This window comes from Muscardinus avellanarius, assembly GCF_963383645.1.
Source record: "Muscardinus avellanarius genome assembly, chromosome: 2".
Classification (NCBI taxonomy): Eukaryota; Metazoa; Chordata; class Mammalia; order Rodentia; family Gliridae; genus Muscardinus; species Muscardinus avellanarius.
The window spans coordinates 173,529,141-173,673,319 of record NC_137787.1 but is presented as its reverse complement, the minus strand read 5'-3'; the positions used below and the strand labels follow the sequence as shown (position 1 = coordinate 173,673,319).

The 144,179-nt window shown below is 38.1% G+C and overlaps 1 protein-coding gene across 1 annotated transcript; it reads right to left on the bottom strand.

The window, feature by feature from the left end:
* Window positions 1-70,145: 70,145 nt before the first annotated feature.
* Window positions 70,146-128,331, bottom strand: NDFIP2 (Nedd4 family interacting protein 2; the record flags this gene model as incomplete). Its single annotated transcript, XM_080690360.1, has 7 exons — window positions 70,146-70,249; window positions 73,061-73,127; window positions 78,344-78,468; window positions 83,012-83,105; window positions 86,729-86,862; window positions 88,931-89,096; window positions 128,011-128,331. 7 exons carry the CDS (start codon window positions 128,329-128,331, stop codon window positions 70,146-70,148), a joined length of 1,011 nt encoding a protein of 336 aa, XP_080546486.1.
* Window positions 128,332-144,179: the final 15,848 nt, after the last annotated feature.

Below are 144,179 nucleotides of genomic sequence, written 5' to 3'. Positions count from 1 at the left end.
TGCAAGGTGAGAGATTAGGATTTAGTTCGATTTTTCTACAAATGGATACCAGTTTTCCCAACACCATTTGTTGAAAAGCTTGCCTTTTCTCCAATATATGTTTTTAGCACTTTTGTCAAAAATCAGTTGGCCATAAGTATGTGGATCTGTTTATGTATCTTCTATTAAATTGGTGTATGTGTCTGTTTTGTGCCAATACCAGACTGCTTTTATTATTATAGCTCCGTTAGAATAGTAGAAGGTAGAAACTGTGATGCTTCCTGCATGATTCTTATTGTTGAGAATTGATTTGGCTACTTTGTGTCTTTTGTTTCTCCATAATAAATTTATGACTGATGTTCTAGGTCTGTGAAAAAATGACATTGGTATTTTGATAGGGATTGCAATTACTATGTATGTCACTTTTGATGGAATAGCCATTCTGATAATATTTATTCTGCCTATCCAAGAGCAAGGGAGATTTTTCCATCTTCCAAGATCTTCAATTTCTTTACTTGGTGATTTATAATTTTTATCATAGAGGGTTTTACTTCCTTGGTTGAGTTTATTTCTAGGTATTTTATTAGTTTTGAGGTTATTTGAGTAGAATTGTTTTCTGGATTTCTTTCTCAGTGGATTCATGGTTGGCATATATAAAAGCTACTGATTCTTTGGGTCTTCTAAATATAGGATGTCATCTGCAAATATAGGTAATTTTAATTCTTTTTTGGCTTCAATTCCTTTGATGCCCTTCTTTTGTCTTATTTCTCTGGCAAGAGTCTCAAAGACTATATTGAAAAGAAGTGATGATAGTGGGAATCTTTGTCTTGTTCCTGGTTTTAAAAGGAATTCCCCCAGTTTTTCACCATTCATTATGATGTTGACTTTGGGTTTATCGTATGTTGCCTTCATAATGTTGAGATACATTCCTTCTATTCCAATTTTTTGCAGTATTTTTAACATGAATGGGTAATGGATTTTGTCAGATGCTTTTTCAGCATCTAGTGAGATGATCATGTGATTTTTGTCCTTAGTTCTATTTGTGGTAAAAGACATGTATTTTTTGTTGCATATGTTGAATCAGCCTTGCATTTCTGGGATGAAACCAACTTGATCATGGTATACAATTTTTTTGATGTGGTTTTGGATGTGTATGTCTAGTATTTTTTTTAGAATTTTTGTGTCTATGTTCATCAATTATACTAGTCTGTGGTTTTCTTTTCTTGAGAAATTTTTATTTGGTTTAGGTATTAAGGTGGTACTGGCCTCATAGAAGGAGTTTGGAGGATTTCATCACTTCTGATTTCATGGAATAAACTTTGAAGTGTTCTTTTGTAAAGATTTTGTAGGACTCAGCTGAGAATTCATCTGGGCATAGGCTTTTCTTTGACAGCAGGCTTTTTATTGCTGTTTCTATCTCTGCTTGCTATTGGTCAGTTTAGGTTTTCTGTATCTTCTTGGTTCAATTTGGGTAGGTTGTATATATATCTAGAAATCTGTTGATTTCTTCCATGTTTTCCATTTAATTGAAATACAAATTTTCAAAATAGTTTCTGATAATTCTCTAGATTTTCTCACTGTGGAGATGTCTCCTTTTTCATTTCTGATTTTATTCATTTGGGTTGATTCTCTTTTTGTTTTGGTTAAGTTAGCTAGGAGTTTGTCAATCTTGTTAATCTTTTCAAAGAAACAGTTTTTTGTTTTGTTGATCCTTTGTATTTTTGTTGTTGTTGCTCATCTTGTTCTCTATTTCTACTCTGATTTTAATTATCCTTCCTTCTACTGCCTTTGTGATTAGACTATTCCTGATTTCTAGGTCCTTGAGGTATGTCATTAGGTTGATTTTTATTTAGTGACTTTCTGTTTTTCTTATGTGGGCACTCAGTGATATAAATTTTCCTCTTAACACTGCCTTCAAAGTGTCCTATAGATTTTTGGTATGTTATGTTTCTATCTTTATTTAATTCTGGTATTCTTTTTATTTCTCCCTTCATATCTTTTTCTGATCCAGTCCTCCTTCAAGAGTGTATCATTCAGCTGGGTGTGGTGGTGCATGCTTGTAATCCCCACGCTTGGAAGGTGAAGACAGGAAGATCGCACAGGTTTGAAGCCAGCCTCAGCTGGTTTAAGAGACCCTGTTTCCAAATAACATATATACATATATATGTCTGGGAGTTTAGCCCAGAGGTAGGTGGGTTTCCAGGAACCCCAGTACCACCAAAAAAAAAAGTGTATCATTTAGTCTCCATGTATTTATGTAATTCCTTTTGGTCTTTCTGTTGTTGTTTTATTGCATTGTGATCTGAGAAGATGCAGGGAATTATATTACATTTTTAAAAAATTTTCTGGTACTTAATCCAGAAGTGGTGGCACACACTTGTAATCCCCATGTTTGGGAGACTGAGACAGGAGAATCACACAGGTTCAAAGTCAGCCTTAGCTACTTAGTGAGGCTCTCAGCAACTTAGACCCTGTTTTCAAAAGTATAAAAATAGGTCTGGGAGTATAGCACAGTGGTAGATTGCCCTTGGGTTCCACCCCCAGTACCACCCCCAAAATTTTTTTTTTCTGGTACTTGCTTTGTGGCCCAGGATGTGGTCTATTTTGGAGAAGGTTCTATGAGATGCTGAGAAGATTGTGGATTCAGCTGTTGGTTAAAATGTTCTATATATATTTACTAGATTCATTTGATTTATAGTCTTCTTTAGGTCTGAAGGGTCTTTACTCATTTTTGCCTGGAAAAAAAGTGCGTGGTGGCGCACATTTGTAATCCCAGCATTCTGGAGGCTGAGGCTGGAGGATTGTGGTTCATGGACAGCCTCAGCTACTTAGTGATCAATCTAATAATGTGAGTGGTGTGTTGAAATCTCCCAATATTATTGTATTTGGATCTATTTGAGACCTGATATCCCATAGATTTGTTTTATAAAAGTGGGTACACCATATTTGGGCCATAAATGTTTACTATTGAGACACATACCTTCTTGTTGGATTGTTCCTTTTATTAATAAAAAGTGACACAGTTTGTTTCTTCCCATTTTAGCTTAAAGTCTGTTTTGTCAGATATGAGCCTTGCTACAACTGCTTGTTTTCAAGTTTCCATTTGCATAGTATATCTTTTTCCATTTTTTCAACTTTAGCATATGTATATCTTTGGCCTTTAGGTGATTTTCATGAAAGCCGCATATTGTTGGATTATGTTTTTTAAACCATATTGCCAGTCTATGTCTTTTCATTGGGGCATTAAGATCATTGACATTAGTGTTATTATTGAGATACATTTTTCATGTTATTCTGAGTTTTATTTTCTATTGGATGTAGTATTATTTGTCCTTTGATAGTTCTCCATCTGGTGCAATTTGTTCCTTCTCTGATTCTGGTATTTCCTTCTTTTTTATTCTTTGTGTTTTATTTCCTTAAGAATTTTCTCTAGCACTGACTTGGTGGCCATGAATTCTTTTAGTGTCTGCTTGCCTTGTAACATTTTTATTTCTCCTTCTATTTTGAATGATATATTTACTAGCTATAGCAGTCTTGGTTGAAAGTTGTTTTCTTCCAGAGTATGGAGTACATTATACTAGACCCTCCTGGCTTTTATGATTTGGATTGAGAAGTCTGGAGTGATTTTTATTACTTTGCCCCTAAATTTCACCTGTTATTTTGTTCTTGCTACTTTTATATTCCCTCCTTGGTCTCTATATTAGCCATTTTGATTATTACATGGTGTTTAAAAGTCTTTCTTTAGCCAGGCATGGTGGCGCATGCTTGTAATCCCAGTATTTGGGAGGCTGAGACTGGAGGATCGCAGTTCACGGACAGCCTCAGCTACTTAGTGAGACCCTCTGCAACTTAGTGAGGCCCTGTTTCAAAATAAAGAAAAAAATAGGAGAGGGGGTATAGCTCGGAGGTCAAATGCCCATGGGTTCCATCTCCAGACCAGCAAAAAAAATTTTTTAATAAATAAAATGAAAGTCTTTCTTTGATCTTGTCTTGATGAAGTTCTGAATGTTTCCTGTATGTGGATGTCCAAGTCTTTTTCGATTTTGGGGAAATTTTCTGAAATTATTTTCTGAAGAAATTTCTGATACCCTCGGTTTGTACTTCTAAACCTTCTTCAATATCAATTATCCGTAAGTAGGAGGTTTCATATTGCCCCATATTTGTTGGATGTTCAGGTCATGTTGTTATATTGTCTTTTTTTATATTGTTGACTGTGTTTTAAGTTTTGAAAGAATTGTCTTTCAAGAGTGATCCTTTGTTTTCCATGTGGTCTAGCCTTCCAGAATGGTTTCTATTGTGATAATTAATGTATTGACTCCTTTATTTAGATCAAATCCTCTTTTTGATTCTTTCTTAGAGACTCAATTTCTCCACTGATATGTTCTTTCATTTTCTGTACACTATCTTTGAGGTTTTTCATCATATTGAAGATCAAAATTTGAAATTCTCCTTGTGGCATTTTCTGAAGATCAGTATTGGTAATCCCCCTTGTTGTTGTGTTGTAGGAGTTGGTTGTTTCCTTGTGTTATTCATTCTCATATTTTCAAGGTTCCCAAGTTTGTATTTCTGTTGTCTTGGCATTTTCTTCCTCTTTGTGTGTCATTCCTGTGTCTATTTGTTACCTTTTTGTAATAAGGTCAATGCTGGGGATATATACTTGCCTCTACCAATCTTTCTCATATAATCAAACTTGTGAGTTTGTCCCCCAGAGCCTCTTTTAACTAGATATGTTCTTAGTGCAGGCAAAAAGGAGTCTCTTGAGTGGCTGCAGATTGCTATGCTCTCCAGGCTCAAACTCTGTAGGGCCAGATACTATAATGTTCTGTTCAGAGCTTACAGCTTGCTGGTTGGGACGTAATGCCCCACAGACACCACTGCTGCTCTGCTGATTGTGAGCTTGTGAAACTGCAGAGCACTGACCTCCAGCCTCTGTGGCCAGTGGGCTTAAGCTCAGCAGGTCCAGCAATGACTATGTTCCTTGCTCGTGGCCCAACTTACTGAGCTTTGATGGCCCCTAAGACACTGTTCCTGATCTGCTGGTTATGATTACATGGAGTACTGTCAATCACTTGTACGTATATATGCCAGGCAAAAACTCTTCTAATGGAGAGAGTGTTGAGTGCCCAGCTGATTCAGTGATCACAAGAACTGCATTTGCCCTAATCTCTCTGATTTTAAGGCCCAAGCTCTGGCAGGGAGAGATTGTCCAGTTCTTAGTCTGGGTTTGGATGGCTCAGTTATTTAGTCCAATGGACACTGCTGTTGCTCTGGGTAGCTGCAATCATGGGATCCCTTTTTGGCCTCTGGCACTGATGCCTGTAGTGCTAAAATCATAGCCAGGCACCAGTTTATAGCTTTCTGAGCCTGAAACTCAGTAGGTTGAGTTACTTTACCCCAAATACACAACAGCTGGCCATCTTGTGGCAATTGCTGGAGACTCTACAACAGTGCAGCAAACTGTGAATCTTGATCCCTCCCACCCAAATGTCCCTAGGGGATGTCTGCTAATTCATATTATGCTGTGTCTGACTGTATCCCCACCCCCACCTCTGCAGGAGTGATTTTTAAACTCACGGATTTGGCAAGTTTGTTTGTTGCCACACAAGTCTTTGTGGCTTCGCAGGACAATCTCCCACCTGGACAGCTTATTAACTCATGGTTTTGATGAGTGCTGTTCAGGTCACTGCAGGCAGAGATGGATTCAGCTGAACCTTCAGGATCTACCTGAGCCATCTTAGTAGATGGATCTTTGTCAAGCATGGAAACAAAAGTTGACTGCTTTTGATGATGGTCAGTAGTCACTGGCTTCACTATAATTCTGTTGCTTTGTTGCTAGAGGTCTGTGGGAACCACAGTACTGGCACAGCCTGGCCAAGATGGCACCACCACCACCCTCTGCTCACCAGGCAAGACATGTGGAGCTCTTTATAATCCTCTGCTCTCTCTTCTGCCTCCAATTCAACCGCATTTTGACTGTCATTGTTTTGTTGAGTTTTGGCTGCTTTTCTTTTCCTGTCAAGAGTCAATCATCCTACTGGTTTAGTTCCAAGTCTCAGAGTACCTGAAATACGTTGTCTCCCTTTATTCTGACATCTTTAATCTATCCACATTTCAAAACAGGAAACATTGAGGACAGGAGGGAAGTAGGCTTCTTTCTTTTAAACTAACTCTTTTGAGAATGCATGGGGTCATACAAGAACTACCGCATGCCCTCAATGACCTAAAGACTTCCTTCTAGGCTCCACTTTTTAAATTTCCATATCACCTCATAATACAACCACTACAGGGACCAAGTTCCCTATACATGAATCTTTAGAGAGACACAAACTATATTCAAGTCACATCAGTTTTGAGAACTGATCAAGTTCCATATGAAATTTGGTTAAATATTTCAATTAGAAAAATTTCAGTCAATACCAATTGTTTTATACAGGAAAAAAAATAAAATTATTCTTACTCTTTTATCATGAGTAAAATTTTTAAAAATACTCATGTAATTATTTTGCTATTTCTTTTAACCACCATTGCAGAATTATTCATTTTACTATCTTTTCTTTTTTTTGCGGGTTTGGGGATGGAACCCAGGGGCATTTGACCTTCGAGATATATCCCCTGCCCTATTTTTTTTTTTATTCTTTATTTTGAAACTAGGTCTCACTGAGTTGCAGAGGGCCTCACTAAGTAGCTGAGGCTGTCCACGAATCGTGATCCTCTGGTCTCAGCCTCCTGAATGCTGGGATTACAAGCATGTGCCACCACACTCGGCACTTTACTATCTTTTGAAACACCAAAATATTTTTTATTTTCAAGTCACAGAACACAATGTTTTAGAATTTAGAATATAAATATTTTCATCCCTTTTATGTCCAAAGGCCCAATCATTCAATTTAGTGCCTAATAAATCCTAAGTACTTCTGAAACATACATTTTATTTTGTGCTGTATAGAATGCACAGTTGTGAATGAGGTAAATTCAGTCCAAGCTGTATTCCAGTCCAAGACCTTACACATCAATATGAACCATCTTACACGCTCTTGTTTGGCTGGCTTCTTAAATTCTACCACTCATCTAACACTTAATACTTATGATATTTGATAAAATAGAAGTTTGATCATATATTTGCTTACTCTGTTTTGGGGTTATAATGCAAGTGGCAATGAGAACTGAGCTCAGCCCATAGTATAAAATACACCCAGTCTGTACAATAATTTAAAACAAAAGAAAAAAAAATGAACCAGCCTACTTAATCTTTAACCTTGACTTGTCATTACACAATGAATCTGTAATTAAGAAAGTTAAGAGATATTTAAAAATACATATGAAAGAAATAATGCAAGGAAAAAGAAAGTGAAATGGGGAAATAAATGAAGGAAGAAATAAAGTAGGCATCCTAGAGAGGATTGCACCTGTCTACAGTAAAACAGAAGACTGAAAGTCACACCTTCTTTGTCTAGTTAAATAATTTTCAAAACAGTGAGGCAAAGAATTTTTGCTCTCTTCATATGTTCTCCACTCTTGAGTTCTCAGTACCTTCAGTGAGATTTCTGGTTCATCAAATCCCCTTCTCAGATCTATTTAAGTGACATTAACATTTGCTCACTGAGAATAGGACTGATACTATCAACTTACTTAACAAGGACTATGAAATTTGAGACAGACTGTGGGAAAATGTTGGCTCAATGAACAGTACTATATCCCTGTTTCTCTTTTCTAGGCCAGAATGTCAGAGAGATAAGTTTCTGAATTCACACGAGTTACTTTTCCTGCCCTGGCTGCACACTGCATGGCAGATGGCCGAGTATAGACTAATGTTCTTTAGTAACTTAAGTGTGGGATGGAATCGATGCCAAGTTATTATCATCATTTTTTTTTCTTGATCAGAGAAACAGCCTTGAAACTCATGACCCCATTCTTAAACAGTGAAATGTCATTATTTTTTAATACCCTGGTTCATTTTAACTAACAAACCAGAGAGAGAGACTAATAGTCTATGTATTTATTTTTAAGAGACAAAGAACATCCTATAAGAGCAAAGGATCTTGAAAATTATTAGATATTTTCCAGGCAACATTTTTCTTCTTCTACAACTGTTTTTATTGTACTACACCATACATCTAAAATAGTTTATAAAACACATATCCTTTTGTTTTATATAGAACATGTATAAAGAAATAGATGATTCCAATATATCAGAGAACCCATAGGTACCCTTCCCTGGTAAACTCTTTTTTCCCTCTAGGAGTAAACATAATCTTGAATCTATTAATTTTTCCTTTCTTTCTATAGTTTTACTTTATATGAGTGTATAACTAAATTGTTTTCTAGTTGATTTTCCAGGTAGCTAAGCTTTACATAAATACAATCATATAATGTGCTGGGCATGGTGGCGCATGCTTGTAATCCCCGCGCTTGGGAAGCTGAGACAGGAGGATCACACAGGCTCGAAGCCAGCCTCTGCTGGCTTAAGAGACCCTGTTTCCAAATGAAAAATATAAAATAGCTCTGGGAGTGTAGCCCGGAGGTAGAAGGCCCCTGGGTTCCATCCCCAGTACCACCAAAAAAAAAAAAAAAAAAAAAAATTATAACATACATGCATATCTGGTTTGCTTCATTTGCTTAATGGATTTTTTATTCTTCCATGTTGATGCTTATAACTTTCATTTATTTATATATATTACATATTAAAATTTATTTATATATTTACAGTTGGCAGACATTTGAATTTTTCTGGTTCTTGACTTCTCAGAACCATGCTACTATGAACATTCTTGTACAGAAAAAAAAAAAGTATAAATCCTTTCCTTGGAATAAGGAGACTTAAGCTACTTCACATATCATTGAAAAGATATGTTCTCTCTCAACTCTATCATAATATTTTATAGTGTATTCTGTTGGGTTGCAGCAGAGTCCTTTTCCAAGCCTGTTCCCACTGGCTCACACAGTTGGAAATCCAAAGTCCTCTTTCCATTCTGTGACAGCTCTGCCCCCTTCAGTCCAAGGTAGTATAGCCTGACCTTTAACTTAACAGTATAAAAGCTAGCAATGAAGTGTGCTGAACATTCACATGAAAAAGTAATTAAGAAAATAAGCAGTTTTAGGCTTTGATGCCAGGCACACAGGGTCAAACCCACAATTTGCCACTTCCCAGCTCTGCAAAATGGGAAATTTTTTCATGTAAATTTTTCTTATTCTCTTTTGTCATCCTAAAAAGGAAATTAAGTAATAAATGAGTAAACATTTAAAACACCATCAGGGCCCCTGCATAATAAATAATATTAGCAATTGCCAGATTTCTTCCTATGTCACATTTATGTTCAATGTGGACAAATTAACAAAAAAATATCAGCAGCAAGAATTGAGCAAAGGAAAAAGAACTGTAAGCTTTTTAGTCATTTTGACCAACATTGGGGGGAAAAATAAGTAACAAGTAGTGGCAAACTCTTTCTTGAAACTTATATCTCTTTTCATTTTATTTTTTAGGTTAAAGCAGCACCGTTTAATTAAAAAAAAATTATTGCCGGGCATGGTGGTGCATGCTTGTAATCCCAGCGCTTGGGAGGCTGAGACAGGAGGATTGCATAGGTTTGAAGCCGGCCTCAGCAATTAGTGAGACCCTGTTTTCAAATAAAATATAAAATAGGTCTGGGAGGATAGCCTGGAGGTGGAAAAGCCCCTGGTTACCACCAAAGTATCACAAAATAAATAAGTAAATAATTGAACAAAAGTCAGAAAGCTTGGCTTTTCTTACTGCTTCCTCTTCTGACCAGGAGCAACTTGATGTGAGTAACTCACAACCACCTGACACCACGTTTTTCTGTATATCCATATCCATATCCATATCGCTGTCAGATGAGACCCTGTGGCTGTCAAAAGGAACCATATCTGAGAACCCACGTGTGCCGGGTATATCATTTCATTTACACTTCTCAAAAACCCTGAGAGGGAAGTAGTATTTTGAGAAACTTACATAGAAACAAACAGACTTATGTGTCAGTGCCTGTGTCTAGATTATTTTTTTTTCTTGTGGTACTGGGGATGAAACTCAGGGCATTCTACCTCTGAGTCAAACCCCCAGCCCTATTTTTTATTCTTTGTTTTGAAACAGGGTCTTACTGAGTGGCAAAGGGCCTCACTGAGTAGCTGAGGCTGTCTGTGAACCACAATCCTCTGTCACAGCCTCCCAAATGCTGGGATTACAAGCCTGCGACACCACGCCTAACCTCTAGATTACTTTTTAATGAGAGTAGAGCTGGATGTGAACCTAGTGTTACCTAGATGGATCTATATTGAGACAGAGAAGCTGTTATCAGAACTAAAAGATCACTTCTACATTATCAGCAGGGATGGCTTACTGCTGAGTGAGAAAACCCTGCCCTGCACAGCCTCCTACTAAAAGTCAGAATGGACCTTTGGATTCAGGAAAGACTAAACCTACAGGTGGGTGTCAAAAGAGAGGGCTTCAGGGAAGAAAAGAAGGAAAAAATGGCATGACTTCCATCAAGTTCATCTCACATCACTTCATGCTTAAGTCCCCACCTGCAACCCTTTCCAGCTACCTGTCTTGCTTTTTCCTACCTGCAAATCTCTCCTGGGGCAGAGGAGGCTGAGTATCCTAGTATACCTGCACCTAGAAGACTTTCTCCCAGTATCTAGCTGCAAGTGTTCAAAGTTCACCTTAGAGACAGGACTCCAGCTCTTAGTTCCAACTGGTTCCCCCAGAATTCAATCTGTGTTCCTATGGGCTCAAGTTTCTGGTAAGCCCTTTATAAAACCAAAATTCATCACCTTATTTCTCCTTTTTTTTTGTTTTGTTTTGTTGGTGTGTGTGTGTGTGTGTGTGTGTGTGTGTGTGTGTGCACGTGCATGCATGTATGTGTTTATTGCTGGAGATTGAACCCAGGGGCATTCTACCTCTAAGTTATACCCCAAGCCCTATTTTATTTATTTATTTTTTAGGAACAGGGTTTCACTAAGTTGTTGAGGCTGGCTTCGAACCTGCAGTCCTTCTGTCTCAGTCTCCCAAAAACTAGGATTGCAAGCATGCACCACCAACCTTATTCCCCTTTAACACAGAGAACTTCCAGCACTGCGAAAGAAATATCCAGGGTACGCCATCACTTCTCCCTGGCCACTGTGAACTTCCATACTGACTCTGGCCTGAGATGGGGCCTAAACCCCTTGACCTGTGGACATACGGGAAGACCTTTGCCTCACATACCCCATCCTGAATTCCCACTTTCTCCCCACCATGTCAGTGACACCTTTCCAACTCCATCGCTAGAGTTTGGCAGGAATTGCCCTCTAGTTTCATGGCCAGAACCAACAGTTGAAGATGCACAGGTAATCTACCTTTATCCTGAAAACTGCTTTCAAATATAAACTTTGGCAAGTGGCCAAACCTGGCTTCAGTATCTCTTAACTCAGGATGAAGTTGGGTCCCACCAATAATTAGAAAGCTTTGGGCTTTGGTTTATAGAAATTATCCATAATATTTTAATATCTTTCAGTATATGTACCTATCTCCAAATACAGAAAAAAAGAATATAAGAACTAAGGTGGACAAATGAGATGGCTAACAGCGTCCAGAAAAGAGAGAGCACAAAACCAGAGCCCACCACTCTCACCATCTGTGCAAGAGGAAAAGAAGACCCATGGTTCAGAGGACATGTGTGTATGTGTCTGTGAAAGTGTGTATATATGAAACTGCATGTGTATGTATATGTGTGAATGTGTCTGTGTGTCTGTGAGAATGTGTGTGTGCATGCATGTGTGTGTGTGTGTGTGAGTGTATGTGTGTGTTTTGCCGGGAATTAAATTTGAGCATTCTACCTCTGAGCCACCCTCCCAGTCTTTTGTTGTTGTTGTTTTTTGAAACAGGGTCTTGCTTGATCCTCCTGTCTCAGCCTCCCAAATGCTAGATTTACAGGCATGCACTAGCATGCTCAGCTCAGAGGAGTTACATTTATTTCTCTTTTATAATTTGAATTTAGCCAAAATTCCATTGGTCATAGTTGTAACTGTCTACCACATAATAATTGAGAAAAAGAAAACATATATCCTAAGTTTTACACCTACTACAGAAGGCAAATGCTCCTAAAATACTGACTGATCCTTGAATTAAGCACCGCCGTTTTCAGATTAGCTCAGAAGATAGTAAAGGACAACAGAATAAAATATTTATTTGTATTCTAAAGTTTATAAAAGCCTTGTGATGCACGTTTATAATCCAAGTACTTGCGAGGCTAAAATAAAAGATCACAGGTTCGTGTCCAGCCTAAGCAACTTAGTGAGACCCTAAGAAAAGAAAATAGAGCTGGGGGTGTAGCTCAGAGGTAGAGTGCCCCTGAATTCAATCTCCGGTACCACAAATACAAACAAAAATAAGTAAAAGTGCATAAAGAAACAGCATAAAAATCAAATATCACTGGCAAAGATTATACTTAAATCCTGTTTAATATGGAAAAAATATCTTTATTCTATTTTTTTCACCACAGAGGCCATGGACATATTTTTGCCACTCAGAAAATGTAGTGTAGTGGGAATACAAACTCTAATAAAAACCCTGTGGTTTCCTGTCAGTGTCTAACACATACTGCAGGGTTCAAGTTATGGTTATCAGGAGAAATCTATGGAAAATAAAGCTGAACAGCGCTGCTGATCATCAACAGGCTTAACCTTGTCAAGCAAGGATGACGCCGGAAGTGCCGTGTGACATTGGCTGACAGAAATGAAAACCGAGGAAGGAAACACACTGAGAACAAGATGGTAAAGTTCAGGAGGTCTGGACTCTACCACGGCCAAGATCAGAAACAACTGATAGGCACATCATCTGTTTCAGCAAGCTGGTGAGTTCTGGGAGCCTGTGTTAACCTTTCTGCAATGCTGTTTAGATAATCCTGGTTGAGGGCAAGGAGGGTCACATAGAGAGATAACACTTCTAATTGTACAAATTACATTCCTGATGTCCTAATACCAAGGTTATTACAGTTTAAAAGTTGTACACTGGACCATGTAAGGTCATCAAGTACAGGGGGAACACAGATTTGTAGACGACAGCAAGAATCTTTTCTTTAGTCTTTCTGGCTTTTCAAAATTACTATAGACTTTTTATTTTTATTTATTTATTTTTTGGTACTAGGGATTGAACCCAGGGGCATTCTACCTCTGCACCTCCAGCTTTTTTTAATTTTTTGTTTTTGAGACAGCTTTCCCCTAGGTTGCTAAGAGTTTGGCTAATGCCAGGCATGGTGGCCCACACTTGTAATCTCAGTACTTGGGAGGCTGAGACAGGAGGAGCCAGGTTCACGGACAGCCTCAACTACTTATTGAGGCCCTTTGCAATTCAGTAAGACCCTGTTTCAAAATAAAGAATAAAAAATAGGGTTGGGCATACCTCAGAGGTAGAATGTCCCTGAGTTCCAACCCCAGTACTACCAAAAAAAAAAAAAAAAAAAAAAAAGTCTGGCTAAATTTCTGAGGCTGTTTTCAAATCTGTGATCCTCCTATCTCAACGTCCCAAGTAAATGGATTACAGTTGTGTACCACCATGCCCAGCTAGTCTTTTTTTTTAAATTGTAGTAAAATATGCATAACATAAAATTTTCCATCTCAACCATTTTGAAGCATACAATTGAGGATTATCAGGTACATTTTCTTGTTGTGGCCAATCTATAGCACTCTTCATTTTGCAAAACTGAAACCTGTTCTCACAGAACAAGAATTCTCCATTTCTCCCACTCCCAGCTCCTGACCATCACTTTCTTTCTCCATGAATCTAACTACTATAGATACCTCATTTCAGTGGAATCGCACAGCACAGCATTTATCTTTTGGTGATGCCTTATTTCACAAAGCATCCTGTCCTGATGGTTCACCCATTTGTAGCCTGTCAGAATTTCCTTCCTTTTTAAATGCTGAACAGTATTCTGTTACACATATATGTCTCATTGTGTTATCCATCCAGTCATCAGTTGATACTTAGGTTGCTTCCACCTTTTGGTTATTGTGAGTAGTGCTGTGATAGACTAGTCTTTCTGTTTTAGTATGTTTATATCTCAGAGCCACCTTCATGAAAAATTGCAATAGTTACTCAAGTTCAAGAATAGATGATATGAAAACACTGACCACAAAAAGATGATATGTGTTTCTGCTAAAATATTAAATTTAATATTAAATTACACTCAAGAAAGAGTCCCCACACATCATATTCCATGCTCAGAAGTCTTTCTTGTTTTCTGATTTTTGTTATTGATATTATTTATTGTAATGTAAGCTTCAGCTTATCATTCAAAAACATTCTGTTATAGCAACTAATATGCACTCAAAACTTGTTGGTTGACCTTGTCTGTCTGTGATCCTGTGATACTGAGGAGAGATAGTTAATTAACCTTTCATCAGAAAGAAGGGAACCATATCGAAATAGTTGTGACTATATTCTAAAGTTCATTGAGAATAGATAGATTTTAAAAATAATCTCTTTTAATACAAAGACACTTAAGGAAAGAAGATAAATATATGGTTGAAAAATCCTAGACATTCAATCACTAAAAAGTATTCATTTGTTTATTTATTATTACTTATTTATTTATTTATTTTTGGTACTGGGGATTAAACACCCAGGGGTATTCTACCTTTGAGATACAATCCCAGTCCTTTTTACTTTTTTATATTGAAACAGGATAGCACTAAGTTGCTGAGGGCCTTGCTAAGTTGCTGATGCTAAACTCGAGCCTACTATTCTCCTGTCTCAGCCTCCCAAACACTGAGATTACAAGCATGTGCCACCACACTTAGCTAGATAGTCATTTGTGTGTGTGTGTGGTACCCAGGATTGAACCCAGAGACATTCTACCTCAACTACACCCCCAACCCTATTTTTAACTCTTTATTTTGAAACAGGGTCTCAAGAAGTTGCAGAGGGCTTCACTAAGTAGCTGAGGCTGACCACAAACCTGTGATCCTCCTGTCTCAGCCTCCCAAGTACTGGGATTACAAGCGTGCACCACCATACCCAGGTTGGATAAGCATTTTAAAATGACAAATTGCTATGAAAACAAATACTAATATTCCATTAAATCCTGAAAACTATTTCTAGAATGGGCACTGTTTCTGTTTCCTGTGTGAGGCCTATGAAAAGGCCCACCAAAATCAGTCAGGGAGAACTACTATAGGACTAGGGTCAGTAGTCCTTAACTACAACATCCAAATTAGCTTCAATATTACTCCAATCTTAGTGGATATCATTATATTTCTGTATGTGGTAAGACTAATAAAGCAAAAGAGATTGATTAAAATGACTACTATTAAGATATAAATCCAATTATTTCATTTGAGCCAAGAAAGTACTTTAACTGAAACAGAAATATCGTCTTGGTGATATTCTGAGACAGAAATCTGTTCTCTTCATTTGTTTAGAGAGATATGGACTTCACAATTTTTATATTGGCATAACTCTCATCAACACTGACAAATGTGTGTACAAACCTGAGCTCCCAAAAGCCTATCAAATGGAAAGAAGAGAAGCACATTTTAAAATAACCGGTGTCCTAGGGGTTGAACTCAGAAACATTCTACTTCCGAGCTATACCCCCAGCCCTTTTTTATTTTTTGTTTCTACAAGAAAGGCAGGATTTGCTCCACATTGCAGATGAAGAAACTGGGGCTCATAGAAGTTATGTAACTTGCTCAAGTTCACAGAGCTATTAAGTGATAAAACCAGGATGAGTACTCAGTTTTGTCTGAATCTCAAAGGTGCACTGCCTTCCTAAACAAAGACTTGAATTCTAGAAACTTCTATAATACCACAATACTAGATGATTCTTGCAAATGTTTGCATTATATTAGCCATATTTCAAGTAATTTATTCAAATAGTTCACAAGGTTTTGAGCCAATAGAGCCATAAGAATCTACCAAGCAATAATGTGATAAAGAAAATTGTGAGATTAAACTACGTATGCAATATTTTCTGGTCAACTTCATGATTCTAAGTAACTATTCTAGAATGTTCCTTGGGGTTTTCTTTCACATGTATGTACCACACATCACATAGCAGAATCAGAAAATAAAAAGCACTGTCTGAGAGGATTGTCTGTCAGTCATCTCATTTTGTGAATATTTTTTATATTAAGTGACAAATAAGTTTGTGTAATGAATGAGTGGTTGCATGAATGAAACAATATGAAAAAGTAAGAAAAATAAGGTATAAAACAAAAAGTATATAAATAAATCTCCTATAGAGGTTCCAGAATATCCAGGAGCCCCAATTTAGGATACATGTCTAGGATCTAGGAAAGAGAAGACAATCTTGGATTCACTAGATCACTAAAGCACAGAAAACTCTGAGAATTAGCCAAGCAAATTCAAATCACCATATATATATATTTTTTTTTTTTTTTTTGAAGTCTAGTAGATTAGCAGATTCCTGTCCATGGAAGCCAAGCATACCTTCCTCTTGCCTGAGTCTTAATAATGGTGAGTTTCTATTATTTTAACCCACAATGACTAAAATGATAATTTCCATATTGCTTGAGCTGTCCCCAGTTTTGATTCCCCCAACTTTCTGTGGTCTCGACCTCTTAGTGTCCCAAATCTCTATTAGCTAGCCTTGTGTAGAAAATAATTGTTCTCAGAGGAATGTTGAGTGGCTTGGGTATCAGAATGTTCTCTGAGTTGTTGTTTGTTTGTTTGTTTGTTTGTTTTTGTAGTACTCGGGATGGAATACCCAGGGCATTCTGCCCCTGAGCTATAACTCCAGCCCTACTTTTTATTCTTTATTTTGAAACAGGATCTCACTAAGTTAGGAAGGCTTCACTAAGTAGCTGAGGCTGGCTGCAAATCTGCGACCCTCCTGTCTCAGCCTCGCAAGTACTGGGATTACAAGGTGTGCCACCACACCTGGCTGCTCCCATTCCTTACCCACTTGATGCACTAATGTGTACCAATAGGGAAACTGCCAACACCCTGGAGAACAGGCATAATGTACAAACTTTGAAAAGTTATATCCTGGCCGGGGAGAAGGGGAATAGGCAGGTCATAATCTAAAGTAAGGGGTTAGTCGGGCGTAGTGGCACACACATGTAATCCCAGCATTTGGCAGGCTGAGACTGGAGGATCGCGGTTTGTGGACTGCCTCAGCTACTTAGTGAGGCCCTCTGCAACTCAGTGAGACCCAGTTTCAAAAATAAAGAATAAAAAATAGGGCAGGGGGTGTAGCTCAGAGGTCGAATGCCCCTGGGTTCCATCCCCAGACCCAAATAAATAAATAAATAAATAAATAAATAAATAAATAAATAAAATAAAGTAAGGGGTCTGTCAACATGAATGGCTTGAAAAAAGCTCAAAGATATTCTGATAACTTATTTTGTGTGTGTGTGTAGTACTGGGGATCAAATCCAGGAACTTTCTACCTCTGAGCTATAGCCCCAGCCCTATTTTTTATATTTTTGTTTTGAAACAGGGTCTCTCCAGATTGCTAGGAGTCTTGCTACATTGCTGAGACTGTCCTCAAATCTGTGATCCTCCTTTCTCAGCTTCCTAAGTACTAGGATTACAAGTGTGCACCACCACGCCTTGGTTGACACATACTTCTTGAGATCTATGTCAGTGGTTCCCTGGACTTTTGGATTTTGCTAGCCAATAAAATATAAAAAATAAAGAAATATAAGGGATAAACATTCAAAATCAAGTAGTTAATAATTTAAGGCCATCATTAAAGTATGAGAAATATAATAAAAACTCACTTGTTTTCTAGAAACAAATGAGAACTTCTCAAAGACATCACACCCACAAGATCTGTTTTACATATGTCTTGTCATATGTAATTAACACATCACTAGTTACACACCAAGCTCCTGCCCTTCCTGCCACATGGCATTTACCATGCCCAGAGAGGAAGGACAGGCATCCTTATGCCCATTTCAGGGCTAGACAAATTCATGCTCCAGGTGAGTAAACATGTTCCCAAGGCAACATGTTCAGGAAATGGCAAAATCAAAAGTAGAACCCTGCAAGGACATGTTCAGGAATTCTGTAACAATTTTCCTTTTTTTGTGTGTATAACTGGGGATTGAATCCAGGGACATTCTATCTCTGAGCTCTACCCCCAGTCCTATTTTATATGATTTTTATCTTAACATAGGGGCTCACTAAGTTACTGTGCAACAGCCACAAACCTGAAATCCTCATGTCTCAGCCTCCCAAATACTGGGATAACGAGCTTGTGCTACCACACTTGCCTTGTAACAGTTTACAGATGTAAACTTTCTCTGTTAAATCTAAGTTGATCAAACTAAGGAATGTATTTTGTATGTCTGGGGGATTTGTATTTTATTGTATTCTAAAATGTCTAGGATTTTATTGTATTCAAGTTACACAGAACTTGAAAACTAAAGAGAAAAAAACTAATTCTTCACCACAGTTAGTTTGAAAGGCATATTTTGGACTCTTGAGTGTGTTTTCAAAAGGAAATTAGCATCCAGTCTATAAGCACATGGGTGAGAGTAAATACATCTTAGAAATCTGACATATTATCTCAAAATATTATATAAGTAATACTTAAGGGAGGCAAATATTTACAAAACATGCAAATTTTCTGACTAGCTTCCTCTTCTGCCCAAAGAGGTAAAGGCTGCATTTTAAAATTGCAGGAAAGCCAAAGACAGCCTCCAAAAGCCAAGGTGAATCAGTTGAGGTCACAGGATGAGTTTGACTCTCATAGTTCCTCCTTCATGGCACACAGAATACACCACAGCCCTGTAGGACCACAGCCCTAACGCTGGCTTTTTCAGGTATCCTCTGGGTCACTGACCCTCTGTCCTGGAAAGAACAGCCAGTGCTTTCCCCATCATGCTGGGTCACTCACAGGTTGGGAACAAATGCAAGAGTGTCCTGCTGCCCAGCCGAATAACACTGGAAACTGCTTAATGCAATTGCAAAGCATTTTGCTGAGATAATATCTGAATTCAAGTTCAGCAAAATTTACAACATAAACTAGATTATTTCTGGGGGAGTAAACAATGTGCTGTCGTTTTTTTCCCCTACGCTGTAAGATGATACTTTAAAGCCAAGATGTTTATAACAGAACAAGCTTGAACGTTCTCGCAAATGTGGATTGTTTCATATTCGGGTTTCTTTTCACTGCCTTAATTTTCATGTAATTATAATCCTTTGTTCTGCCCCAAGTAGCACTTTATACCTTCCTTGGTATTTAGACACTGAAATAATTGCAGATGGTTATCAAGGCCTATCCTGGCTGTCTCCAAGCCAAGGTGAACCTTTTTAATTCCTCTAACTCGTCCTCCTAAGTCAGTCCTTTCAACCCCCCCCCTCCAGCATCTTCCTGACTTCTTGTCTGAACTATTTCCAAGAAAATGTCTACATCTTTCCTGGTCTCAGGCTCCCAGAACAAATGTGGTTTTCAGGTGCCATTTCATCAGAATCACTTCCTACCCCGAGGTAAATCTCTTGAATTCTTCTCATCCCTTTCGTCTTTTTCTCTCTTCCTATATCCAGGGTGGGTCCAAGGTATTTCACTGCCCAAGGCAAAATGAAACTTCTTTTCTTTTATGCCGTGTAATTGGATTCATTTCAGAAGGGCTTCTACTCTCTGCCTTCCCTTCTCTGTGCTTCTGAATGATAGAAAAACTAACTTATCTGGCTGCAAGAAACCATACATAAATACAGAGTCTTACGGGATTTGGAAAGGTCACAGGCTCCAGGAAGCTAACGAGTAGAATCTGGCAATTGCCTGCATTCCATTTAATTCCTAAGAGCCTTGGTGTCCTCATCTTTACAAGTAGGCAATTAACTGGAAGGTCATCAAACTGAGGTGGCTCCAGTGCCCTGGGTTCCTGTGTAACCAAACCCAAACCCAATACCGTGTAAACATGAAAGGAAACGTAAGCTTAACCAATCAGAAACTGCCAACTAACCTCTGCCTGAGGACTTCTCACTGGAATGATCCAAGTAAGGTTTCTGTTCCACTTTACCCAATAAAATATTTTCTTTGCTTGGCTTCCACTTTCACCCTATTAAAGCCTAACCCTCCTGGCCTTTCCGCAGAGCCTCAAGCCCGTGTGCTCCGAAGCTGCCCAATTCTGAAATCAGAATCACTGTCTGTTTGAATAAGCCCTTTAAAACTTTAACGTGCTGAAGTTTAATAGAAAATAGAGCACATGTAAAAATGAGAAAATTATATGTGTAACATCTAAGTAATTATATCAAGTTAGGGTGTTTTTAGGTTATTATAACATAATAATAATTTGGAATTCATTAGGAAAAATAACAATATAAAATGACTTAGCAACTAAGTTAATGTTGTCTATGGAAGAAGTACTATCAGACTTTTTGGTTTCTCCTTCAAGAGCTTTCCAAAACAGGAATGATCTGTCTTTTGAGCATGTCCTGAATCAGTTCTAGTGCTATCAGGGAAGAAAATTGAGCCCAGTCCTCAAGAGTTTGTGTGTAGTCTCTTCCATTGACTATAAGAAGTGTTTTTATGGACCTATGCAATCTCATGTTTCCAAAAATCACATTCTAAAAGCCACACTTGCAGAGTCCAGTGTGAAAGAAGCAGAATATATCAAAAGATTCATAAAAAGAAAGTCTTTTTTTTTTTAATCTGGCAGGAAATTTTTAAACAAAGGTGCTTGCTATCACTAACTTAAAAAGAAAAAAATCAGACCAGTTTACTGACTAATTATAGTATTCAAACATGAGCACTTCCAGCTTTTGTTCAAGAGAAAACAACTTTTTTGACACAGTTTTTAGCACCTTTCACACTCTTACTGTTAGGGCAATCAGGATACTTGTGATTTCTACCATTTTCCACAGGATGAAGTTTGGACTGAGGAAGAGAAGAAGGGAACCCTCACCAGTCTCCCTGAATGCTTGAATGTGCTGGATGCTGCTCAGATCGAATGACCACTCATTTTTCAGTTGATTGCATGAGGTGACCAACAGTTCTAGGTTCTGCTCAACTCCAGGAATTGCCCTATTTTAAAGATAGCCTTCCCTAAAATTCACATCCCTCCCCTTGTATTCAGTGACTGGCCAACTTAAAGTTAGAGGTATTAGGAGGTATATAGAGCATGAGACATAAAACAACTTCAGAAATTCTTAAGTAACCTGTTCAGACATGCCAGCATATGGCTCAGACCAACACACTTGTGCTTCAGTTGATAACAGACCCATGGATCATAAAATTTCTCACATCTGATGGACTTTCATCAACAATACATTCGTGGCTACTGACAAGTGTCTGGTAAGGTTCAGTAAGCCTGCCAAAGACACTTGATAGCATCTACAGAAACCCTACACAAGAGCAGCCTTCTTCACACAGCATGCTGAACTCCTGCTCGCACCGTGATGCATCTACCATGCAGGACTCTAATCCAGCTACTTCACTCAGCTCCCGCTCTTTTCACTAACCGAGGATCAGCAACTAACCGAGGATCAGCACAACTCTTCAGCCTTTCTCAGAACTGGACCGACTTCCCCAGCTTCCAGAGTCTGCTCTTCTCCTCCTGGACGTGTTCATCATCTATCCCCTCTCCACTGCTTGTTTGTAGCTTGTTACTTGTTAAGTATTTGAAGTGCTCGAATAACAGGACTTACATAGAGTCTTGTATACTTGTTGATCTAATTATAGAGGTGTTCGTCTAGTTAGAATTGTTAGTGTGAAGTATTTCCTTTGATGTTCATTTATATCTAATTGGCTTTGGCAAAGCAGCCACCTAACATACAAAACTAACTTAATATTACTTAGAGAATTTCCTAATAATTCCTGCATGTTATAAACTTTAAGTGTTGAATATATCTCATGACACTGTGGAAAGACAAACCATGGATGGCATAACTTAGTGGTCTTGGGACTTGGCAGCCCGTTGCTCACAACAGGAGCCAGGCATGGTATGTGTCTGTAGTCACAGTAAATTGGAAGGTCGAGGCAGGAGGATCACCAGAGCCCAGGAGTTTGAGCCCATACTGAGAAACACAGAGAGATCCTCCCTCTACCCACTCTCAGCTCAAAATATTAATAACTAAGCAAGTAAAGGCTTTAGGATGAGCTGAGGGCTTTGTTACAAGTGCATTGTATTAAACTTCTGGACCCTTTCTGCTTCATTTACACACCTCCATGTGTTGAGCTCATACATTCTAATAGACTTCTGGCTCCCGATTCTGTCTCAGATTGTGCCTTCCAAAGAACCCCGTGTGATCCACAGAAGCACATTCCACAGTGGGATTTTGTATTAGCTCTGTGAAGAGTTGGCCTGCAGGCCAAAGGATCCTCACTGGGAGCAGGGGGACACAGAGAGTCCCTGTCGCAAGTGGCAGGGCCATTGTTAAGCATTCACCAGTGGAGGTCTGGGCCTGTGTGCCCAGGGAAGGGAATGCATGAGCTGATGAATGTCTTACACATTCGGTTCATGTTGCTGGGATCAATCAGTGCTTTGGGGAAAGATAATGCATAGCTGAGAGTGATTAATCACCAATTAAAGAATAAATATTTAAGCCAGAGGGCCTTCTTAGGCAGCTATAAAGAGACTCATCTTTTACATCCAGAGGGCAAGGAAAACTTGGGAAGGATTAGACCCAGGAGTTAATTTAAGAATAGAGGCGCTCCGGGGGAAGCTATATTTTCGACCTTAACTCATGTCTATTCTGAGGTCAGGGTTCTAATTAGGGAGGTATGGGGTTTGATACATTTGAAAATCATAAATGTCCATATTTTTCAGATTTTTTTTTATGGTACTAGGGATTGAACCCAAGGCATTCTAGCTCCAAGCCATACCTCCAACCCTTTTTATTTTTTGTCTTTGAAACAGGGTCTCACTAGGTTACTAAAAACCTCACTAAGTTGCTGAGGCTGGTCTCAAACTTATAATCCTCCTGTCTCAGCTTTCCAGGTCCTGAGATTACAGGAGTGTGCTATCATGAACAGCGTTAAATGCCCATATTTTCTTTTTTTTTTTTTTTTTTTTTTTTGGTGGTACTGGGGTGGAACCCAGAGGCTTTTTACCTCCGGGCTATACTCCAAGACCCATTTTATACTTTATTTGGAAACAGGGCCTCACTAAGTTGCTGAGAACCTCACTAAGTAGCTGAGGCTGGCTTCGAACCTGCACGATCCTCTTGTCTCAGCCTCCCAAGCGCAGGGATTACAAGCGTGCGCCACCACACCTGGCTAATGTCCATATTTTCTAAAGACCTTTCAGGCCTGTAGAAGCAGCCCACTTCTCTTTTTTAAAGGGTATTGATTGCCGGGCATGGTGGCACACGCTTGTAATCCCCGTGCTTGGGAGGTGGAGACAGGAGGATTGCCAGGTTCAGAGCCAGCCATGCTGGCTTAAGAAATCCTGTTTCCAAATAAAAAAAGTATAAAAGTAGGTCTGGGAGTATAGCCTGGAGGTAGAAGTGTTTCCAGGAAACCCAGTACCACCAAAAAAAAAAAAAAAAGGGTAGCGATTCCTTCCTTTACTAACTACTATGAACAGACCTCTGTCTCCTGTCTCACTTCTCTCTCTCCTCTCTCTTTCACACACACACACACACACACACACACACACACACACACACACACAATTGATCTATTCCCATTAACTAGTCAGCAGACCCATAACCAGAGTTGAATCAAAATATAATCCCATTGAAGAAGTATTGAGTCTGCTAAGAAAGCAAAGAAATTATACCTTATTATGGCTGCAGGACTCTGAGAAATACCTGGAGAAACTGGAAGAATTCAGACAGAACTGGACTCTGAGGGTGCTGGATCAATGGAAGCAGAACACACAAGTGGACCGGCAAGATCTTCTGTGTGGCAGCACCCTCTGCAAGGCAGAACTTAACACACTGACAGGGATTCAGGAAGACAATACTAACGCAGTGCTAGGATGGCTCTGGGAAGCTCGAAGGAACTGTTCGTTCCTGCTACATCAAATAGAAATGCCAGCAAGATCGTGGCAGACACTGAGGAAAGAATCAAAAGACTGAAGAAGTAGCATGCTATCATGGAACAGGTGAACTGTAAGAATGAACAAGCCAGGTGTGGTGGTGCACACCTGGAATCCCAGTACTTGGGAGGCTGAGACAGGAAGATTATAAGTTTGAGGTCAGCCTCAGCAACTTAGTAAGGACCTCACTAAGTTGCCAAGGCTAGCTTTGAACCTGCAATCCTCCCAAGTACTAGGATTACAGCCATGTGCCAACACACTTAGCTGCTTTTAAAGGATCTAATTATTCTCTGTAAATTGACCAGCCAATTTTCTCTAAGGTAGATTAGCATGGAGTAGACATGCCAGATCACACATTCAAATGGCCAGTGAAGACTTAACACTCCTAAAGATGTGAATATGTGGCCCAGTCTTAATTTTCAGGCAGTGGATAATTCATAGAAAATTTTTAGGTAGTAACTAATTCACCCTAATTAATCTGCAGAGGACAGGACTGGGAGTAGGGAACATTCCCAAGTATCAAGTATCAGCTCCTTTCAGTAAGAGAAGCTCTTTCTAGGCTGCTCAATTCCATCAGGGTTTCTAAATGTTGAATTACATATATTATTTTGATACAAAGATAATAGGGAAGAGTTCAGAAGATTATCTAAAATAGTGGCAGCTGGGTGTGGTGGCTCACACTTGTAATCCCAGCATTCCGGAGGCTGAAACCAGAGGATCGCAGTTCGCGGACAGCCTCAGCTACTTAGTGAGGCCCTCCCTCCACAACTTAGTGAGACCCTGTTTCAAAATAAAGAATAAAAAATAGGGCAGAGGGTATAGCTCAGAGGTCAAATGCCTCTGGGTTCCATCTCCAGACCCGCAAAAAATTAAAAAATAAAAAATAAAATAGTGGCATAAAACAATATGTATCTCTATTGCTTATTTAGTAAGTTTCATCATATTTAAAATTTCGATCATTCATTTTTATGCAAATTTACTAATTCATAAATCTGGAAGTAAAGATGCCGTATTCAGGAAAAACAAGGATAGATGCTATGCTAGGAAATTTTTTTAAACAAAAGAATTTTTAAAAATACATACAGCATTACAGCAAAGAAAATGTTTATTCTAAGTATATTAGAACAAGAACAAATCTTTTGAGCTAGCATATTTGCTTACATTTGCTAATATTTCTAATTTAGAAGTTTTTCACTCTATACTGTACTCAGCTAACAACTTTCTTTTATTTATTTATTTTGTGTGTGTGTGTGTGTGTGTGTATGTGTGTGTGTGTGTGTGTGTATGTGTGTGTGTGTTGCTTTTGTTTTTTATGCAGTACTGGGGATGAAACCCAGGGGCATTCTACCTCCAAGCTACACCACAACCCCTATTTTTTTTATTTTGAAACCGGGTCTCACTGAGTTGCAAAGGACTTTACTAAGTAGCTGAGGCTGTTCGTGAACTGCGATCCTCCGGTCCCAGCCTCCCAAATGCTGGGATTACAAGCGTGTAGAAACAAGGTCTCAATAAGCTGAGGAGAATCTCAATACTTGCTGAGACTGTGCTCAAACCTGTGATCCTCTTGTCTCAGACTCCCAAGTACAAGTATTACAGGCCTGCACACTATACCCGGCTCAGCTAACAACTTTCTAATTCCAAATCTGAGGTTCCCAATGCCCTGGCCTTCCTTTATCCTTTGGGTCCACTCAGCTCAACTTATCTTGGTGCCTTATTCTAGCCATCCCTACCTGGAAAGCTTCCTCATCTTCAGCTGGCCGACCTCCTCTCATGAGTCCAGGTCTCTGCCTAGATCACTACCTATCCCAAAACATAACTAGCTAAAGTTATGTTCAGCCCCAGTCCCTTTGTATCCCACAATCCTTCTTTATTTAGAACTTGAAACAAGTTACCAAACCAATCACTCCTTTATGATTCTTCCTGAATGTTAACAAATCAAACCAAACAAACAAACAAAAACACTAGAGTTAGCAAGTTAATGGGAAAGGAGTTAAATGAGTTTGCCAAAGTTGTGAAGCATCAAATAAGTTAAGAGCAGCCTGTGTGCCCCACTAGTTCTAGTTGGATATGAAGCTCACCCTGACTTCTAGTCAGGGGCCCTCATAAGACCCCGCTCAGATATACTGCAAGAAATAAAAAGCAAGGAATATACTTAGGATGTTTTCTTTGAATATCTGTACAAAATAAGATTAATTTGTCTCTAGCCTTTAATTTTTCTTTTATTCCCAAAGAACAAACAGTGCTTATATTTTTAAAAAAATGGAAAAAAGTGCTTATTCCCTAGAATATAGCGGTATCAGCCTATGTACTTCCAATAGGAGTAATTTCATTTAAATCTCTGATGTATAATAATGTCAAATTGCATCTTTGAGAAACAGAACTGTTAATACTTAAAGCTGGAAGGAATCAAGAAAGTTTGGATAGCTGAGAGAGGAAGTTCTTAATTTCCTAGCAAGTCAGAGCTCGTGGAGAACGCAGCACTATTTCATAAGTTCTGCACAGTGGCTCCATCCAAACTGAAAAGGATATTTGGCCATACTCTGTGGACTTCTCCAAACAAAGACACTGTGATTACAGCACATGCCCAACATTGATAAGGATGTTTTTATTAACCAGGGAGAGTTGATTTCAAAAAGGGTCGGGTTTCATTTGCAGAACTCAAGACAAGACTTAAACAAGTCAATAAGTATGTGTTTAGGTTGCCCTCTGTGGTGCTGGCATGAGAGTGAGGCTAGTTATAAAATGTGAATATGCTGCTTGTCTGGCTGGTACCTGAAACCGGGCGACCTCACCATTGCTATCGGAAGCCTTGGAAAACGAACAGCAATGGGGTCACTAGCAGAACTCGCACAGCACCGCTGTGAAGTAGCGTGGTCTGTTTTAGTTAGCATTAACAGTTTTCCTTTCCCAGCCAAGTCTCTTAGCTTAAAAAGCAGACTTTGCATTGCTGATTCATGTGTACACTCAAATTTTCAGGGCAGGTTAGCTACTCAGGAGACTTCACAAGAGCAAACTCGCTTTTTTGCTATTTATAATTTCAGTCACAAAATTGGTGAGTTCAGAGGAACATGTTGGCCAAACCTCAAAATAAAATAAAGGAGGGGGAGGGAGGGAGGGAGGGAGGGAGAGAGAGAGAGAGAAAGAGAGAGAGAGAGAGAGAGAGAGAGAGAGATGGGGGGAGGGGAGAGGGGAGAGGGAGAGAGGAGAGGGGAGAGGGGAGAGGGAAGAGGGGAGAGGAGAGAGGAGAGGAGAGGAGAGGAGAGAGAGAAAAAAGCAAGCCAGGCATGGTGGAGCACAGTTGTAATCCCAGTACTTGGGAGGCTGAGACAAGAAGATCGCAGGTTTGAGGACATCCTCAGCAAGTTAAGACTGTCATCAACCCAGAGAGACCGTGTTTCAAACTAAAAATAAAATAGCACTGGGAAGGTAGTTCAGAGGTAGAATGCCCCTGGACTCAATTCCCAGTGCCACACAAAAATGAGAAAAGTAAGTCATACTTTTTTGTATTTCCTAATGACAAATTTCTCCTGAGAAAGAGAATCAAACATTCTTTAATTTAAAAACAAAACCTGGTGAGGGAAGAGGAAGAGAAAGAATATGCCATATACCATATGCCATATGCCATACCCTTTGACAGAAAGGAAAATGTCAACTAATTTAGAATAAATTTAAATTAATTCTAACAAGAATAGATATGGCATATCTTAATTTGATTAACTAAATGAAAAAAGCAAATAAATTTTTAAAAACAAAACAAAAATTACTATGAAATTTATGAAATAATAATGAGTGAGAAACTATCTCTGCTATAGATTAAATCAATTATAAAGCTAGAATTACAAACAGTAAATTCATATGAAGTTTCATTTCATAGGAAAATGCAGACACACTGACAGAACAGAATAGAAATTAGGGAAACAAATATAAAGATGTTTAATTAAAGAGATACTTCAAATCAGTGGAGAAGAGATAAAATATTCAGTAAAAAACAGGGGCAGAACTGGGTAGCCATTTAAGAGAAAAATGACTTAGATTCCTTATTTCATAGATTAAAGAAATCCTGGAGGAATCAAATATTTAAACATAAAGATAATACATTAAGAACATCAGAAAAAACATTTTAAAAAGCTTTCTTCTTGTTTTATTTCATGTGTGTGTGTGTGTGTGAGTGTGTATGAGTGTGTGTGTGTGTGTGCGTGTGTGTGTGTGTTTTGCTGGGGATTAAGCCCAGAGGCATTCTATCTCCAAGCTACGTGTCCAGCCAACTTTTATTTCCTATGTGTTCACAGGGTCTCACACTAAGTTGCTGAGAATCTCACTAAGTTGCCAAGGTTGGCTTTGAACCTGCAATCCTTCTGTCTCAGCCTCCCAAGTACTGGAATTACAGGCGTGTGCCACAAGGCTCAGTGAAAACAAGTTTTTAAATAATCTCTAAGTAGAAAAGTTCTTTCTAATAGTGATACAAAATCCAGAAGACATGAAGTAAGACTTTAAACTTAATAACACAACAATTAAACATTTTTACATGTAACACACACACACACACACACACACACACACACACGATTTTGCTGCTCCTCTCCCATTAGTCTCCAGAGATGAATCTTGAAAAGTCTAAGTCAATGATGGTCCTTCCATTCTTATTTAACTATAATACAGGACCAGACTACTATCTCAGGGGGAACTGAGCAGTTAGAGGATAGGAGCAGAAAGGAACTTTCCTTTTTATCAAATATCCTTTAAGCTCTTTGAATTTAGTCCTATTAACACTTGCACATTAAACGCTATATAAAATGTGTAAATAACATCATCATCTATTTTTTTTTAACTTTTTTTGCGGTACTGGGGATGGAACCCAGGGGCACTCTACCTTTGAGCTACACCCCTAGCCCTATATTTTTATTCTTTATTTTGAAACTGGGTCTCACTGAGTTGCAAAGATCCTCACTAAGTAGCTGAGGTTATCCTTGAACCATGATCCTCCTGTTTCAGCCTCCTAAAGCCTGGGATTACAAGCGTGCACCACCACGCCCAGCTATCATCTATTTTTAATTTAAAAACTGAAGCATAAAAATTAAGTTCATATAGGTTTTTAGAAGCAGTAGAAATAGAACTTAATCTTACCATACTCTAGCTCAAGCCCGAGTCTCAGTAAGTTCCAACCCTTTCAGATACGTGCTCTGCTAATGTTTGTTACCATTTCTTGCCCAGTGAATATACAGGATGGTTTGCGTAGATTCCCAAAGTCGGTGATACCACCTCATCAGGGGAGCGAGGAGGGTACTAAAAAGATGCAGAGATGCGGTAGTAGCCTCAGGTGCACATGGGGGACACTGAATAAAAATAAGGAGGCAGTGGAAGCAACCAGAGGGGCACTGGGTAATCTTTTTTTCAAAAAGAAGCAATAAGCCAAAAAGTTTTGGAATCTATGGGAGGTAGGTGATGCAGGCAGAAAAGTTCCAGTTCTTTCACAGTCTTAGTCTGTTTGGGTAGCTATAGCTGAAATAGCCAAAACTGCATAATTTATAAAGAGCAAAAATGTATTTTTCAGCTGGGCGTGGTGGCACAGGCTTGTGATCCCAGTATACGGCAGACTTAAACAGGAGGATTGCAGGTTTGCGGCCAGCCTCATCCACTTAGTGAGGCCCTCTACAATTGAGTGAGACCCTGTTTTAAAATTTTAAAAAGTGGGGATATAGCTCAGCGATAGAACCGTCCTGGGTTCCATCTCCAGTAACACACACACACACACACACACACACACACACACACACACACGTATTTCTCACAGTTGAGGAGACTGGCAGTCCAAGGTGAAAACACTGGTGGGTCCAGGGTCTGGCAAGGCTGCTTTCTGCTTCCAAGATGATGCCTTGATGCTACATCCTCCCGAGAGGAAATACTGTGTCTTCTCATGGCGCAGAAGCAGAAAATAGAAGAATGAACCCGCTCTGGAAAGCCCTTTTCTTACGGACACTAATCCACCCATGAGGAAGGAGCCCTAATCTGGGAGAATTTGGGGGGAGACGCCATATTGAAGGCGCAGAGGTCGCTGTCACTCTTTACCTGTTGTGCGGCTTTAGGCGGCTAATAAAATGACCTGGACTTCAGGTCGCTCATCACTGCACAAAACGGGGGTTGAACCTCAGGACCACGAGACTTCTAGGAGTTTAAATGAAGTAATTTAGAAAAATTGCTTAGCTCTGTGCTAAGCTTGAGGGGTTCTCCAACAGATGTTGATCGTTGTAATGTGGTCATTTAATTAAAGTAGATTTAAATGAATTGAGGGGTTAATACCTGGGGAATATTTTAGCCTTTTCTTGAAGTAATCAGAAACACTGCATCAGAAGTCATAAAACTAAGATTGAGGTAACTCCCACTGAGCTGGCAAAAGAAGAGTGGTCCAGGTTATGTTTCTCACACGTGGACTTTGCTGGAACATCGAAATCACCTGAAAAGTCTTTACAACGCCTGATGCCTGGACTCAGCCTAAAGCAAGAGATTGAAACTATAGCCCAGGCACCTGAGAGTTTTAAGATCTTTGGAGATTTCTAACATGCAGCCAATGTTGAGAACCACTAGCATTAAGTCATCTTCTCTTAATTAAATCTTAGCCATGCTCATCATATTGGGAGAGGTTTAGAGGGCATATTAATTTCCCCTGTACATTGAAATTTTTGTCAGGAGTTACTTCTCTATTTTGTTGTTGTTTAATCTTTTTGGTCTTCCTTGATTTTTTTTGTCTGTTTTGTTTTGTTTTTGTAGCACTAGGGATTGAACCGAGGGGCTTCTCTACTTCTGAGCTACTCCCCCAGCCCTTTTTCTTTATTATTTTGAAACAGGGTCTCACTAAGCTATAGAGGGCCTCACTAAGTAGCTGAGGCTGTCCTTCAACCTGTGATCCTCCTGTCTCAGCCTCCCAAGGACTGGCATTACAGGCGGGCCTGTGCCCATCTTTTGTCTTCCTTTTAGTCTCCCTAAGTGCCTTGTAGAATTTCACCATTGCTGTTGATTGACTGACTACTGAACTGCAGGCTCTTAGGGCAGTTGGAATCCCCCACACCCCTACTTACTGAGAATCCTGCCCAGGTGTGGCACCCATCACACTGCCCTCGCTCCTCTGCAGGAAGATATTCCACAAACGGGCTCAGTTCCTGGCACAGCAGTCCTGTCCCTCCCCCAATCCTTCCCCCTTCCTACTTTTTTTCCATTTGTTTTCAACTTTGAGTGAATTTAGTAACAACTCACATGATATTTCCCAGGAATAATCACTCACAGTATTTGGTTTTGCTTTCCGGACATTTAGGGGAAGGATGGAGCAGAAGAGGATGAGATTTGAGTTCAGAACAGGTCAAGTCCCAGCCTGCTACTAAGCATTGCTAGGCCTCAATTCCTAATTCATAATGGATAATAATACAGGATTGTTGGGATAATAAGATCGTGTGTATGGAAAGCACTTTATAAAATCTAAGGTATTTTTCAATATAATCATTATGATTATGAAAGTAATAAATGAAAACCTTACACAACGTATTAAATCAATTCTATATAACAATTACTTAGCGTAACTCATTTAGAATACCATAATTTTCCTATGTCCATTCTTCCTTGTTTGTCTAATCTATCAGATCCCACTCCCCTGTCTAAAATTTAACTCAGTTACCTTTATTCTCAACACAACCGATAGGACCACAATTTGTCATCTAAACTCGGAGCAGTTATATCGTTATTGACATACTCCTTTCCAGCAGCCTCTTTAGAAGGAAGCTAATAGGTGCTGCTCATTCATTAGTTAATGTGTGTATGTTAAGAACTTGGCAGGCATCAAGCACCAGACAAGGATCTACAGTTGAAGAAATGGTCAGGACTGACACAGGGGGAGCCCAAGTCTAGCAGGGAAAAGTGTTTTAATTTTAGAGCTGAGAAAGATGGTGATCAGTATCAAGGACCTCACATAGTCCAGGGTTAGAAAATACCACCTCAAGTGAAGTGAAGCTTAAAGAATTCACCAACCCAGGCGTGGAGGCACACGCCTCGGATTCCAGTATTTGGAAGACCGAGACAGGAGAATCACAGGTTCCAAGCCAGCCTCAGCAACTCAGTGAAACTCTCAGCAACCTAATATGACTGTCTCAAGACCAAAAATTTAAAGCCAGGTGTGGTGGCACATGCTTGTAATCCCAACACTTGGGAGGCTGAGACAGGAGGATAACACAGGTTCGAAGCCAGCCTCAGCTACTTAGTGAGGCTCTCAGCAACTTAGTGAGACCCTGTTTCCAAATAAAATATAAAATAGGTCTGGGAGTATAGCCCGGAGATAGAAGGCCCCTGGGTTCCATCCCCAGTACCTCAAAAAAAGACCAAAAATTAAACAAAAACACCTTTTTGGGGTTGTAGCTCAGAGGTAATACACTCCTGGGTTCAATCTCCAGGACCACTTTTTAAAAAAGAAAGAAAAAGAATGCAGAAGCCCAAATAAAACTGGACAAGGTTGATACCCAGATTTGGGAACAAGAAAGTCTGTGTGAAAGAGACCATGGTTTATGAGAATAACTGAAAAATATTCATCACATCTAGACAGCGGTGATAGAAGGTGCTGGCAAGGTAAACGTTAGCTAAGGCCTTTCCAACCTCTGTCAAGGGACTTAAGTCTTATCTGAAAGGCACTGGGACATCATTAAAAGATTCTGAGCTGAGCATAGTGGCACACACCTGTAATCCCAGTATTTGGGAGGCTGAGACGGGAGGTTTGAAGTTTCAAGGACAGCCTCAGCAAGTAGTGAGAATCTCATCAACCTAGTGAGATCCTCTTTCAAAATTAAAAAAAAAATAGGTCTAGAAGTGTCACTCAGAGGTAGAATGCCCCTGGTTTCAATCCTCGATCTCACATACACATATCTTTGAAACAGGAGAGTATATCATCAGAGTGCTAGTTGTTTGTTTTGTTCCATTTGTTTGGTTACAGTGTGGATCATGAGTTTGGGGGAGGGTGAATGAGACAAGGACACTGAGTGTCATATTCCTGGGGAAGGTGGTTGTGACCAAATTTTAGGCTGCAATGAATGAAGTTGGAGAGACCCGGAAGGGAGTAATCTTAGTAAAACACAAATCTGGTACTGTCATTTCTAGGATCAAAACTCTTCAAACTTTTCCCATTGTTCTTAGGATGACATTTCAGAATTCAACATGCCTTAAAGGGCCCTTTGCAGTCTTCCCCATTCCTCCCTTTGCACACCCACTGGCTCTGTTCCTTTGGACCCAAGGATGATCATACACGACCTACCTACAAGCTTTGTATAAGACATAATTGGTTCACTGTTGTGTTCCAAGAGCAATGAATGAATAAAGTGGGTGACTTAAGAGATATTTAGGAAGTTGAATCAGTAGGATTTACGAGGGAGGACAGAGACATATTAAGGACGAAAACAAAGGCTTACGGTTTGAGTCACTGAGTGGTTTGAGGAACAGTTTGCTAAGGAGCCTGAACAGATGGTTCAGTGTGGATGATGCCGAGTTTGGGGTGGCTTCACGCTATCCAAGGGGAGATGCTGAAGAGGCAGTTAGTACGTGTACTTAACACCTGCCAGGTTCTGCAATAGGCACTCTCAAATATATTACCCCATATAATTAAGCAAATCAAATGTAGATAGGAACAATTAACATTAAAGCCTAACATTAAAGAAGGCTTTTCACAAATTATGTCAATACAGACTAGGAATAGCTCCATACCGTTCATTGGAGAAGATGAGCAGCTTATCCTAAAAGAGGTAAGAAGTGTCTGATGATTTGAATCACTTCATTTCCAAACTATCCCATAGCACAATTACAGGATGTAAGAAATATGTGTAAATGGTTTTGGGGAATAATTCTATGCCCATGGAGCAGTTTTATCCTGCCCTGGTCTTTTGCATGAGGAATCATGGGGTGGCCCAGCTCATTTAAAATAAGCTGTTAGCAGGGATAAAGGAGAAATGCCCTATTGCTCCTATCTCCAGAAGCACTCCTCTCTTCTACACCACTTTCTTTAAGGGAACCTCTTCCTGCTTTTGGCAACATATGAAAAGGTGTCAAATTTGTTAAGTAATTTCCTTGTAATCGTTTTTATATTCTAAGCATTTTTACTATGTCTTGGAGCAATGTTCTGAATTCAAAGACACATTTCCACCACATCCTTCCAACCTGTAGACTCTAAGCTCCTAGGAACAGAACAAAATCTTGGCTCTATAACACTTTGGAACAGTGTTCATTAATATATGGTGTGTAGTCAAGAATACGGGTATCAACTTTAAAACACTCACTTGGGTCCATAACCCCAATCACCTAAGTCAGCATTCCTCAAGATAGGGTCCAGAAATCTGCATTTTTAAACAGCTACCCCAGTGATAGGTGTATACACTAATGCTTAAAAATTTGGATATTTTTAGAAAGGTAGATAATTTTCATTATATACCTTGCCATCAGAAATAGTATAGAATCCCTTCACACAGAAAAGTGAAATATCAGAATAATGAGTACATTAAATAAAGACTTGAATCTTCAAGTAAGAACAATAGATTGCCATGAAAAAAAAGTTTAAAAAGATTTTTACATACCTATTGCTGCCACGATAGCAATTGCTGGGGAACTGAGTTACATATTTTTTTTTTACATAACTACTAAATACCAGAGAAGTATTCATTGATTACAAAACAAAACCAAACTAATTAAAGGTAAACATAACCAAAGGGGAGTGCTTTACGATTAAGACATTCTCCTGAGACCAGGGAAGAAACACATTTCAAAATAATTCTTGGATTATGATGTTTTTGTTTTGAGATTTTGTTGCTGATTTAGTTGTCTTTTTGTAAGAACCTTTTGATGAAGTTTCCATATAGGTAATATACAATTGACACTAAATTGAACTCTCAATTACTGGCCACAAGTCTTTATTCAGGATTTCATTGTATAATTGCTAATGTAAACATTATTTTATATGTATATAAACATATATGATGCTATGTATAAAATTATATATTATACGCACAATTTTAATATTCTAAATAGGGATATTATAAAGTGATTAAGACTTATTAAAATGATAAATATTATTGCTTGAAAGATGCTGAAAAAATAGAAGTACATGATACTGGATTTCAGCTGAGTGTGTAACACGTATTTCTTAAATTTGAAAAAGAAAAGAAAAAATCACTTCTGTGAATGTTTTTCACTTACAAAGTGCAGTCTTTCTAAACTCAGATACTAAAAGGTTAATTTTTAAGTACTTCTCCTTTGCAAAATAAGTAGAAAATTCCATTATCCATCAATTAAACATAGGTAAGAAGTAACAGACAGCGAACAGAAAAGAGATACATATTATGCATGCAAGGAAAATTAAAACTTGGGATGTTGGGGGGGGAGGTGTGCTTTGATGTACAAAAGAACCATTGTTAATGGCGGACAAAACCTCCCCAGTATGGAACAGAGATAAAAAGGAGGGAGTTTCTAGCAGATCAAGGTCAACTGAGATATGTGAATAACATAAATGCTATTAATCTAGCACCGAATGAATCCTGGGAGTTCAGCAGGGTACGGTGATGTGGCAGAGTTCGTGGCAGGAGTGTTTTATGTCACTTTGTATTAGATAATGAGCATATTCATCAAGACTCCTAAATACCATCCAAACTGGCATAGAAGAAGCTTTAGGGAGCTTGAGAGAGCAAATCAAAGAACCAGATCTGAGGCTCAGAAAGGTAATAGGGATGTTCAAACAGTGCGGCAAGTTTCGATACTTGCGGGCATCCACACAATCTCACTCTGCAGGAAATGGCGTGAGAAAGGATTTCTTAGTTGGACTGCAGCAGCTTATTATGTCTAATGTCGCCTCACTCATTATGCCTTCATTTAATAGTCAGAAAGATGCAGACAATATCACCTTAAAAGACTGTATGCTGGAAAACGTGCGGTTCTTTTTTTTCCTATGAGTCATTTAAAACACGCAATGAGCTGCTCCTCCTTTCTTCAGGGAAACTATGAAATCACTAAATACGTATCATTCTCTGTTTTCAGATTCGAATCTGCCTAAATACTTGAGACTCCCTCTGCTCTAAGTTTTATTTTTAAAATACTCACTACATATGTATACATACATATGTATTTGTACATATATATGCATATATACATATATTCGTATGATATGTACACATGTGTAAAAACATTCTCTAACGACACCTTTTAAAAGCATAATTACAAAGAGCTGAAAAAAGAAAAAGACATTTTAAAAAAAGAAGAGGATTAAAAAGAAAGACAGAAAGCACAAAAAATTTAAAATGAAGAAAAAAACGAAGAAAAACAGAAGACTCCTGGTAACTCATAATATCAGATTAGTCCAACATAAAACCAAAAAAGGAAAAAGAAAAATGAAGAAAACAAAGTAAAAGTAAGGTAATAATAAAAATATTAGTATATTAATAATAGACTAAAAAGTTGACTCTTTTGACTAATGCAATGCTATTAGTCCAACGAGGCATAGAAAATTATTTAACAAATAGCCTAGAAGATTGGCCCATGAACGACACCTTAATTTGAATGCAGCTGGAAATACGTACTGAGTTCCTACGACTTAGACCCTATGTCAACCTCATGCATTCATTTAACAAATCCTAAGACCTTGAATATACGGGATATTGAGGATTGTGTAATAAACAAGCCAGACATGATTTCCTTGCCCTCATAGAGCCTATTGCTGTAAGATTGATGTGGTTAGCTAGTAGAGGGTGAATAGCGTTTCTCAAAAATTTATGTCCACCTGGAACCTCAGAATATGACCTTATTTTCCAGGCATGGTGGCACATGCTTGTAATCCCAGTACTTGGGAGGCTGAGACAGGAGGATCATACAGGTTCGAAGTCAGCTACTTATTTAATGAGGCTCTCAGCAACTTAGTGAGGCCCTGTTTCCAAATAAAATATGAAATAGGTCTGGAAGTATAGACCGGAGGTAGAAGACCCCTGGGTTCTATTCCCAGTACCACACACACACACACACACACACACACACACACACACACACAAAAGAATATAACCTTAGTTGGAAATATATAGATGTGACTAGCTAAGGATCTTGGGATTAAGTCATCCTGGATTTGGGTTGGGACCTAATTCCCATGACTAGTGTCTTGTAAGAGGAGCAGACACAAAGGCCAGCCATGATGGGAGGTGGAGCAGGGATTGGATTGTACCTCTGCAAGCCAAGAGACCCAGGTTTCTGAGAGAGCATCATGGGATGGTTTTCCTCAGAGCCTCCAGAAGGAACCCACCTTGCCAAGATGCCTCACTTTCAGACTTTCTGCCTCTAGAACTGTGAGACTATAAATTTTTGTTGTTTTAAGCCACCAAGTTTGTGGTAATTTGTTATGGCGGCCTAGGAAACTAACACACTGCTGGAGTGAGCACAGGTAGAAATAAGCACCTGGTGCATATCAGTAATCCCAGTACTTGAGAGGCTGAGACAGTATGGTCACAGCTGTGAGGCCAACCTCAGCAAGTTAGGGATTTTTTTATAACAGCACAATTCATAATAGCCAAATTTTTAAATCAACCTAGGTGTTCATCAACAAATGAATGGATTATAAAATGATGGGATTTATACATGATGGAATTCTACTCAGCAATAAAGAAGAATAAAATTATGTCATTTGCAGGGAAATGGATGGACCTGGAGAACATTATGTAAAGAGAAATTAGTCAGTCATGGAAAGTGAAGGGTCATATGTTTTCTTTTCTTTTCTTTTCTTTTCTTTTTGGTACTGGGGTTCCTGGAAGCCCTTCTACCTCTGGGCTACACTCCCAGACCTATTTTATATTTTATTTGGAAACAGGGTCTCTTAAGCCAGCATGGCTGGCTTCAAACCTGCGCGATCCTCCTGTCTCCGCCTCCAAGTGCGGGGATTGCAAGCCTGCGCCACCACTCCCGGCCTAGAGCGCCATTCTTTTCATATCAAATCAGGGTGTAATCCCCTCCCAAGCGTGGGGATTACAAGCGTGCGCCACCACGCCCGGCCATATGTTTTCTTTAATATGTGGAAGCTAGGGAGTAATTGGGATGTAAGCAGAACTTAGATAATGGAGCCAGGGAGGTGGTCCAGGGAAGGGTGGTGGTGGGGAGAGGGAACATTAATAAAGGAAGCACTTCCACTGAGGTGATGTACTTATGTGAGAACACTAAGCCAGCTCCAATATCCTGCACGAGGAAGGGGGAGAATAGGGAGGGAGCCAAGAGAAAACTCACCAAGTTACGTACAAATGTGAAAATACCAGTGCCAATCTCAGTATCTTAGATGAGGAAGGAGGAGTGGGGAGGGATCTGGGAGAAAGCCCACCAAGTGCTGCGTGTGCGTATATGTTACCACCACAATGAATTGCATTATGATGTGAAGTAATAAAGCATTAATAGAAATATTTTAAAAATGTAATGGGCTGGAGTGTAGTTCCAAGTTAAAATGTCCCTGGTTTCAATCTCCAGGGGGAAGAGAGGGCAATGTGTTGTTAAACTATAGGTGACTTTAAACAAGTATTCCTTGGGTTAAAACTAAAGATTCAAAATAAGGCAAAAAGAAAAAAAGAAAAAAAGGCAGCCTATCTCAGTCTCCTCTGACTGCTATAAAAGAACACCTTAGACTGGGTCACATAGAAACCACAGAAATTTATTATCACAGTTCTGAAGGCCAGGATATAAGTCCATGATTGAAATAGTGGCTGATGTGATGTCTGATGAGCGCCTACATCCTGGTTCATAGACGGCTCTCTTCTCTGTGTCCTCACGTGGTGAAAGAGGCAAGACATCTCTTTGGGTCTCCTCCTAAGGGTGCTAATCCCATTAAAGGATTAGTCATGATCTCATATTAATTATGAGTATTCCACCCTCATGACTTCATCATCTCCCAAGGGCCCCATCTGACATCACTTTGGGGGTTAAAATTTCAACACACAAAGTTTTAGGGGACATAAGCATTTAATATTGCAGGACTGTAGAATATTTCCATCTGTAGCACTTAGAATGAAACAGGACTTAACTTTATGTCTTATAGCAGACTATTTCCCTTACTAGTACCTCAAAACTTCTAGAGAAAGAGAACCAATACACACGCACACACAAGACTCTACTTAATGGCCATGAAGAATCACGAAAATGGTCAAGACCTTGCAAGAGTCAAGATTTTTGAAAGAAGAAAAAATAAGCCTAGGCAAAGAGGCTGGGTAGAAAGTGGCCACAGAGGTGCAGGGAAGCCAAGTAAAGCTTTTAGTAATATCATGGTACTGGAGCAACAAAAATCAGAACCATCAAGGGGCCCACAATAAGAGAAATTCGATACTAGAAAGAAGGGGACACAGGAGAATAGCCTGATGTTTCAAGGCTGCTTTTCCTCTTGAGAAGGTCATCATCTGTTCTGACTCAGTCCCAGATGTAGAAAGTCTGATCCTAAAGTATTTGCTAAGAGGCCAAACACTAACAGAGCTGTTGGCAGTCTCACTGTGCTGGGCAGATTAAAAATAAAAAATCGCCGGGCGTGGTGGTGTGGTGGTGCACACTTGTAATCCCCGCGCTTGGGAGGCAGAGACGGGAGGATCGTGCAGAGTCAAGACCCTGTTTCCAAATAAAAAGTATAAAAATAGGTCTGGAGTGTAGCCTGGAGGTAGAAGGGTTTCCAGATACCCCAGCACCACTATAAAAATAAAATAAAATAAAAATAAAAAATGGAGCTCAGGAATCACCGAAGTGGAGGTACCCAAGTAAACATTCCAGGGCTTCACTGGAGACTTCCTACACCCTACAAGGAAGGACAAAAACCAAGTTGTAGAAGCCTGGTAGACTTGGATACAGCTTCAAATCAGCTTGCTCCCTGTTGGATTAAGATAATCTGCTTCCATGACCACCTACTGGCAGCTAAATGACATTCTCTAAAAGGCAAGAACACCATATAGACACCCTACAGTTTTCCCTACACAGTGCCCAGCCTTCTATGAAAGATTATCAGACACACTCAAAGAGAGAGAGACTAGAGAAAGAGCTATACTAGTACCAGACACAGTAGTGATGCAGGGAATGAAATAAACAGACCCACACTTCAAAACAGGGGCATCCACGCCCTGTCCCCATATGGTTCATAAAAAAAAAAATCACAGACAAAACTGTAACCCATGAAATTAGAAAGGGGCCCTGCCTACGGGTCTCGGTCACTCAGGAATGGACTTCCCCGAAGGCTGTCGTTCATCATTCTGTGTGGTTTGTTCTCAAAAGAAAGAAACTGTGATCCTTGCCCAGACATTGACTTCTTTGCCCCCTCAGCCATTGTTCATGTGAAGCCAGAAGCTTCCCAGACTCCTGCGATCTGGAATTGTTCCACAGTCCTTAGGGTTTTCAATAAAGCTGAATTGTGTGTGCGGATGGGAAGTTCAGGGTAGACTCAGAGTGAGTTGGACAAGAGCACTAGCAAGTTTGCTACGAGTGGTAGTCAGACACTAACCCAGAATGTAGGAAAAAGCACTTGGAGATTCCATATGGATTTGATTAATATGCCTTTATTGTTTTTCATCAGAAGTTAGGGGGGGGTATGGGACAGTCACACACTAAAGAATTAATAAAATGAAGACAAGCCTCCTCATTATCTTATTCTTTGGTCTTTTCTCTCTGCTTCCCTTAATGGACACTGCATTTCATCCTCTTCCCTTTGGGCGCCCTAATAGCTCCTAGAACTGAGACCGGAGATGCCCAGCTATCTCCCCCGCAGCATCAAAACCCTCCGAAGGAAAGACAAGCTCTAACCCTGACAAGTTTCTCCCTGGGGAGAGCCAATCCCTCCACTGTAACTGGGCCCATGGGGACCACATTTGTGTGATGTGTGTATTTCCCGGCTAAAATCAAAGAAGAAGGTTTTGCCCTGTCTCTCTCTTCCCGTAATTACGTTTAGTGGTGAAGCAGTTAATGCAGTATTCCTCCTCTTGGCTGGGAGTTTTCATTTTTTATTGGCACTGTTTTATCCCTAGAGACAATAGCAGATTGTTTCTGGTATGCACAGAAGGATCTTGTTCTGGCAGGCAGGCCTGAAGTCAACATCTTCACATCCTATGAGAGGAACGTGCGCGTGCCTTGTTCGGACCTGACTTTCAAGTATCTTTCAGAAAGACAGTCATCCTAATCACAGCCTGTAATGGCGCTAGGAACTTGCATAGAACTGAAACTAAAAATACTCTAAAGAGAGGTTGTGTGTGTTGTGGGGGGGTGTGGAAGCAAACCCAACTGGGCTAGGGAAGGAGGCGGCTGCTGGAATCCTTGGGCCAAAACCTCATGATCTCAGACTCTTCATATTACCTGATTGGAAAAAGTCCTTCTTTTCCTCATACCTCTGCCCCGCTTAGCAGTCTTCAAACAGCTATGTTGGGTAATCTTAACCACAGCAATCACCCCAGAAAAGGAGCTTTCCTGCCAAGAAAGAAAGAATTCAGAGCAATGCAGAACTCCCTGCTGGGGCCTGAGGGTCCCTCCACAAAGCAGAAACCACCTAACCCTTCTCCAAGGTCATAATTTCTCCTCCACCTATGGAGTGCCTCTACTATCCCTCAAACCTAGGAACAAAAGCATCCCAGACTCAGGCTCCAATGAGAGGCTGTCCGTAGAGGCTAAGCAGTCTGAACCAAGAGAAATAGTTACTAAGACCTTCATTGAGGCGGTTGTGCAAAGCATTTTGGCCTATCATTTCTCAAATAAAGTATGTGCAGAGTTTAAAGGTAAGAGAACAAACCAAGAGGTGGGCATATATGAATGTATCACTTTGAATCACACTATAATATATAATTATACTGCACCAATAGATTTCTAACAGCAAAAAGATAAGAAAACAAACTCATCAAGATGAAAGAACTTACCAATGGTCACAGAGATATTAAAAGCTAAGTTATTAAAACCAGTTTTCCAGGAAAGAAACACCCAATCTCCAATGTAGAAAACTTCCAAATAAGTTATAGAGCTACTGTGCTGTCAAGGAGATGGAACACAACTCCCCAATACTCCCTCCTTTTTATTACTAGGGATTGAACCCTACTTCTGAGTTACATCCCCAGCCCTTTTTTATTTTTTATTTTTCTGAAACAAGTTCTTGCTAAGTTGCTGAGGAGACTTCAAACCTGAGATCCCCCCATCTCTGTCTACCAAGTACTGGGATAAGAGGTATGTGCTACCATGCCCAGTTTCCCTAGTCCTTAAGTGTAGACTGTGCATAAGAAATTTCCCCCAAAGATGTCAGTGAGGAGCGGGGAGTGATTTTATAATGGAGAAACTGACAAACACCACCTCAGGCAGGTATCAAGGCCAACATCAACAATAATTCACATTGATCCAGTGATCATATATACCCTGACTTGATATGAAAAGAATGGCGCTCTAGGCCAGGCGTGGTGGCGCACGCTTGTAATCCCCGAGCTTGGGAGGCGGAGACAGGAGGATCGCGCTGGTTCAAAGCCAGTCATGCTGGCTTAAGAGACCCTGTTTCCAAATAAAAATATAAAATAGGTCTGGGAGTGTAACCCGGAGGTAGAAGGGCTTCCAGGAACCCCAGTACCGCCAAAAAAAAAAAAAAAAGAATGGCTCTCTACCCCTGCAGTCTTCCTCTTAAAACGTCATAACCTCAATCCAATGATGAGAAACACATCAGACACATTCCAACTGAGGGACGTCCTTCACAACACCTGCCCCGTGCTCATCAAAACCATCAAGGTGAGCCAGGCGTGGTGCGCAGGATTGTAATCCCAGCATTTGAGAGGTGGAGACTGGAGGATGGCTCTTTGTGAATAGTCTGAGCTACTTCGTGAGGCCCTTTGCAACTCAGTGAGACTCTTTCAAAAAAATAGCAGAACAAAAAAATAGGACTGGGGGTGTAGCTTGGAGGTAGAATACCCCTGGGTTCCATCCCCGGTACCACACATACACACAAAAAAATTAAGGTCCTAAACCTGAGAAACTGTAAAAACCAACAGAAGCCTACAAAGACACAATAACTAAATGTAATGTTTACCATCCATAAAAAAAGTGAACTACATCCTGATGTCTGTAGATTTAGAGAATATGGTCCAGGAGATAAAAAGAAAAAGAACATTGGCTATCACTGATTTATATTCAGTTGTCTAAAAAAGCTTAGCTATGCTAAAGAAAAGAGCCTAGCATGTAATTAGGAAGTAGTATTGTCCCAAGGTGGCCATACTTAGTAGCTACCTTGTCCTATATCTCTTTATTTTTTTACTCTTTTATTTTATTTATTTATTTTGTGGGTGTGTCTGTGTGTGTGTATGTGGTACTGGAGATGGAACCCAGGTGCATTCTACCTCCGAGCTACATCCCCAGTCTTTTTTTTCAGTGTGTGTGTGTGTGTGTGTGTGTGTGTGTGTGTGTGTGTGTGTGGTGGTACTGGGGTTCCTGGAAACTCTTTTACCTCCAGGTTACACTCCCAGACCTATTTTATATTTTATTTGGAAACAGAGTCTCTTAAACCAGCGAGGCTGGGTTCGAACCTGCGTGATCCTCCTGTCTCCACCTACCAAGCGCGGGGATTACAAGTGTGTGCCACCACGCCCGGCACCACATCTCTTTTTAAAAAGTGATGTTAGGACGCCTCTGTCAGGGCCCACTGTTTTCTTCCCTCCCACCTATCTGGCCTGCATGACTATCCTAACCAATAGACCACAGACATGGAACTGCAGCACTTCTGATCCTGATCATACAAGGCAATAAATATATATCAAACATAAAATTTACAATTTTAGTCATTTCTAAGTATGCAGTCAACTACATTAATAGTGTTGTGAAAGCATGACCACTATCCATCTCCAGAACTTTTTCATGATCCCAAGCTGAAACTTTGTCCTCCTTAATAATAACTTTATATTATCTCTCCTTCTAGCCCCTAACAACCACTTTTCTTAGTCTATTCTTAGAGCCATAACAAAATATCATAGACTGGGTAGTTTATAAGAAAAGACATTTATTTCTTACAGTTCTTGAGCCTGGAAAATTCAAGATTAAGACCCCAGCAGGATTGGTGTCTGGTAAGGGGTTTCCTTTATTTCTGGCTGCCGTAGCCTTACCTGGCAAAAGGCAGAAGGGTAAAAAATGACGAGAGTGCTCAACCTCTCTAACAAGGGCACTAATCTGGTCTATAAGGGCTCCGCCCTCATAACTGATAAAGGCCCCACCTCAATACTGTCAGCTGTTAACTCACTGCATATGGATTTGGGGAGATACATTCAGACCATAATACCACTCTTCTACCTTCTGTTCTTAATAATTACAGAATTACAACATATAAGTCTTTTGGTTTTGCAAATTATTCAATTGTTGTAAATCTTTTCTTACAGACTTCCTGTGGACAAATCCTGTCATCAGTGTTTTAGTTCATGGTAATAGTTTAAAAAGAAGAAGAAGACTAAAAGTGAAGTCAAGCATGGTGGCACAACATGTAATCCTAGACTTGGGGGGCTGAGACAGGAAGATGGAAGTTCAATGCCAGCTTCAGAAACTTAGCAAGATTGTTTCAAATTTAAAAAGAAAAATGAGGGGCTGGAGATGTAGTTTGGTGGTAAAAATGCCCTTGGGTTGAGTTTCCAGTATCAAAAATTAAAATGATAAATAAATCAAAACAAAAACTCTAAAAGTTAAATTCAAACTAGTTCTTAAAATAATTTTATAGTGTTTATAGAGAAGACTTCCCCTTCTGGTAACTTCATCCTTCTGAACATCTTCTAAAATTACTTCCTAAATTTTATTTTTGCAAGGTCACAAAAAGCAACAGAACATTTAGTCAACTTCTTTGGTGTCCATATCTAATATACCAGAAACTTTTGCTAGCAAGAGGCAGACATCGTAGGAACTCCCTTCTCACAGACTTCCCATCAATCCTAGACCTACTGGATTCTGGATAATGATTATTGAATAAGACATATTTCAAAAAATTGAGATTTTTTTTCCCAGAAAACCTCTGATCATTTTAATATTGTTCATAGTTATTCTTGAAAACGTGTGTACTGTCCTGGTCTGTTTGTGCACGGGTTAAGTCGCCAAGAGGCCAAAGAAGACATTGAGCAATGGTACATGAGACATATGGTTTACTGGAAACTGCTTCTGGGGAAGGTCCAGTGGGGATGGGCCAGGCAGATCGCGTCTCTGCCCCTTGCTGTACTTCACCAGAAAGTAGCATCTCCATCCCTCACGGAGAGACAGTGGTGTCTGGTGGTATCTGCTAAACAAGCACTTTCTTGTCCATAGTACTCTGTTCTATTCTGTTCACAACTGGAAAGGACTTTTATAGATCAGTTTGCAGAAACAGTGACATCATTATCTTGCTTTGTCCCATGGTGTAGCCAGCCTTCCAAGGGATTCAGCCAGTTTACTTTATTTATTTAGCTTTTGTTTTGTTTCGTTTTTGTGCTGCTGGGGATTGAGCCCAGGAACATTCTACCTCTGAGCTACATCCCCAGCCCAATTTTAGTTTTTTATTTTGAAACAGGGTCTTCATAAAGCCTTTCTTAGTTGGTGAGGCTGGCCGTGAACCTGGGATCCTCCTGTCTCAGCCTCTCAAGTGCTGGGATCACATGCATGTGCCACTCCACCTGACACTTTCTCTTGTCCAAGGCAGCAGTTTCTTCAGGAAACGCTAGTCTTCCCTAGTTTCCAGTGTGTGAGAGAGTCAGTGTCCTTCAAGATGATCTGTATCTGGACATGCCGGTTTGGAGCCACTGGATTTGTCCTCTCAACTTGGCTAGGTTCTTGGAAATGGAAAGGGGTGTTTCAGGAACAAGATATTTTACTGTCCTCTTCCCCCTCTTTCCAAGGACAAAATAATTGCTAAGCTAATAATTTGTGAGAAAAAATCTCATACTTACCATTCCACAGCTCTTAACCTAATAATGTCTTGTCTTTTGTTCTTTCACATCTCTTACATTTTTTAATCTCCACCATAATCCTGTGACAATGTGATAGGTGTCACACACACACACACACACACACACACACACACACACACACACACTTCTGTCCCCACTCTGCCACTCTGCTTCCTTCCTGGAGAATCTTACGTTGGTCCCCAGTGGGGGAAGTCACATGCTTCATGGCAGGCTGGGTGATTCCTCCATCTCGTCAATTTATGGTATAATCTTTTATGCTCTTTTAGCCAGTGAATGGCTTAGGAAAGAGATGTGAGGGGAGTTGTCTGAGCACCTCTGGAAAGGGTTTTTAAGTATACCTGAGAGGAATGTCCCTCATTTCCTGTTTTTGAATGTAGAACATAGTGGACCCATAGGGGGTTCAGTGTTGAGCCCAAAACTCAAAATGGGAGGGAAAGGAAGAGAGTAAACAGAGGGAAATATAAACAGTGGACAAACATATAAATTTAAGTATGATATAATAAATACATATAAATGTATAAAAGTATACAATAACATGCTGTCATGAATCCTAATGCTTTAACCAAAACTACAAAGCTACACACTCAAAAAAAGATACACATTACTAACAACACACCTCAACCAAAGAAAAGCTTCCATTCACACACAAAAAAATCAAGGAATGAACTACAGTCACACACCAACAAGGATGAGTCAAGTGGGAAAGCTCCCAGCAGAAAAATACATATAGGATGGTTGCTTTTACATAAAGTTCAAAACCATGCAAACTAAAAAAACATAAGCAGACAGCAGACAGACACAGAAAACCTACAAAGAAAAGCAAGAAGATTGCTATGCTTGAATATGCTCCAACTTAAAATGTAGGTGTTTCCAAGGTGGCAATGCCCCTAGCATTTCAGCACAGCGCTCCTCAGCCACCCCACCTGTGGCTCGGTGGGACCCATATGTGGCTCACACCCATAAACCATGGCAGCTTTCACCAGGTGCCAACTCTGCAGGCTTGCAGACTGCAAGAGCTACTGAGGGGCAGCTTCCTCCACCTAAACCTCAAAGAATGCTTCGGGGAGCCTGGGAGACCTACTTCAGAGGTGGGCACCCCCTCAGAGAGCCTCCACTAGGGCAACACTAAGCAGAGACACATGGGCAAGCCACTCTTGAGGTCCCCCACCTGGAGAGCCACAGGCCCCCAACTCCAGCCTGAGAGCGGGGCATGGACTGTGCCCAGAAAAGCATAGAACCTTTGATGTAGTGAGGGCTCAACCATCACCCAAGTTTTTGGAAAACTGCTCTAAGTCTAAAAATCATTGGTTAAAGGATTTATAAGCCTCTTGCTTGCTTCAGCAGAAGGGTGCCTGTCTTGAGGAACTGAAGACAGTGGCCTCGCTGCGTCTCTGCTGTCTAAGCCCTTTCGCTCTGTTCGGTAATTGTTTCGGCTTGTTCTGCTGAAGGACGGAAGGCAGTCTCTGCTGCCCTTGCAAAACTGCCAGACAAAAACTCACCTTCTAAAACATTCCTAACATAATGCCCGACTTCTAAGAGATAAACAAGAACTTGATGACCTCAGCATAACCTTGTAAACGTGGAATAAAAGGAGCTGAGTTTTATTCAGGGTGTTTGGCTCACTGACCTTCTCCCCTCTCCCCCCTTCGAGAACAGAAATAAATTCTCAAAAGCAGCCTTTCATCGCATCATCCCATACGCTGTGTGTTCAGAGCTGGCACCAGTGGACCTGGAGCCAAAGATTATCCTCCAGCTGCGACATCTAGTGCTGTTTGCCCTGTTGGGGTTGGGCTTGCTTGGGAACTGTTACCTCCTTCTTTTTTATTTCTCTATTTAGCAATAGGACTGTCTAGCCTATGCTTGTCCCACCATCGGATTTTGGAGGTACCTAACGTGTTTGATGTCACAAGTTCACAGCTGGAGGGACATTGCCTTAAATTGGTGCCTCGAGTCTCAGCCATGTCTGGTTTAGATGCTGTCCAGATGAGACTGCACCATAGGTTGAGTGTCTGCTGGGATGAGTTAAGACTTTGGGGGCCATTAGGATGGAATGGATACAGTTTGTATGTGAGAAGGACATGAATTGGGGGCAGGGGAAGAGCATGGATGGAATGCTATGATTTTGATTGTGTTGAATGTATACAAATTTAAGGTGTTGACAAAGAGATAGTATTAAAAGAGAAGACTTTGAAGAGGTGATTAGGTCAAAAGGATTCCTTCCTTGTGGGTGATGTGAGAGGCCCTTATAAAGTGGCTTGGAAAAGGAAGTTGATTATTGCTTGCATTTTGTTTTTTTGCTGTCATTCGAAGACACCAGAGGAAGGCATTTGCTGAGCCAAATACCAATGCATCGGTCTTGGACTTTAGAGCCTTCCGAACGATGAGAAGTATGTCCATTCTTTTGTTTTACTTGTGTGTGTGTGTGTGTGTGCGTCAGAGAGAGAGAGAGAGAGAGAGAGAGAGAGAGAGAGAGAGAGAGAGAGAGAGAGATGGTGGTGGGGTGGTGGTCGTGGTGTTACCAGGGATCAAACCCAGGGCATTCTACCTCCAGAGCACACCCCCAGCTCTGTTTCTGTATTATTATTATTTTTTAATCTTGAAGCAAAGTTTTGCTAGGTTGGTAAGGGTCTTGGTAAGTTGCTGAGGCAAGCCATGAACCTGCGATCTTCCTGTCTCAGCATCCTAAGTACTGGGATTACAGGTGTTTGTCACCATAGCGATATGCCTTTATTTGGGGATTAAATTTTGACATATTTTGAGGGTCCTTATTAAAGGTAATGATATTAATAGAACATTTCCTAACCATATTTCCAGTGGCACAAGGCTTGGCCAACTTGCCTGGTGTAGATGGAAACTTCAGGGACACAAGTATCTGCCACTGCCTTGGCTCTTTCTGTTGAAGATACAGTTGTAATTTGTGCTCATCACAGGGAACTGACAATTCTGATCCCTACTGGACCAGCCCGGCTCAGTCTGCCAGAACCCAGCATGTCAAAGCAGCCTACTCCAGGCTGTTTCTTTGCCTAATAGGATACTTTCTCATATTCTGGGTTCCAGAACCAGCTGACCCAAGCCTGAAGCACATCAGTCCTTCCTTGTGAAAAACCTGATGAGAAAGAAAAACACCTACAACTTGCTAACACGTCTCTGCTGTTGTGTGGCCAAATTCCAAGGTTCGTTTCATTTTAGTTCTGTTTTAAATGTCAAGGAATGGTTGGGCCATCCTCAGGGGCCCTGTGCTCATTAGTCGCCTCATATTCTGCTCATCAAAGTGAGATTTTTTATTAAGAGACAAAACACAGGAAGCAGCACTGGATGATGATTCACCAGACCGTGACCTCAGCTGGACCATTAGAGCCCCTTGAGCTGACCAAAGAGCCACGATTAGAATCTTCCTTCGTTTGGCTGCTGTTGAAAGCACTAATGTCATGTTCCATCCAGTTTATAGGCCGTGATTTACCACCACTGGACAATGATCGTATTCACTATTTATTTTCATGGATAGGGCTGCCATGAACATCTTTATAGAGTATTTTTTTTTATAATTCTGTCGAATTTTTTCCATGTGATAAATTCCCATAAATGAAATGATTAAAACTCTTTCAAATGAAAATTATGGCAATTATATGTCAATGAGATTTTAGGATAAAGCACTGTTAAGAAAAGAGACTTCGAGTTGGCCTGGAAAATAACAATAACTGCGCATGTGGTCAAGACTTGGAAGAAATGTGCCGAAACGAAATTGCATCAACATAATGGATTATGAATGCTTCCTTTTTTCTTTCAAAATTTATAAAGTAATGTTAAACTTGGATGGAATTTTTTTAAAGGACCATTGACATTTTCTAATTATAGGAGCATGTCAGTTTCTCGTTGAAAATTATTTCTTATTCTTTAAAGGGTAAATGAAAAGAGAATCTTTTCTTCAGTCTTACAACATTTTTAATGGTATAAACTATACTTGCATTGTTTAGTAGAGGTTTCAATATTTGAAAAGTATCTAAAGAATAATAACAAAAATAAATAGTACCCTGTTTTTTCCTACTCTATCTCATAAATATGTATATGTAAGGGGTTATAAGAATAATGTTCATATTTTAGTTCTCACTCATTCAGGTTATAATTTAATTCACATGTGTGTAAATTCCAGTGGAAAGATGAACAGAAGGAAATAACATTAAAGATTAAGTGGCTTTGCTATAAGTAGACAAGTGAATAAAGTATTGTCCTTATTTGTTGTTGGTTTTTTTTTTATTTGTTTCTTTGTTTTCTGGGTCTGGGGATAGAACCCAGGGGCATTCTACTTCCGAGCTACACCCCCTGTCCTATTTTTTATTCTTTATTTTGAGACAGGGTCTCACTAAGTTGCGGAGGGCCTCACTAAGTAGCTTAGGCTGTCCGCGAACTGCGATCCTCCAGTCTCAGCCTCCCAAATGCTGGGATTACAAGCGTGCGCCACCATGCCCAGCTATTGTCCTTATTTGTAAAATTATCTTAAAAGATGGCTAAACGCCTTAATGCATCGTAGTTGCTTAAGTAAAAGACACATGCACACACACACACTCACACATACCAATTCTTTCTTTTTCTCTCCAAGTATCATTATAAGTCATGTTTCCTTACTTCAACATTTAGGTAGGATCAGCATTTAATAAGCTTTTGGTGGGTGTGGTAGTGGCACAGGCCTGTACTCCCAGTACTTGGGAAGCTGAGACAGGTGGATCGCCGGTTCAAGGACAGCCTCAGCAACTTAGCAAGTCTCTGTTTCAAAATATAACATGGAAAGGACTGGGGATATATCTCAAATGGTACAATCCCCAGTACGACACACATATATACACACACAAAAAAAATAAGTAGATAAATAAGCTTTTGTTTTACATCCAAAAATTGCTACACAGGCTAAGAGTAAATGCTGGTTTTTTTGTTTTTTGTTTTTACTTTTTAAAAAGTTTTTTCATTTGTGAGTGTCTGCGTGTGTGAGAGAAAGAGATAAAGGCAGAGAGAGAGAGAGAGAGAGAGAGAGAGAGAGAGAGAGAGAGAGAGAGAGAGAAATTTCCCCGCTTTGGTCAGATTCAACAAGAAAAATTACAAGGAAAGGTAGTTACAAGAAAAAAGGCAACTGAAATTATGTCAACTTGTATTTGCTAATCTGGAGGGGAGTTTTACAAATAGGTCGCTCATTAAAAGTTTATATGGTGAATTCAGGAAGGCTGATTCTGAGGAGAAAAACATTGAATGTTTTATAGACCACTCTGGGTGGGCATAAGCGTCCAGCAGAACCCAAAGCATATATAAACCATTTCTCTTTCACGTGCTCATCTAGCTATCCAATAAGTATTTGGTTATTTTTCACCCTTAAGCAAACACATCAAATCTTTTTTCTCCTTTTCAGGAAACAAGAGAAGCAAAATTTGGTTATACAATTAAACAAGCCTTTCATTACTCATATTGCTTTCACAGACGTGTGAATGCCAAAGAATGTCAGACCGAAGAGATATTAAGGAATTAGCAGACATTTTCCTTTATTTCTTTCCTTTTTTCTCTTTTTCTCTATTTCTTTCCTTCCTTCTTTTTCTTTCTTTCTCCCTTCCTTTTTACTCCAGAACATGTTTTTTTTATTTAAAAAATTTTTAAATTCATTCAAATAATCAGCAATCATGTATACTAGAGATGGAGATGCTTATTTTTACTAACATGAGCAACTAATAAATAGGTGATATATATCTAAGTATATATATATATATATATACTTATGTATATATATATATATCATGTATACATATACATATTTAGAAAAACATAAAAACTGCTATAGTAAAAACTGAAAATACTCTTCCCAAACTGGGCATGGTGGCACATGCCTGTAATTCCAGTACTTGAAAAACTGAGACAAAAGGATCGCAGGTTTGAGGACAGCTTCAGCAAGTAGCAAGACTCTCATCAACCTACCAATACCCTGTTTCAAAATAAAAATAAATAAAACAAAATAGGGCTGGGAGTGTAGAATGCCTCTGAGTTCAATATCCAGTACCAAAAAAAAAAAAAGAAAAAAAAAGAGAAAAAGAAAGAAAGAAAAGAAGAGGGGGAAAAAATCTCTCTAGCTTCACTTTCCTGGAAATTTATTTTAGGTACCTGCTCCAGTCTCATCATTCAAGACCACTGCCTCATGGTTCTCTGGATATCTTACTCTCTTCATTTCCATCTTTTGTCACAAGGCTCTATCTTTTATATGTTTAGCATCAAGCTCAAAGCATGATAATCATGCTTTATGATTTACTTTACTATCTCAGGTAATATTCTCAAAAGACATTGAAATAAATGGCTATAATCAATTGCATTTTTCTCTGATCTAAGTCACTAGTAAGATTAAATACTTTAATAGTCATATGAGTATTCATTGATATTTTTACTGTTTAGAGTTTTAGTATCTACAGTTGAATTCCTTGTTGTGATGAGTGATTTCTTTATTACTGAGTGCACTGTAATTTGACATCAAATGGGGATAGAGTGTTAGAAAAAAAAACATGCACACATTCATATTGCCCTCCCCACAGAGTCCCCCACCCCCATCCCACAAGTCTTTGAGATTGGAATTGGCAATTTTGTATACATTCATAGCATTTGAACCTTCTGGTTTGTTTGTTTGTTTGTTTGTTTGTTGTATATGGGAATATCGGAAGAAACCAGAAGGTAGAGATATGACAGCAGATTTTCTGGGGCTTTGGGGGTCTGAGGAACAGCAGTGGGGTAAGTTTCTTGAATTTTCTTTAACCTCACTTATCCCAGACCTGAGGTGGAGGAAGCCAAAAACCTAGAAATACCAAAGGTACAAACCCAAAAGGTCTCCAGCAAAACACTACCCTCTCTCCACAAAGGACCAAAAAAGGGGCAGATGAGTACACTTTTAGGTGGCGACCACTCTACTGAAGCCAAACAATACAGAGAAAAAAGAAAAAGAAAAAAAAAATAATCTGGTCCCACCCCCACTGACACCAACCAAATGGGTAGTGTAGAATTTTACTCCTGCAGCTGGGCATGGTGGTGCACACTCTTGCAGCTGGGCATGGTGGTACACACACGTAATCCTAATAGTTGGGAGGCTGAGACAGGAGGATAGAAGGCTCAAGGGCAACCTCAGCAAAGTACTGATATTCTCTGCAACCTACCAAGGCCCTGTTTCAAAATAAAAAATAAAATAGGGCTAGGGGTGTATCTTGGAGGTAAAATTGCCCTTGGGTTTAATGCCTAGTAGCAAAAGAAAAACCGAATTTCACTCCTGTTAGTGTATTACGAGGAACTGGAGTAAGAGGGCAAAGCAGGGAGCTTGAACTTGGGTATCCTCCAATTTAGCCATGTTTCCAGGGGCAGGTGTAGTAGGCCACTGATCTCAATGATTTTTTTTACCCATCTCTACACAAAACTCTGCCTCTAATATAGTTCTAGATAAAATCAGGTACAGTCTTGCCATTTCCCCGGTGACAGATGGCACTATCGATTGGTACAACGGGCCCAGGGAGTCAGGGGCTGTCTGGGAAAGAGGCGCAGCAGACTCCACCCCCGGCGAGTATGAGACTGGGACTCAGAAAAACTCCGTAAGTTAGATTCCATCAGGTTCAAGTGAAGGGCTGCGCCAGGCGAGTATAGAAGGCTGAGCCAAGAATGGCCCAAGCAGAATAAACCAAAGAATCCAAGGTATCAAAGGCAAAAGAGTAAAGCAGACACCCGGAGAGCAAGAGCCAAGAAGCCATGGCGTTCCAGAGAAGGCGGTGTGAATGCTTCTGCTCATTATTCATTTGCTTATTCCAGGTCCCCCATACATGCAAACTGTATGCCCTCCCTTGGATCTCAGGAGTCAGATACTGCTATATCCTTGTGATAACCTGAGCCCATAGTGCCCTTTGCAGAGGTTTCTCAGCCTTTCCTGGAGCCTTGGATTGGCTGAGCACGGGCATTTGATTCTGTGTCTACAACTCTCCATATGGGTCACGATTCTCATATAGCTGTCAGCATCACTCTGTGCCCTGTCTAGTTACAGAATATGCCTTCCTTTCTACATGCGCATCCTCTTTCCCTCCACTGCCCTTCATAGCTCTCCTCCTTTCTTTGCTCACTTTCCCTATTGCCCTTCAACATGATTATTGAGTTTTGAGAAAGATGACATAGGTTATTACACAGGAATGCAAAGATCAAAAGGAAACATAACTGGATGAGAGTTGCTCAAAGGCCTCCAAAGAGGGCAAGCCCCAATAGAAATAACCCAAACACATGCTAGAAAGCCACGTGTTTACACAGGAAGGCCCAAGCCAGGCGTGGTGACGCACGCTTGTAATCCCAGCATTTGGGAGGCTGAGACAGGAAGATTGCGGTTCGCAGACAGCCTCAGCTACTTAGTGAGGCCCTTTGCAACTCAGTGAGATCCTGTTTTAAAATTTAAATAAAGAATATAAAATATGGCTGGGGGTGTAGCTGGTAGGTAGAATGCCCCTGGGTTCCATCTCCAGTACCATGAAAATAAATAAATAAATAAATAAATAAATAATAAAAGAACGCCAATGGACAGGGACAGAAGGTCATAGAAGACAAACTCAAATTTCTTTCTTCAAGAAACTGGAAATAAAGTTCTTGCAAGCAAAAAAGGCCCATTAGTATATATCTGGCACAAATAACAACAAACTGTAAGTGAAATTGTTGAACGGGTGAGTAAATCCAAATGACTGTGCAGAAATTACACAATCCAAAAGAAGTTGATTGTATTGATTCAAGTGGCTAAAGCATTAAAGGAGATATTACTTTAGAGAAGATAACTCCTTGATTTCTTCCGAGCCTACTACCTACAAGCCAGGTAATGTCTATTTGATGATCTTGCAAAAGGCAAACCCCTCTTCTGAAATACTTCAAACAGAAGAATTCAGAGAGTGACGCGTTTACGTCATCATGTGGAAGGTGGCTCATGGGACAGCGAATCAACTCCAGATCTAGTGAGATGTGCACTGGAAGTCTCTCAAGATCCCAACAGAAGCACCTTTCTTTCCCACCTGAAATCTGCATAAATAAGTAACGCAACAAAGCAGTGCCACAGGAAGAACCAAAGTATTAACTTCTTTACTAATAAAACGAGACTGAAGGAAATCACTTAGCTAAGTGAACCTCAGGGTTGGGAGCCCCAGTCCCCTACCCAGGCAGTACTAGTAGCCTATGACCGGCTTGGCTTCCAGGCGGGGGCAGAGAAGAGCCCGCCCTGGAGAACAGAGCACAAGTACAACTCCTGTGAGCTGTGAGCTCCCCAGAGGAAGGAGAGAAGCTGAGCAGAGCATACCCGGGTATTTACAGTTCAAATTTACTCATCAAATAAATGACTCCCCTGGGCAAGGGCTAATAAAAGAGGTAGAGGGAGGTCAGGAGTTTTGCTAATTACATTCCTCCACAGGGGGAGGATCAATCCTCCCCTTCCAGCAGTAGATTCAGTCTAAAAAAAGAAAAATTAAACTCTAGTTAATAGACATTAACGTTATGAGAAACATTTCCTTAGAATCTGAGGACCCAGGGATTTGCCGATGTTTATGCATGGCTGAAGGTGATGTGCTCATATTGCAAGTCATTTTATTCCCAGTTCTCTTCTAGTTTTATATGTGGACTGTACTTCTGACTTCAGCCAATCAGAAACTAGGTTCTGTTAACAAGGAAATGGTGAGAGAAGGGGGAAGGGAAAGGGAAAGACCGTAAGGGAAATAGGAACAAAGAAAAAGGATGGTGAGGAAAGGAAGAGGTCATCATCATGAACAAGTAGGTGTCAATAGTCTCAGGCTTTTCCCATACTTCTCCCTTGAATTCTATGTGGGGTGGAGAGAATAGCTGATTTCAAAATCCAAAACCTTACTAGACAAGAGGGATCTATCGCTGTAGGACTTCACTAGTTTCTTAACTCTTTTCTGAGCAAAAACTATTTTTGTCTGACAGAAGGGAATTTGGAGTGGAGAAATCTGTATTCCTAACTAAATTAAGAGGGAGGATGGAATAGCACACAAAGCCAAAGTGACACTACACATTCTAGGGGAGGACCTAGGTGAGTTTCAAGGTCATTTATGCTGCCTTAGACCAGAGGGCAGGACTTGAACAGGTGGAAGTAGAGACAAGGCGTGGGCTGAGAGGTAGAGGAACATCAGGGTCTTTACTCACCATTCTTCTTAGTTCAAAAGAAGAGTAAGCCAGGAACAGTGGTACATACCTGTAATCCCATACTTGGGAGGCTGAGATGGGAGGACCATAGATTCAATATCATCCTCATCATTTTAACAAGACCCTGTTTCAAAATAAAAAATAAAATAGGGCTGGGTTGTAGCTCAGAGATAGAATGTTCCTGGGTTCAATCCCTAGTAACACACAAAAATTTAAAAAAAGAAGAAAAATTGACTTAGTTTCACTTCTGCAAATAAAACCCTGACCTATGCATTTAGGAGTTGGATGACTGCAAAAGGAGTTCCTATTTCACCTGTCCTTTTTTTCATTTGTTGTTTTATTAAGGTAGAAATTTGAAAATGGCACATGTGGTCCTTGGCCAAATTTTGTTGGTGGTCAGGATGGAAACATTGAGTCCCCTTTGGGATAGCTGTTGAATTGCGGCTGCTGCTATTTTCACTAAGCCCATCTCTAGAAGCAATTGGGAAGTCGGTTATTCTGTGGGACTCAGTGGGGAGCAAAGAGAAAGAAGTGGAAGCCAGGTGAGATGGCAGAAGCCTGTAATCCTAGTACTTAGGAGGTGGAGTCAGGAGAATTGCAATTGTGATGCCAACCCAGCCAGGCCCTCCATAACAAAGTGAGATCCTATTTCCAAATGAAAAATAAAATAAGGCTGGTGGGCATAGCTCAGAGGTAGAATGCCTCTAAGTTCAATCCCCAGTATCAAACAGAAGAAAGGAGGGCGACGACGACGACGACAGAGAATAGGAAGAGTCAAGCAGATGTAACCCCACTACTTACTGTCCCCTCAATCAGTAAGCCAGAGGCAAGGATGGTCAGTAACACCTGCGGGGTGGTAATACTACAACTCCCCTTTCTCTTGCTAGTGGCTTCTGATGGCCTGAGTAGCTCTCCTTTCAATTTTAGGAAGCAAGAACACTTAAAAAAAAAAAAACCAAATCCAAAATGTTCGGTATCACTGTGGCCCACTCACTTTGCTGCTGCAGATTTTACTGACTTCAGACATGGCAAGAGTGATCTGAGCTGTGTATCTGTACCAGTACACAGTGCCTGGACCCTGTCTGAGTCCTGCTGCAGTTCCAGATGTGGGACTTGAAATCAGACAAGAAGAATGTGGGAAGAGAAAAGCAGGGTGGTGAAACTTATAGGATCTGAATTAACTAAGAGATGTCCAGATAGCTGGTAAAACACTATTGTTGGATGTGTCTGCGGGTGCTTCCAGAAGGTCCACCCCATTCTGTTTATTGAGGGCCCTCACAGGATGAAAACGTGGAAAAAGAACAAAAAAAAATTCATTCTCTCTTTCTCTTGGGTGAGACAGCCATCTTTTCCTCCCCTCAGACATGGGAGATCCTGATTCTGGTGCCTTTGGACTCCAGGACTCAACAGTAGTTCCACCCCGCCTCCACCTTTGGATTCAGACCAGAAGTTTCTGATTCTTTAGTTTCCAGGTGAGGGAGTTCTCCACCTCCGGAATCACATGAATTAATTCCCATCATTCATCTCTCAAGACAGATATTCATGTACACATATTTCCATTGCTTCTGTTTTTCTGGAGAATGCCATTACAGAAGTAGTTCTAAATGCCTGTAGGATTAACCGATGACTACCACATCCTGGAATACAACTTTGGTCATACAACAAGTGCATTTTATTTATTTTTTAAATTTATTTTGGTGGTACTGGGGTTCCTGAAAACCCTTCTACCTCCAGGCTACACTCCCAGACACCTATTTTTTTTTTTTTTTGTATTTTTATTTGGAAACAGGGTCTCTTAAGCCAGTGAGGCTGGCTTCAAACCTGCGCCATCTTCCTCTCTCCGCCTCCCAAGCATGGGGATTACAAGCGTGTGCCACCATGCCCAGCTAACAAGTGCATTTTAAAGCCAGAATCATTTTAGTCTTCTCCAAGCCTACTCGACATGGATTTACTTGGCAACCCTTTCCTACTAATGACCTCGTTCCAGAGAACTTCTTACAAATGGACTTATAAGTTCATAAAGAAGTACATTTAAATGCTGGAAATAGCCAGGCATGGTGGTACACACTTGTAGTCCCAGTACTTGGGAGGTTGAGACTGGAGGATCATAGGTTCAAAGACAGTCTCAGCAAGTAGTGAGATTCTCATTAACCTAGTGAGATGCTGTTTCAAACTAAAAATAAAATAAAATGTCTGGGGAATTAGCTCAGAGGTAGAATGCCCCTAAATTGAATCTCCAGTACCATATGGGAATAAAAAGGCTGGAAATAACACTGGGTGTGATGGCACACACTTGTAATCCAAGTATTTGTGAAGATTAGACAGGAGGATCAAAGATTTTTGGTCAGTGTCAGTAACTTATGAGGCCCTCCACGACTGAATGAGACGCTGTTTCAAAATAAGCAATAAAATAAGACTAAGGGTGTAGCTCAGAGGTAGAATACCCTTCGGTTCAATCCTCAACACCACATACATACAAAAAAAAAAAAAAAAAATGCTGGAAACACCAGATATTGGAATAGTCCAGCTCCCAAAGGCCTTGAAAGCCTTTTAAACCTTCATCTAGAAACCAAAAAAAAAAAAAAAAAAACCAGGAAATATGCCTCAGTTTCTCAGTAGCAATGAACTGTGCTCACAGAAAGAAATAGTACTGTCCTCTGAGAACTGTCTTCTTAGAATACACAGAAAAGGTAGACTTTTTAAGACATTTATACCTGGGTACTAGTAGCTTTATATGAAATCAGAAGTTATGCTGACATCATAGGACACAAGATCATGCCAGTACAAAATATACATGCAAAAAGTCTGTAAGAGTGTGTAATAAACTGTTTGCAGTGGTTAATTCTGGGGAGAGAGAAGGAGACAAGAGATGGGTGTAAAGGATCCTTGCAACTGATTTTACGTACTTCTTGTACCGATATATTTGGAAAAGAGGGATGACTGTATCAGCAATGACGTCTGGAGTGAGTAATAGCTGCAGTGGCCAAATGAGTGGCTCATGGTGATGGGAAAAACTTTTAAAGATACTTTCCAGGTGCTGCACTTGGAGGGCTATGAACGAGCCCAGGCTCAGGTCCTGCCATCAAGTGGAGTGAAGACACCAAGTACCATAATAGTAGAATGAGCTTCACTACAGAGGCGTAGATGATGTTATGAGAACTGGAAAGACAATGTTCTTCTGAGGAAGATCGAGGTAGACAGAACATCATGAAGACATGGGATAAAAAGTTTATTAGGAAGCTAGGTGTGGTAGTGCACACTTTTAATCCCAGTACTTGAGAGACTGATAGGAAGATTGCAGGTTCATGGCCAGCTTCGGCTACTTAGGCCCTTCACAACCTAGTGAGACTCTGTTTCAAAATAAAGAATAAAGCCGGGCATGATGGCACGTGCTTGTAATCACAGCATTCGGGAGGCTGAGACAGGTGGATCACAGTTGGCAGACAGCCTCAGCTAGTGAGACCCTGTTCCAAAATAACGAATTAAAAAAAAACAGGGCTGGGGGTGTAGCTCAGAGGTAGAATGCCCCTGGGTTCCACCCCCAGTACTGCAATAAATAAACAAATACATAAATAAGAAATAGATTTGGGGGTATAGCTTGGAGGTAGAATGTCCCTGGGTTCCATGCCAAGTACCACCAAAAAAAAAAAAAGTTTACCAGGAAATGTTTAAACATATTGAACATATTGCATACTTCTACTTGCTCTTTACAATCTAGTTCTAAGGTCGCCTTGGTAGTGACAGATGCCCTGATTCCTCTCAGAGTTCAATTACTCTGACCCATGACTTTTATTTTGACCTCAGCATAAACACATTTTCCTGTTTATAAACTTTCCTCCATTAGACTCAGACCTAAAGGCCAGGAAGCAGTTTTAAGTATACACAGAGCCTGGCACCAGCATTTATTCCATCCATCCATCCATGTGTTGGCTCTATTGTTGAGAGACATGCAAAAATGAATAATCAGATATATCTATCTACCTACCACTGGGGACACAAACTCAAAGTCAGCACAGCCCAGTCTCCGCAGTGCCTGGTCAGCAATGACGTGTAAGGTAGCTAGCTAGACAGGAGCAGATAGGGTCGGCTGGGACAGACAGGAGATTAAGAGAACTGAAACGAGAGTTATGGGTGCATTGTAATTATACTCCATGAGTGACGTTCAAAGTGATACAAACATCTGTGCACACAGGTCTTGGTGTGTTTCCCTTCAGGTCCCACCCTGCTGCCCACACTTGCTCGTACACATTGGTGAGACTGGTAGTAATGTCTTCCAACACAGACAAAGCATGATTTGAACTGTTCCCATCAGTTTTCTTTCCCCCTCCCACCTCTCCTCTACCCCACTTCCACTATTCTACTGGTCTTCCCCTCAGTTATCTAAAGTCCCTTTGGTTTCACATTTTCTTTCTGGCCTCCACAGATGAGAGAAGAAAAAAAATTGTACCCTTGACTTTTTGAAACTAGCTGATCTCAACATAATATTCTCTCTCCGTGTACAAGTGAATTTTGTGTAGAAATAAAAAGCATCATCCCTTCCAAAGCTATAAACTTGAAAACATTTAAATGAATCAAATTATAATCAGGGTAGAATCTAGGGGACTTAACTCCCTTCTAAGCATTTCTGTTTTAAAGGAAGAAACATCATTGGGGGGAAAAAATCCATAGTTAACCCATGATTATAGGAGAGCTGGTGAATTTATCCTAGAATCAGAAACAACCTGACCATCAAGTTATTTCCTGGTCATGCCCCCAGCCAGGATTTCAGTGCACAGGCTCCTTAGGCAAAAGAAATGAGTCACAATCAGAAGGTAAAATCGTAATTCACAGGAAAACTGTGAGGGCCTGGCCTGGGGCCCTTAAGCTTGTGCCTGGAGAGATGAGTGCACTCTCTCTTCCTACCAGCTAGAAGCAAGAATGCTTTATTGCTTGGTAAGTCCCCCTCGCCTCTATATTTAAAATCAAATGTCTTCTAGGAATTTATGCTTTAATTCTACTTGCGACAGAAGAGTAAATAATAGGTTAGCATGATTCTATTCTATGACCCTCTTCATACAGGCTTGCAGGAAACACAGAGAACAGAGACAGGATAATAATGACTACACTTTGTGGGCATAAATCTCTTCTAATCCTCAGAGACATGTTGTGCCTTCTAATAAGCAGGTGAGGAAACAGGTTTCAATTAAACAAATCATCTGAACTTGTGTGACAAGGTTAACCCATAGACTTGTCCCATGGTGACAGAGTGGAACATGTATAAACCTTTATATAAGCCGGGCGTGGTGGCGCACACTTGTAATTCCAGCTTTCAGGAGGCCAAGACTGGAGGAACGCAGTTCTCGGACAGCCTCAGCTACTTACTGAGGCCATCCGCAACTTAGTGAGACCCTGTTTCAAAATAATTAAAAAAAAAAAATAGGGCAGGGGGTGTAGCTCGGAGGTGGAATGCCCCTGGGTTCCATCCCCAGACCCACAAAAAAAAAACTTTATAGAGTATATATTAATTATTTAATAACATTAAATAACATACACATATAAGCTCAATATTATTTCCAACCTATTTTAATGCACCCAGTGTCAATTTTTTTGAAGGCCAAATTGAAAACTCAGGACTAAATGGTTTAAGTAATCTATCTCCCAAACTCATTCTTTCTGTTACACTTAGCTGCCTCTCAATAATCTGTAGTCTATTCAAGGATGGAAAAAGAAAATTGCTAGTGAAAAGAAATATTTGTTAGGACAAGAAAAAAAAAAGTCACCTATATGACAGAGTAATCCAGTTCTACTTGCTGTAGGGGGTCACAATGGAAACAACTGCCAACTCGGCACAGCCCCCTTCTGTTGCAAAGTCCCCACACTGCCATGGTGACCTGGCCCTGGAGCCATATTGTGGCTGTAAAACATTTAAGCCAGAAAGGCCCTCCTTCTGAAGTCACAGAGCAGGAACTCGAGAAACGCTCATTAGCAAGCGGCACACACCTGTAATCCCAATACTTGGGAAGCTAAGACAGGAGGGTCACAGATTTAAGGCCAGCTTTAACGATTCAGTGAGTGAGATCCTTAACAACTTGGTGAAGCCATTTCAAAATAAAAAGAGCTGGGGATGAGGCTCGGAGGTGGAGTGACATTGGTTCAATTCCCAGTACCTCCCCCCCAAAATGTTATCTCTTTAGGATCTCGTTTTATTTGCCACTTTCCTTCCCCTGCAGGAAATCTCACATACACAGGCCCTAACATTTTCAATTACATATACATATATAGACAGAAATATGAAGAGCTAGATATAAAGAGGACAAAGTGAGACAGGAACTGACAGCACCACTAGAACAAAATTTCAGAACCTCAAACTGAAGAAAATGAACCATCACTGACCGAATATCACACTGGATTTTCTAGAAATTAAGGCTAATATGTTAATTTCCTCAAAACCTTTAGGTGATTGTGTATGGCACATCATACTGAGTAACAATCACTGCTCTAAAGAAAGGTCCTATAAGAACTATTCAAGCAAGAATTCATCTCTACTGTTCCCAAAGGTTAGAGAAGTAGAGGATTCAAGTGTTTTTAAATTTTTTTTTTCTTGTGGGTCTGGGGATGAAACCCAAGGGCATTCAACCTCCAAGCTACACCCCTGCCCTATTTTTCATTCTTTATTTTGAAACAGAGTCTCACTAAGCTGCAGAGGGCCTCACTAAGTAGCTGAGGCTGTCCAGAAACCATGATCCTCCAGTCTCAGCTTCCTCGGTGCTTGGGATTACAAGCATGCGCCAACCATGTGTCCTTAAAATTTTCATAATTCCCATGAAATAAGAAAACCTTTTTAAAACAGGTGAAAAAATCATTCGATTAAAAGTGTAAATAAAATTATTTAAAATAATGTCTTTGGCTAAATATTTTTAAACATTTGTCTTTTGTTTTTTGGTCTGTCAACAATTTTAAAGATTTTACTTATTGGCACATTGCAACTGTACATCACACGTGAGGTTTGATATGTTTAAAAACAAACGTGTACTTCCCACCCCTTCCCCCTCTTCCCTTCCCACAGATTAGTGGAATTGATAACCTCCATATTGCTGTATTATCTGAATTATTTCCTTCTCCAATCCTCTTCTCTTTTCCCCTCCTCACCCCTAATCCCTGTCATCTACCACACCAATCTCTTTGCATTAGATTTGATCTAAGCTTTGAGTAAACTTGTTTCACTTGCTAAACGTGCTATACTCTGGCATAGATGTTTGTATTGAAGCCCATGTTTCCTTGTTTTCTCTAGCTTCCACAAATAAGAGAAAGCATTACAACCCTTAACTTTTTGAGACTAATTTCACTCACCATCAGAGCTCTCAATGAATAGATGCCACATTTTTTCCATAGTCATAGTTTAGGAAATGATACTTCACATTTACTGCCTCACCACCTACTATACTGGATGAGTGGTTATCAATTCTTGGTAGCAATTAAGAATGTTTAGGTTATCCCTCTGGATAAGCAACATGGGAATTAAAATTTCAGAGCCCAAATCACATAGATTGCAGGTCCAAACACTATGCCAAAATACAGATGACTGAAAATCTAAATTAGATAGAAATAATATACTTCCACATAAAGAAATGCACCGCTAGGCATGGTGGTGCACATTTGAAAATCCCAGCATTTGGGAGGCTGAGACAGGAGGATAACAGTTCGAGGACAGCCTCGGCTACTACTTAGTGATGCCCTTTCCAACTCAGTGAGACCCTGTTTCAAAATAAAGAATAAAAAATAGGGCTGGGAGTGTAGCTCAGAGGTAGAATGCCCCTGGGTTCTATCTTCAGTACTGCAAAAAATAAAGAAATGTACATACACTGTTCTTGCATCTCTAAAGAGTTTGTATTTTCCAAGAGTTAATTTTTGTTTTATATTCTAAAGGTAGTGGTAACCCTACAGATTTGATCTAAGCTTTGAGTAAACTTGTTTCACTTGCCAAACTTGCTATATTCTGGTTAAGCTTGGAGAAGAAACTATGCCGCTTCTGTATCTGATGGTAAAAGTGTTGATTTAATTAAAATGAGCAAGCATGAAGAGAAAGAAAAACAACCTCTAAGATTCTGTGAACTAGAAGTGTGATTCTGACTTGCTATAATGCCATCAGTCAAAGGGGCAATACCCCATCACTTTCCTATTTTGTTACTGGATTTGGGTTTGTTTTTTTAAGTTTCTATTAAGCCAGGCATGGTAGTACAAACTGTAATTTCTGTACTCTGGAGGCTGAGACAGGAGGATCACAGGTTAGCATTCAGCAACTTAGACCCCGTTTCAAAATAAAAATAAAATAAAGGTGAAGGTGTAGCTCAGAGGTAGAATTCCCCTGGGTTCAGTCCTCAGCGCCCCGCTCAAAAAAAAGTTTTAATTGGAAGCTGGTAGGTCTTTTAGAGGCTAAGAGCTCGACAAACAAAAACAAAAATGAAACATCAAGAAAGTAAAGCATACATGCTGAATTCAAAATAAACATTTTCTTTACTTTTTTAAAGTATGAAATGAGACCTTTTTTTTTTCTTAATAAGTTGAAAAATTTTGCACGTTAGATCTTATGTTCCAAATAAAAACACGGGCCCCAAATCAGGCCTAATTTATGACGACCAACTTAAGTCCGTATCTGCATCTTTTACATAAATTTGTATCTTTTATAGAAATGAACACAAATTATTTTCAAAATGTTGACTTTTTTGCATTTATTGAAATAGAGCTGTGCTCTAAATTCTAACAAACTATGAGGAATTAAATGATGCCGCATACTCCAACTAATTCCATGCCAAATTTGTTCTCATCTCAAACCTGAAGGTCCTGTCATATAAACATGTCTGATGGTCCAGGCAGTGTGAATCTATTTTGAATCTTAAGCTAGTTTTTGAAAGGACGCATCACAGGTTCACATTTGTACATCTATATAACTTTATTTATAATTAAGCACATGCCAGCATGTTTTATAATATGGATAATGACATTCCTATAATAATAAATGGCACATTAGCATCTAACAGGTGAACTTTATCAAGAATGAGGTTTTAAAAAATAATGTTCTAATATTTCATGACTATTTGAGTTAAATAACTAATAAACAAAGTAACATTTAACAGCAGTTAAAAAATATAAAAGCCATTGTTTGCTATTTATCATACACTGGAATCATTCAAATACAACAACCTCTACTAAAACCAAATAAAACAAAATAAAAACTACGCTATTTTTTTTACAGGCCAAAAAATGGTTGGCTAGAAAAAACTCTTAACAGAAGTTGGCTCCTACTCATGTCCCCATTTCTTCTTGCAAAGAATAACAAGTCAAAGTATCACTTCTCAGTAGAGTGAACAACTATACTTAAGAGTGATCATGTAACATCCTCCAAATTAGAACTATTTTGAGTGACTATGCCAACAAAATAAAATGACCAGGACTGTTCTGAGCAAATTTAAGATCGATGTCACTTTAGTTAAGTACATTATATCAGGTTCACTGTTAATACTTCTGTTTTATTTGTTTTGTCTTTTTCTCTTCGTGGTACTGGGGATTGAACCCAGTTGGTACTTGAACCCCCCAGTCCTTTTTACTTTTTGTTTTGAAACAGGGTCTCACTATGCTGCTGACAGCCTTGCTACATTGCCGAGGCTGGCCTTGAATCTGAGAACCTCCTGTTTCAGCCTTCCAAGTACTGGTATACACCACATTGGCACACACCACACTGCCTGCTTTACTTTTGTGTTTTTGGACAAGTAAATGCCAGTTTGGGGGAAAATAGATTAAATGAAAAACTGAATTTTTTTCCAATTGGATATTCTGGACTATTGGGTATTTCCTGTTATGAGAAAATCAGCAAAATACTTGTAATAATTATTTTAGCTAAAATAGAATATATTTATAGGGTAGAACTAAGACTAAAGATCAATATTTTTCCTTCTAGTAAGCAGAAATTTTCATTTTAACTCAATGGAAACAGGATTTATATTTTAATTTTAAATTTTTACTTCTATTCCAAATACATTTTACATAAAATGTATTTTTGCTTTAAACATTATCTAACTACATAAGAATGAATCATCCTAGCCACAAGCTAACTATTCAGATACAATTTAAGATGTTTTTGAACTAACTTCCAAGCCCCAGTTCATATGCATTAAAAAAATGTTTAGACATCCTAATAAGAGTCATAATTTTTCAATCTTTAAGGCAGAGTGCAAAGGTGGTCAAGTGTCTTAAAACAAAACAACAGCTATTCTAGCATAAGCTCACAGGAAATGAAGAGAAGCAGGCAGGATTTCACCAATCTAGAAGGGAATGTTATGTTTCTGAAACTAACATTTAGATGTCCCTGCTTGGGTGGTGAGATGTAAGGCTACCACTGCATTATACCAATTATAAAGGACTAGGTAACATGTACACTTAAAACTTACAGATTTAGGAAGAAAAATCAAAACGAAAAGTGAAGTTTTTGATATTGAATCACAGTAACACATCTGTATTTAGAAACCATATATAAATACCATAAAAAACTAAAATAAAATTCTAATAAATTAATGTTTGGTAGCTGAGCTTCCTACAAATTTAAAACTACTATGTACCAAATCTTAATTTCATTTAAATATCATTAAAAGAACAAAATATACATCTATAAAAAAAATGAACAGAAGAATTCGAGCCTCAGTTTGTACATGTCACTAGTACATTCTTAATTTTCAAATTGGGATACTAAATTAAATATTTTGTTTACCCCATGCTGTTGTTTTACTTTAAGGGGTGTAATACAAGTACCATAAGCAACAATAAAAATCTTTAACACTGAACAATAAAAAATAAAATATAGGAGGCTCAATTAGCAAACAAAACTGCATGTTTTATTTATCAAAGGCAATGAAAAAATTAGAAAATACAGAGAAATACAAAGAAGGTTATAAAGCGTAATAGTATTTTTTTCTTAGAAATGGAAAAATGTCCCTGAATAGTTAGGCATATCTGAATAGTAGTGTCTAATAAGCAATCAAATTTATGTATATTAAGTGAACTTTATGTTTAAAAGATAATCCACATCCTTTTTAATGTTGGCATTCAAAAACAAAGACATAATTGAGAAGAAAAATAGATGACACATAAAATAATTTGCAAGATGCCAAATGCTGTAGCTTATGATGTAAAGCAGATTCAGCTGCAGAGTGGTTACACATTCTCACCTCATCACACACACCCCACAGACGCATTTCCCTAACTTGAAAACAGGTATTTCGTATATCTCAATTCCGGCTATGATTTTTACAAATTTATCCTATAATCATAAAACAAAGAGCTATTAATGAAACAAGATTTTATTTGCTAAGCTTAACAAATTAAACATCTAAAGAAAAATTATTACAGTGATATTGAAAGATACTTTTATCGGCTTTTAAAAGACAAATGCAAATGAGAATACCTTATTTGAAAAATTAATTTTTTAAATTATCTTAAATGAAATAAATATAATATCTAATACAATCTTTTCCTGTAATCATCTCTAAGCTGGGTAATCCTAAAAACCAATTTCCCATTTTAAAATTCCTAAAATTATTATGTCACTTTAAAAAACTATCATAAAGGACATTTGGTATCCCCACTTTTTTAAAATCTGTTCTAACAAAGATTTTAACACTATCTGTAACACTCAAAGTTTCTATATTTAGTTCAATTAATTTAAAATTAATGAAAAGCTAGACATAATTTCTAAGAAAACAATGTAAAAAGTAATTTTGCATGGTTATTTACAGAAAGAGATTTCCTGAATAACAAGATCACATTTGAAAATCTAACAAATCCTTTCTAATAATTAGCACTGCAGGTTTTAATGAACTTTATATGTAACATAGTATTTCATGTTGTAGAATTGTTGGATGGATCTAAGAGCCAGAAACTAAAGCATTTGACATGGTTAATAATTTCATTTTATTATACTAATGGTCAAGTCAGAAGTCAATGGCATTTACATGCTGGAAGACTGCTCATCACTCAGCTCTTTCAATTATATAAAACACTGATTACCAAATGTGACTGGACTTTACTGCTTCAACTTCAAGGTTTCTTTCAAGTATATGCAAATCTTCAAATGGGCACATACGCAAATACGCAAAACAAATGAAGTACAAGTACTTAAAGAATGAACAGAAATGGCTTTTAAGCATAAACCACCCTGCCATTCAGTTTTGAAGCTCCATCTTTTCTTCACTAATTTTTCTTGTTATTAGTAGTCTTCTATTAAAGTTGTAGGTTTACTGATGATCTGGAAATTTCACATTGGCATAAGAAAGGAATGTTGGGCTGATGTAGTCTAGAGACAAAAAAGATTTTGTCTTAAAAATATATTAATTGACACTTATATAAGTCATAGTACAACAAAACTCATAGCATTATATCAAGTATAGAATGATCTGTCGATAAAAAGAAACAAAATAGTATACATCAGAAGATATGGTAGTATAAATCAGAATGTATTTTAAAGAATAATCCTTAAAAGAAGATCTTCATCTAGAAAATATTTACATTCTATTTGACTCATTAAAACCCATATAAGATATCATATTACTCAGAGTACCATTTAAAGTATTAAGTTTTGCCTTTTATTAATACTGACAAATTCTTACAACTGTATACACTGCACTCTTGAACAGAAATAACTAAATTATACATGTTTATGAATAACCCATAAGTTATAAATAAAATTTAAGCAACCAAATCACAAAGCATACAATTTATAAAAAAGGATACAACCATCTGCAATATACATAGGGGATTGGTTCCAGGACCCACACTGCATACCAAAACCCTCAATGCTCAAGTACCTTACATAAAATAGGATAGGATTTGCACACAACCTACATAGATCTTCCCATATACTTTTTTTTCTCTAGATCAAATATAAAACACCTCATACAATTTAAATGTTATGTAAATACTTGTCATACTTTATTTAATTTAGGAAATAATGATGGGGGAAAGTCTATACACATCCAGTATGTAATTTTCCTTTTTCCACCCATGGTTGGTTAAATACAGAGATTCAGGATCCACAAATATGGAGTGTTAACTGTAGTTACTGCAACCTCTTAACACTTGTAGTCCTATATGCATAAATTACTTGAGTCGATATTTTGCTTATGAGTTCAAATACTTCAGAATTTTAAAATCATTGATAGATACAAAGTACACAGCACTTAATTAAAAATAGAGATTAAGCACTTGAGTACAGGTGCAGATATTCCTGACTGCAGAAGAAATAAGAGCTGTGCTATATACACAGCCTCCAGAAACTCACGGGATAACCAGTAAGAGCCTCTGCTCACTTCCTTATGTTCTCATTTATTCAAGTTGTAGCCTTCATTCTTGCTACAACACATTAAGAAAACAACAACAAAACTATATTCTTCCACAAAGTTTACTACCCCTCCTTGACTCAGACTGTTAAACTGACTGCATGACAAATTGCTTTCCAATCACAGCTTTGGTTTTGTTCATCAGATGTTTATGTAGATTATACATTGTTTTATACAAAATGTTCATCCCTTCTATATAAACAATTTGTCCTTTTTTTTGGTCTTCAAATTGTATCCTGGTGGTTACTTCAAACACAATCTGTGGTCAGTTTTTAAAAAGAAGTTTAAAAAGTATGATTTAAAGTTTTAAATCTGTGTGTGTGTGTGTGTGTGTGTGTGTGTGTGTGTGTGTGTGTGTGTGTGTGTAGTGCTGGGGATTGAACCCAGGGGCATTCTACCTCTGAGCTACACCCCCAGCCCAATTTTTTTTTTATCCTTTATTTTGAAAGAGGGTCTCACTAAGTAGCTGAGGCTGGCAGTGAACTCAGATTCTCCTGTTTTAGCTGCCCAAGTACTAGGATTACAGCATGCACACCACCATGCCCAGCTTCATTATGTATTTTAAAAATTAAAATTTATGAAATTCAATTTTAAAAATCAATAAGTTAACTAAAAAGATAATTTAACTTATTAAATTCCAATAAGCTATTAAATAACTTCTGGGTAAAAATTATGAATACACATTAAGCATTTAATAAGTACCTAACAAAATAAGTATCTCAAGGGAATCAGAATCATTACATTACCTCTATAATAGGAAGAAGTATCTTGTTCGGTGGGCAGCTGCCATACTTTCAGACATGTTTCTGACTTTTAGATAATTAACAAATCCTCTGAAGAATAGAAGTAGACCTGAGAAGATTGAAATAATTCAGATAGATTATGTTCTTATACAGAAAGAGGCAATGATAAATTTAAAATATACATTCATACATAAGACTTTTTTCCTTGGGGTTCAAGGAAATTAGTGTGCAGGATTAAATTTATTTTACACTACAGTGACACTTCTATCATGAAGAAATATAATAAAATTTTACTGACATCAACATTCCTTCAATTTGGTAAAACTAAATGTACAACAATTAAAGTAAGAAAAAGCCAGCTATAATAATCCAGAATTACAGAAAAATATGTATTTGTTAAGTGATTTCTTTAAAGGACAAATTTTTCTAATGCATTTAATTTGATTCAACTCATAGAACCAAATTATCATTTTCTACCAAACTTTTCAACTAATATAGCTACTGATTAAACCATGACACTAATTTACATATTCAAGAGAGAATATGTACAGATATTTAGCAACACTCGAGTTGCTAAACATTAGGGAAAGAGCCAGTCTAGCAATATCAATGCCAGTAATCTGTCAAATCTGCATTTGAAGATATATGCATTATGTACAAATTTTTAATTATGAGCTCTTATTTTCAAGAAGTGACAAAAGACTAATACATAATTCAAGTTAAGACAAGAATCAGGAAAGAAGCCTCAGGAAGCAGTCACTCGCTCTAGTGTTACTGATGATCAGACATCTGGGTAGACATCGGAGATACCTACGTCAGTTTTCTCTTCTATAAAGCAGTATTTTAAAATAACAACCATTTATATCAGATATTTTTAATAATTTAAAAAAGTAATGCCTGTGAAATGCTTCAATATTTGGATGAAAAATATTGAATATAAAAGCATAACATTATTAAAAATAAGCCTTTAAAATACTTAAGCAGCCGGGCGTGGTGGCGCACGCTTGTAATCCCCGCACTTGGGAGGCAGAGACAGGAGGATCGCACAGGTTCGAAGCCAGCCGTGCGCGCTGGCTTAGGAGACCCTGTTTCTAAATAAAAATATAAAAATAGGTCTGGGAGTGTAGCCCAGAGGTAAGAGGGCTTCCAGGAACCCCAGTACCACCAAAAAAATAAATAAATAAAAAATAAAAAATAAAATAAAATAAAATACTTAAGCATCTAATTGTTAGGGAAACATTTAAATAACTACAGTAAATTTATAAGCAAAAAATGATGGGTGATAAGAGCAAAAACAGAAAATATGTATATAGGCAACTTTCCTTTTCCTTGCCAAGAGGAAAGGTGTCTGAATTTAAGATAGTCTAAAAACATAGTATACCCCAACCACAAAGCAGTAATCAAAACACTTAAGAAAAAAATGTAATAAACTAGAGAAAAAAGAAGAAACACATCCGTAATGATTTAACAAAGGGCAAACGTTTCTGTCCAGCCGCCCATCCGCGTTCCATATCCCCTCCCCCTCCACTTGTGACTCCCTCTCTCAATTCCACCCTCATGCCCTTCCAGATGCTGTTCAAAGGTATTTTTTCCTAATGCAGAAAGTATTATTGAAACATACAAACCAAAATTATTTGTAAGATCCCTTCTTTTGTCTATGAAGCTGCTACTTCTAAGGACATATTTTGTTCTGATCAGGCATTTTCCTAAAATATGATAATTCTTATCTAAAACCCATTTATTAAGTGGTTATTACTTTTCACTACTCTACAATGTGTTCAACATTCTTTTGAGAATGTGAGAGCAACATTTTTATTATTGATTAAATTGTTACTTTCTCCTAAACAATAATAATAATGTGGAACTGGGACTGTCTTCTGCACTCTATTCTGCCCCCACAGTTATCTTCCTAAAATTCCTTAAATTTCTTAAAAATGCGTATTTAAGCAAATACTCATTTATTATTTTTACTCAATAGACATCATAAAAGTTTCATTTTAAGTAAGAAACTCAATAATGAAAATTAAATTCAGGTAGTCAGAATATAGTTTACGACCTAAAACTGGATCAACTTTTATTACATAAGTCTTCATTCCAAACACACTCACAAAGATAATTCCAAAAGCCACAAGAATAATTCCACTAGAATTATTACACAAAAAATTTAGTGACCTCAACTACCATTAAAAATCTGTTTCCCTAAATCCAAGGATTCAACAATATGACTAAATAAAAACTCAAAGCGAAGACTGCCACCTACTGAAACGTTATTATTCTCTGGTATTATTTTCAGTACAAACAAAATATAATCACATCAGTAAATACACTTGAAATATGTGTTAAAAGTAAAATGTGATTTTAAGATCAACTTAATTATCATCCATATAAATAATCCATCAAATTTATCAATAGTAATAAAAAGGCATGCCTTATAAGAAGACAACTTTACAGAAGTACTGTGATCAGTAGGCATGAAGTCCTTCCATATGCCTGGCTGATTAATGACTAATGCAGAGCACATTTCAAAAGCATCAAGAATGTTTCCATGATCCAAAAATAAGACAATGAACAAAACTCCCAAACTATCCTACCCTCAAATCAAATCTTCTATGATTATTAAAAAAATTATGCATATTTTCCAAGATAAATATTGAAGATAATTTTTTAATCATGTTAGAATTTTCGAATTTTGTAGTAGTCAGTTATCTTTCACTATCATTAATAATATTGACAGCTTCTGCATTTTAAATCTTAGAAATCTGGATGCTATACAGAATTAACGGAAATGTTGTGTTTGAATACGAGAATTTTATAGCAACAAAATTCTTTCCGTGTAATTTATTTTAACATTTTATAATTTAGGAAATACCAAAGTTAAGCTAAAATTGGTTTAACTGAAATACATTAAGAACACACTTACCGAGTACAAGAAATATCCACCAAAGCCAATACTGTCCATTGAAATAGCCAGTAAAATAATCAGAAAACTATGGAGGAAACATAAATGTTAATTATATTTGTATACCTAAATTTAAAAATTGTAGATTATCTTATTTCAGAGTAACTTAACCTCAAATAATATTTAGCGGTTAAAAACAGGACAAAAAGAAAAATATATAAAGATATACACTCATACTTGAGTAAAAAACTTATTCAATTGCAAACAAACCTATTTAAAATACAAGCAAAAAGATTTCAAACTGCTTGCAAGAAAAGTGAATGCTACATATCTGAATCAAGTATTTCTAATTAAAGAGTTCACATGTCAGTTCTTTTTTCATAATCTCTCAAAGCCACAACTACCATCCCAAACACCCCACAGCTGCCTGCTGCTTTAGATATTAACACCAAAAGCCACATTAGTTTAATCTTATCAGACGGGGATGTTCTGGTGACCTCTAAAAGGAAGAGCTTTTGACCTTCTATATACCCCCTACTGTTAATCACTGCCAAAAAAATACTAGGCACATAAAGACCCAACTCATTAGAGACTTTATTTTCAAACTAGATGTGCTAGCATTCAGTTCCCAACAGTGAGCTGAGAAGAGCTAAGTGAACCTTGAAGAAGTATTTCAGCAGTTCCTATTAGTGGCCATGGTAGACAGTTTTATATGCTCTGTGATGTGGGAATATCACCAAGCAGATGGGAGCAGGGTTTCATGGTAGAGGACAGAGATATCTATTTCCTTAATCAGACTCTAGACATCGTATTTCATAAAGTTCTTAAAATATAAATCTAGGTTTTTTAAGTTATTTCAGAGAGTTCTTCCCTATTCCTTCCTTATTTAGTACCTAAACAATGCCCTGAATAATTATTTTTAAGTTTCATATAACCTACTCTAAAACTAATAAAATAACATGTTTTACTGCCTTCTTTCCACTGATCTCCAAACTGAATCTGATTTTTAACTAAAAAATATTTTGTTAAATGCAGACATGTATTGAATCTAAAATTAATTAAAAGTATTTCCAACCTCTTAGGCAAGTACCTTCAACTAATTAATTGTTGGCAATTTCCACAAAAGTTTAAAAATCCTTTAGTTTTGATAATAATACTTACAAATTTGAAATAATTTGCCATGTGTGAAGCAAATCAACTAAGATTATCTAAATCAATTTTTAAACCTTTTTAAGTATTTTCTCTATTTTTTATTTTTTTGTATTTTTTGGGTGTTACTGGGTATGGAACCCTTCTACCTCTGGGCTATACTCCCAGACTTATTTTATATTTTTTATTTGGAAACAGGGTCTCTTAAGCCAGTGAAGCTGGCTTCGAACCTGCGCCATCCTCCTGTCTCCGCCTCCCATGCACGGGAATTACAAGCGTGCACCACCATGCCCGTGTAAGTATTTTCTCTGAGATTATTTTAAATTAATAAATTACCATCTAAATTTTGAGTTTTAGAAAGATTAAAAATTTCAGGTACTACATTAAAGATGCAAATACATTATTCCCACACTTTTAAAATATGTACAATGAAGGAAGAACTTGAAAATTGAGAAATTATAGCTTATAAATAAGGCCATACTGTGATTAATAGTTAGAAATAAAAGATTTTCATTAGAGGTTTTAGGAGCTATAAAAAACAAAAAGAATTAAGAATTTAAACAATAAAAACTTTTTACAAATGGTACATAATAAAAACCAATCTGAGGGTCTACATCTGAATATGTGTAAAATTATGAATATGACATGGTTAACCTGGACAACCATTGGTGGGAGGGGGGAAGGGAAAACGGGGGCAGGGGGGGAGAGGGCACCAAATATAGTTTAAATGTATACCATTTATGTTCAATAAAAAAATTTGTTTAAAAAAATAAATCACTTTTTAAAAGCAAAAAAATAAAAAATTAAAAAACCAAGGAGTCATTTTTTCACCAAAAATATCTATCATAGCCAGGCGTGGTGGTACATGCTTGTAATCCTAGTACTTGGGAGACTGAGACAGGAAGATCACAGGTTTGAGGACAGCCTCAGCAATTTAGTGAGGCTCTCTCAACAACCTGGTGAGACCCTGTTTCCAAATAAGAAATAAAATCTGTCTGAGGATGGGATGTAGCTTAGAAGTAGAATATTTCTGGGCTCAATGCCTATACCACACACACACATACACACAAAAAAACCTACCAGTAAGCTATTTCTTATTTATTCCCAAGGGAATAATACAAATACTTTCACTTTGAAGTCTAAGATTTACTAGGTAGCAAGGATGAAGAAGTGGTGGGCCCATTACTGAGTTATCAAACATATTTTAAAACACTTAAATCATAAGGCTAAGCCAAACTGCTGTTTTGATTAACAGATAAGTCAATCATGTTGACTGGCCAACCACAGGCAACCAAATTTTGTAAAATAAATTACTATTAAGAATTTATCTAATTTTATTTTATTAATAAAATACCAGTATTCACTGTTTATATCCTTTCTACTTTCAAAAGAAACATGCTATTTTTAATAAAATACATGCATTTTTAAACAAACAATAAAAACATCTAATGCCTTAGGCAAAAATAATATAAAATAATATAAGAATTCTGGGCAAAAGATACTTAAATCTGAAATCCATGGCAGCTCAGAAATAAAAAAGAAAACAACAGCATGACTAAAACCCTTTCTTTCATTACTAAACTTCAAGAGGAATTTATTGCTTGGAGCATTACAGCAGAAGTCATAGTATAGTCTAACGGAGGCAGTACGGAATTAGGAGGACAGGAATTGAACTGAGACCAGGTTAATTTTAACCCACATATATTTTATGGGATCTTGAGCAATTATGAGACCCTTCTTATTGTTAGTTTCATCGTTAATAGCTGGACTAGAAATACAAGTGACATTAGAGATACAAATGGAATTAAAGAACTTGGTGTTTGTACCATTATGCTTGAAGTACAGTCAATGAATGGTAGCTGTTGTTGTTTTATACAACAGATTTTTTTTCAATCTTTGTCTAATACCAATTCTCAATATAAACTGACAGGTAGTATTAGCCTCAACTCAGCAAACATACTTTAAAGGGAAATTTAGTGTCCTCGTGATCATACCTGATGTTAAAATAAACCTTACAAAACTTTCAGAAACTCAAATTCCTCATTTTATCACATTAACCAGAACTGATTACTAAATCATCTAACCCCTTCTTAATCTGGCATTTGTTGTTGAGAAGATTAAAGATTAGGTTCTAATATCCAAGGTATCAGTTAACAATAGGCTAACTTCTTCCTTACAAAATAATATCTAGGAATTTACCAACTTTAGAACAATTGGAAAATAGTCCTCAGACCACTTTTTGTATTCTGTGACTTGGATGAGAAATGTCATTTGAGAGCTAGGCATGGTGATTTACGCTTTTAATCCCGCACTTGGGAGGCTGATACAGGAGGATCATGCAGGTTCAAAGCTAGCCTCAGCTGGCTTAAGAGACCCTGCTTCCAAATAAAAAATAAAATAGGTCTGGGAGTGTAGCCTGGAGGTAGAAGTTTCCTGGGTTCCATTCCTAGTACGAAAGAAAGAAAGAAAGAAAGAAAGAAAGAAAGAAAGAAAGAAAGAAAGAAAGAAAGAAAGAAAGAAAGAAAGAAAGAAAGAGAGGGAGGGAGGGAGGGAGGGAGGGAGGGAGGGAGGGAGGGAGGGAGGGAGGGAGGGTGGGTCGGTCATTTGAGTAATAGTAATTAGTTCTATCTGTATCTATAGTAATTAGTTCTATCTGTATCTGAGTTCTGTTTGTTCAACCAAGGTTGGACATACCTAACTCCAACATTTTTAAGGTTTTTCTAGTAATGCCTTCTACAAGGGCAGAGATTTTATCTTTATATTTGTATATTCTGTAACATCTAAGATTTCAACTTATGGTAGAACTCAATATACAACTTCTGAAATAAAATTAAAACAACCAAGGGACAATTCTGAACTCACATTTTAATCATATTATTAGAAATCCGTCCACAGGTACCAAGAATCAACTAATTATTGACTAAAATTTAAAATCTGGTCTGAACCAAGCTGAGGTCTGATAAGATTACTAAAACTTTAAAAAGCTATAAAATAAAATTTAAAATAATGACTAAATGCATTGTATCCATAGTATTTTTATGTAACAGGTACTTTAAAATAAATTCAATAATAAAGATCCATTATCAAAGTGTCTGAGAAGCTGACAATCAGATCTGTGATTTTACTGAAAACTTTAAAATTTACCTGATTTGAGCAGAAATCAATGTTTAAGTAAAGCTAATTTGTTTAATTTATGTGTCTTAATTTACTAATTATATAATAGCATTTAAAAGTGTGGGTAACTTTTTACAATGCTTATTAGGACAATGAATAAGTAAAACCACTCTTAATCACTCTCCTAGGCCCTTCCCTAAAAAAAATCAAAGAAGAAACATTTGTAAAATGAAGCCCAAAAGGGATCTTTAAAGAGGCAAAGGAAATGAACAAGGGGATGATTATGCCAATGGTACTAATGCCTATGATTTTACTAAAAATTATTTGGAGACTAGACAAGTTGTTGTGATGGGAGACAGAATAGGATGTTTCACTGTCTCTCTGAGAACCATTTTGTAAATGATTAGAAGTAAGCAGATGGTGATTTTAGGAAAAGGAAAATAAGAGGGAAGACTTGGAACAACAGCAAAAAAGAGTGTTGATAGCTACTTCACAAGCCTTTACTTTTGAGCTCTGAATGTTACCCTACTCCAAAAAAGAGAAAGAAGATATTTCAGAGTTCAGAATAATTTGCAAACAATCAAATTTTTGTTTTTATCTGATTTTAGGCATACTTGCACTGTATCACAATAGGAGTATTATTCAATTACTGAGCATGTATACTTGAGCAATATCAGACAAGGTACTTTACTTTCCATACCTCATAAGAATCCTGAGGCAGCTATGTGAATCTATTAAGAAATTAATGCTAAGAACAATTAAATTACTTAAAGTGAGAAAAAAAAATGTATATATATATATATAAAGATGAGTTTCAAAACTTAAATTTTTCTAATTTCAAAGTTCTTTCCACTCTACTGGCAACTAATAACCTCCTATAAAGCTATAAAATGTTCACACTACAGAGATCACTAATAATTAAAGAAGTATAAGCCTTGAATTAGGTGAATTCGTGTGAATAATGTAAACACTTATGAACCACAAAGAAAATTTCCTACCTTTTCATTTGGCAGTAGAGATAAAGGCTATCAAGACACTCACCCTGACAATAAGGATCCATTTGATCAGTGAAAGGCCAAATCCACAGATAGCACCATACCTTCCAGCTATGGTATTGGTGATGCAGAAGGATAAACAAAATCCAAGCCAGTTGAAAATAAATGCCACTAAAAGCAACAAAAATAGTTAATTTAATGGTCACCATTTGGAAACAAATTAACATAGACATAATATTACCAAGCTTCATTGTTCAAACCAAATAGCAGTTCCCTTTAATTCTAAGGGATCTGAACTAAGCTGTCTTTATAGATTGTAATGTACCTTTTTGCAAATATTTTAGTTATTTATCAAACATCAGCAAATGGTTAAACTTGGTTTCTTGACAGTTTGGTCAGTAGGAATTCAATTCCTTAAAGCCTATCACCAGTGGGTAAAACTACACTTTTAAAAAAAATTTTATTGTTATATTGTTGTCATACATCTTAATGGAATAAAAGATGGTGGTGACATACATGCACTCATCACCCAACTAGCCCTTACCAAATTCCTCTCCATTTCCTCCGCCTCATTTTAAAACAAGTTAAAAATCAGATCTCAATATAGCCCCCATCTAGCTCTACCCCCCAAAAAAATCAACATAAGCAATAAGCTAACAAAGGTTGTCCTTTTTAAAAGGTTAAAAAAATTATTATTTAACAATATTTTATGTACTTAAGATATTATCATAATTCTTAAATATTCCTTTTCTGGATTCATCATATGTAACCCGATCTGAACGCTATATTAAAATACATCTTCATATGAACAGAACAAGACACCAAAATAATGTGTGTGATGTCAATTTAACCAGTTTAAGTACTTTAATTTTTGGCTTTTATATGGTGGGTTCTCAAAACATAATAAAAATGTTGGCTATTATAATCATTTAGAAAAATGCAAATCAAAACCATAATTAAGTAACAATACATACCTACTAAAATGCCTGAAATTGTTAAAAAGATCAATACCAACTGCTTATCAGAGTAGTAAGAGCTCTTATTTACTGAGGGTGAGAATGCAAAACAGTATAGCCACATTGGAATATAGCTTGGCCATTTCTTATAAGTCAGAATTTACATTTCACAGCAATCTCCTAATTCTTTTAGAGTTACAAATAACTTTGATTCTCCTTAATTATATTTCCCTCAAGTCTAAAACTGGAATGACTCAGGTGGTTAATTATAACTGTAGCATGCTGATAGGAAGATTCTCATACACACTGTACACATGGCTAAATCTTGGAAGAAATATTTATCTAAATATAGTCAACTAAAATAGAGTACATTTTAAAACACTAGAGTTCAACATCATTTCTATAAACTATCACCCAGTGAACCAGAACTAAATCTTTAAAAATTAATACTTAATTGACAAACAATTGCATTTTAGTCCATTCTCTTAAAAATTTTTCTTTAAGATCAGAGATAGTTAGGCAATATATATATATTATCTATGGTAATACTTTAAAGGATTTGAAGACGCAAAAAGATTATAGGGGGATAATCAGTGTGGAGATTCCTTAGAAAACTGGGACTGGATCCACCATATGATCCAGCTATACCACTCCTGGGTATCTTTCCAAAGGGGTTGGAACACGTTACTACAGTAACATATGCATATCCATGTTCATAGTAACATAGCTCACAATAGCCAAAATATGGACCCAACATAGGTCTCCATCAACAGATGAATGGATTGCAAAATTATGGGAAAAACACACAATGGAATTCTACTCAGCTATAAAGAAGCACAAAATCATGTCATTTGCAAGAAAGATGGAAAGACCTAGAGAACACTATGTTACGTGAGATTAGCCAAACACAGAGTAGGGACATGTGTTTTCTCTAATATGCTCAAGCTAGGGAGTATTAGGGATACCAGAGCAACTCCAGATAATGGAGGAGAAACCTAAGCAAAGCCAGAAAGGAAGGGTAGAGAAAGAAGAAGGCTGAGGTTAATTAATGGAAAAGCGACCATCGAGTATATGTATACATGTGAATATAACATTGTTAACATAGACACTCAGTATTGGGAGAGAGGGAAAAGAGGAAGTGGGGGAGACCAAATACTGTGTGAACACATGCCATTGTTGACACGATCCACATTATGGTGTGAGCCTATAGTACACCAATAAAATAAAATAAAGATTACAGGGGGATACATATATTTCTTCTATTTTCTGAACAAGAGCATGTAATAATATTACCAAATTTAAGTGTAAATGTTTTTTAGGGTTATATGAGACTAAAACATGTTGAAAAGAAGGCAGGAATTAAATCTATGAAAGATTTTAATTAAAATATTCTTATTAATATCACTGTGACTTTATTTTTATAAATATATAATCTGAAATAGCCAATTTATAAATAACATTAAGGGACTATTTCTACATCCTTTTAATACTAGCTACTAGTTTTAAGCATGGACAATACAGCAAGCTGCAATTTTAGGATTAGCCACTAGATGGTAGTAATTACAAATAAATCTATGTTTATCAAAGAGCGCTCTAAGCCTACATCCAGCCTAGAAGAAAAAAAGTCTATCAGGAATGAAGGTAAAAAATACAATTTCACTCTTCAAACATCAATGCAATGTTTACAAAACAGGAAGCATAATAAATTTAAGTTGTGAGCTGGGTGCAGTGGTATAGACCTGTAATCCCAACGATTCAGGAGGCTGAATTAGTATTGCTAAATTCAAGGCCAGACTGGGCAACTTAGCTGAAACCCTGTCTCAAAATAAAACTAAAAAAAGGATAGGGAAGTACCTCAGTGATAAATCGCCTGTTTAGCATGTGCAAGGTCATGGGTTCAATCCCCAGTATGGCAAAAAAAAATAAAGCAAAACAAGATGTAGAAACATAATTTAGTAAAACTTGGATAATTTATAGTAAATAATTGACTATAATATACTATCAAAAAAAATAAAGTCATCCAGAATATCTAAGTTATCATGCATTTACAATATTTACATCAATAAAGTACTTTTGAATTAAAAATTAAGATTAAAAAGATACTGGGGTTAAGTGAAATCTAGAAATAGAGAAATAACAACTAAACTCTTGAGTCAAAATAGATGGTGTCAAACATGTTTTTATTCCTAAGACACATATATTATAAACAATATAATAAATTCAGATTCTTTTCTAATTAAGATTTCTCAATAAATATAGCATGAGAGTAACTGATGTTTAAGCTACTTTTTTATAAGCAAAATGTTAGGGATTTTTATTAATATAAAGAACAATAGGCTGAAATAAAATAAAAGCTAAGGTTTACCAGACTAATAGTATAAAACTACAGTGATTTGTAACCAGAGTTCATTTCTTTTTCATTGTATCTAACATACCTAAAAATGGTAACTAAAATCAATTTAAGATATAAATATTGCAGCTGGCATGGTATCCACACCTGTAATACTAGTACTTGGGAGGCTGAGACAGGAGAATTGCAGGTACAGCCAGCCTCTGTGACTTAGTGAGGCCCTCCAAACTTGGTGCCACTCTGTTTCAAATAAAAAAATAATAATAATAAAAATAGAGCTGGGGTTGTAGCTCAGATAGAATGCCCCTGAGTTCAATCCCCAGGACCATAAAAAAAAAAAAAAAGGTTAAATAAACTTCCCGATTCAAAAGTAACTCAGCACATGAAGCAAACTATTTCTCAGTTTTATCACCAAAATAAACATTACATTAAAATGAATTAAATCAGCATTCTACCTAAGAAGGTATGAAACCCTGATCATTCAACCAGGTTGAGGGCAGAAACTAGTTATATCATAATAGTTAATAAATTTACTTAAATGAATATTGGATTCCTTATTACTGATTTTAATCATTTGAGCAGTTTATTAAATGTCTTAATATTACTCAATAATTTTACTACGTGCTAATCTTCATGTTAGAACTTAAAATAACAAACACTGTGACAGTCTTCCTCATTCCATATTGATTAAAACATTTATAAGCTATTAAGAAATACAACCTGGATTTCCAATCTACTTATGCACCATTCCCCCAAATGAGACATACTTTCATATCTGTGTGTGTCAAGTGACACTGTTCTGGCTGCTAAGAGTTCCCCCTTTTCTAGCCCTTATTCTGGCTTAAGGACACCCAAATGGAAGTCTTCTTGCCCCAAAACAGAATTTCCAGTTTCCTTCTATATATTCCCACAGTCATGAGTGGACATCAATATCACAGCAATTCCCAGTCTTCTCTAGCTCAAATATGCGTATATACCTTCATACAGTCAATACTAGCATAAAGACGGCAATGTTTAATTATCCAGTAAGTATTTAATAATTCTAGGATTTGTATTCAACTACTTCACTGAGAAAAAAAGCTACATTTTTTGGGGGGGGAGTGGGGAACCTGGTAATTGAATCAGAGGCATTCTACCTCCAAATTATAACCCAAACCCGATTTTATTTCTTATTTGGAAACAGTGTCTCACTTAATTGCAGAGGGCCTTGCTAAACTGCTGAGGCTAGCTTTGAACCTGTGATCCTCCTATCTTAGCCTCTCAAGTATTGGGATTACAAGAGTATACCTCCACACATGACTAATTACATTTTAAATGAGGAAGACACATGCTAATAATATTTTCACTTCTTTCCTGTTACTTTAAACATACAGAGCCAATCTGTGTAAACAACAGAAAAATCACTTACTGAAAAACGCCAGCATAAAGATGCCATCATTACCCACTCTAAGCTGGTCTGCATCACTGAAATCATCTCTTGGTGGACACTCTTCCTCCTGATTCTGTAAAACATGTAATACCAGAAGAGCTCACTAAGATAATTACAATTTTATCATCTTAAATGTAAGAATAAGAACTTCAGCAAAATCTAATCTCAATTTGTTGTATAGACAAGATAATTTCTGGCACTGAGTAAATACTCAATAAACATTAGCAAGTATTGCTTCTCCATGGGCATCCTTGAAAAGAGTAACTTTAAAAATAAACACAAAAATGATTAAGTTGAACAACATCAAATTAATGAAAATGGTATCAAAAAAACAGATGTAACACTGTTGTTAGTGTCAAATGGGAAAATGGGAACTTTTATAACCTGTGGCAGGTTACAATTTTAAATATGATAGTCAGAAAGGCATCACTGTGGTGAGAACTGAGCAGAGACTTCAGAGGTAGCTATCTCATGGAAAATGCTTCAGGCAGGATAACCCAGAGCTAAGGTCCTAAAATAGAATCAAATATGACACGTTAGACAGAATAGCAAAGAGTTTAGCATGTCTGGACAAGAATGAACACAAGAGAGAACTGGAAGGAATGAAGTGAGAGATTCAGAGAGTCTACTGAAGGATCCTGGATTTTACTGAGTGAAATGTGGGGCCTTCCAGAATTTGAATCAAATGAATGGTTTACATGTATGTTATTTCCAGCTGAGTGCTAATGTTTTCTTTGGCTTAGTCAGGGGAGCTAGTTCCCTGCCCTAGACCACATAATTGGGAAAGTCAAGGCAGAATTTGACTAGGATATTGCTATCCTTTCTATAGGATTATAGGAATCTCACTATACATACTGCTTTCCTGAATTTAAAAAAAAAAAAAAACTTTCAAACCTATGTTATTTTTTTACTATTTGGACACAAAATTCCTTAAAGTCTGCCGTCATATATCCTGAGCAAGATTTATATGACACATATAATGACTGACAATGATTAAATGCATAAAACAACTTTATATGCTCTCGAATTAATTCAAGAAATAAAAATGAAAGGACCAGTGGTGGTGGCATATGCTTATAATCCCAGCATTCAGGAGGCAGAAACTGGAGGATCATGGTTCGCAGAGAGCCTCAGCTACTTAGCGAGGCCCTTTGCAACTCAGTGAGACCCTGTTTCAAAAATAAAAATAAATAAAAAATAGGGTTAGGGGTGTAGTTCAGAGTCACAATGCCCCTGGGTTCCACACCCAATACCGCAAAATAAATAAATATATAAATAAATATATAAATAAATAAATAAATAAATAAGAAATAAATAAGTACAAGATAAGCTCCCAAAGCAAAAGAGCCCACTGTTAATATGACGAAAAATATAATTGTTCTATACTATTTTAAAACACCAGTCGAGAAATTTTATCAAAGGTCTTCATATTTTTCCTTTTTGTGGTGCTGGGAATAGAACCCTGCAGCAGTCTACTTCCATGCTATACCTCCAGCCCTATTTTATTTTTATTTTGAAACAGGGTCTCGCTAGGTTGATGAGAGTCACTACGTGCTGAGGCTGTTCTCAAACGTGAGATCCTCCTGTCTCAGTCTCCAAAGTTCTGGGATTACAAGCATATTAAGGGCTTTGCCATTGCCAACATCTTTAAGGAAACATCTCCTGAGAAAAAAAAGAGTTAATCTGCTTTACTGAGAATTACGCATGTACATTTTCCAACATATGCATTCTAATAAGCTAGAGTTCACTTTGACAGAAACTCCCCACTTAATAGATCTAGTTTCCTTTTTTTGTAATTCTCCACAACATCAAAAAATCCCTATTAACTCAGTAAGTTAATAAACTATATTTATGTTACTGTCTTAAGTTATTATAAGGTATAAAAAATTTTTTTGGGGGGGTGGTACTGGGGATGGAACCCAGGGGCCTTCTACCTCCAGGCTTCACTCCCAGATCTATTTTATATTTGGAAACAGGGTCTTTTAAGCGAGCAGAGGTTAGCTTCGAACCTGCACGATCCTCCTATCTCAGCCTCCCAAGCACAGCGCGGGGATTACAAGTGTGCGCCACCATACCCGGCTATAAAAAATAGAGTTGGGCGTGGTGGGCGCATGCATGTAATCCCAGCAGCAGACAACCTCAGCTACTTAGTGAGCCCCTGTTTCAAAATAAAGAATAAAAAATAGGGGTGTAGCTCAGAGGTCAAATGCCCCTGGGTTCCACCCCCAGATCCACAAATAAACAAACAAACAAATAGGGGGTTTATTAACTTTACCTAACTTCGTAGTTCTTTGCCATTCACCTGTAGGAGTGGGAGCAGGGATAGAGAGGGTTGTAGCTAATGAATAAAACATATCCTAGGAACATGCTCACTTCTCAGAAGATCTACTCCTTGGGCTGTGGCCTCATGGTGGCAGAAGAATGCCCTACAGGGAAGCACTTCTCTCTCACCTGATAACTCACCTAATTCTAGTTTTCCTGGGTGAGGTAATATATTGTGTTGTTTTTCTGAACAAAATGGGTAAATCCAGGGATCTGGAATTATACTTCCAAACCAATAAGAAAAAAAGGGCAAAAAACATTCCTGCTTGCAGCCATACTAAAATGTAAATCATTTCTGCCTTTTACCTGCTTAAAAATAGCATTCATGCATCTCATTTCTCCATTACTAAGAGAGCAACTCTTTTTTCCAGCAAATAAATAAATAAATAAATAAAAACACATGTATGGGAGAAAATACAGGTGGAATCCTTGACCATCACTCCAAAATTGTAGGATGAGATATAATTTGAAGGATTTATACCTTATTTCTCTGCACTTTTGGCCTACCTTGAACTCTTTCATGGAGTGATTAAACTGGCTATGCTAATAAATAAGACATGGACAGAAGAAAAGATGAATCATAAGTGTAAAGATAGATCATGGAATATAAACCATGTAAGTGTGTTAGAAGAATTACTAAAATGGAAGGCCATGTATCCAGGCAACCTCCTGAAGAGGTTGGCCATAAGTTACATAGGCCATAAGTCACATAGTTCATAAGTCACTTAAGCCATAGCTTGCTCAGGAATTTCCCGCAATCACTAACTGCTACATTTCAACTTCTTTAAACCTGCTTGCCTACTTCCGCCCTTTGTTCTACAAAATGAGAGCTCCTGTGGAGCTCAGGGCCAGAATTTTTCAGGAGCTATCCTAACTTCTGCCCGCCGGTGTAGTAGACTTCCTATTCTCCACCCGAACTGGTGTTGGGTCAACTATTCCAGAAAAGTTCTACAACAGAAGGAGACAAGTACTCGGACAGTGAAGAAGTTGGTGGACTTGAAGTCCAGGTGAAAGAGTAGAACTGTTAATGTGGTGGTAACCACAGCAAGTGAGGTAGAAAGATGGGAGGTTAGCACATGAGATGGCTGAAATCAAAATTCAGGAAGTTTTAAATCTACTAGTAAAGATAATATTAGGGATGAATACAAGCTGAGGCGGGAGGCCATGGAGGGTAATGGTCAATAGAAGTGAAGAAGTCAATGAATAGAGAAAGTGAGTTTAACTAGGAGAGTGCCAAACTCACAAAAATCTACACAAATAAGCAACAGTAAAGAAAATACAAGAAAATTACACCAAGAATATTTTTATATTATTAAATGTACGTAGAAAAGATTAGCAGAAGTATTATCAAAAGAAATGAAAAAACTGCCTCACTCTTTGAGATGTTTCTGCCGCTGCAGCTGCCATGGCAGCAGCTTTAGCTTTCTCGGCTTCATCGTATGTCGGAAGAGAGGTAGCAACACTGTAGGGAGGCGGCACGGGATAAAACTCACTGTAAACTTCTGCATCTGAAGAAGAATTTTAAAAGGACAACCATTAAAGACAAACTAATTTTAAAGCCATGGCAATCATTTAAGAATTTACAACAGGACACAAAACTACTATTGCTTTTGTAGTTCTATGTTACATAAGCAATATAACACATCAATTACTATTATAATCATATTATTTTAATCCTATGTTTATTATAAAGAGAAAGAACTGACAAATATTGTTGGTAACACTAAAAAAAAAAAAGAACCTTAAGAAGCTCACAATACATAGACATCTCTGTGTTTATTGATATGCACAAAGAAACTAGTTTACTTACTCATTATCTTACAGCCAAAAGTGTTAAAAAAAAACAGCAATAACAATAATAAACATGTATACAGTACTAACCATTTCATATACCACTTCTATACACATTAATCATAGCAACTTTGACCCAGGGAGTTTTATGACTCTGAATATTTTGCTCTGATAACAGTAAGGGGTAATTTTTCTATGTATATAAATGTCAATAACTACCTTAATCTTTTAAGCAAATTCACTATACTTATTAAAATAAATGAATTTAAAAAGCCAGGCATGATGGTGCATGTTCGTAATCCTAGCATTTGGGAGGCTGAGACAGGAGGATATGGGTTTGTGGCTAGCCTCGGCTACTTAGTGAGGCCCTTTGCAACTCAATGAGACCTTATTTCAAAAAAATAAAAATAAAAATTAGGGCTGGGGTGTAGCTCAGGGGTAGAATGCCCCTGGGTTCCATCCCCAGTACCTTAAAAAATTAAAATAATAAAATAAAATAAAATAAAATGAATTTAGACAGGCATGGTGGTGCACATTTATAATCCCTAGTACTTGGGTGGCTGAGACAGGAAGAGCGTAAGTACAAGGACAGCCTCAACAAGTAGTGGGACTCTCATCAACCTAGTGAGACCCTGTTTCAAAATAAAAATAAAATAAGGCAGGGGGTATGGCTTAGAGGTAGAATAAAACAAGTAAATAAATTTAGGGGAAGAAATACTGGATCATATTCTACATCATAAATGCAAAAATGGTAACCAGACAAAGTTGGTATGAATTTGAGAGATGTAAATAAATTAAATATTGAACAAGAAAATAAGAAAGTTGAAATATTCCAGTTAATTTTTTATGTTAATTTTATGTTAAACATTTTTCAATAACTATTTTATAAGATTTTTCATAATAAATATACAACCATGGTTCATATAACCATAAAAATCAACAGTATACAAAATAATAACAGTATAAAAATCATCATTAGTGACTAATTTATCATTGCTGAGGGATTACAAAATTGTGGACAAAGAAATAACTAACAATGGTTCTCTGAAATGGCCTGAATGGAGAAGATACGTACCTTGTATTCAGGAGTTACTACCATGTGTCAGCACCATAGGCTCCTTCGCCTCTGGTTGCATAGTATGCATTCTGCATTCGCATTCCTGCATTCCTATCCCATCACATAATGAAACTTTGTACACAAATATACACAGACATGTGTGCATATGTATATACATTTGTATATTTATGTGTATTTAGGTATATGTGTGTGTGAATATATGTGTGCATATAAGCTTAAAAGCTCATTAACAGACTCTTACCCCAAACTATAATGTGTCTTAAAAAACAATCATGGCCAGGCGTGGTGGCACACACTTATAATCCCTGCACTTGGGAGGTTGAGACAGGAGGATGACACAGGTTCAAAGGCAGCCTCAGCTACTTAGTGAGGCGCTCAGCAGCAACTTAGTGAGACCCTGTTACCAAACAAAGTATAAAATAGGTCTGGGAGTATAGCCTGGAGGTAAAAAAGTCCCTGGGTTCCACCCTCAGTATCACACACACTCACAAAAGTCATAAACTCTAAATAAACTCAACTACAGGGGAATCCCAAGTTTGAGGCCATGTAGCAAGATCTCACCTCAAATATATATATATATAAAATAAAATGGCTGAGGAATGTAGCTCAGTTAAAACATCACTGGATTCAATCCCTAGAACGGGGTGGGGGGGTTGGGGGGGTTAGGGGGGAATGAACTAGTAAAAACACTATTAGCTCTTTCATACCTGAAGTTGTAGGTACTTCCACAGTAATGCTACTATAAGGGGGAGGAGAAGAGTCAGTTTCCAGTGCTGGTGCTGAAGGAACATTCTGCACAATCTGTGATGTTGGGTTTGAAGCGCTTGGCTGCTCTACAGCAGAGGACTCTGAATTATCCTCTTCATTGTGAAGCTAAGAGAACAGAACAAAAAAGTTAAATTAATATAGTATTATTATTACTCTTAAATTTAAACTAATTTTTAAAGATCATTGTAGGCAAAAAAAAAAAAAAAACTTTTTGGCCAAATACAAATACCATTTAAAAAGTTGACAGTATTTTAAAAGTTCTACTGAGTCCCTAAGAAAGTCAGAATTTTGACAGTTTCTTTATAATAAAGATTAATATTGTTACAAATTTATAAAGAAAAGTTTTATGATCAAATCTCAAAAAGATTCAAATTCAGGTAATCCTATTCCTATCATGTATCAATTACTATAAATCTGCAGCAAAGCAAAATTCTAATAATTTAGCCACAATATCACATTATTCTTGAATAGAGAACAGCAAAAAATGGAAACTGAACTAGTGAAATGGTATAACAATGTATAAACATTCTAAAAATGCACAATGGAATTCTATTCAGCCATAAAGAAGAACAAAATTATATCATTTGCAAGAAGATGGATAGCCCTGGAGAACATTATGTTAAGTGAGATCAGCCAAGCACAAAAGGAGAAGGTACATGTGTTTCCTCTAATATGCCCAAACTAGGAAACACAAAGGATACCAGTGGGACTCCAGATATTGAAGGGGAAATACTAGCTAAGTTTGGATGGTAAGATAGGAGAGGAGGAAGGCCGATCTTGATTAATGAGGGTGTACACCTGAACATGTGTAAAATTATGAATAAGACATGGTTAACCTGGACAACCATTGGTGGGAGGAAGGAAGGGAAAACGGGGACGGGGGAGAGGGCACCAAATATAGTTTAAATGTATACCATTTATGTTCAATAAAAAAATTGTTAAAAAAAAAGAAAATGTGGTACATATCCACACTGGAATTTTATTTAGCCATTAAGAACTAAATCATGTCACTTTCAGGGAAGCAGATGAAACTGGAAAGCATTATGTTAAGTGAAATAAACCAGACTTAGAAAGACAAGTGCCACGTTTTATTTCACATGGAAGCTAGAAGAAAAGGGGAGGGTAACTAGTGAGAGAGAATAGAAGAAAGACAAAGAGAGGGAGAAGAAGAGGCCAAGTGGAAGGTATGAAGAAGTGAAGTTATGTTGTGTGCATGTACAAATATTCCAGAATGAAATCTACTATTCTGTATAATTAATAATTTTGTAGGCCTTAAACAATCACATCTGTGAGCAGAGATCATTCTTCTCTTTCCTTTCCAACTTGGATGCCTTTTTTATGTTCTTTCATTGCTTTGGTTAGGACTTCCAGTACTATGTTGAATAGAAAGGATGGAAGTGGACATGCTTACCATGTTACTGTTTTTAGAATAAAATATTCAGTGTTTTACGTTTGAGAAAAAAATTAAAAAAATTAAAAAATTAAAAAAATAAAATAAAAATGCAGAATACAATTTTTACTAAGAATAAAAATTATAAAGCAAATTAGTCAATGTGTATACAGCATTATAAAAACTGCTCATCACAATTAATTCACTGAGGCTCAGTAAGTGGGACTAACATGTTGAGATCATTTATCATTTGACTCACTTAATCCTGACAGCTAATTTATGACACTGCTAATATCTCTAATTAAGACAAAAACAAAACAAAAAACTCTGGAAGTATAAAGATTTAACTTGCCAAATATCACAACGACTAGGACCAGGAAAGGGTAAAGTCAGAAACTATACCCAAGCAGTGCGACTAGATTTTTTTTTTTTTTTTTTTTGAGGTACTAGAGGTGGAACCCAGGGGCTTTTCTACCTCCGGGCTATACTCCCAGACCTATTTGACACTTTATTTGAAACAGGGTCTCACTAAGTCTGAGAGCCTCACTAAGTAGCTGAAGCTGGCTTCCTACCTGCGCAAGCCTCCTGTCTCAGCCTCCCAAGTGCTGGGATTACAAGCGTGCGCCACCACGCTCGGCCATGGCTAGATCTTTTAATTCATTTACAGTAACCTTTGAGATGACCATTCTTTAGAAGTTGATAACAAATAAAGTGAACAAGCTAGTATAAAGTGAGTCAAGGGCATCAATACCAGATTCATCATCAAGGAGGTACTACAATTGATCCTTATGTAAGTATATCTAAAAATAGAGGCCTAATTAAGATATTTTAAGATACTTTTAAACTAGAACCTATTTGAAGAGAAAGTGCAGGTTTTCAATATTATTCAACTTGCATACTTTAATTTAGTTGTTACTTTAAGAAATTTAATGTTAAGGACAATGCGAGTTTATATATACAAATTTGAATGTCTGGTAGAGTAAAATCAAACATGGATTTTGGATTTTAGGCTGAACACCATGTAAATTCTTGTTCTACCTTTTATCTTCTCTCTGCCTCAGCATTCAAGGAGAAATTTTGAATGTAACCAAATCCGCACAGGGTTGTAAAATATTTTAAAAACACAGAAAAGACATTTAGAAAATATTAGTTTCTTCCCTTTTTAATTTAGTACACTTATTTCATGAACTCAAAACAGAAATTATGAGGTGCTTCACTATCTGTCCCAAGAATAGTCACTAACGTGCCTTTAAAAAATAATACATATAGCTGGGCATGGTAGCACACGCTTGTAATCCCCGCGCTTGGGAGGCAGAGACAGGAGGATCGCGCAGGTTTGAAGCCAGCCACACTGGCTTAAGAGACCCTGTTTCCAAATAAAAATATAAAAATAGGTCTGGGAGTGTAGCTCAGAGGTAGAAGGGTTTCCAGCAACCCCAGTACCACCAAAAAGAAAAAGTAATAATAATACATATATGCAAATCAAAATGGAAGGACAACTTACTAAAATACTGTGCATATGTTTTGGTAAATGATCACACTAGAAAAACATTTTTGTGAGTTAATAATGTATTATGACTTTTAAGAGAACAATCATAAACATACTTAAAATCATTTCTCAAGTTACTAAGGTAAGTCTTTTTACGGGCACCAAAGCAACAAGGTTTGAATACTAAAGTCAATTCTCAGAAACCAAACTTCAAGTTGACATAATAATAACATGAATTCTGCATAAACTTCATGTTGACTTGTAGCACTTGTCCAGTAGGCACTAAATGACTACTTTTTGACTAGTAACATTCCACATACATTTTACAAAAACACAACCCATGCTTCCTCACTGCATACTATCAGGGAGAATTCTTCATCTAGTCATCTTTAACTGATTACTCTCCTAAAAGCATAAATGTTAGATGAGCAAGGTAAGACACACAAAAGTATAGAAATTTACTTAGCAGTAGTAATAAAAAAAATAAGTTAAAATAAAGGTGTCGAAAAGAAAAACATTTTCTACATCTATTAAAACTGCAGATATAGATACATTTTATAAAAGAAAAAATCTCCTATTTCAAAATAGCTCTCTCCAGATCCTCAAAAGATATACTCCTTATTACATCAAAGATATTATAGAAATGTGCTCCTCAAAATGATCAATTCATTTTTAAAACCTGTCAACTTTTATTCCAATAGAAGAGTATAGGTACTTTTACATATGATCTTTGAAATAAAACTTTGAAACCTGTAAAGCATACCCGAAGTTATTTCAACTGGCCTACTTAACACCCACAGTTTTATTTTTATAAGATTATGACATACACTAAACATTAGCTATGCATTAAGAGTAAAATCCAGTAACTCAGTCAACAAGCTCTACCCAATGTAGAATATAACTTTCAATTTAAGTGCAACATTGCAGTTTTGACATCTCTGCAAGCAATGACAATAAATTCTCCAACCTATGATCATATTTTTTATGGTAATGAGAATGGAACCCAGGGGCATTCTACCCCAGAGCTACAACACCAGCCCTATTTTATTCTTTTATTTATAAAGCAGGATCTCACTAAGTTGCAGATGGCCTCACTTAGTAGCTGAGGATGGGTTCAAACCTAAGATCCTCCTGTCTCAGCTGCCCAAGTACTGAAGTTAAGAGTGTTCCACCACGCCTGACTATGACCACGTTTTAAATAAATTCATAAAAATGTTCAAATCAAATGACATGTTTATCAAATTTGACTGACACCTGGGTATAATCACCCTTAACTACATTTACCTCCTCCTCCTCCTCCTCCTCCTCCTCCTCCTCCTCCTCCTCCTCCTCCTCCTCCTCCTCCTCCTCCTCCTCCTCCTCCTCCTCCTCCTCCTCCTCCTCCTCCTCCTCCTCCTCCTCCTTGTTGTTGTTGTTCCTGGAAGCCCTTCTACCTCCGGGCTACACTCCCAGACCTATTTTATATTTTATTTGGAAACAGGGTCTCTTAAACCAGCAAGGCTGGCTTCAAACCTGCGCGATTCTTCTGTCTCCGCCTCCCAAGCACGGGGATTACAAGCATCTGCTACCACACCCAGCTTACATTCTTTATCAATTTCCTAACCAGAAAATTGAATGGAGGTGGAGGAGGTGACCAACGTGGGTACAGTGATGAACCAGGCTCTGTGCCCTATCCACACATCACCTCAAATGCTATCCATTCCATCTTTCTACAGTAAACTTCCTAGACAACACAGTACATATAGTAAGTGAAAACAAAAATTTTGTCTTTAATATAGTAACCAGAGTGGTGAAAAGTTACATAGAGGATGAAATTCTACCACCAAGCTACACCCCCAACTCTATTCTTTATTTTTTATTTTGAAACAAGGTCTCCCTAAGTTGCTGAGGCTAGCCACTAACCACCATCCTCCTGTCAGCCTCCCAAATACTAGGATTACAAGCATGTGCCACCACTCCTGGCCTACATTTTTTTTTCCCCCTAAAAGAAAAGATGACAAGAAAGCTGCCTTAAAAAATGTTTGCAGCTGGGCTGGGGAGTAGTTCAGTGACAGAACAATTGGTTAGTATGCAGAGGATTTGGGTTAAATTCCAGCACTGCAAAAGAAGAGAGAGGGAGAAAGGGGAAAGGAGGGGGGAAATGTCTGTAGCTAATGTCTATACATGCATACTTGAGTGTTTTTAATGACAAGAAAAAATACAAGCAGCATGATTCACTGGAAGTCTCACCTTCAGCAAACAATTGTTTCTTTTCTTTGAAATACCTCTTATAGCATTGCCCTTCATTCTATCTTAAGATGATAAATATTAATGCAGTTAGCTGGAAGGTTTGCTTTTGTGAACCCAGAGGCCTCACTAAATGTTTTCTGAAGTACCAAGATGAGAATGTTAGATGTGCTCTGAAGTGTTGCCCAGGAAGAAGTGCCTGTGTACAGGCTGGTGAGCTGGCCAGCAGCATTATGGCCTGTTCCCCACCCTCATATGTCTCCTCATCTCTTTCCTTTTGTGTTTAATCCAGGCATAGTTTGTTATTATAGAAAGGAAACTAAAAACCTGTTTAAAAATTAACTGTTTTTAAAGTTGAAAAGAGTTATCAAAAGCACTAACATATATTGTATGCTACCATGTTATAAATCAGAAGTCAGACCTGGAAAAAGAGTTAACAGTTGCAATGAGATCAATTTTTGCTCAATTTAAATTTTTTTTTATTTTTCGATCTATGAGAGCACTAATCTTTTGGTAGGCGAAAACTCTTTGGGATACTGCTTAGATGACCTGGCAAGGCTGTGGTACCACACGTTTTTACAGGGTACTTCTACTTTATACCTATTGTTCCAGGGACCCACCGATTTATAGCATTTTCCCTATCCCTTTCTCAAAAATGTCCAAATTTTATACATACTAAATATATATACTATACATATGGGGGATTCATATATATATGAATGAAATTCCCAATCTTCAGGGATATTACAGATTAGATGACAAAGGAGCTAACTCTTAGGACACTGACACTAGTAAAAACTCAGTGTCACCTTATTTAACACCTGATGTAGAGAAGAAAACAGATTAGGGTTGCAGTAAACTCAACTGGCAACATCAAAGCTCCTCATCGAACTTACGGAGAAGACCATGAGCTACCTTGTATTTATTTGGTAACGCAAGTGCTAAGAGATCTCCAGAGACTACCTGACTGTCCTAAACCAACAGAAAAAAAGGTCCCATTCAACCGTGCAGCTCAACAAATGAAGCTAGGTTTTTCCACCAATAAAAACGAATTATAATCACTTTTCTCATACATATACCCCATTAAACACATAAACATAAATTTTCTCAAATATAGTTTTTAAATATTGTTCCCACTAAACCTCGGCTGCCCCAAGACACTTTTCTGCTAGTGGGAGGTAGCACATGACAAAGAAAAAATGTGAACAATTAGGGAAAAAATGTACAAGCAGCAAGTGAATACCAATGAGAACAACTCTAAGTTAGCAAACCATGCCGAATTCTGAACTTCTTGCTTTAAATATGCACTGAAGTTTGGTGTGGTTTTATATTTCATAATAAAATACAGGCTGATTTGCTGCTAATAAAAACATTTCTTGTTGGCAAGACAGAGCACGTATTTCATGGTACTCCACAAAGAGCACTATGAGATCCAGATTCTCCATCACCTCAACAAGGTTGCTTAAAACCAAGAACAACCAAATGTTTTTATCAAAACAAAACTACGTTGTCTTTAAAAATAATGGAGGTTTCCGTTTCATGTTAAAACTGCTATTGTCTGTTTATAATCTGTCAAGTTGTAGAAGAGCATATACAGTGAAAATGGCTCCTAAAAATAACTGCTATTGTCTGTTTATAATATGTCAAGTTGTAGAAGAGCATATACAGTGAAAATGGCTCCTAAAAATAATAAGGAACAGATATTTATATAATACATATGAAAAATAAAAACTTCTGGCAAGAGCCAGGCCTGGTGGTGCATATTAGTAGTCTAATACTAGTAGTACTAGTAGTCCTAGTACTTGGGAGGCTGAGAAAAGAGGATTGCAAGTTTGAGATCAACCTCAACAACTTGAGAGGCCCTGGACACTTAGTGAGACCCTATTTAAAAATAAAAAAAATAACCTACGAGCAGTGGCACATACCTGTAATCCCAGTACATGGGAGGCTATGACAAGAGGATTGCATCAAAGCCAGCCTCAGCAACTTGGCAAGGCAATTCAGCAACCGAGCAAGACAGTTTTCAGATTAAAAAATAAAATAGGCCTGGAGGTGTAGTTCAGAGATAGACTGCCCTCGATTCAATTCCCAGTACCACACAAACACACCAAAAACAAAATACACACACACACACACACACACACACACACACACACACACACACGGAGAAGAGAATATATTCTTCTTTACTATTTGTAATTTTAATCCAAAAGGTAAACTAACATAAACTTGTAAAGTTTTAATTAGACACACCAAAATGCAGTAAAATGATACCTCTATTTTCTGGTGTGGAATGTCTCAGAAACAAAATAGCCAAAATATCAATGTGCATATGTCCTACGACACAACACTTTCTTCAATGTAAAATATGACTGATAGGTCTGGTCCCTCTCTTCCCCCACAAGACCCTGTAGCGGGGACAGGAGGCAGACCTGGAAGCCAGAAGCAGAGACTTCGCCAGACTCCAGACATCAGGAAACAGACTCCAGGTACCGCGAGATTCCAGATGTGGCATTCCCATGCTACTAGCTCCATCCCCAAACCCCCCTCCCGCTAAAAATATTAGTATTCCTCTCTGAACAGGTGACCCTGCCCACCTACAGTGAATCTGTTTCCTGGTCATCGGTCCCTTCCCCCACGGTTGGCAGACCTCGCCTATGGGTGCCGGTTGATTAAAGAGGCCTTTAATAACTTGGCTGGTGTTTGCCTCCTTCAAGATCCCCCCAACTCAATTTCAATATTATAATAACATAGTATCCTTATAACAGTTTTCTTAGATTTGAATTCATAAATGCTTTTGTTGAAAATAATATGATGCGGAATTGTAACCAAACAAAAAATATGCCTAAAGAATGCAAATCAGAAACAGTATCTTTTTTTGGGGGGAGGCAGGTCTGGGGATGGAATCCAGGGGCACCCCCTGCCCTATTTTTAATTCTTTATTTTGAAACAGGGTCTAAGTTGTAGAGTGCCTCACTAAGTAGCTGAGGCTGTCTGTGAACCCTGATCCTCCTGTCTCAGCTGGGATTACAAGCATGCACCATCACACCTGGTTCAGTGTCTGTCTTTTTGAGGTGGCGTATAGTTTAATGGCAAAACACTTACTAAAACACACAAGGCCCTGAACTCAATCCCCAGCACCACAAAAACAAATAGAGACAGACCTAAATAGTATTTGTCTCTTTAAGAAAATGTAAGGTACACAGGAGTGCTACCCCTCCTGTGTAAGCACAGAAGAAAACTGAGACAGGATGACTGTAGGTTCAAGAATAGCCTCAAAAATCTGACAAGACCCTCAGCAACTTAGCGAAACCCTATTTTAAAAAAGAAAGATTAAAAGTTGTAGCTCAAAGATAGAATGGCCTTGGGTTCAAACCCTAGTTTAGAAAAAAAATTGCAGCAAAGAAATGAAAAAGAATAGAAAATCAAAATTATACTGCCAAGACTGGACTGTTTTTCTGAGCTCCACACCTATGTAAAATACTAATTAATCTGTTTTTTAAAAAGACCAAAAATACCTGGATTTATATTCAATTCTTTTCATTTCTCTCAGTGCCTGGTTAATTCTACATGTTGTTCAGCTCTAAGCTTAAAAACAAGTACTTAGGAAAGCTTTTGTAGTCTTCCCAAAACAGAACAGGATTTTTTAATATATAGTAACCTTAACTCTGTTCTTCAGAGCAAGTACCACAACATTTTATGTAATCATTCATTTCCAGTCTGTTTTCCCAGCTGAGGTAATAGTTCTACAAAAGTAGAGGTTATATCTGTCATGTTAAACACTGTGAAAATAAAAGCAAGCCCCCAAAAGTACTTCGATTCAGATTTGGTTATAATTAAAAGAAAATGCAATATAGGTCACAAGTCACAAGTAGCAAAGGAGGAAAGCCGGGAGAGAGAACAACCTTCCTAATTCTTTGAAGTGTTTCACAGCTAGTCATTACCTTCTTTAGTAAGTTAAAAGGAAGCTGGGTGTGGTGGTGCACCTTTGTAATCCTAGCATTTGGGAGGATGAGACAGAAGGATCCCAGTTCCTGGACAGCCTCAGCTACTTAGTGAGGCCCTTTGCAACTTAGTGACATCCTGTTTCAAAATAAGGATTTAAAAATAGGGCTGGGGGTGTAGCTCAGAGGTAGAATGCCCCTGCTTCCATCCCCAGTACCACAAAGAAGAAAAGTTAAAAGGAAGAAGTTAGAGAATATTTACATCTCAAAGACCTCTATGAAATAAAGAAGTGTAACAGGTGGGGCAAAGATCAGATAATAAATTTCTACTTCCAAAAGAATTAGGCCTTTGGTTAAAATCCTTTTCACATGCTAAAACTGCAATAAAAATATCTTAGGTCCTAGGATTCCCTTCTTAAACACAATGTGCCTTTTTGGCAAGAATTCCATAACTATATTCAGTCCTTTAAATAAATGGCATATGTTCCTTAAAATGTTATACAATATCAACAAAAGATACTTTATAAAATTCTGTTTAGCTTACTTAGATGTTACTTAAGAAAGAATGTATTTACAAATCTGACTTAAAATTAACTTCTTTCCCAACTTATAAATATGATCTTAATGCAGATTATTAACAGCTTGCTGATTTCAGTCTTTAGAGGTGGGTGAAAGTGGAAAAAAGAAAAAAAAGAAAAGGGAAAAATATTTGCGTGTGCGACTGTAACATTCTCATACTTCATTTCAGCCAAGGTTGTCTATCGCAGGGCAAATAAATCCTCAAAGTCCCCTGGCAATGCAGCAATCAACCTCACACCAACTTAGGATGAAATAGTATATGCTAAATTATAATATATGCTAAAAATATCTATAAATGTCACCACGGAAAGATGTTCAGCCTCACTTTCTTGGTTTTATAGATAATCAATGGTAAATATAAGATATTTTAAGTTTATTTTAAAAGGCACTTTTCTTTTTTTTTGAAGATTTAAAGAAGTTTATTAGAAAGATAGAAATATAGAAAATAGAAATACAGCCCCATGCCAAAATGGCATGGGGGGGTGACTCGAAATGAATACACCCAAGAAGGCACTTTTCAAAAGCTGGTCACTGATTTTTTATTTTGTGCCTCTCTAGAGTACAATATCTACTCCATCAATGCAAGCAGCGTTTTGATATACTTAAGAGTAATTATACTGCAGTCTTAAGCAATTAGAATAGATCTGTGATCATCTCCCTGAAATACTTCCCATCCCTTTCATTAAAAGTTCATGGTAATTTGAATGAGAATTAACACACCCCACTCCAAGACTTGGGCTAGACTACCAAAATCAATTAGGATATTTCTTTGCACAGCAGCTGACTCTCAACACCCAGCACAGACCTCAAAGGTATCTAGGTCAAAGATAGGCACTAAGTTAACCTAAAATGATGCAATTGGAGAATACCGAAAACTATGTAGCAGGGTAAGAACAGAAGGAAAGCTTGAAGCATGATGCGTTTCCCCTACCACCACCATTCCTCAACACAACTAAGGAAGTATTTGTGTAAATTGACAGAGCTGACCGATTTCCAAACTGAACTTGCCTTTCACTGAATTACATTTTATTACAAATAACAATAACAAAATTTACTTTTTAATATTTCCTTTTTAAAGTGGGGCTTGGGGATCAAAATTTAGAAATCCAGATGGAGCAAATATCTTTTTTTTTTTAAGTGTAAGCTGGGCATGTTGGCGCACACTTGTAATCTCCGTGCTTGGGTGGCTGAGACAGGAGAATCGCACAGGTTCAAAGCCAGCCCCAGCTACTTAGTGAGGCTCTCAGCAACTTAGTGAGACCCTGTTTCCAAATAAAAGAGAAAACAGGTCTGGGAGTATAGCCTGGAGGTAGAAAGCCTCTGGGTTCCACCCCCAGTACCACTGAAAAAAAAAAAGTAAAAATTTTAAATAATGTTTGAACTTATAAAACTACTCAAATCTTGACTTTTTTCAAACTATTGCAATGCCTACTTTTACAAGACAGCATATAGTATTATATTCAATATAAGCACTGATAATATAACAGCAATTTGTAATAAAATTATTTCTTTCCTCTTCCCTTAGTCAAATTAAATGAGAACATTTTGATATATTCTACAGAAAGTTTCTGATTTGCATGTACCAAAAATAAATCTGCAAATGTGATGTGTTAGTTGGTAAAGTTTAAAAACTCAAACTGCTGGAAGAGCATACTTCATAATTAAAGACTGAGATCTCAAACATGAAAGCACAGTAAAAATATCAAAACAGATACCACTACTCTTGGGATAAGCTCCTTCAGCAATTGGAATTGGAACATTCAAAGGTTTAAAAGCAAATCTAAAGCCGGGCATTGGTGGTGCACGCTTGTAATCCCAGCATTTGGAGGCTGAGACAGGAGGACTGTGGTTCTTGGACAGCCTCAGCTATTTAATGAGGCCCTTTACAACTCAGTGAGACCCTGTTTCAACATAAAAGAATTTAAAAAAAAATAGGGCTAGGAGAATGGCTCAGAGGTAGGATGCCCCTAGATTCCATCCTCAGTACCACACAAAAAATAAATAAATAAAAGGCAAATCAAAGCCAGGTGTGATGGTGGGTGCCTGTAATCCCCAGTACTTGAGAGGCTAACACATGAAGATTGAAGGTTTGAGACCAGCCTCTGCAAACTTAGTGAAATCCTGTTTCAAAAACCAAAAAACAAAATAAGGCTAGGGGTAGAATCCCACTGGGTTCAATCCCCAGTACCACCACCACAAAAAAAAAAAAAAAAGCAAATCTATTCTAGACACAAATTTTAAAAGCTAGTAAATTCTTGCAAACAAGCAACCAATATGGCCTTGGCAATCTGGACTTGAAGCTCTTGTGCCTTTACAATTGGATCATAAGTCTTTAAAATTTAGGAAGATGTTTGGTTCATCTTGGTAAAAGCTATGTTTCCCATTCAAGTCCTGATATTTTTCTCCTATTCAAACAGGAGTTGACTCAAGTAATGAATGCCAAATATGCTGAACACTTCAAAATCAATGATCAAACCTCACAGATAACCATTTCCACGGTACTTGACACATAGTAGAAACCTAAGATACTTAACCATTCAGTAATGCAAGGTGGTCACCATAATTTGATAAGAATCTGTCCCCCCCATTTAAAAATAAAGCTTTAAAGCCGACCATGGTGGTGCACGCTTGTAACCCCAGCATTTGGGAGGCTGAGACAGGAGGATGGCATTTTGCAGACAGCCTCAGCTACTACTTGGTGAGGCCCTTTGCAACTCAGTGAGACCTGGTTTCAAAGTAAAAGAATAAAATATAGAGATGGGGGTGTAGCTTGGAGATAGAATGCCCCTGGGTTCCATCCCCAGTACTATTAAAAATCAATCAATTAATCAATCAATAAAGCAAATAAGCAAGCTTTCACACTTGGAAAAAGAAACACATACAAGAATGTACAGGATAACACTACTCATAATACTGGGAAACCAAAAACAAATAAATTACTATTTCATGATTAATATAACACAATTCAATAATTGAGTGGTGAATTATATCTGTATTAATCACAGGTAAATCTTAAAAACAGGCTCAGAGTATAAAGCCAGTTCATATAAGGTAGAAAATAGCAATCACTATAATGTATTTTTTTCACATAATCTAAAACTAAAGAATACATTGTATAAAGACACAAATATAATTATAAAATAGATAAAGCATTCCCAGAGATTATAAATACCAAGTTCAGGATAATATTAGGGGGAGAAGAAAAGGAGAGGGCATGGAATAGGCAACTTTAGCTTTTTCTTAAGAGAAAAAAGAGAGAAAAATGTTCAAGGTTTAAAACAAATAAAGCAAAATACTAGCATCTATTATCTCCATGGCAGATACAGAACTATATTTTAATTAATTTCTGTACTTTTCTTTATGTTTGAAATGTTTCACAGTTTGGTTTAAAAAAAAAAAAGCCATCAGCCAGGCATGGTGGTGCACACTTGTAAGACAGGAGGATTACACAGGTTTAAAGCCAGTCTCAGCTACTTACTGAGGCTCTCAGCAACTTAGTGAGACCTTGTTTATAAATAAAATAGAAAATGGGTCTGGGAGTATTAGCCAAGAGTTAGAAAGCCTCTGGGTTCCACCCCCAGTACCACCAAAAAAAATAAATAAATAAAAAGCCAGCCAAACTGTCTTCCACAGATTAAATCAAGAAAGTCATCTTCAAACAAAAAAGAACTAAGGGAACACACAGAACCCATGTGTCCTTGAAATAAAAATACTCTATGATAAAAAACAAGCAATCACAATAAAATATCAATCACAATAAAACAGAAACAGAAAAGCCATGGGTAAAGATATGGTGATAAGCACTAAATCCATTTAAATAAGAAGCATAGCTATTAAATACAGAGTGAAATACTTCTGGTAAAGAGAAAGCAAATATTTATCTGTGAAAAGTAAAACATAAACATAAAAACCAGAAATGGGGGAATAAAGATAGGAGAAAGTATTAATACCATTCACTTCACCTTTTACAGCAGAGATGTAATCCCTAATAGTCAAAATGTAAGCATTTTAAAAAATTATTTCAATTTCTTATTGTTTTTATAAAAACAATTCTTAAGTTTAATAAAATCTTATATAACCTAAGAGCTCTGTGGTGAAGAACCCTTGACCTTAGACTTCAGCAGTTCTTTGAGGTTTTTTTCTCTTGTTGTTAAATTCAAATGAGATCCTACCTGTGTGTCTACACTACTTGCTGAGGCTGACCTTGAACCTATAATCCTGTCAGCTTCCCAAGTACTAGGATTACAGGTGTGCACCATCACACCTGCCTATACTTCCTATTTCTTAAAAGTATGAACAGCATTATCACACTAAAAGTTATTCCTGTCTAAATATACAATTACAAATGAGATGATGTTCATCAAATGCTAACATAAGTTCTTTCATGTTAATAAGATCTAGGTACCTTGCCCATGTGGTGGCTCAAGCTTGTAATCCCAGCGCTTGAGAGGCTGAGACAGGGGGATCTCACAGGTTCAAAGCCAGCCTCAGCTACTTAGTGAGGCTCTCAGCAACTTAGTGAGACCCTGTTTCTAAATAAAGTATAAAATAGGTCTGGGAGTGTAACCCGGAGGTAGAAAAGCCCCTGGGTTCCACCTCCAGTACCACCAAAAAGAAAAAAATAAAATAAAAGATTTAGGTACCTAAACTGCCTATGCTTTTATTTTATTTTATTTATTTATTTATTTATTTTTTGGTACTGGGTATGGAACCCAGGGACATTCTACGTCTAAGCTACACCACCAGCCTTGTTTTTTTATTCTTTATTTTGAAACAGGACAGTTTCACCAAGTTGCTCAGGGCCTAAGTAGCTGAGGCTGGCCAAGAACCTGCCATCCTCCTGTCTCAGCCTATCAAGTACTTGGTTTACAAACGTGCACCATACACCCAGCTCTGCCTATGCTTTTAAAAATAAGTATAAGCCAGGCACGGTGGCGCACACTTGTAATCCCAGCGCTTGGGAAGCTGAAACAGGAGGATTGCACAGGTTCGAAGCCAGGCTTAGCTACTTAGTGAGACCCTGTTTCCAAATAAAATATAAAATAGGTCTGGGAGTATAGCCCAGAGGTAGAAAAGCCCCTAGGTTCCACCCTCACTAACACACACACACACACACAAACACACAACACACAAATAATAATAAGTATATATCACACCTATAAAAATAAAAAGGCTATTACTAAAATGCACATCAGCCCAATAGTTCTGCTTTTTAAGACTATACCCTATAGAACTAATTAGAAGCTTTAAAGACCTTTTTTATTAAACTTTTCATTATATTAGAAACTACAAAAAGTCTATTCATCCAAAATAAAATATACTGTATCAAACTAATAAAATATTAAACAGCTATTTTAAATAGTGTTTTGAAAGAAATGCTCAGGATAATCTATAGAAGTAGTAACAAAGTTTGTTTTAAATAAAACAAAATGCTAATAGTTTCTTAATGACTATTCATAGACAAAATAGGTAACATGGTTGGTTGCTTTTGAGTTTCTCCTTCTCCTTTTCCCTCTCCCCCTCCCCCCCCACACTATTCTGTATTTTTCCCAAGTTCTCTAGAATAGGGATAAGATATTGAAACATTTTTTTCAAATTTTTAATGCAGAACAGAATGTGACATGTTAAAGAGATTTCCATCTGTGCTTAAAAGAATAAATTTTCTAAGTTAGAAAACTCGCATTTATGAGCTAAGGATATAGGTCAATGGTAGTCCTAGTGCTCTGTCTCCCTCTCTCCTCTCCTCTCCTCTCCTCTCCTCTCCTCTCCTCTCCTCTCCTCTCCTCTCTTCTCTTCTCTTCTCTTCTCTCTCTCTCTCTCTCTCTCTCTCTCTCACACACACACACACAAACACACACACACACACACACACACACACACACACACACACACACCCCTCAGGTTACAAAAAAGCTCACATTCATCAATTTCTAGTTGATAATAAACAAGATCATTACAGAGTATTACATCCATTCAATAACCTCTTCTATAAGTCATTATCACCTTCCCAAGAAAAATACATAAACACAGATATGCTTTATTCCCATCAACCATTAAACAGTGCTAATATGTAATGTATTATAAATATGCATCCACTTAGTGTGATGATTTTCTAACAAACCTTATTATTGTTGTTGTTGTTATTATTATTATTAAACAAAGGACTGAACCCTGGGGTGTTCAATATCTGAATACAGCCCCAGCCCTTTTCATTTATTTTGTTGTTGTTTTTTTTGTTTTGTTTTGTTTTTTGGAAACAGGGTCTCTTAAGCCAGCGAGGCTGGCTCCGAACCAGCACAATCCTCCTGTCTCCGCCTCCCGAGTGCAGGGATTACAAGCGTGTGCCACCACGCCTGGCCTTTTCATTTATTTTGAAACAGGGTCTAACTAAGTTACTTTGTGCTGCTGGCCTCAAACTTGTGATTTTCCTGTCTCATCTGTCCAAGTGTTAGGATTACAAGTGTGTACCATCACATCCCACTGAAACTGATTTTAAAGTTCAAAGACCCTGTAAGGGCATTTTGATTCTTTTCCACCCATAACAAGACTCTTCCATGTGGTGCCTTTTGTCATGACTATATTAATCATCCTACATATGTTTACATAATCTAAAAAGGCATTTTGTTTCCACAGTAGTATAATATTAACAATTCCGTATAACTCCAATGCATAAGATGACACAGCACAACATGCAATCAATGTTTCAACTTACTGCTTTATTCAACTGTCCAGCTGATAAGACTTACACTTTCCACAAACAACTGCAAGAGAAAATCTTCATTAGGCACCAGCACAGTAGCAGTAACCATTATGTTGTCAATTTTCTTCTACTATTGCCCAACGCATACGTGTAAACAGTGCTTCTTCAGCCCAAAGTAAACTCTAGAAGTCAGATATTTTCACATTAAATGCTACATGGTAAGAGACGTGCCAAAATGAGAGTGACACATGATAAGAACACAGGAACAGATCAGAGAGGCTCCTGTTGGCCAACCATTTTACAAAATAACTCCTCCACACTTAATGGAAATCCAACACAGCATGGCTCTTGATCCCTCAAAGCCCTCTCAAACAGGAACGTGAATCCTCCAACACTTCTCCCTTGCCCACGAACAAGATGATAAGGAAGTAGTGGTATCTGGAGCGGATGTCCAGGAACTACCTCAGTTCTCTACTCCCCAGGCAAACTCCCTGACCTGGTCATTTAGAAGTCCTTCTCAAAAACACTTAACTGATACATCCGGGTTACTAACTGCAATCCCCTGGCCTTCACTCTACCTTTCTGGCTCCTTTCCTTCCAGAGTCTACTCTACAGGCACTCCACTCGCTGCCACTTGGTCTCCCCCTCTAGCCTCCACCCTCTAGCCTCCTAGGCTCAACAGACCAGCACCAGCACTCCCTCGTGTTTCTATCGTCAGCCACAGCCACCCAAAAAGACAATTATTTGTCATGATCAGTCATCACCATGGCAGGTGTTTCAACTCCACCTTTCTCCTTTCCTTATTTCCAACCATGGAACTTGCAGCTAAAAGCTTTGCTTTCTACTTTACAGACACAAATCCGCTTTCAAGTAAAAATTCCTTCAACATCTCCTTCCCGCAGCTCTAAATTTAGCACTATGGCACCCATCCTAACATATTCTTCACTCCCAAATGCCAGGCAAAGATTCTGAGAAGATTCTGCCTCCCAAGGGAAGTTTTCTTTAAAGTATCTCTCTTTCCATTTCAACACTGACTTAATTCTTGCTCTCTACCCACATGTATATTTTATTCACACCATTTTAAAAAGAAAAAACCTGCCCTCAGCTAAAAATAAGGAGTTTTACTCCTGCTTTTGAAACTATTTCCATCTCTCCCTTCTTCAGTGACAAACATCCTGAAAAGAAAAAAGAAAGTTATCTAACTATTCCCACTTCCTGGACTTCTACTCCCCATTTCCTCCCCAATCCATTACCACCTCGCATTTACTCAAACATCTCTAAGAATGAACTCCTATAGGCTCACGAAAATCTTCAATATTATCAACACTTGACTGTATTAGGTTTTCTCTAGCTTCCATAGTTATGTTTTTCCAGAATGTCAAAAAGATATAAAGTACACAGACTTGCTGGACTGGCTTCTTAGCGATATGCATTCATATTCCCTCCATGTCTGTTAGGTATAGATAGTTCATTTATTTCTAGTTCTGAATAGTATTTCAATATCTTTATGCATCACAGCTTATTTAATCCATTCACCTACTGAAGGACATCTTGGTTGCTTCACAATATTGGCAATTATGAACAAAACTATAGGTTTATATTATATAGGAATATAACTACAGTTAGATATAGGTGTGTTTTTCTGTGGATCATAGTTTTCAACTCCTTTAGGTTAATGACAAGAAATGTGATTGGTTAACTGTATGGTAATAGTATGTTTAATTTTGTAAGAAACTACCAAACTCTCTTCCAAAACATCTTTACCATTTTGCATTCTGCCCAGCAATAAACCAAAGTTCCTGCTGATCCACATCCTAACCAGCATTTGTTCTGTCAGGGTTCTGGACTTGGAGCACTCTAATAGATGTAGTGGTAACCCAATGCTGTTTTTAGTTTCCATCTCTAAATGATAAGCATCTCTTCATATGTTTACCTGCTTACCTGCCATCTGCATATCCTCTTTGGTGAGGTGTCTGATAAGGTCTTTGGTCTTTTTTTAGACAAATCTTACTCAGTTGCCCACAATGACCTCAAGCTCCTTGGACTCAAGCAATTCTCCTGCCTTAGTCTCTTGATTACAGGCATGTACCAGTGCACCTGGCTGATCACTTTTTAATAGGTTATGTTTATTACTGAGTTTTAAAGAGTTTTATATTTTAATAGCAGTTCTCTATTAGAAATGTCTTCTGCAAATATTTTCACCCAGCTGGGCATGGTGGCACATACCTGCAATCCCAGGACTTGGGAGGCTAAGTCAGGAAAATTTCAGGTTTGAGGCCTGCCTCAGCAACTCAGCAAGACCCTCAGCAACCTAGTGAGACCCTGTTTCAAAATAAAAAGGGCTGGGTACACCATGCAGCCGGAGGTAGAACAGCCATGAGTTCAATTCCAAGTACCAAAAAAAAAAAAGAAAAAAATTCCTCCAGACTGCTGTGGCTTATTGTTTTATTGTTTTGACAGTATCTTTACGGAGCAGAAATTTTTAATTTTAATTTTTTTATTCTTTCATGAATTGTGCCTCTGATATTTTATCTAAAAAGTCATCACCAAGCCGGGCGTGGTGGCGCACGCTTGTATTCCCCGCGCTTGGGAGGCGGACACAGGAGGATCGCGCAGGTTCGAAGCCAGCCATGCTGGCATAAGAGACCCTGTTTCAAAAATATAAAATAGGTCTGGGAGTGTAGCCCGGAGGTAGAAGGGCTTCCAGGAACCCCAGTACCACCAAAAAAAAAAAAAAAAAAGTCATCACCAAACCCAAGATCAAGCAGATTTTCTCTTACATTTATCATATGGGAGTTTTATAGTTTTGCCTTTTACATTTAGATCTGTGATCCATTTTGAGCTAATTTTGTGAAAGATTCAACAATCTTTGCCAGGCGTACTATTTTGCATGTGGATGTATAGTTGTCCAACAAGCTTTGTTTACAAGAAAAACGACGCTGGCTCCACAGTACTGCCTTGGAGCCTTTGTGAAGACTCACCAACTAGAATTATGTGAGTCTGTATCTGGGTTCTCTAATCTATTTCACTGATCTGGTAGTCTATTTTTTTCACCAGTATTACATTGTTTGGTTACCATAGCTTTTTATTTAATTTTATCGTGTGTGTGTGTGTGTGTGTGTGTGTGTGTGTGTGTGTGTGTGTGTTTACTGGGGATTGAACCCAGGGACATTCTATTGGGTTCAATAGAATGAACCACATCCCCAGTCCTAATTTTTTTTTTTTAATCTCATTAGGTTGATGAGAGTCTTGCTATTTGCTGCGGCTATCCTCAAATCTGCAATCCTCCTGTGTCAGCCTCCAAAGTACTGGGATTACAAACATGTACCACCATGCCTGGCTTACCATAGCTTTTTTTTTTTCCTTGCAGTACTAGGGATGGAACCCAGGGGGCATTCTACCTCTGAGCTACACCCCAGCCCTGGTGTTTACTCTTTAATTTGAAACAGGGTCTCATTGAGTTGCAGAGGACCTCACTAAGTAGCTGAGGCTATCCCCAAACCGCCATCCTCCTGTCTCAGCCTCCCAAATGCTGGGATTACAAGCATGCGCAACCACATCCGGCTTTACCATAGCTTTTTATTAAGTACTGAAATGAGGTCGTGTCAGTCCTCCAACATTTTTGTTCTCCTACTATACTGTGTTGGATACTCTGACTCTCCTGCCTCTCCATAAAAACTTTAGAACCAGTTTGTCAATACTCACAAAATAATTTGATAATATTTGACTGGAAATTCATTTAATTTATAGATCAAGTTGTGAAGAACTGGCATGTTTACAATACTGAGCCTTACATGGTTACAATATCCATGAACACAGAATATCTTTTTTTTTTTTTTTTTTTTTTTTTGCAGGTCTGGGGATGGAACCCAGGAGCATTTGACCTCCGAGCTACACCCCCTGCCCTATTTTTTTATTCTTTATTTTGAAACCTGGTCTCACTGAGTTGCAGAGGGCCTCACTAAGTAGCTGAGGCTGTCCGCGAACCGCTATCCTCTGGTCTCAGCCTCCCGAATGCTGGATTACAAGCTTGCGCCACCACGCCCAGCTCAGAATATATTTCCATTTATTTTGTTCTTTGGTTTCTTTTATCCAAGATTTTTACTTTCTTCATACAGATCTTGAACATATTTTGTCAGGTTCATACCTAAGTATTTCTTTAAAGGCCAACATATCAATGTTATGGTATGATGTTTATAATTTCAAATTCCACTCATTTATTGCTAGTCTATAAAAAAAAGCAACTGATTTTGTATATTAGCCTTGTTATAATTGTTTATTAGTTCCAAGAATTTAAGGGGTTTTCTTCCTTTTTTTTTTTTTTTTTTTTTTGGTTGTTGATTCTTCAGATTTTTTTTTTTTAGAAAGGCAACATGTCCTCTGTTTTATTTCTTGCTTCCCAAACTAAACATTTAATTTCTTTTTTTTTTCTTTTTGCATCAAATAAAAATCCTGGTATGATATTGAAAAGCAATGGTAAGGAGGGACATCTTAGCTTTGTTTTTAGCAAGAAAATTTCAAATTTCTCATAGTTAAGTATTTAGTAGCAATTCCCTTTTATTCCTGATCACTGAGTTTTATAAATGGCTGTTCAATTTTATCAGTTTTTCCACATCTATTATATAAACAGGTGATTTTTCTCCTTTAGTCTCTATATATGACAGATTATATTCACTGAGTTTTTTGAATGTTGAAACACTCTTGCATACCTGGGATAAATTCCACTTGGTTATAGCATATAATTATTTTTATACATTTTTAGGCTCTATTTGTTAAATTTTTTGCTAAATATTTTTACATCTATATTCATGAGAGATAATGGTTTATAGGTTTCTTTTCTTGTAATATCTTCTCTGGCTTTGGTATCAACATAATGCTAGCCTAGAATGCCGGAATAAAATGACTGAGAAACTCTCAAATCTTCTGGAAGAGATTTCAGAGAACCAGAATAATTTCTTCCTTAAATTATTGTTAACATTCACCAGTAAAAACCATCTGTGCCTGTTGCTTTCTGTTTTGAAGGTTTATATTTCTTTATCATTATAAATATACTTTTTTCAAGTTACAGTTATCACTCTAATATCACATTCTTAAAGCATCCACCAATATAAAAACATTGTACACTGAAGTTGAAAAAAATTTTCATTACCTGTATTTTCTTGTAAAAATTTATATGCTTGAATTTCATCACTGCATTCATTTTCAAAAGGATCAAAAATGCACAAGACAAAAATATGTTATAAGTGCTGTTAAAGAAACCAGAACAAAAATACTATCCAAAGAAAAGCTGAGTACATGCTTCTTTATGGTACTTCAACTCTAATTGTCAACAAATTTATCATAGCACACAACAAAACATACTCACCCAATAGTTTAGGAGGAAAAAAACACTGTAAAATAAAGTGCAAATTTTTTTTTTCTTTTTCTTTTTGCAGCACTAGAAATGGAACCCAGGGGCATTCTACCTCCAAGGTACACCCCAGCCCAATTTTTTAGTCTTTTTATTTTTTTATTTATTTTTTATTTTTATTTTTATTTTTGGTGGTACTGGGGTTTCTGGAAGCCCTTCTACCTCTGGGCTACACTCCCAGACCTATTTTGTACTTTTTTTTTTTGGAAACAAGGTCTCTTAAGCCAGTGGGGCTGGCTTTGAACCTGTGTGATCCTCCTGTCTCCACCTCGGGGATTACAAACTTGCGCCACCACGCCTGGCGTTAGTCTTTTTATTTTTTAAATGGTATCACTGAGTTGCGAAGGGCCTCGCTAAGTAGCTGAAGCTGTCCACGAACCGCGATCCTCCTGTCTCAGCCTCCCGAATGCTGGGATTACAAGCGTGCGCCACCACCCCCGACTAAATTGTGAACATTTTGAAAGACTAAATTTTGTTTTTTAAAAGAAACCTTTAGCCGGGCGTGGTGGCGCACGCTTGTAATCCCAGCATTCGGGAGGCTGAGACCAGAGGATCCTGGTTCGCTGACAGCCTCAGCTACTTGGCGGGACCCTTCCCAACTCAGTGAGAACCTGTTTCAAAAATGAACAGACTACAAAATAGGGCTGGGGGTGTAGCTTGGAGGTACAATGCCCCTGGGTTCCACCCACAGTACCACAATAAACCGTTAGTTTATATAACTAAGCTGGGCGTGGTGGCACATGCTTGTAATCCCAGCATTTGGGAGGCTGAGACAGGAGGATCACAGTTCACGGACAACCTCAGCTACTTAGTGAGGCCCTTAACAATTCAGTGAGACCCTGTTTCAAAATAAAGAATCAAAAATAGGGCTGGGGGTATAGCTCAGAGGTAGAAGGTCCCTGGGTTCCATCCTTAGTACTGCAAAAAAAAAAAAAAAAAGTTTACATAACTAAAACAACGATGAAGATTTGAATATGGTTCCTTATGTAGTAATCTTTGTGTGTGTAGTACTGGGGTGGAACCCAGAGGCTTTCTGCCTCCAGGCTATACTCCCAGACCTATGTTATACTTTATTTGGAAACAGGGTCTCACTAAGTTGCTCAGAGCCTCACTAAGTAGCTGAGTTTAGCTTCAAACCTGTGTGATCCTCCTGTCTCAGCCTCCCAAGCGCTGGGATTACAAGGGAGCACCACCACCCCCAGCATAGTAATTTTGTTTTTAATGAGGTCAATGAAAAGCACTGGGCATAAATATACCATGGGTCTTCTTTAGAAGGACACAAATACTTCTAAGCCTATTCTCAGTAACACCTTAAACATTTCTAATTCTTTGTGGTAAAACACTCAAATATCTCTCTTGTAGTTATTTTGAGATATATATTAACTATACTCATCCTATATAATAAAACACCAACACTTATTTCTCCTAACTATAATTTTATATCTGTTGACCAATCTCTCCCAACTTCCTCCAAGCCACTATCATACTGCACCAAAACCAATGTCATAGCTTCTTAAATAACAGACACATTTAGAACACCCCCAACTGAAAAGGCTGGCTACAAACTGCTTATAGGATATAAATAAGCATAAAGAAACATCTAAATTTAAAGAAAACTTCTAGGGAGGAGGGGAAACAAAAAATAACAAAATAAAATAAACCTCCTACATGAACGAAGAAAAAAAAGAAATAACAGGGAGTGGGGAAAAGAAAAATCTCAAAAATCTACAGTTGGCTCTAGCTCCAGCATGGTGATGGCTGGCTACAGGTCAACCCTCTCAGTGAAGGGTTTGCTGTTATTTGCAACTATGAACTCAGGACAAATTATAAAAATCCACAACTACCTAGGCATTCTGAACATTAGACAAAATATTCTGGGATGTAGAGGGAAGCTAAAACTCTGAAAAGCAATTTATACCAGATAAATTTCCTTTCTTCCCCTTCCTTTTCTTCTCCTCCTCTTCCTCTGGATCTACTCAGGTGATGCCAAAGTTGTAGAGACAAAGGGTTTTTAGTCTGATGACACCAGAGTAGAAACCCTGTTTTTTCTAGCTAGGGGTAGTGTACAATGGAGCCCAGGTGGGCAAGAAAGTAAAAAGTAAACTATTTACCCTCAAACTATGCAAGCATGGGATTGAACTAGATTAATAAAGACCTAAGGAACTGAGCTAATATTCAAAACACTGCACACAGAGTGTGTGACAATGCTCATACAATCTTAGTCTTAGTCTGTGTTGACTGCTGCTAAAGCAAAAATACTAATATTCTACAAAGGATCAAAGCAAAACATTCAGAAGATCCAATGTATTACTACAAATACTTGAAAATGTAAGTCATCCTCTAGGAAAAAGGCAATCAATAGATGTCAACCCCAAGATGACTCAGGTTAGAGTTAACAAACATGGATATTAAACTCTTAAGTATATTCAAATAGCTATTATACTTATGGCTAGGAAGCAAAACAAAATTACGTTGGAACCAATGAAAAGAAAACTTGGGTAAATAGAAAACATTAAAAAGTTAAATAAAAATTTTAGAATAAAAAAATGTCAAATATTCACTAAAAGATAGGATCAATAGAATAATGAAGACAAGAGTAAAGAATGGATTAAAATTAAATAACTATAATGCACAGAAAAGAAAAAATACTAGAAAATTAACAGCTACAGGGAACTTAAACCTTAAACTGTTAAAAAAAAAAAAAAGAAAATTTGAAACTTGAAGAAAATAAGAGATTAGAACAGAAAATTTGAAGAATAGCCATAATCCCTTAAATTAATAAAAAAATTAATTTGGGTGAGGTCCAGAATAAATCCAAAGAAAACCATGCTTATGAACATCATCAAAGATAAAGAAAAGTTACTAGAGACAGTGTGAGGAAAATAATACATTATATGCTGAGGAACAATGATTCAGACAATTATATAGGTTTCTCATCAGAAATTAGGGCAGTCAGAAAAAAATCATAAAAAATTAAAAAAAACCTTTAAGGGCTGAAAGGGGGGGAAAACTCAAGAATTCTATACTCCAAAAAAATGTATGTGTTTATTTCAAGAATAAAAGCAAAATTAAGCCATTTTCAGGTAAAGGACAGCTATGAGAATTGATTGGCAGCTCATTTGCACTCTAAGAAATGCTAAAAGAAGTTCTTTACACTGAAAAATTTTATAAAAAAAATACCTGTTTCTCTAAGAATGCATAGAGACCTAGGGAATGGTGAGTACATAGATAAAACCTTTCTACTTGGGTTTTCAATGTAATACATATGACAACTACAAAATCAAGATTAGCATGGGGTAGAGAGTAAACAGACCTATGTAGTTATTAAAGTTTTACACTTTATATGAATAATACAATATTAAATGCACATATCTAACTTGTCATTGCTTATTGTAACCTATAAAAAACACAGAAAGCTAAAAAGGCAATCGAAATACTGCAAGGAACTCTAATTTCTTTTTCTTCAAAAACTGAATGTTCTAAAAGACAAAAGAGAGTGAAGAAAAACAATGAATAAGAAGACAGAAAATCCAATGGTAGAAATAAACCAACCTTATCAATAATTGCATTAAATACAAATGCTCCAGTGAGAAGGCAGAAGCTGCTACGGGAAGATGTACTATATGCTCCCAACAAAAGACACTTAAAAGACCAGGTAGGTGGAACGTAAACAGACGAAGATATGCCATGCAAACAAATTGAGAAGGCTGGAATGGCATATTAGTATCAGTTGAAATATACGTGAAAGCAAACTGCTTTACCAGAGATAAAATGAGAGCCTCTAAATAGAGGAATCAAGAAATCAAGATAAATAAAAGGCGATAATTCCACAATCATAGCAGATTCTAACACTTGCTCAGAAATTAGAACACAACAAAAATCTGTAAAAGATGTGGAAGATCAGAACAATACTATGAACCAGCTTGCTGTGACACTAATAGAACTGTATATCCAAAACTGAAGGACACACATCCTTAAGTGCACATAGCATATCACCAAGATGGGAATATTAAGCATTAAAACAAGCCTACAATTTAAAAGAAATGAAGTCATACTGAGTATATTTCACAGAAAAATTAAATTAGGACAAAAAAGACATATGTTTTGAAAAAGAAGAAAAAGATATGGAAGAAAATAGTGAGAATTAGACACATTTATAAATAATGTAATTTTCATACAGCTCATCTTCAAAATAATTCTGAGACAAGTACCTGCAATATCTTTCATTTATAGATGAGAAAACTGTGACACTCAACAACTGGCTCAAAGTCACAATACTTTCAAGTGAGGAATCAAGATTTACACCCAAGAAATGGGACTACAAAGATCAGGATCTGGGTAGAAAAAGCAGATATTTAAAAAGGCAAAGTAAAATTAATAAATCAGCAAGTAGCCGAACATGTGCATATTAAAATAGAAAAATGAATAAATAAAGCAGCTAAAAGAGCTAAGGGGAGAAAAGAAGATTGCCATTTCTCATTATTTGTCCTTTATACTTGAATTTTTTGAACTGTATACATGCTATTTGATTTTTTAGAAATATGACCATTATAGAAAACTTGCCTACAAGCTGAATCCAGCTCCCTGAAACATTACTGAGTTATGAGTTTTGTATAATCATCTGGGTGCTGTTAGGTGACTATCATCCTATCCTCCCAATGTTTGGCATTACCATTAAAAAAAGGAAAGTTAATGACACTGAAATGGAGATTGCTTAGGATCTTTGATGTCAATGTTTACAAGTAATAAAACTTGTCCTACACACTTTGTTGCATAACCTTACTAAGACAGTCTTCTAAAAAAATTAAGAAAACTGAAGAAAATAATTACTGAAGACCTCCCTGCTTCCACATTATCTAGAAACAATTTTCTCCTTTTCATGGGTAGACCAAATAACCTAGCCACAGTCACTATCTTGTAAGCACAAACTAGTAGCCAAAAACAGGATTATGCAAAGACAACAAAATTCAGCTACAAGGTTCATTAGCAACATTCTATAAACAAAGTATATACCTAGCAATGACTACCAAAAATGCCAATACTATGTAATTGCACAATACATTATTACTTTTCCAGCAAAGAACTCTGTAAAACTATATATTATCTTATAATTTTAAAATATGGCCATATCTCCATATGTGTATACTTGGAATAACTAAGAAAAAGCATTCATTTATTCTTCATTAAGTATTTATCTTGTACCTATAACCAAAAGGAGAAATGTAATATACTATTAAAAATATGACAGATCTAAGTCCTACTTCCTACTCAGTCCTACTAAGCAATGTTAAAAGCACAAACAGAATTTGGAAATAAAGAGTGGAAAATGCCAGTGAGCAGAGAAAAGGTAGGGGAAATTTTCCTGAAGAAATTAACATCTAAACATAGATAAAAGGAAAGAAAATTATTTCTTGGAGGGAGAAGGGAGAAAAGGGGGCAATTTTGCCCAAATGCCAGAAGACAAGAAACTATGGTTTGTGGTAGTTGTCAAAAAGGGCAGAGAATAAGAGTATTATAGTTCAAAACATGGCTGAAGTGTATAATGCGATGACCAACTAAGCAGGGAAGAGGTACTGAGCAGGGCTCATGCTGCTCACTAAAGCTTAAAGCTAAAACTGAAAAGTCTCAAGTGCTATTTTAAATCCTTTCCTTTTTTTTGGGGGGGGGGATCACACAAAACGTCACCAGATATAAATGAAAGCTCTTCAGAGGCAGAGAACAAATTCTACAAAACTGTCACAACTAGATTTCTTCATTCTAATGTCCAACAGCCTACACGTCCTAAGACCCCCAATAAGTAAAGAGGTTCACTTCATAACATTAAAAGATTCTTTGACACAATAAACTCTAATTTATTTTCCTATTCTCAAAGTCTCTCCAAACACCACAATTTCTTCATACAATGTTATGGGTAATTCTGGAAAGACATCATAGGCAAACTAAAACACAGCACATTCCGGAACTTTTAAAGCATTAAGCTGTTCATGTTCAAACAAATCTTAAGGGTAAGCAAGTCAAAACCTTGGGGTAATCTGATAGTAAATCTAAACTACTGCAGCATTTCCCAACTTGCATTTGACATGTCTTTAACAAGAATTTTACCCACACCTTAATTCCAGTTAAGTGATCAAACTTTTGAAAGAAACTATAGCAACACTGCCTGAAAACATGGGCATAACCATGATTTACAATAACATGGTTGGCAGACTAGGCTTAATTACAATGATCGTCTCAGTAAATTTACATTTAATAAATGTCAGCAGAACATATTCCAGTTACTTAAGTTCAAGTAAGGACTAAACATATAGAAAACATAAAATTGTAAAATATTATCAATACACATACAATTAGACAATGTTTTAGATGGCACAAAAGATTAATGAGAAAAGAATAAAAAACTTAATCACTAAGTATAAAACAGAGGGGGAGAATCAAAGCAGTACTCACAACATGTTAGTAAATAAAGCTGTATTATAGCTTCATGCATTAGTTACCGAACAACTCTAAGGGACACTTTCAGAGTAAGAAAGGAGAAGGAGGAAATGAAGCAATATATGGTATGCTGGAAGAGAATGCAAAAAATCTATCACTGCATTACAGAATCTAAGACTCAATAGCAATGATAAATCCAAGAAGAAAATAACAAAGGTAAGATCTTCAGCTAGCAAAATTCATTCACTATTCTTATCAAATATTAAGTGGCTATCATATGCCAGATATGGAAAGAAACAGCAGTGAACAAAAGAGACAAAATCTCTGTAAGCTCATGATGCTTACATCCTAAGGGCAGGAAGAGAGGTAGGAGATAAACAGGAAAAACATTTGGAATGTAAGATGGTGGTTAAGTGTTAGAGATAGAAACCTTTTTTTTTTTTTTTTTTTTTTTTTTTGGTGGTACTGGGGTTCCTGGAAGCCCTTCTACCTCCAGGCTACACTCCCAGACCTATTGTATTTATTTATTTTTTTATTTGGAAACAGGGTCTCCTAAGCCAGCGCGCGTGGCTGGCTTCGAACCTGCGCTATCCTCCTGTCTCAGCCTCCTCCCGACCTCAGGGATTACAAGCATGCGCCACCACGCCCAGCTGGGGTAGAAACTTAAATGGGGACTGGGGATAAGGAGTGCTGTGTAAGGGTAAGGAGTATGGTGATTCTACAAAAGTGGTCAACAGTGCTCATGACTTTAACAGACTTGAAAAATTTGTCTTTGCTTTCTCACAGGGAGTTTTATACTACCCATTTATCTCCACCCCAATCCTAGTCACAGCCTAAGTGGTTATCTGACCACCAGGTATAAATGAAGGATGCAAAACAATCTCACCACATTCCTAAGGCTTTAGAGACTAGGCTAAATAAAAAAAACTAATTTCTCAAGAGAATCCTTCAATAGGCCTATATACGACCTACAAAAGGGACATTCCTATATTGTCTACACTGGAGTAGGCAAACTGCAGCCAGCAAGCCAAATCCATCCCATCATTTGTTTTTGCGAAGTTTATCGAAACACAGTCACATTCATTTATTTTCATCTTTGATGTGGATACTATTGTACTACAATGGGAGATCTGAGTGGTGTGACAGAAAGCGTAAGGTCTGTGAAGCCTAATTTAATATATGACTCTTCAAAGAACATCATCACTACTACCATCGCCATTTCCTCAGTAAGACTGCAACAGGATGCAGAGAAATGTCACTCTGAACTTTTAGTCCCAGGCCGTAAGAAGAATGGCAACTTCCTCTTCCTTCTATGTTGTCAGAAGCCCAGGCCACACTGACAGGGTATGTGAAGAGGACTCATAAAGACAGCACACAGAGAAGTGAGATACTGATATCAATGCTCAGAATCAAATGCCAGAGAAGTAAGTGAGCCATCATGGAAGTTCCAACCTCATCAAGCCCCAAAATAGATGTGACCACAGCTAACATCACATGGAGCAACAGAGCCACTTTGCTGATCACACTCAAGCCATGGATGATATATATACTTATGTGTATATACACATATATATGTATATGTACATATAAATGTATGTGTATATATGTATGTATATATAGATATATAGATATATTTTTAAAGTGGTGCTGGGATTGAACCCAGGGCCTCAGACATGCCAGGCAATCACTATTATCACTAAGCTACATACCCTACCCCACCTCACAGAATCTTGAAAGGTAATGCTCTTTGTGTTTAGAGTTGCTTGTTATAGACAGCACTGTAAAATTAATACACCAAAGTCTGAATATCAGCTTCCTCAAAGGGCCTAATATTTAACTTCTGTGTCACATATTTCTCATTTGCAAAATAAGGATAATACATTTTCTACTTCACAGAGGTATTCCAAGAATTAGATGAGTTAGTATGTGTAAAGTACTAGCACAGTTCTTAGCACATTTTTTATATAATGCAAGTAATTACTGCTCAACTGCTATTCTATTTCTTATAGTTTTTTGCTTATTCTATCAATCTGCTTTTTTTCTTCCTACTGCCCAATTATCGGAAATTAATGCTTACTTATTTATAATTTCCTGAAAATTATAAAATACCTATTTATCTGCCTCCCCTCCACCAAAGTAAGAGCCAATAAACAGGAATTTAACTGTACTAGCACCTAAAATAAAGACTGACAGGTAAAAATATTTTCTAAATTATATTTTTAATAAATGGGTGAGTTATAGGATCTTTGTTTCATAATCAATATTGATGTCTAAAGACTGCTCCCATCCCTTAAGCATAAATCTGAAAAGGGGCACTTAAAACATAAAATAAGCCTAAATACTACCTGTATTATACCATTTTCAGAATAGTATAGAAGGTAGCAAGACACATAAACACATAATTCAGCATAACAAGTCCTCTAATACTGTGATTCTCAACTTTTCCTTGATAAAAATTAATAGATACAAAAAACTCTGCCTCCTTTTTCTAATTATATAAAGATTCAAAGGAGTTTTTACACTTAGGAACAAGATTTTATGAGGGAAGCAAACCAGGACTTTAGATAAAAAAACACAAAGTCAGAGAAGGAGAAAATACACTATAAATGAACAATTAAGGATAAATAGATTCTGCTAGGCTCCAACAATCAGTGCATAAATATTAAGAGGACAGGTGCAAGCTTGTAATCCCAGTATTTAGGAGCCTGAGACAAGAGGATTGTTGGTTCGCAGCCAGCCTCAACAACTTAGTGAGATCCTGTTTTAAAATAAAAAATAAAAAACAGGGCTGAGGGTATAGCTCAGAGGTAGAATGCCCTGGGTTAATTTTTTAATTAAAAAAATTAGGGGAACAATTATTTAAATATGACACAGTACAGGTATGGAAGGCCCACTCAAGGAAGCTATATGCTACGCAATAGGAACTTTTAACTTCAAAAATGCAATAAGCCTGCCAGAATGGATAAAATTAAAAAGAACTGACAACACCAAAATAAAAAATTTTAGTAAAGTTGTAAAGAAATCAAAACTTTCATTTATTGTTGATAGAAATATAAACTACAACTAGAAAAGTGGTCATTTCTTTTTTTCTTTTTTGTGGTACTGGAAATGGAACCCAGGGACATTCTACTTCCAAGCTACACCCCTAGCCCTATTTTTTATTCTTTATTTTGAAACAGGATCTCACTGAGTTGCAAAGAGCCTCACTAAGTAGCTGAGGCTAGCCCTGAACTGCAAATCCTCTTGTCTCAGCCTCCCAAAGGCTGGGATTATAAGCATGTGCCACCATGCAGGGCTTGGTAGTTTCTTATATAATTAAATATACACCTATCCTATTATCCAGTAATTGTATCCAAGAGAAATAAAAACATATGTCCACAAAAAGATGTGCATAAAAATATTCATAACATCTTTAATTCTAATAGTTCCAAACTGGAAATAACCCAAATAACTATTAATAGAGTAATAAACAAATTGCATTATATTCATATATAGTCAAGCAATGAAAAATTATTCAATAATAAAAAGAGATGAGTTATTGATACACAGCTCAACCCAAAAACTTCATGCTGAGTGAAAGAAGTTTTGTAGACTACATACTATATGACTCTAGAATTGACAAAACTAATTTGAAGTGAAAAAAAATCAGAAGTCCCCTGGGGAGGAGGGTAGGAATTGCTGGGTAAAGGTCATAGGGGAACTTTTTAGGGTAATAGTAATATTCAGTATCAGGTACGTAACCGTTTCCTTTAAAGAGCAATGGTATAGACTGAATGATTATGTCTCCTCAAAATTCATATGTTGAAGCACTAACCCTCAAAGTGACTATTTGGAGATGAGGCCTTTAGGGAGGTGAGCAGGTTTATACGAGCTCATGATGGGACTGTCTTTATAAGAAGACAAGCGATCAGAACTTTCTCTTTCCACCAAATGAAGACACAAGAAGAAAGTTTGACTATCAACAAGCCAGAAGGAGAGCTCTTATTGGAGAAACAAATCAGCCAGCCCCTTGATACTGAATTTCCAAGCCTCCAAAGATGTGAGAAATAAATTCCTGTTGTTTAAACCACTCACCTATGGTACTTTGTTATGACAGTCCAAATCAACGAAGACAAAGTATTTCAGGTTTTTTGGTTCTGCCTCAAATACTCAATTCTGCCATTGTAAATCAACTGGCTGTATTCCAATAAAACTTTATTTGCAAAAACAAGAATTAGACTGTAGTTTGTTGATCCCTGGTCTATATTTCCAAAGTAGACTGGGGACGCACAGGTATTTGCATTCATCAAAGATTATCCAAGAGGCCATGGAAGCTTTGTATATTTTACCCATAAAAAAGAATTATGAACAATATTAAACTCCAGGTTTAATAATAACCATGTGATTTGAAGGGAAGTACACTAATATCTGAACTTTTTTTTTTGGTGGTATTGGGGCTTGAACCCAGGGACACTGTGTCTCTGACACACATTCTCAGCCCTTTTGACTTTTTGTTTTGAAATGGGGTCTTGCTAGGTGGCTGTGTCTTCCTAAGTTGCTGAGACTGTCCTTGAACCTGCAATCCTCCAGTCTCAGCCTCCCAAGTACTGGAATTACAGGTATCACCGCAAACAGCTTACTTTTAAAATATCAAAAAATAAAAGACAGTGACAGAGATACAAAAACACAAATATAATAAACTATGAACAACTGTAAACCCTAAAATCTGTGTATGGTATAAAGAAACAACTTCACAATTCTTTCAACTTTTCTATTTATTTGAAGTTTTAATAAATATTATTAAATGTGGGGAGGAGATCCAATAAGAGGCCAGTGAAGGGTTTTGAGCAAAACAAAGAAAACTAAATTTAGTCTACAAATGTGACTCATGCAATGTAAACAATGCAATACATTGTACTACATCTGACCAAATGGCCAGATGCTAGAAAATAGTAAGTAGTTATTTCATGGCATGGAAAGCATCAACATTTAAGGAATATACAGTAAGTACAAAAGATCATTAGGAAAAGAAAAGTCAGAGCCATCAAGAGAAGTAGAACCAGGCGTGGTGGCGCACAACTGTAATCCCAGCATTTAGGAGGCTGAGACAGGAGGATCAACATTTCAGGACAGCCTCCGCTACTTAGTGAGGCCCTCTGCAACTAAGTGAGATTCTGTTTGAAAATAAAGAATAAAAAAAATAGAGCTAAGGGTGTAGCTCGGAGGTATAGGGAGGGAGGGAAGGAGAGAGGGAGAAAGTAGAAATGAGTTGGGAAGAAATTTCAAGGAAAAAGTTCACAGTGTCAATATAATAGAGAACTCAAGACAAGAATTGAAAGATTATGCAACACAGTCAAGGTTGCTTATGTAAAAGAAGTGTGGTAAGAATCTAAGCTGGATATGTATATTAGTAAATTCTAAAAAACTAAAAGGAGATCAAAAGCATCAGGCTGGTCAAGAAAATACGGTGATAATCAGAAAGCAATGTAAAGTAGAAGACTGTACTACTTCTTTAAAATAGAAAAAGAAAGCAAGTGACTGCACCTAAAAATCACCATACGTTATTTTACAGAGAGCATGTCTTAGAGGTGAGACAGTATGCCACAGGCCTGACAGTCTCCACACGTTCTTGCTGAGTGTGTCATCTGCTGGGTTTTCCGTTTCCTGATATTGAACTGTTTCTTGTAAAAAGCTCTGAAGGCAACAAAAGAGATCAAGGCAACCACAGCATGTAACTGGCCTCCCAAAGAGTGGTGACCTAGCCCTTCTGCTGTTTGCTATGTCTGTAGCTTTTTAAAGTGTTGAACCTGGTGAGTTCCTCAACTGTGAAGCACACCCACTGCTTGTGTCCATCTGAATACCCAATACCCTCCTGGGACTTGGTAACAAGGAAAACCTACTCAAATATGCTAATTGGTGTGCCATGAGTAGTGGTATTGTGTCTGACTTGGGAGTGCCCTGCTTTCTGCCAGCAACCATGAAATATTAACAGATATTAGCTTGTAAATGGGGCACTTGCTTATTATGTACCAATCTCTGTATGTTTAACATACATTACAGTATTTATTTACTTTTAATAATCGTAATGAGGTGGTATTAATAGGAGGAAACTATTCAAGATATGAAACAACTAAGGCATCATCCCCAAAATTCATACAACACAACTTAAACATAAGCCTAGATGACTTTTAAAACCTGTTTTTGTAGTACTAGGGATGAAACCCAGGATCTCATTGCATGCTACCCAAGTGCTCTACCACTGCGTTACACCCCAGCCCTCAAACCTATTTAACCATTAATTATAAAGCCTCCTTCATAGTTTATCTAGGCCAACTTTAATTTTCTACAAACAAGAGTAAAGTACTCTACACAGTAAAAATACTTTGTTTCATAGAACACTAACATTTTTTAAATGTTAATGTAATCTTAAATTTAAAAAAATTAGAATCTATGGTCAAAAATTAGAAAGAGCTAGGGTAAACAAATCCAAATCATTTTCTTTACTACAGAATTGACCATAGCTCTCTCTCTCTGTGTGTGTGTGTGTGTGTGTGTTGGTTTGGTTTTCTTTTTGTGATGCTGGGTATTGAACCCAGGGGCATTCTACCTCTGAGCTTCACCCCCAGCCCTATTTTATTTTTTTATTTGGAAACAAGAGTCTTGCTAAGTTGGTGAAAGCCTCACAAAGTTGCTGATGCTAGCTTCAAACCTGTGATCCTCCTGTCTCAGCTTCTGAAGTACTGGAATTACAGGCATGAGCCATCATGCTTCTCGTTTTAATATGCTAGTATATGTTATAAGTCATCTAAGAATACCTATTATCGTCAGTCTGGAATACAGTTTGGGAAAATACTGCTACAACGAACACTGCCAATTTAACTTGTGCACACAATACCTTTTAAATCTTAGTAGTCAGCTTGGTGCAGGTACATGAGCCTTTAAAATACAGAACATCAAAGTTAGAATGTGGCCTAACAGCTGCAAGCCAAGTTAACCACTTAATAGGCTGGCAAGATTGCTCTTTTCCTATCAAACAAACCTAAATTTGCCATTACACAATGGAACTACCTATCGTGCCTGATTTTTTTATTAGAAAATTAATAATCAAGACTTTTTATAGTTCTATCTTGTTATCCAAATCTGAATCCAAATTTGGATCCTTTTAACAATGGAAGGAAAAGAGATCATAGAAAAAGCAGATAAAGTTTAGTTCCAGACAAAGTTTATCCACTGGTTAATGATAAAAAATGATTCTGATGATCCTGGGCATCATTGCTAACTCGCCAGTATATGCAGCTGTATTTTAACTCTTCCCCAATCCCGGTGCCCAGTACTGGGGACTGAACCCACAGGTATTCTATCTCTGATACATATACCCCTGTTCCTTTCATTTTTTATTTTCAAATACAGTCTCACTAAGTTGCTATAAGTTCCACTAAATTGCTGAGGCTGGCTAGATTCCTATTTTAACCTTCCACATATGGAGATTACAGGCACGTACCACTACACTTGACGTAAATTCTAACTCTTTAAATATGTAATAAATTAATATGGGATAACACTTCACCCCGAAATATATTTACCTATCTCCTGATTTAGTCATCTCTTAACAATCAATGACCAAAGCTGTTTATTGTGCAAGTTCATCAATCATTCCAGAGTTCACCCCCCCCAAAAAAAGAAGCTGAGCTGAAGTGGCCACAAAATACTTGTGTTCATTAATAAACCAGAGTTACAGATTGATATCTAGCTACAAAGTCTACTAATAACTTATATGTAAGCCACTTGCAGTGGTACATGTCTGTAATTCCAGTTTTGGGAGGCTGAGACAAGAAGATTGCAGGTTCAAGGTCAGCCTCAGTAATTTAGCAAGACATTTCAAAATAAAAAATTAAAAGGGCTGGTGAGGGGGATGGCTCCAGGATACAATGTCTCTGAGTTCAGTCTTGAGTACCCAAAAAAAAAAAAAACCAAAAACCAAAAACGTAAATTCAGATACTTGTGGCATATAGCTTATTATATTATTATTGTTATTTGGGCCATTCTCAACAAAACAAAGAGTTATTCTGGACATTTGAAATTACTATGTAATTACACAGTAACAGGAATTAAAATCCAACTTTAAAATGCGCTAAAATTCTCTAATACTTTGCCTGACATAGGAAACAAACTGATATCCTACCTAAAGAAAGAAGTATCTTTAGAATGATATATATATATATATATTTTGGGGGGGTGGTACTGGGGTTCCTGGAAACCCTTCTACCTCTGGGCTACACTCCCAGACCTATTTTTATTCATTTAAAAAAAAATTTGGAAACAGGGTCTCTTAAGCCAGTGCAGCTGACTTCGAACCTGCGCAATAATCCTCCTTTCTCTGCCTCCCAAGCACAGGGATTACGAGTGTGCACCAACACGCCCGACTGGAATGATTTTTGCCCTTAGCTCTCAAAGAATACTTCCACCTATTCAAAGTCTACATATGACCCAACTTCAGTCTGAAAAACAGGCAATAAAAATGATATTATAAGCCGGGTGTGGTGGCAAACACTTTTAATCCCAGCATTTGGGAGGCTGAAACCGGAGGATGGTGGTTCACAGGCAGCCTCAGCTACTTAGTGAGGCACTCAGTAACTTAGACCCTGTTTCAAAATAAAATAAAAAATAGGGCAGAATGCCTGTGGGCTCAAAAAAAAAAAAAAAAAAGATATTATAAACTGCGTACAGGAGGCTGAGGCAGAAAGGCCACACACAAGTCTGAGGTTAGCCTGGGCAACTTAGCAAAACATTACCTCAAAATTTTTAAATGAAAATAAAAAGGGCCAAGGATGTCAATCTGTGGTAAATTGCTCCTGGATTCAGTCCCCAATACTAGGGGGGAGAGAGGGGATGATATTGTCCACTTATTTTGAAGAGTTATAGATAATATCTTAAGACTGAAAGAACAAATTTCAACATTTTGGTAGCAGGAATTTTGAGAATGTTAAGTCTCAACTATTGAAAGCAAGTATGTGTGACAATATGATAAATTATTTAAAATGCAGCTACAAACATTTTTAGTGACTTGTTCATGAGAACACATTTGATTCCAATAAGTAAATGCACCCAAAGAGAAAGAATTCAAATTAGCTCATTAAAGAAATAAACAGGAACAGGAAAAATTAGAAAAATGAAACGAGTACCACTGCTCATATAATTTAATATCTGTTTTATTTTTGCTAATGTTTACAAAACTTAAGTAGGCCTTTAAATGTAGTAAAACAACCAAAAGTGTATACCTTTACAAGTTGAAAAATGCCTTTCTATACCAGCAACAGTATTTCTCAAGGGATTCTGAAAATACTGATAAATTTCAGAAATTTTATAATATGAATCATTTGGAGGTTTTACAAGATATAAACCAGGTGAAAGTAGAAGCATGATGAGCTCTTATAGAAAAACAAAAATGACATACATAGAAACCTCATCTTTTAGTATCTTTCATGTGTCAAAATGCACTTACTAATAGAAATTCTTAGTTCACAACACATAGGAAAACAGATTTTAAAGATGAAATGTATCTACATTTGTAAAATCTTATAAACTGCGCCATCAGCAATATGTATTATGCCTTTCTCCTCTCAGTAAATAAGCTTAACTAAATCATCATTTCAAAGTTTATGGCTAGCAGGGCATGGTGGCACACACTTGTAATCCCCGCGCTTGGGAGTCTGAGACAAGGAGGATCGCGCAGGTTCGAAGCCAGCCTCAGCTACTTAGTGAGGCTTTCAGCAACTTGGTGAGACCCTGTTTCAAAATAAAATATAAAATAGGGCTGGGAGTATAGCCCGGAGGTAGAAAGCCTCTGGGTTCCACCCTCAGTACCACACATACACACACACAAAAAAAGTTTATAAAACAGAACCATCAACTATTGCTGAGTCCATTTTTAAGTAAGATTTAAAATCGAAATCTCCAATGACACCACCAGAATCAAATACACAAAAGGAAAAAAAATAGAGTAGAAAAATTAACAAAGAAAACACTAAGTAACACATTTCACTAATATAAACATATAATCGCATATAACATATATATAACATATAACATATGGTTAAGCTGGAAAACCTTGTATTACATGAAAACTAATTTTTCGAACAAGAGAATTTTTTTCAAATTAAATCTGCTTCTGGGGTGTATTCATTCGAGTCACCCCTCCATGCCAGTCTGGTATGGAGCTGTACCTATCCTCTGTATTTCTATCTTTTAATAAACTTCTTTAAATTTTCAGCAAAATAAATAAATAAAATCTGCTTCTGTTCCCCACTCTCCCCCTCAAAGATGTAAAGGTAGAAGAAAATAATAATACAATCACTTTTAATACTAACATAATGGGAAAAGGACAAAATGCCAAGGTGAACCGGAGCAGTGGCAGGATCGGCACAACAGCTCTTCCCTGGAGTTGCACCATCCCCGGGCCACAGTTCCGCCGGGTCCTCATCCCACCCCGGGTGCACCTCACACCTCCCCCCAGCCGCCGGGTTTGTGACGGCAACCACCTCCCGGACAGGTAGGTGAACTCGGCCCGGTTTCCAGGGAGAAAATCGACTGGAATGTCCCAGGCGTGATCGAGTCGGGTAATTAAGAGGATGAGAAAAGTGAGAAATAAGACAAGTAAGTGTTAAGGTATCTGAAGGGAGGCCGTCTCTTGGGGGACACGGGGCGCGGGCGGGGGGGACGAGGAGGAAACCTGGGGCGGGAGGGGAGGCACTGGAGAGTCTCACCGAGACCCCAGCAGAGGGGCGTGAGGGAAGGAGCCCGGCCGGCGGGGCCGCGGTCATCCTAAGCAGCCGGAAGGGCGCGGGGCGGCCGCCCGAGGCCGGGAACTCACCACCTGGTAGCGGCCAGTCCCCAGCTGGTGGTGATCCATCCTGCCCGGCCCGGGACCCGGCTTCGGAGCGGGCACGTCCCCTGGGCGCTCAGCTCCCTCGGCCTCCCGGGTCGGCGACGTCGCTGCCGCAGCGCCCCTTCCGCCTGGCGTTCTGCCGCCGCGCTGGCCCGGCGCGGCCGCCTCACTTCCTGTCGCTCCCGCAGCCTGCGCGGAGACCTCGGCGTCGCGCGCGGCTCGCTGGGGAGGCGCCGGGGCGCCGCGCGCGCTTCTGCGCATGCTCCGCGGGCCCGCGCATGCTCGCTGGCTCTTCCCGCCGCCCATCCGCGCCGGGGCTCGGCCGGAGCGCTGCGGACTGGGAGGAGACAGAGACTAAGGCGAGTCCCTGCGTGGGAGAGCGGTCCAGGCAGTCAGCTGGCGGCGAGTGGGCGGGGACAAAGGGTGCGGAAAAAAACAGTCTGTGTCGTTGGTTGTTTCCCCCCCCTGGGTGTGCTGGTTTCCCGCAGGAACCAGCGAGTTGACCATCACCTGGCACCAAAAGGGAGGTCGGGGAAAGAAGGGTCGCATTCCTTGAACACCTGAGGACAGGTCGCCCATTTACCCAACACTTCCTCTAAATACTCAGGCAGCCTAGGAGATCCAGCTCCCATCTCCGGGACATTCCTAAGATGCTCATTCAAAAGCATCTTAGTTGAGGTTAAGGGATTTTTTTTTTTAAAAAAAGAGATTCTTTATAAAGCAGCATTAGGCTTGCAGCAGAATTAGGATGGTAGAGGGGTATCACATATGCTCCCCTGGTCCCACACGTGCATACCCCACCCAGAGCCCTGCCTATTGATATAGGATAGAAGAAATAAGTAGGTAGAAAGGAGACAGACAGGAAGGAAAAGTAAAAATATAACTTTAATATAAGAATATAATATAAGAATAAAATATAGAGAGCATATAGAATATAAGAATATAATATAAGAGGCTGAAGTGCTTCAGCCTCTAGTCCACAAACCAGTTCACTTTCCCAGGCCTGACTCTACCATAAATTCTTGGGAAACCTGTAGATCCTAGAGTTAACAATATTTCTGAGAAAACCTATAATTTAGGATATCCCAGCTTATCCGTCAATCAACTAATGAGGACCCCAATCAACCCAAGATCATCCACCCTAAGGTTGACCAGACCACCTGCCCACCATAAACCGCCTTGGGACTACCGGACTTAGCTCATCCTAGTATACCGTCTCTAGCCCACCCCTCATGAAAGTCCCCTATAAGAAGAGAACCCTGAACTCCCTAAAATGCCTTCCTCATCTTGAGGGGCCCACATTCTCTCTTGAATGTGTATTTCCTCCCTTTTTCCCCAAATAAACCTCTGTCTATGTCTCTAACTGGCACGTGCTGAAATTCTTTTCCATCATGTTTAGCCAAGGACCCTGCAGACCCTGAGTTCCTGAGCTGAAGACTCACCCCAACAGTATCAGCTTCCCCACTCACTTAACTGGGGCTGTTGTTAAGCTGATGAACCTGCATTGTCATACCCTTATCACCTCAAATCCATAGTGTGTGTTAGGTTCACTGTGTAAGAGTTGTACACACATGTAAAGAGACATGGGGACAAAACAGGGTAGTCATGATTAAGAGTCCAGACTCATGGCCCACTTTCACAGGGATTAAAGGTCCAGATTTAAAGTTCACTATCATGTACTTTGATTCCAGGCCTGTTTCTCTAACAGGTAGTAGAAGGGTATGATGGGGCAGCAAAAAGCACCTTTGAAACTGGGCGTGGTGGCACAAGTTTGTAATCCCAGTGAGGAGATAGAAAGGAAATAGGCAGATAGGGAAAAGGCCTTGGTAGAAAAAAGTTAATTTCCTGAGTTTCCTAAGGGGGACAAATGCCTGAAACTCCAAAGGCTCAGAGATAAGAAGGCCAGAGCTTCACAAAGCCATCTGTTTACTAATCAAAAACCCAGGAGCCAGCACAGAGCAAGTCGGACACTCCTACTGAATGAAAGGAGACCCTTCAAAGTTCTTGCAAATACCCTATGCAAATTCTCCTTGGAATCCCAAAAGTCACCCTAACCAAAAACGGACTTACAAGCGGTCAGGCCTTGGCCAGTCGGATGGCAAAGGGGGGACTTTCCCACTCAGGACCCCCTCCCCTTTTGGGGAGCTGTTCTCTCTCGCAGGTCCTGTTGGCCCTGAGAGAAGGCAGAGTGCATCTGAGGGCACGTGGCTCAGGCGACTCTCGAGTAGTGACCTGAAGGCCTCTGCTGGACATCATGGCTGGCCAGGCCCCTAGGGGTGACCTGTACCTCTTTTCTGGCAGATCCCGTGGATTCTGGGAGAAAGTAGTTTGCAACTGAATGGGCACTTGGCTCAGGCGACACCTCAATTCGGCTTGGGCTACTCTCAAGTATTGTCCTGAAGGCAGCTGCTGGACCCAGAGTTCCAGCCCCTTTGGGGGTGTTCAGCCACCCTTGCCCCATTCCCTGCTGCTTCCAATAAACCTTTTACTCCCCTTCCTGAGGTCTGTGGGTGTCATTCTTCACTCACCATAGAGAGACAAGAACTCGCCGGGTTTTCTCTCAAGAAACCCCCGTTTCACCAGTACTTTGGAGGCTGAGACAAGAGGATCCGGTTTGTGGCCAGCCTTAGCTACTTAATGAGGCCCTCTATAACTTAGTGAGACCCTGTTTCAAGATAAAGAATAAAAAATAGGGCTGGGGTGTAGCTCAGAATTAGAATATCCCTGGTTCAATTCCCAGCACCACAAAAAAAAAAAAAAAAAAAACCTCTGAACCCAAAGACCTGCTTTTTGAACCTTGAAAAACTATGATCCCATAAGTGGCCTAACCCTAGTAAAACCCTTTCACTCTAAATGAAATGATCTTAGAGTGGAGCCCACAAAGGAGAAAAGAGGGGTGTATGGAGCTCCACTCACTTTATTTCCCTCATGAATTTGCAGAGGAGATTTATGGAAAGAAAGGCACTATATGAGCCTGACAAGCTGGTTAAAATAGCAAGAAGCAAAAAAGATGGAACTCCTTGAAAGACCATCATGTAATATGTTTAAATCAAGCCGGGCATGTGGCTCATGCTTGTAATCCCAGCAGTTGGTAGGCTGAGACAGGAGGATCACCGGCTGAGGACAGCCTTAGCTACTTAGGCCCTTTGCAACTCAGCGAGACCCTGTTTCAAAATAAAGAATTTTAAAAAATAGGGCTGGGGCTCACTCCAAATTCCCCTGAGTTCCACCCCCAGTACCACAAAAAAAAAAAAAAAAAAAAAAGAGTTTAAGCCAGCAGACTGGGTTGGTACATGCCTGTAATCCCAGTATGTGGACGGCTGAGACAAGGATCACAGGTTCACAGCCAGCCTCAGCAAGCTCTTGAGGCCCTCTGCAACTTAGTGAGACCCTGTTTCAAAATAATAATAATAATAGTAAATAAAATTAGGGGTGTATAACTCAGAGGTAGAATGCCTCTGGGTTCTGTCCTCAGTACCACAAAAAAAACCACTAAATTTTCCTGTTAGTTTTTTCCCAAAATATATTCATCAGCTCTCTTATTCTGCCATCTTGACCTGCCCCATAGTCAAGAGCATTACTAGACTAACAATAATAAAAATCAATGATATCATATTTAAATTTGCTTTCTTCTGAGCTAATGTAATTTGTTTTCAATTATAAAGCAATAAACATATGCTATTTTATTGGTATTATTGGTATCCATACTCACCCTCACAATATCACCCCAAGGAAATTGCCTTTGAGTAATTAACAGCCAGTGTTAGCAAAATAAAATTACATTACTACATCATTATTGGTTGATAAAGTCAATCTACAATTGAATTTTCTATGTGCCTATGTTTTCATTTTCATTAATCATTTTTATGTTCATTTGTTTCTCTTCTGAGAGAAGAAACCTTTTTTTTTTACTTCCATTATAGCACTGAGAACATAACATTGAAAACAAGAGCTCTGCCATACTGAGTTCTGTAAGAGTAAGAGATTCTTTTAACTTTACCCTCATCCCTCATGAGAGGGTAAATGTTCAAAATTCTTTGACCATCTTGCTAATCTAGCAGGGCAAGTGACAAAATTCAACAGAAAATCTTTTTACCTCTAGGCTACATCCCCAGCTCCTTTTTATTTTGAAACAGGGTCTCCCTAAGTTGCTGAGGGCCTTGCTCAGTTGCTGTTCCTTCTGTCTCAGCTTCCCACATACTGGGATTACAGGCGTGCACCACCAAGCCTGGCTAGAAAAACATTTTAATGAGGAGGAGGAGTAAAACAGAGAGGAGACAGAGCTCTACAAGACAATCCAACTATTGGGCTCTTCTTACCCCAGGGACTATGCATGTGTTACTGATCCTCACCACAACTCCATGATGTAAGCATGATTGTAGTCCTTGTTTTTATTTATTTATTAATTTAATTTGTGGTACTGGGGATGGAACCCAGGGGCTTTTCTACCTCCAGGCTATACTCCCAGACCTATTTCATACTTTATTTGGAAAGAGCGTCTCACTAAGTTGCTGAGAGACTCACTTAGCTGCTGAGGCTGGCTTTGAACCTGTGCGATCCTCCTGTCTCAGCCTCCCAAGCGTGGGGATTACAAGTGTGCGCCACCACGCCCATTGTTAACAAATGAAAAACCTCAGGCACAGAGATGTTCAAGAATATATGATGATAGACACCAGAGCCTCCATGATAGTAAACACTATGTTATAATCCACAAAAAAGAAATGGGGCCTTGTTTCTTTCCCCTTCCTGGTTACCACTACTCTGAAACTTGTGCAGGAAACATAGAAAGACAGTGATGCATCACAATGACACCTCTTCTATTTATAAAATAATGTTTGTTCCCATTGTCCCCAAAAGAGCTGTTCTGAGCACCACTTCAACTAAGCCAGGGTGACATATAATGGGCCATCACCAGCAGAGGCACTGACTTGTCCTCCTGGGAGCAACTTCTTTGGGATGAAATGGAGGTGACAATATTATTTGCCACTTTAGAGGTCTGAAACAATATCCAATAATATTTTCAACCCTTGATCATTATGAGTGATGTCTCCAGGTACGGAAGAAACGGATGGTGGTACACCATTATAAGCGACCTCAAGTAGAATTGTAGAATTTTAGTGCACTTGACTAACATCTCTTTGTTCTGGTTTTTATTACTTGTTCTCTAAACACAATCACCCAAAATTTACTAACGGTCTCTGTAGTCCTGAAGAAGATAAGCGTGTCTAGATTTCCTTTCAAGATAACTCATTCTTCCCGGTTTAAAGGAACTTGAATAGGTAGCATCTTCCAGCTGTTAGCTTTGCCAGAGTCTCAGGTGATGCTATTTGCAGGATGGCCCCTGGCCACTGATTGAGCAAGCCAGTGGTACAAGGCGACAGATGTTTTTGCCTGCACCAGACTTCTTTAAGGGGCAGACTTTGCTTCAGATCCTTCTGTTGAGCTGGCAGAGACTTTGTCAAATCTGCATCACAAAGTAGCAGCTCTCCCCACTCAATCCTTTTTTCCTTTCACACTTGTTACTCAAGTGAATCTCTCTTGCATTTTTAATTTTATATCAGCATCTGCTTCCTGGAAAGCACAACCTAGACTAAAATACCAAGATAAGAAACAAGCCATGTGTGGTGCCATATACCTGTAATCTAATACTGGGAGTTTGAGATAAGTCATCTCAATTCTTAGGAGGCTGAGACAAGAGGATCATAGGTTTGAGGCCAGCCTCAGCAACTTAGACCCTGTTTCAAAATTTAAAAAAAAAAAAAATTAAGGCTGGGAGTATAGCTCAGAGAAGAATACTCTAAACCACAAAATAATAAAGTGATACAGCATTATTAATATTCTCAAAATTGTGTTACATAACTACGACTGTCATTTTTATGTGGTTGACATTTCATGTCAACCTCATTGCCTGCATTTCTTCGTGTGGGTGTAATGTATCTACCGTCTTCTTCCCACATTGATGCTGTTTTGCAGAGTGATGCTATCAGGTCAAAGGGACTTCTTTGAGATATAACATCTGAGAACCACTCCTACCTTCCCAGAAGCAGAGCCACTCCCTCCAGATGTAAACTAACTTCTTGTCACTCACCATCCTCTAATCTTTACTTCTGACCAGGGATGTTGGGATACATACACATACCACCAAGATTTTTCTGTTGAGATTCCATCAGAATAGAATATGACGTTGCCTACGAAAGGACATCCACACAGGCCTAAATCACAGCTAGGCAAGTACTCCATATTTTCCTTTACTTCCTCAGTGGTTTTTAGTTTATTACTTCTACAATATAGATCATACAACATAGAACTACTCCAAGTGGCTTCTGTGTAGGCATGGTGGCACATGCTTGTAAGCCCAGTAGTTGGGGGGCTGAAGCAGGAAGATCACAGGTTCAAGACCAAGCTCAGCAATTTAGTAAGACCCTGTTTCAAAATTAAAAAGTCAGCCGGGCGTGGTGGCGCACGTTTGTCATCCCAGCATTCGGGAGGCTGTGACCGGAGGATCGCGGTTCACAGACAGCCTCAGATACTTAGTGAGGCCTCTGCAACTCAGTGAAAGCTGGTTTCAAAATAAAGAATAAAAAATAGGGCAGGGACTGTAGCTCGGAGGTCAAATGCCCCTGGGTTCTATCCCCATACCCAAAAATAAATAAATAAATAAAAAGTCTAGTGATACCTCAGAGGTAGAATGCCCCTAGGTTCAATCCCCAGTACAAAAAAAAAAAAAAAAGCTTCTAATGGTTAGTGTGACCATAGATCCATAGATCTTATTTTTTGGGGGGTGTATTGTGGAGAAGGTACTAGGAATTGAACCCAGAGATATTCTACTTCCAAGCTATACCCTAAGCCTTATTTTATTTTTAATTTAAAAGAGGGTCTTTTTATTTTTATTTTAATCTATTTTATTTTATTTGTGGTACTGGGGATTAAACTTTACTTCCAAGCTCTAAGCCTGTATTTTATGCTTTATTTTAAAACAGGTTCTCACTAAGTTGCAGAGGGCCTCAATAAGTAGCTGAGGCTGGTGGCAAACCCGGATCCTCCGGTCTCAGTGTCCCATGTACTGGGATTACAAGTGTGCACCTCCACACCCAGCTAAATAAGCATATCACCCCAAATATATATTTCTATTGCCATATGTCTAGATCTTTAAGCAGTTTGTCAGCTTAAACCTCAATTTAGCTTTAGATCATGTTCCTTATTTAACTGGCTTTTAGATTCCTGTTATTTCCTTTTCCACTTATTTGTTTGTTTATTTATTTTTTCATTTTATTAGTACCAGAGATTGAACCAAGGGGCATTCTACCTCTGAACTATACCCCAAATCCTTTTATTTTATTTAATTTATTTATTTATTTTTGCGATAGTGGGAATGGGACCCAGGGGCATTCTACCTCAGAGCTACATCTCCAGCCCTACTTTTTATTCTTTATTTTTGAAACAGGGTCTCACTGAGTTGTAAAGGGCCTCACTAAGTAGCTGAGGCTGTCTGCAAACCGCGATCCTCCTCTCAGCCTCCCAAATGCTATGTTTTTGTTTGTTGTTGTTTTTTTTAGAAACAGGGTCTTGCTAAGTTGTGTTTTTTTCATCATGGGAAATCAACACCCACTCTGCCTTAAGGAATTCATATTTGAAATTGTGAAAAACATAAGTAATAAAAATGACCCATGAGACGGGCACAATGGCACACGCTTGTAATCCCAGTCCCTGGGAGGCTGAGACAAGAGGATCGCAGGTTCACAGACACCCTCAGCTACTTAGTGAGGCCCTTCGAAACTTAGTGAGACCCTGTTTCAAAATATAGAATAAAAAATGGGTCTGGGAGTGTAGTTCGGAAGTAGATGCACCTGAGTTCAATCCCTTGTACCGCAAAAAATGAAAAATAAAAAATAAAAATAAATAAAATGACCTTTGTTTTACCTTGAGTAAGGAAGGCTATACATGCTAAAGGAAGGGATAAAAATTAAAAATTATATTAAATGTTTCCCATTAGTCTGAATTCAACTAGAGAAATAGTATAAGATATATATTAAGAAATGTATATGATGTTATGTCCTCTTTCTTCTTTGCAAGCAAATCACTGTCATCATAGAAAAGCAGAACTGTTTCTGAGTGTATTACCTATTGTGACAGGTTTCCCCGGCCTGACTAATATGTGATCTTTGTGTAAGAAGACAAACACTATATATTTGTGTGTGAGGTACTAGAAGAAAAAGATGTTTTCTGCATGTCAAGATTTTCTTAACGCATTAGTAAGCATTTGCTTTCTTTTTTCCACCACAGAAACCAGGCCCTATTTGTTAAACAGTCTGATGTCACTTTGTTGCTTCCCCATTAACAACATAATACAACATCAAGGTCACCATGTAATAAGGCTGCCTGGTTTCTGTACTGAGGATAAAGGACATTCAGTATCTGAAGGATAAAATGATGATGGTAATGAGATTGACTTACCAGATGCTGCCTTTTCAGAACTGAGAAAAAAATCATTCCTAGTTACTGGCCTTAAGATTCAAAGGGGAGGGGAGACTAGGGGACAGACAGAGCCAAAGTAAGTGAAAATAATGAGAAAAGGGAATTTCTTGTTATATCTAAAATAAAATGTTTTACAGCATCCAACTTTATTTGTCAATAATACATAAAGTTAACACGAAATACCTATAAATGCTGCTAGTTAAGAATGGTTCCTGAATATTTCTCCTCACACATTTGGAAAGTGTTTTGATTTTATGTAACAAGCTATTATCTTTACTAGTAATAATGCTGCTAATGCCCTGTACAGTGGAGCTGGAGAACATTAAGTGAGATTAGCCAGTCACCAAAAGTGAAAAGTCATATGTTTTCTTTTATGTGCAGAAGCTAGAAAGTAATTGGGATACAAGAGGGAAAAACTCCAGTGGAGTGAGGGAGGTGGTCCAAGGTAGGGTGGTGTTGGGAGGAGGGAGAATTAACAAAGGAAGCACTTTCACTGACCTGCATGTATGTGGAATACCAATGTCAATCTCCATATCATGTATGTGGAAAGGGAGGGAGTGGGCAGGGAGCCAGACGGAAGCTCAAGTGCTGTGCACATATATGTCACTATCATTCTGAACTACATTATGGCAAAAGACTACTACAATGCATCAATAAAATATATAATACTATTTTAAAAAGGAATGGTTCCTGAAAAATCCCACATGATTTCTCCAAATAAATGCAAAGACATCAAGTTAAAATCTTTTCTGCAGACACTGACTCTACAAACAAAAGCATAAAGTAGGTGTGGTGGTGCATGCCCGTAATCCCAGTACTAGGCAGCTAAGACAGGAGGATCACAGGTTCATAGCAAACCTCAGCAACTTGGAGAGACTGACCCTGTTTCAAGATTAAAAAATAAAAAAAAAACAGGCCTGGAGTTTAGCTCAGAGGTAGAATGTGCCTGAGTTCAATCCCCAGTAACACGCACACATACACAGGCATAAATGTTTTTAAAAAAGCACACGTACACACAGATATAGCACACAAACTAAACTTTTTGTTCGTTTGAATAGGGAAGATGATTTGACCAACCATCAGCTCCTGAAATTATTTTGGAACCCAGTTGTCTAGAAAATAGAGGAATGCATGTTTTTATAGAACTATACAACTTTAGCATTTGTGTATTTACCATAAAACTTCAAGACCACTCATGCCAACTCCTTTATTTTTAAGAAATTGTCATGAAAGCTCAGAGAGGTAAAGATGGCCCTAGAATTATATTCATAAAGCAACTACATTACACTTAAAACAGCACTAATAAAAAAATGTAGAACTTCAATACATCTTGAACTCAACATATCAAAGATTCTTTTGGAAGAACTATGGCAGTATACTACCACAAAAAAAAAATAAATTCTTAGTTACTAATTTTTTGAAGGGTTACTGCCTTCAAACAACAACAACAAAAAACATCTAATTATTCTTTGTTCTGTTTTTCTTACTAGAGATTGAATCCAGGAGTATTTTACCTCTGAGCTATACTCCCAGCCCTTTTTATATTTTATTTTGAAACAGAGTCTGGCTAAGTTGCTGAGCCTGGCCTCAAGCCTGTGATCCTTCTGTCTTGGCAGCCCAAGTATTGGGATTACAGGCATGCACCACCATGCCCAGCTAAACATCTAGTTTTTAAAGTACAATCAAACTTGTTCCCCACATATATAGCCTTAGGAAATACAATAGATGTTGGTTATATGCATTTAAGTTATATGTATTCAAGCTTAAAAGTCAAACAATCCTGACATCACATATATTTCAACATATATTTCCATTTAATAAGGTTGGGATATAAGAGAACCTAACCAAATAAAGTAAATGGAGCCGGACATGGTAGTACATGGGAGGCTGCGACAGGAGGATTGCAGGTTCAAAGTGAGCCTCAGCAACTTAGGAAGGTTCTCAACAACTTCGTAAGACCCCATAAACACACACGTGCGCATGCGATTCTACCTCTCTCTTAGCCCAGCCTCCACATTTTATTTATTTTTGTGGTACTGGGGATAAAAATCCAGGGGCTTACAAATACTAATTAAGTGTTCTACCACTGAGCTACATCCCTTTTTATTCTGACTGGGGTTCTCATAACTTGCCTGAGCTGGACTCAAACTTTCTATCCTCCTGCTTCAGCCTCCTAAGTATCTAGCTCTAGCTACCACCTTTTGACCATGGAACTTTATTATAATTCTAGATTGTTCAATGAGGTAACCCCTAGCCACACACTACCATTTCAATATAAAATAATGTTAAAACTTTATTCATTAGTCCCACTGGGCACCATTTCAAGTACCTGGACACCACAAGTGTCTAGTGGTGGCCATCTTGGAGGCTGCAGATAGAAATATAGAACGTTTGTATCGTTGCAGAAAGTTCTATTGGCTATCATTGCTCAAGAAACACATTCTCCTATGATTCACATTATATTACACTCCTTCATTTATTTCCTAAATAATTCTGTAATAGCTTTGGTCCCAACTCTGCCATACCCTGACCACACTGCCCTTAGGAAGGTCACTAAACCTGCTGAGCTGGTTACTCATCTCTAATATAATAATCCCTTCCCTCTGTCTCACAGGTTATTGTGAGTTGAAAATATAACCATACAAATACAAAGAATTATTATTCCTGGAGGCCCTTTTCAATTCTTTAATTTTCTAATGACTGCCCGAAAATAAAATGATTTTTAAAACCTTTTGCTCTTAAAATGTGGAATAAATATTATCAATTAGGGAGACTGCCTCATAGAACCCTGAAACCAGTAATTTTTTTTTTCCTAGGCTATGTTTTCTAGGCTCAGTGACTGGGCTTATGTTCTACATACTAACTCATCACAACATAAGTAATAGACTCTGGTGTGTCACCAGTCATTGCAGTTGTGATAATAATAGCTAATAAATGCTACTAGCAATTTTGTTAAGTGATTCATATGTATTATTTCACTCCATTTACACGACAAACATATGGAGTAAACACTATTCTTATTATCATTTCATATATCAGAAAGCTTAAAGTCTTAAGACATTCACCAAAGTTCACAAAGCCAGAGAGAGAATAACTGCTAAATATTTTCACTTTATCAACTTTTTATTTTGATATACTTACATACTGAAAAGTATACAATTAAAATGTATACACCTTGCTGGACGTGGTGGCGCACGCTTGTAATCCCCGCGCTTGGGAGGCGGAGACAGGAGGATCGCGCAGGTTCGAAGCCAGCCGCGCTGGCTTAAGAGACCCTGTTTCCAAATAAAAATATAAAAAATAGGTGTCTGGGAGTGTAGCCCGGAGGTAGAAGGGTTTCCAGGAACCCCAGTACCACCAAAAAATAAAAAAATAAATAAATAAAAAGTATACACCCTGATGTGTGTGTCTGTTTATTTGTTTGTTTGGGCTTGGGAATGGAACCCAGGGGCATTCGATCTCCAAGCTACACCCCCTGCCCTATTTTTTATTCTTTATTTTGAAACTGGGTCTCACTGAGCTGCAGAGGGCCTCACTAAGTAGCTGAGAGGCTGTCCGCAAACCGGGATCTTCCCATCTCAGCCTCCCAAATGCTGGGATTACAAACATGCGCCACCACACCCGGATTACCTTTATAATTTTTGATAAACCTTAAGCCCACACAACCAGCATCCACATTAAGAAATAGAATATTTCCAGAAACCTAAAAGACCTTTCATGGCTTACTTCCTGTCTTTACCCCTATACTAAGGATTAACATTATCCTGACTTATAACATCATAAATTAGTTTTGGACATTTTTAACTTTATGTGTTAATCATGTGTATCTCTATAAGTCTGATTCTTTTACTTTTATGTTTGTAATATTTATTCATATTGTTGAATATAGTTACAGTTTGTTCATTTGTGTTGCTGTATAATATTCCATTTGTGAATACTTTTTTTGTGTGTGTGTGGTACTGGGGATTGAACCCAGGGGCATTCTACCTCGGAGCTACACCCCAGCCCTGCTTTTTATTCTTTATTTTGAAACAGGGTCTCACTAAGTTGCAGAGGGCCTCACTAAGAAGCTGAGGCTGGCCTAAACCCACGATCCTCCTGTCTCAGCCTCACAGGTACATGGATTGCAAGTGTGTGCCAGCACATCTCGCTAATACATTACCTTTTTTCAATTTGCCAGCTTTACTGCATCATATTTTGGATGGGCACTTGGATTTTTTCCTAGTTAGGGTTTGTATTCATTGCCTGGGTCTGCTGTAACAAAGTACAACAAACTGAGTGACCTGAGAAATAGCAACTTATTGTTTCCCACTTCTGGAGTCTGTAAGTCCAGGGTTCCTTCCGATAACTAAAAGAAAGAGTCTGTTTGATGCTTTTCTCAGTTTCTGGTGGTTTGCTTGCAACCTTTGATGTTCTTTGTCTATGGATATCACCCAATCTCTGGTTCATCTTCACACAGTTTTCTCACTGTGTATATGTCTGTGTATTATATTTTCATTCTATAAATTCACCAATCATGCCGGGCATAGTGGCACATGCTTGCAATCCCAGTACTTGGGAGGCTAAGACAGGATGATCACGGTTTAGAGGACAGCCTCAGCAAGTAGTGAAACACTCATCACCTAGAAAGACCCTGTTTCAAAATAAAAGTAAAATAGGGCAGGGTGTAGGTCAGAGGTAGAATGTTCCTGGGTCAATCCCCAGGACCACAATAAATAAATTAACTCATCAGTCATAGCGGGTTAGGTGTCGACACTACTCCTGTATGACCCCGTCTTAACTAGTAACATCCACAACCACCCCCTTTTCTAATATCACATTCCCAGGCCAAAACTTCTGCATATGAATTGGGATGGAGGGACACAGTTCAATCCATAAGAGAGGTATTCTGAACAATATTGCTAAGTATACTCTTTTTTTGTGGTACTAGGGACGGAACCCAGAGGCATTCTAACCTCCACGCTACACCTCCAGCACTATTTTTTATTATTTATTTTGAAACAGGGTCTCACTGAGTTGTAGAGGGCCTCACTGAGTAGCTGAGGCTGTCTGCGAACCACGATCCTCCTGTCTCAGCCTCCTGAATGCTGGGATTACAAGCGTGCGCCACCACGCCCGGCTTGCTAAGTATATTTTGTAATATGTCTAAATAAATATATGTATTCATTTATGACAAATATATTCTTACAAATGGATATCTGAATTATAAAGCAAGTGTGTGTGTGTGTGTTTTTAGATACTGCCAAATAGTTTTCTAAAATGATTACACAAATTTTCTCTCTCCTCATCAAGGCTTGAGAAGTCCATTGTGAGTCATAGCTTCACAAATATTAGGCTTTGTCTGTCTCTTCTATTTTAGCCATTCTGATGAGACTGATGGACTTTCTTGATGTTTAATAAAGTTGAGGCCGGTTATGGTGGTGCAGTTTATAATCCCAGCATTCTGGAGGCAGAGAATGGAGGATCATGGTTCACGGACAGCCTCAGCTACTTAGTGAGGCCCTTTGCAACTCAGTGAGACCCTGTTTCAAAAATATTTAAAAAAGACTACAAAATAGGGCTGGAGGTATAGCTCAGAGGTACAATGCCCCTGCGTTCCATCCTCAGTACCACAAAAAATTAAAATAAAATAAAATAAAAATAAAGTTGAACTTCCTTGTAGATATGTCTTAACTACTTGGAGATTGTCCTTGTCAATCTTTTCATTTGACTCTTTTTCTATTGTATCATGCTTTTGTTCTTGGACTTGCAACAACTTACTTTTTTGGAAATGAGCCCTTTATTAGATAATGCAATGGTATAGACACAGACATGTAAGGAGAATTAGGTATAGACATAAAAATAACCATTGACATCCCTATTCATTTATCTTGGCATTAGGAACCAGGCTTAGGCAGGTGGACAGATGTGTTGATGTGCTTCATTATCTGTCTTCTTAGCTCAGGTCTCACCTCCTTGGACTGGAGTGACACTTTAGTAAGATGACAAGTAGGTACCCAGCAAGCAGAGGCTAAAAAGGATTTATGTTGATAGCAGACAGTTCCCAAAGTCTATTCCATACATCTCAGGAGACATCCAGAATTATATATGCAATATGTCTTTTGCTTTATGAAAAGTCATCTTAGGTCAAATATATATGGCATATCCCAAAGTTATTTTGGGCCTCAAAGCTACAAAAATCAATGAAGGAAGACAGGAGTCACTTGTGAAACATGTTCTTTTTCTTCCACACACATTCTATTTGCCAACTTTGGAGACATTATAAAGTCAATTCAAAAAGTCTAGTTTTAAGATTTAAAACATTGAAAGTCTCTAACATTATTGTTATGGACTGAATTGTGTCCCCCATTCATATGTTGAAGCTCTAACCCCATGTGATTATATTTGAAGACAAGACCTTTAAAGGAAGTAATTAAAGTTAAACAAGATCATAAGAATTGGGTCCTGTGTTGGTCAGCTTTTCATTGATGTAACCAAAATAAAGAACATGAACAACTTAAAGAAAGAGGGATTTTTGTCTCACAGTTTCAGAGTTTTTAGTCCATGATTGGCTGGTTCTACTGCTTTTGACCTAAAGGTGAAGGCAGAACACCATGGTGAAAGGGTGCAGTGTAGGAAAGTGGATCAGTTCATGGCATATAGGAAAGAGAGGAGGAGGAGGAAGGGGAGGAGGAGGAGGAGGAGGAGGAGGAGGAGGAGGAGGAGGAGGAGGAGGAGGAGGAGGAGGGGGCCTGGGACAAGATATAGTTCCCAAGGACATGCCCCAAAGGATCCACTCCCTTCCATTTAGTCCTGCCTCCTATACTTTCCACCACCTCCTAATGACCCATTCAACTGACACGTCCCTCAGTGGATTAACTACTGATGAGGTCAGAATCCTCAGGATCTAATCACATCTCAAGGGCCCCACTTCTGAATCCTGTTGCTGCAGTTGAGGACCATACCTCAACAGAGGAGCCTTTAAAGGCCAATACAGATCCAAACCATAACAGGTACTAATCTTTTATAACGTCTTTATAAGAGAGAAAGACAGCAAAGATTTAGACACTAACTCCATTGCCCCTTATTTTGAAGTCTAGCCTCCAGAACTGTGATAAAATAGTTTATATTTATTTAATTTTTTTGGGTGGTACTGGGGATGGAACCCAGGGGCTTTCGACCTCTGAGCTATGCCCCCAGACCTATTTTATATTTTTTATTTGGAAATAGGGTCTCACTAAGTTGCTGAGAGCCTCACTAAGTATCTGAGTCTGGCTTCGAACCTGTGCAATCCTCCTGTCTCAGCCTTCCAAGCGTGGGGATTACAAGCATGTGCCACCATGCCCAACTTATAGACATATATATGTATGTATGTATGTATGTATATATATATATATATATATATATATTTTTTTTTTTTTTTTAAATTTGGAAACAGGGTCTCTTAAGCCAGCACAGCTGGCTTCGAACCTGCGAGATCCTCCTTTCTCCGCCTCGAGATTACAAGCATGCACCACCATGCCCGGCTTTATTTCATTTTTAAGCCACCTAGTCTGTGATATTTTGTTATGGCAGATAATATAATTATTCATAGGTAACTTATTTATAATGCTTTCTCGGTTTAAATATGACACCAATACAGTATTTAAGGCCAAGTGGTACAACTGCACATCTTTGCTTTTTCATTTATGTACTATCTT